This window comes from Apteryx mantelli, chromosome 15 (genome assembly GCF_036417845.1).
Source record: "Apteryx mantelli isolate bAptMan1 chromosome 15, bAptMan1.hap1, whole genome shotgun sequence".
Classification (NCBI taxonomy): domain Eukaryota; kingdom Metazoa; phylum Chordata; class Aves; order Apterygiformes; family Apterygidae; genus Apteryx; species Apteryx mantelli.
In genome coordinates this window covers 12,788,673-12,930,904 of record NC_089992.1, presented here as the reverse complement: position 1 = coordinate 12,930,904, position 142,232 = coordinate 12,788,673, and the positions used below count along the sequence as shown (strand labels likewise).

Below are 142,232 nucleotides of genomic sequence, written 5' to 3'. Positions count from 1 at the left end.
ACGCCCTCCCCAATGGGTTGCCACGACCCGAAACGGGGCCGGGGCACGCTGCCACGCAGCAGCAGCACCCAGGCTCCCCACCGATGTCGAGAAGAAGAGGTAACAAGGCAACCGGCAGGGTGCGAGACCCCGCAGGCAAAGCAGCGGCGGGCGGCTCGAGGGGCTCAGCAGCTCGCCGCAGCCCGGCCCCGTGGCGCCAGCGAGCGGCCCCGCGGCGCGGGGGCTGGGGGCAGCGGGGCTCTGCTGCCGGTGCCGCAGGAAGCAAGGCCGTTGCAAAACGCTCTGCTCTCTGCAGCAGTGAGAAAGACGAGCTTGAGAGCGGTAACCAGAAAAGATCGGCATTGTCCGAAGAAACATTAGCCATCGGGGGCAGGGGGCGGAGAAAGACAAATGCCTCTGTGAATGAAAAGGCTTTCTCTCAGGACTCCAAGCGGGATTTCTGCTGAAGGTGCTGGGAAATCAGCCTCCAGCGAGCAGCGAGAACAAAGGGCCTTTAAGCGCAGGCGAAACGGAGCCGAGCGCCGCGCGGGCGGCCTCAAAGGAGGCTGTGTTTCGCGCTGGCCGCCCGCGTCGGCGTTTGCCAGCACGGCCCGGGCCGGGGCGGCTCAGCGGCTGCCCAGCCTCCCGCCTCCCGCCAGGGAAAGCACGGGCAAATGGCGCTTTCTCCCTTGCGCTGCTGTTGGTCCATCTTAATGTGCCGGTGCCTGTTCCCTAGCGGCTGCATCTGCCTGTTGTCTCAGGCTGAGCAGGACCGGCCTCAGCGCAGGGCTCTGCCTGGGCACTGTGTCACCAGCCCCACCAGCCCCAGACCGCGGCTCTTTGCAGCCTTCACACACCAAAACCCCCAAAGCATCTCTCGGCCAAGGTGAGCAGCCCCCAGTCCTTCGACCTGCAACATCTTAACTGGATCTTAAAAATCACACGTGAAGGAAGCATTTTGCTCTCCATTGGCGGGCTGCGGTGAGCTGCAGGAATTGAAGCCCTCTGAAGGGGTGTAAGGAGGAGGAGGAGAGCGATTTTGCAGGGGCTGGGCTGAAGTTCGGCTCAGCTCCTCTTATGAAGCCCCCAGTCCTGGCCTGGCACCGAGCGTCTTGGCAGGTTATTTGGGGAGGACAAGGTGGGCAAGAAAGGGGAGCTGCTAGGGGATACCTGGGAAATGGAGACCCAGGAACGGCTCCATGCCCTCGAAGAGGGAGGTGAAGCTGAGCATCATGAGGCTCCACGTTTGGAAGGGAGGAAGGGCCCAAGCCCCAGCACCCTGCTGGGGTCCCCGCAGGTCGCAAGGCATCGCGAGGAAGAGCCGCTCCAGCCAGCGCACCCCCGTCGCCAGCGGCAGAGCCGTCACGCAGGAGAAAGAGGGGGCAGCGGATCGGACACCGACGCTCCTGAGGACCCTCTGAAGCAGCTGCAGGAGAGGAGGCAGCGCAGCGGCAGCCAGACCTGCGGCGCTCCCGCGGGCCAGCCCCAGCTGCCACCGAGCAGGGTCCCAGGTCCGCACCCGCTCCCAGGCGCCCCACGGCACTCGCGGCCCCGCACGCAGCCCAGGCGGCCACCTGGGGAGAGCGGCGGCAGCAGCAGAGGCTTCCTGCCGCCCCGGCCCCCGTGGGCGCAGGTGCTGGCCGGTGGCGGGGGAGCCCCGGCGCGAAGCCCTCCTGCCCCGGCGGAGCATGGCCGAAAAGGCGGTTACGCTCTTGCAAGCGTCCGGGAGAAACTGCTAAGGGTTTCTCGTAAGCGGCATAAGAGATCTGCGTTTCTGTCTGAATACAGAATATCTGGGGGATTTTTTTCCGCTATAAATAGGAGCAGCCGCGTTAAGTCACCACTAAAGTGCCCTGAGCTTCCTGAAGGCAACGGCAAACCAAAGCCGCCCTGCTTCCTCCTCGGCCCGCTCCGCCGAGCCAGGCCGACGCCGGCGCAGAGGCACGGCAGGGCCGCGGAGCCCAGAGGCGCAGCTCGCTCCCGGTGCGCCGGGGCAGCGCGGGGGCGCGCAACCCGCCAGCTGCAAAAGGGCCGCCACGGGCCAGCCCATTGCCGCGTGTCTCCTGAGCTGGCTCTGAAGGAGCCCCCGGTCGCAGAAAAGGGGCCCGGGGTGAGTCGGAAACGAGCTGCAGTTTTCCTTCCAGGGCACCATGTTTGGCTCACCCTGGTTTAACCAGGTGCAAAAACGCTTCTTTGCCCAAAATGACAGCTAGGGGAGCGGCAGGACCGCCCGGGCTGAGGGGGCGAGCGGCCGCGCCGCTCAGGCAGGCGAAGGCAGCGGTTTGCAGCCGAGCGTGCTGGTGGTGCAGGCAGCACGGCACACGCCGCCGCTTGGCTGCATCTGCTTCACCCCCTTCCCTTCCCATCCTCCCTGCCCGGCGATGGCAGCGCCTGCTCCTGCGAACGCGGCGGCCCGAGCACGACCGGCCTTGCCTTTGCCGGGCTCTGCCTTTCTGCCGGGAGGGCCTGTAGCGCGGGGGCAGAGCACTGAGGGGGGCTCCTGCGCAAGGGCCCAAATCCAGACTCCAGGTGCTGCCGAACAGCCGGCACCGAAGCAGCCAGGGCAGCGCAGAGCAGGAGCAGCCGCGGAGGAGCAACGCCACGCGGCCCAGGCTGGCACCGGCACTCGGGGAAAGCCGAGCGCTGGACACGGGTGGAGCCTCTGCGGCCCCGGGCAGAGCCACCAGCCAGAGCTACTGCGAGCCCTCAAAACCCCGCGCAGCGCAGGGCAGACAGATGGACCGCTCTGGTGACTGATTTCTGAACGGAGCGCTGCGTGCGATGAGCCTGCGGTGCGCTCGGTTGCACTCGCTGGCCTTCCTCAGCACATCTTGCAAGGAGGACAAGAGGTCGTGAGATGGCCCAGCAGCAAAAAGCGCCAGCAAAAACCCCAAATCCCATGTCAGTCATCCCACAAAGCGCTGAAGCATCGCGGGATGCAGCATCCACTGCCGCAGCAGGGCTGCAAAGCCAGATCTCAGCTGCCCCCGAAGCATCATAAGGCTTTGGCTCTGCAAAATTATCCTCTCTGTGAAACATGTTTCAGCACCGCCACCACAGAACTACAGTCAGCTCTAAAAGACGCTGGAAATAGCCATGCTTTCGGGGCATCGCAGGCCTCGGTACCCATGGGCTCCTACATCCTCTCCTGCAGTTCAGCTTACAGCTGTATTTTTGCAGGCAGTCAGCTAACACATGCGTGAAAGGAACAGCGCGGCAGCAGGGATGGACTTCTCCCAGCGTCTCCCCAGGGTGCTGATGGCCACAGCCCACACGCACGCTGAAGGACGTGCTCCGTAAAGGGCCGTGCCTTCGGCATCTCCCAGTCTCGCCAGCGAGTCCTTTAACTCGGCAGCACGCGGATCAGCAGTCGTAGATCAGCATCAGTGAATAAGAAAGGAGACGGTGACCGTGGGGAGGTTTCTGCTCGCTCGGTGCTCGCGCTGCTCCCCTGGAACCGATGCTCCTCCATGAGGAAGGCCTTAGGAGACCTTCCCTTCCGGCCCGTGCTGCCCGGAGCCGCTTTGCCGCTCTCCCAGGCGCCTTCCCCTCCGCAGCGCTCACCGGAGCCCCGGCTGCTCCTCCGGCCAGGACAGCCTCTGAGGGCACTCGCCTCCTCGACCGCCGCTGGGAAGCCGCACCTGCTGGAAACAGCACTCTTCGGGGCAGAAATCCCTCCGAAACCGTTCCTTCCCCTTGCTTAAAATGTATTGCAGAGTTTAATGTCTGAAGAACTTCTGTCTAGATGTTTTTCTGAAAGAGGCCACCCAATACTAAGACTTACTGCATTTTTTGGGGGGAGGGGGATAGATACAAATGTCCCCCCACAAGTTTTGAATGACAATTAATTGTTGCTCTATAGCTCTGCAAAACCAAGTAGCCTAGTACATAGGAATGAAGCACTAGGAAAACACAAGGTTGTTTTAGGCTGGACACATTAACTTTCACTATAAATACAAACAGAAAAGCTGCCTGCACGCAGGGGGTCACCACAGCCCCCACCAGTTCTCCAAGGCAACGCAAGCACAAACAGGTTGACACAGATAACCATAGGAAACGCAGTTCGCTCCATGCCCCCTCTCCCCTGCGTCTTTATATAAGAGCAAGTCTGTTATTGGTGTTACATGATTACTAAATTCCTCTTTACTCATTAAAGCACTATCCTTGGAAAATAACATTGTGATAGATAGCTGAGCGTTTTAGGTAGTGTCCAGATGGACACCCACACACATCCGCCTCTCAGAAGAGAAAATCACCCAGCGTCAAAGGAAAACTGTAATGTAACAGTTACGAGCACACCAGTGCTCTGCGTGTGCTGCCAAAATGCAGGTTCCAGCCTCGGCTTCCCAGCATTTCATACTGTTTGCTAACTTGTAAAAGAAAAAAAACAACAACAACAAAAAAACCCACTAACCAAACCAAAGGTAACCAGTCTTCTGCTTCATTATCTTCTTTGTCCAATGCTGTAATAATAATAATAATAATAATAATAAATTCCTGAGTTTCATACACTGTGATCCTAAAAACCTGAAAGCAAGGTCAAAAAGCAACTTTGTTGTACAAACAGTGCATGCGACTGGCTGGGGCCTTTCCACACGTCCGTGACATGCAGATTCCCCCATTCCCTTTGCAGACTCCCAGCTTTGCCAGGACAAAGCTGCCACCCGAGAGCTCGCCTTGCTCTCGCCGTCAGGAAAGTGCTGCTGGCCACCGAGAGCTTCAGCGCCGCAATGTCATGAGCAAGTTCTCTTGTAGTTCTTCCAGTTTGCGTGCAGCACCGCAAAACGTTAATGCCTAGAGTGTTACTTAAAAAGTTCTCGATAGAGGCAGGGAAGTTTCTCAAGGAAGAAAGTGCTTTGGAACTACAAAACACTTATTTACTGTGGCTTAATGAAGAAATGGGAAGAGAAGTCCGGTTGTAAGGTTTTAGGGTAATTAATTTCCTTGTCGCTATCACAGTACCGGTCACAAGGTGCCACCTACTTTTTTGTACTTTCCAAAATTCATTGCAAGATGAATGCAAAACCCACATGTGAAGAATACTTCTGACAGAAAGTGATAGCACTTACAAAGTAAGGCTTAACAGAAGTGCTTTCAACAGAGAAGACAACTGCAATAGCAGAATTGAAACATGAAGTTAAGGCACATAAATAGAAAATTCAAAATTACAGGATGAGGCTGTATCCTTTGTAAATTGCTACAAATATTCTCACCCGTAGGAGTTGCAAAACAAGTTAATGACACTGTTACTAGAGACGCAGAAGAGTGAGCAGTTCTAGTGAGTCACTGGAGAACATAGGGATGACATGCTGAGAACTTCATGTTATTTCAAAACGTACAGTAATAAGGGGATATCAACTTAAATTCGCATACCTTAGTGGTACACAAGGGATCCTGATTTTCAGGGGTGCCTGTGCTGGGGAAGTGGTTGTTCTTGCTCTCGCACTCCTAGAGCGAAACACTATTTTCAAGACAGCACTCTTGGTCTATTTTGTTACCCGGATCTCTGAGGAACAGTAGATCTCTCTGTATTACGTAACATTTTTCAGGTCACCCTATGGCACAGTACCTGTGAGAACAGGGAACCGGGCTCCCTGATGCAGGAATATCCTGTTGCAGCCCTGTGTTTCCCTTTAGCTTTTGTACCAGTGACCATGCAGTCAAGGCGACCGTGGAGGCTCAGCTCGCTGCTGGGGCTTGGGACAGTGCCCCAGCTGGAGGGCCACCACATGCCTTCTCCACCCTGTGGCCAAACACAGTATAGCAGAGGCTTGGCAGGAAGTTTTCCACCTTTTTTCAGGTATCAGAAGTGGCAGGGCAGCGTTTGAGAACATGAACTCAGGATAAAGTAGCCGCTGAACAAACATACCACTGTGTGGAAGCCATAAATTTCTACAATCATTTTTATTAGTTATGGAAGAACCCCCACTAGTATTTACATAGTGCAAAAAAGCTGTTATTACTCCAAAAAGTACGGTAGACAGAACAATTATCCTTCATACAGCAAAAAAGAAACGGAACAAAACCCTTCATATGGTATTTCATAATGATTTCTCTACTGTTTTAACCTAAATATCACTACAAATTTTAAGACATTAAAGATTAAACAGCTTTATTAGAATCTATTTAAAAGTAAAATATATGAACTATTTATGAACATTTAGAAGGTGGGCTGTGCCAACTGGGTGTCTACTTTCAGTGTCACCGTTCAGCAGAGCGGCGTTTTGGGTTACATATTCTGAACGTTTCCTTGTGTGTGGCCGGGTGGGCAGGAGCCCACATCACGTGTCTCTATGGCTTGCTTCTGCTGGTTTTTTGTTTTGTAAACAAATCTTCATTCTAACTTTTAAATGGATAACACTGAAATCAACTGAACAGTTTCATTAGTTGGCACAACTTCACAGAAAATACTTAATGACAGTTTCAGCAAACAGCAGCTTTTCAAACGATAATACTTTTTACATATGTATTTAAGTAACGCTATTAAAATTTAAGCTTGTGTTAAAGAACTGGACTGAATCACATTGTGTAAGCTCCCACCCGCCCAAATGAGCATAAGACACCTCTAATCAGAAGAAAACAAGTGCATTATTGAACATTTTCTATAATTAATTTTTAAAACACAGGTCTGTCACTGTTTAGCTCCAATCTTACAAATACTTGCACACAATTTAAGCAGATAAATAGGTCCACTGATTTAAGTCAGTGGAACTAATGCTCATAAGTGTGTGTTTGCAGGATCAGGTCCTACAACCTTAACTAGACATTTTTACTTGGTCCAATTATGGACAAAAGTTCTTCAAGATTTTTTCCCTTATACATATTTTCATCCACATTTTATTATTATTTTTACAGAGATAGAGTATTATATAAATAGGTTGTATACACAGCCACCTCTATCAGTTTTAAAGATCCCTACCCCTACCACAGATACATTATTTTTGATTTTACCAGACGAGTTAAGTGGTGAAATCAAGTCTATAAAGAATGCCTTAAGAAAAGTAGATTTGTTTTCTGAATACTCATTTCCACAACAAAAATATTTATACACCTATAACTACAGAAACATCTTTTCTTGGGGACAGTAACAACCTGTATAATAAACTGCACACTTTTACACCGAAATAGAAATTCAGCTACTTTAAAAAAAACATGGTATTGTAAAACATTTTTATGCTTTCTTTTTTAAATTCTGGTGCTAACAGAATCAAAATTACCACAGTGAGATACTCTTCAAGTGCTTCAAGTTGCAAGGAACGTCCCTAATTTTAGATGCAAATGGATCAAGCCCAAAGGAATTGCAATTTCATTCACACAATTATTGCTCATTCCCAGCTTATCAAAAAGGAAGCACTAAAAATAGTTTCCTTTAGTCATTTTCAGTTTGCCCCTCTAAGGGTGATCTGTCACGTTTTAAAAAGAGAACAGTTCCCTGTTTGCTGGCAAACAGAGATATTAGAAGTGCTGCATCGCTTTTAAGAACTCTATTAAATCTGTAACAAAATTGCAGTTAACTAGTGGGCTGAATATTACAAGAATTTTTCCATTCTGATATAAATGTCAAAAAATCTTAAAATGACAGTCCAAGTTCAGAAAAGGCATATAAAAAGATGCGCCTTTGATGTTAATACTTCAAGATCAAAAGTTATTTGAATCACTGGCACTGAAAAAGCAAAAGAAAAACTACAAATACCTTTGTTTTTTATTTTTTTATTTTTTTTTAAATGTTCTGGTAAAGTTTTGCCCTCATTGCAGACACTAATCTCAGTTGCTACCGAGATGTGTGCTTACACATCCAAGGGCAAGTTTTGCTTTTCAGCAGTTCAAACACCTATCATTTCCTAAAGCAAAGAGACTTTCAAAAAGTACAGACAGGAGAAATCTGCCACACATACAGTAAAAGGTTAACATTCAGGAGGCATCATTCCTTAGTCTTTGTTTTCCTATAAAACTCCTGTTCTAACATCTAGGAAGATTACATTAAGGAGCTAAGAACGTGACAGAACAGCCAGTTGTCCTAGCAGCTCTCTCTACTGCTTATCTACATAGCATTTGCTATGCCTACCCAAAGCATTATTTACATAATACACACAGTTTCTATTATTCTCATTAGCATCCAAAAAAACAGGAGTAGATGATTTCTAAACCCGGAGTCTTATTTTCCCAGTGCAATTTAAAATGCCAGCATTGAAAATACTAGAAGCGCTGGTCCCATGTTACTAAAGGTGTGTAAATACATAACTAAGCTATAAATTCCTTGTGTTATTCAAACTACCCAGATTTTTATGTGTTTTTATGCAAGTGATCAAGAAAAAAAAAAAGAAGTGGAATTGAAACAAACATACATTTGCCATAAAAATGTTATTCATGCAAGTTATTCTTTGGCTACTCTTGTAGCGAAGCTCTTGCTGCTGGCAGTTTCAGTACATCTCTTGCCAGTGTCAGACAAAGATGGAAAACAGACTCCTTGCATACAAGGTTTAGACATATACTCCATCTTCAATCTGGAATAAATTCATCATCAGTTAATGGATTTCACTTCAATATTCAGAACAAAATACGGAAAAATTCTCTAGTAACATGTATTTTTCAGGGAAGGGGTGTGTTTTGTTTCTTTTGTCTCTGAACCAGTGAAACACCTCCCGATATTACACGGCACTTCCCCCTTTCCTGGAATAACTACTTCCTTTTCTACTCTCGAGGTCAACCCCCAAGGCTGCTACAACTGTGAGAACCGACAAAAGAGGTCACATTATCAGTAAGAACTGTTAAGTCCCATCCTGAACTCAACAGGAGGGTGGCCAGGATCAAAGCATGCAGATGAACGTATCAATACACTGAGCATCTCTATCATTCATACTTGCTGTTAAAGGACTATTCTTGCTTTTTGCAGTGTTATGTTGATAACATTATGCATAACAGCATTCCTGAGGTAAGTGACAGGAGGAAGAGGAAGTCATCAGTTCATTAAAACCCTGGATAGGGATTATGGTTAATGATTCACTTAGTGTGGTTTGGCAGACAGCGACTGTGGAGAGCACGGGGAATTTTTGTTTTCTTTCCTTTTTTTTTTTTAAATGCAGTATTTCCATTTTGTAAATAATAATAATAATTATAATAAATACATTAATTATTTACCCCTCTGGTTTAAAGTTATTCTGGAATCAAAGTTGTTATAGCTTACTGTAACCATCTCAACTGTCAGCAGCTTTTCAATAGATGCATATGCCAAGACCAACTAAAAAGCTGCATTTATCTTAGCATACGAATCATGCAGAGATTTCCCTACTATTTATTTTTCATTATGACTGCAGACAGGGTTTTGTAGGTTCTCTTTAAAGAGAAAGAAATTTTTACTTTTATTTCTAGCTACAACTAGAAAATGATGGCCAAATATATTGACATAACTGGTATAACAGCATGTAAAATGATGGTAATTTGTCAGTTTTAAAATGCAGATTATCTGTTGAAAATGAGCTAAACAGTCACATTTTAAAAAGAATTTTGCTTAAAACTGGTCAGTTACAAGATGTTTCCTTTTACAAAAGATCAAATGAATACCTACTGACAAGTCTTCACACAGTTTCTATTCTGGGAAATAGATACTGATTAAAAGCTAAGCTAGTTTTTGAATCAAACAAGTAACAAAGACAGCTACAAAAAATATTGGTGTGAATTAAATACACATATTAAATGTTTAACAGTGCAAAATGTTGAGATGAAGCATATGAAATAATGGCTGCAACCTTTACAACAGTTAGTTTCTAAAAAGTTCCTGAGTTTCTGCTTATTTTTTACGGCATATAGATGGAATCCGTGTGTTCTTTATTCAAAGAACTGCAGATGGTGGGTTTGTGTTGCGTATTACTTGCGTGCTTATCAGTTGTCCATTCCTCACCATCAGTGACTGGATCAACATGCTCAGAAGTCTCTATTTCTTCCTCTTCACTTTGTTCTGCATTGTCTTCTTCGGCACCACTAAGGGACTTCCCAAGCTGAAGAGTTTCCATAGTTCTCTGGGTCTCTGAAACCCAAGATTCAATTCTGCTATTAAGCTGAACCTCTACGGAAATAGGTTCATGGGCATAATCCTCATCATCTTCCTCATCCTCATCATCCTCCTCTTCTAGCATTCCTGGCACAAGAGTACTGGTAGTACTGGTCATGGAGGAATTCAACAGATCTCGGCAGCTGCCATCCAATGATCCTGTCTCTGTACTCTGCTGCGAGGCCCATTCCAGATTGTCATCTGGTTTCACCTCTTCTTTGTCACCTGGTGTGACTTTTCCATGATTTGTTGCTGAGGTAGTCCCCATCGTAGCCAGAGGTGGCTGTTTATTAAGAGTGGCTTTTTCAATTTGACCATTGCCGGCTTTTTCTGGAACTGCAGTCTTACACGAGGATTCTCTCTCATTTTCAGATGTTTCTAATCCATCAGATGTTTCCACCATATTTCTCCAGTTTGTTTCTACAAGTTTCAAAAAAAGTTTGAACAAGAAACAGATTAATTCTTTCTATATAAAAATATTTCTCTTGAACATCCCCAAATTGGCTAAATAGCAGTTTTAATATTATGCTGTACTTCACTAGAACAATTTTAGTTAAGTGGGGAGGAAAGGAAAGGGAGAAACAGGAAGAAAAAAAAACACCCAAAACACACAACTGACAAGCTTGTTTCAATAGTAACCTAAAATGTGCACTATAAGATTGAAAATTTGTGCACTTGGTTTCCTGTGTACACTGTGGAAGCACTGAATGTAACAGTGAGTGTAATTAGAAGTAAGACCAAATATTTTTGCACTCAACTATCAATCAAAAACAGAAAACCACCACAATATTAGAGTCGTCCCTTTGACATTTTGTAGAAAAATGCCTGACAAGCGAAGCTAGTTTTTGAGACATCAAAAAAGAATTAACTAAAACCAAGATAGCTTTAATGCAAATTAAAGAGATATTAAAAAAGAAAAAGAATCTTTGACCTCAAACAAGCATTCTTTTTCCCCTATCACCTGGGCATAAGTGAGCCAATACATAAATCTGATGCTCACACTGTAATAATCCTTCACAATCATTCACTGCCATCTCAAATTTCAAGACTTACACTAAAGGTCCTATCTTTCAGATACCTCAGTAATTTAGCTCCTAGACACTTGTCATCTTTTTGTGTCATTGGTTCTTCCTCAATCACCTAATCAGTTCTGTGCTTGGTACAGTCTTATTACCATACCTTTCAATACCATTTCAATAGAACTAGAGAACTTGTCTCTGCCGATGCGAGTCTCCTGTCACTGGCTTTCAGGGCGATTTTGATTAGCAAAACAGCATTAGGTAATGGTAAGACTTCTGAGGATTAGAACTTAGTCATTACTTCCCATATAGTTTAGGCAAAACTACTTTTAGAACTACAAGAAAACTAACCAATCTCATATTACCCCTGAAAATTGTAACTACTGTAAATTAGGATTTTTTTTTTAAGCTATGTTTTAAAATAAGCAGTATGTGGAAAATCCCAACTTCTGGTAACAAAAGTTTTAAAACACTTACCATATTCTTTCTCATTCACTTCGGATATGGGTTCTGAAATAACACTACAGAATGAGATAGCACTTGCCGCAGAGGGATTACGAGAATGACCCATATGATGGGGCGCCTTCTTGACATTCTTCAAGGCTTCTTCTGCCTGTTCCTGTTCCATTGCTGCAACCATATCTCTGTATGCTTTTCTGGCCTCCTCAGTCAGTGATACCAACTTATTAAATAGGTCCTAGAGTATTAACATATATATTTTTAAACATTTAGTAGTTCTAACCAATAATTTTCCACTTTACAGTACTTCTTTGAACCAAAGCTACACCATATATTCAGCCTTAAGCTTATCAGCTCCAAATACCTTTACTTTGACCAAAAAGTAGTTCTGCTCTATTTCATACAAATGCTATTCCACATTTACACAACTCTGAGGAGATGTGCTTACTTTAAGATACTGGTATGCCTCGCAACCTTAAGCCTTCCCAAGAATTCCAGATGGCCTTTCAAGTCTACTCAAAAGCTACAGAGAAGAAGTTGCGATGAAAGTTTTTCATCGCATCAGTCTCTCAGTTCTGTAAATAAATAAGCAATTTCAAAGAAAAGACAGACCCTAGTATAGATCAAATCAAGGCCAGCATAATCTGTGTACTCATTTGATGTGCTCTCCATGACAAATCAGTTCTTAGTTACAAGGAGCATAATGATTTACTCCAGCCATTTATGTGAATTACTCACCTCAGCACCTGAGTAGTTGAAGATACCCACTACACTGACAGGAACCAGTTTGTTCACACAACGTCCAAGAGCTTTACGTCCAAGAGCAAAGACAAAAGGAATTTCTTGTTCCCGTGCCATGGCTATTACATTATACAGAGCCTCATCCAATCCACCTTAGAGAGCAATTGTAAACAGATATCTAGTCAGTTAAAGTCATGGTATGATAGGATACAAATCTGTGTCGCAATTTTAACTGTAATTATTAGTTAAAACTTCAGTACATACAGTCATCAGCTGTCTTCATTCAGCACTTGCTTAAAATAAACTAGCATTGCTGTATGTGGGAAGATAATAGACAGGACTAGGCAGATACAAAACCTATGTACTGCAGTATAACCAAATATACACTACTGTGCATATAGATAAAGCTGCTTCTGTTCAGTGATATTCTGTATTCTCTATTACTGCTCTACACATTTATTGTCACAGCAATTTTCTTGGAGAGCTTTGCTTTTCTCTTATCTCAGGAAGCCTCTATTTGCATTTCTGGTAGTGGCAAAATACGTTGGCTAGCCTACACACAAAGGAAGGAATGAATCGTCCTGAAAAGCACTCAGAGCTCAGGATTTCAGGTGCATCAAATACTGAATGGAATAAAACAAAAATCTGTTGTATGCATATCTGTTTTTTGTTAAGCTATTCACCCCTCAAACTAGTTTCTTCCAGAATGGAACAGAATAGAATGAAGTACATACAGAGTGGCAATTACACAATTGATTTTGAAAGCGTTACATCTAGCGTAACTGAAAAATGCTGCTAACCTTGCTAATCAGTGCTACTCAGTGGCATGAGAAAATTGTAAATGCAATGCAGTTAAATGCATCACTTTGTTTTTATCATTTATACCTTTTGACTGGATTTTTTCACAGTTGGGAGATATGATTACACACTTGATCTTGTTTAACTTCATATGCTTAGTAACCTCACGCAACCCCATAACAAGTCTTCTTCTTGCTTTAGCTCTCATGGGATCCTTTTGATAAATCCGCTCCTGGAAGCTGACAAGCTCTTGCAGTAACAGAGTCACACACTCATCTATTTCTTTACTTAGAACCTGGTTACAGTATCTGTCAATTCAAGAAACATCAAAATTAGCACAGCACATGCTCAATACTAGTTCACTGAGCCTTTTCTTCTACCAAATAAAAAATATTCTACTTCCTTGAAACTGTGCTATCCAAAGCTATGAAAAGGGATTTAGAAATCAGACTGTACACTTCAGGCTAAGAAAGAAAAAAAACAAAAAAAAATCCTAAAAGCATTTAGCATTCTAGTAACTCTACCTACCTCAAGAAGTAAGGCAAAAAGAATAAACAAATCCCCTAAAACTCCATTAGGTGTCACAAGCAACTAGTCCTCTCCTTAATTTGATACTCTATAAAAATATATTGGTATTTAAAAACAAACAAACAAAAAAGCCACACCACACAAACCCCACAGTTTTAGCAAGAGTGAACACTACAAAATTTTCATCATTCATAATTATTCTTCTTTCCCTCCCTAGTGTATGTAACCTTCCTTAAAAAAGGGAGGGAAAAAAAAAATCTCCTTTTCAAACTACTTCTATCTAGCTTACTCATTGCAGCAACCAAGGAGAACCTGAAGCATATGTGTATACACACACGTACATATACATGTATATACACATGTGTATATATGTACACACGCACACGTGTGTACACACACACATCCATCTATGGCAAGCAAAAAAAAAAAATCTGCTCATACCTGTACAAATGAAAAGGTAGTTTATGCTACCTCAGCTTCTAAGTCTACTAAACCTATCCACACTTAAAAAAAGGTGACACAAGTGCAAACTTCAAATTTATGTGAATAAGGCAAAACTCTTACTCTCTGAACCTCTTGCTGTGAATTTTGGTTATTGCAGAAGATGCCATTGGACTACCTATTCCTGAACTAGCAGGTGAACCTTGGGACACTGGAGTCATGCAGTATGGAGAATTCTGACTTGCTGGCGAAAGTGAAGTATCGCTAGGCATACTTAGCCCAGTTTCTGAAAGACAGATTTGAAACATTATAAAATACAAAGGCACTTTTACATAAAAGAAACAGTATCACATTTATCACCCATCTCTCCCACACTCTTTCCAAATTACATTCTGAAAACACTAAACAGTGTTCTTCCCTGGAGGGGTAGTTGAGAGGCAGAAAAAACAAAAAAACTAAACAAGCACATATCAGACACTCAGTGTGGGTTGGGTAAATAAGTGTTATTTGACTATTCATAAAATGAAATCCAAAGCTAAGTTTGGGAAAAGGACAGAAGAGAAAGGAAGACATGCCCAAATGCTACAACTTCTTCCAATAATTCTTTTACTATTCATATAGTCTAATTAATTAATTTATCCCTGGGATATTTAAGATTTTCACACTGATCTTCAGTCAGCTAAAGTCAGGCAAAATTTTTGACAAATAACGTCATTCAGAAGAAAAGTTTTGAAGTGGTACATCTGGAGTTTTGGCAGTTTGACCCTCTTCCCCCCTCTCCAAAAGGGACTGGGTGGAGAAAGGAAGGAAAAAAAAAAGAAGAAAAAAAAGGAGTGTTCAGCAAATTGGAAACTCTTATTTAAAAGTTTTTAACTTCTGCATCTGGAGAACTTTTAGTTTGCTCACCATTAAAATGCATTCTGATCAACATGGCACAGCCCACAAGAAACTGAAAGCAGCTCACCATCATGTGGTCACTACTGAGGAAGATCAAGTTTCGTCCACTTATCAAAAAAAAATTTTTTTTTTTTAAACCAACTCTGAGGTGTTTGAAACATCCATCCAAGAGAAATGAATTAAAAGGCTGTACAGAGATTAAGTAAACAGAACACATTCTGGACTGAGCCTTCCAGGACTGAGGTACAGACAAGGCATTCCACAAAAAGAAGGTTCTAAGTTCTAGTATTTCATAATGTTAAAAAAATATTACAGTACAAGCTAACACCAATAAAACAAGTTGCACGCTATAAAAGAGACAACATACTAAAATGAGTTGATTACTGCAATGCGAGGTTTGCTCTGAGAGACCGGGGGGGGGAGGGGGAAGGAAAGAGACAGACCTTCTTGAGAGGCCAGTTCCTGAGACTGATCAGCAGTCAAGTTCATATGAACCTCTTTCTGTTCGTCAGATCCCAGAAGGCTATGATCTGCTGATAAACGGCCTTTCTTTTCTTCTCTCTCTTTCAAAATAATCTAGGGACAAAAATAGCAACTGTCAGCACCTGAAAAATATACAGATACCAAAGAAAAGTGTCCCATTTCATTGAACAAAGAAAACAAAACAAAGTTAGCCAACTTGTTTCAAACCTTTCTATTCACATCGGAATTAAAAACAAACAAACAAAACTCCACACATGAAACCATGTCAAGTTTCTGTATTTTACCTTTTGATTTCTTCACATAATGCATTATATCTGTGTACATAGCTATTTTATTTGTGTATGTATACACATACACATGCACTGAATTCTAAATTCATTCAGTTTAAACCCCCCCCCCCCAGCCTTTTACTTCAAGTTATATACCCATTAAAAAAAAGGAGGGGGGGGATTTAGCTTAGTATACTGCATTGCCCTACATACTAGGGCTTTACAACATGGAAGAAAATCACCTAGCTTTGCCCATATGACTTAATGCTTGTAGTAAAAAGTTCTTGCAACTGCTATTGAGATAGACATGCATCATCCCTAATCTGCTGTGGTGGTAGGGAAGTCACATAACATGCCTAAATCCAAAGAACAAGACACCAATGTAACAGGAACTAGAAGCTCACAATTCCTTACTCTACGCTCAGGGTCACTAGACCTCAAGTGAAAAAATAACAGCTTTTATTTCTGAAGTTTGAATGTAGATCAAGACACTCCATGGTTGTCATGTTTACCTTTTTAAGTGCTGTAGGGCGTTTCAGTTTTGAAATTTCTCTTTCTTTTCCTCTTTTCACTTTTGGAGCAGTTGAATCCAAAGGATTAAGGCAACCCATAGCTGGCTGTCCCCTTGTTAAGGACTTTCTACTGGCAGATTCTTTGGTATGAAAGGGAGCAGCACTGCCGACTAAATACAAGAAAGGTATTAGTCTCACTAAAAGACATGTCAGCTTTATTCAGCACTGCTTTCAGAATTTCCACTGATGAATTCTCCAAGTACATTTTCCTTCCTTGGAAAAAAACAGTTCATAATGACAGGAAAATTACATCATCAGATATTGTTGCTTCCAGATGGTTTAAGCTTTCTTCAATTTAGCCTTGTGTTTTAGGAAGCTATGGATTCCAGGAAAGTAATTACTTTATAACATTGGTAAGGAATCTCTCTCAAATGACTACATGTTACTTTACTAGTAAGAGGCTAGTAATATGATACATTGCAAATATTTATTTAGACATTGATTTTTAGTTGTCAAAGACTATTAGCTGACAGGACAACAGATGAGGGAGTGCAGCATGCAGTTAAGTATGCTTTTTGTGAGAAACAGAATAAAACAAACAGTCGTAAATGAAAATGCCAACTGTTCTTTGCTGAGTTTTGTTTGATGCAGTCTTGCCAACTTGAATTAGTATTTGAACACAGCTGAAACTCAGAGCAGGTAAATGAAGAAACACATATGAGGGAAAATGGTAATTATGTGCATAATAATGTACATCCAGGCTATGTGCTACTGTTCAAGAATGAAATCTGAGGGTTAAAATAGATAACTATGAAAACATCAATTCTGTATTCAGCAGCAAGCATTAAAAAAAATCTAATTTAATATTAGGAGTGGGAAAAGAAATAGAGGAAAAAAATGTATTTAAGCCATTGCATAAATTCATAGTGGAACCATAACTTTATATTTTGTGCATATTTGATCTCCCACATCTCCAAAAAGATACAGTAGAACTACAAGAAGGTACAGAGAAGGTAATCAGGATGATCAGAAATATGGACAAACTTCCATATAAGGAATAACTGCTGAATAGACCAGGACTCTTCAGCCTGGAAAAGAGATGATAGATCTTTAGGAATTATATAGAAGGAGAGCAAGGAATGATTGCTCATTCTCTTCATAATACAAGCACTATGAGGGCTAATGAAATTATGAGTGGGGCACATAAAGAAAGATAAATAAATAAATCAGTGGAAGAAAGAGCTTTTCCACACAACATGCAGTAGTTCACTCCCATAGGACCTTAAGGACAGTAAAAGAATGTGATGAAAGAGTGATGGATAATTTAATTAATAAACAAATTTGGATTGAGAAAACCTTGGGTCAGGAGGCCCTGAACTATGATCAATAGAGGCTGAAAGAATATCCTGGAAAAGTATCCTTGTGTATCAGTCACACATATCCTCTCTAATCTGCTTCCAAAAGAGAATTCTGGAATAGATGTTCTGTTTGACCTAGTACAGTTCTTTTCAAATATTCACTTTAGCACTGAATTACTCTTAACAGGTGAACACTATTTGAGTAGTAGGTGTTTTAACAGAAGTCTGTCTTCAATTCTGTAAGATTGTTCACCATTGCATTCTGCAACTAAGTAGTAAGATAGCACAGGTGAATTTTTCAAAAAAATAAATGCATTAAGAAATTCCTCACAAGTTTTTATGTTCATATCTCAAAATAAAACTTAACAGAATAAAGTACTGAAAGAGTTCAGAATGATCACATTTCACATTTATACTGTCATAAAATGCTTTTAGTGAGTCAAGCAGGTTAGAAGTACCTGTGTATGAAAGAGGCCTGGTGTTGGTGATCTGACGAGCTTTCATTGCTTGTTGCTGCTTTTCAAGAGCTGCTAGCATGTCCCCCAAATCCAACTGCACAGGTGTCTTGCTTTTCTTTCCAGCTGCTTTTGATAAAGCCTCCTACAACATGAATATCAGATGCTGATAAACACCAGCAAAACAGTCTTTCCAAAGAGATTCTTGCTATTACAGAGTAAGAAGGACTAACAGCTAATATATGTTACTTTTTACTCCTGGCAGGGTGGGGGAGGAAGAGAAGCCACAGACCTGGAGTTTTTTCTGTTCCATGCTTATCTCTGAATATTCTTGAGCTGTTGCAAGTGCTGCTGCCAAGGCCTTCTTCTTCTGACTTTTTGCACGCTTCGGAACAGAGGTTGTAATGGGAATTGGCGTTTGGACTATATTGATTGGAGAATTCTCTGGTAAGTCATCCAACTAGGATTTTAAACAAAGTGCATAAAATGCAATTAAAGGCCTCTCAAGGAAATTTTTTCATTTCTCTCTTCCTCTCTCATAGGAAGAGTGTCACTCCATAAACCAAATGAACAAATTATTTGGTCAGCAGTATGAAATCAGAATAATTATGCACAGCTAGATAACACAGTAAGGTGATAAAACTAGAAATTATTTATGCATATTTTGTCTTTGTACAGGAAAACATTATTATATTTATCCCCAATTATTTCTTCAGAATGTTTTCTAGTTTAATTACTAAATACAGGTGCCCCCTCCAAAGATTTCATGTAGGGCTTGACTTTCTTGGAGAACAGCCAAATAGATGAAATAGTCGAGATGATCTGTTTAAAGATTTTGTTGCAAGATCATACAAGTATTAAAAGAGCATCTTTGCAGCATCCATTTGTACAATCTTGAAACGAATTCTCTTAGTTTATTTTCCCTTCAGAAGAAACTACGTAATCAGTAGTTATTCTGAAAAACTGAAACTATAGTTACATATTTCTGGATTTAACAATTTTAATAAAAGTCTGCACCAAAACAGCAGTCTGAATGCAAGCCTTTTGAGTCAGAAAGAATAAAATGTGCCACAGGATGTGATTTAAGTATTAACACAAAGAAAGTTAGATAAACACCCCAAATCAATTGTAGTCTCAGAAATCCTATCATGTCTAATGTTAAAATTAAAAATTTATTAAAATTTAATGAAACTTCAAAAAGCACAAAGTTTATGAAAAACACACCATCAGTGAGATGGAGAAGTGTCCATCAAGTCCATCTTACAGTCTCACTCATTATTGACAACCTAATCAGCAGACAAAAATCCAGCAGTCTACTTTAACATAGGTTCTCTACACCGCTGTTACTTTAATTGGCATTTCTTTAAAGTCCAGACTGGTATTGCAAATACCTTAAAAGCCATCAAAATTATTACATTAAAAATATTGTAACAGGGAGTCATAAAAGTAGGATACTAACATCATGGCAATCTCAAAATGACTTCCTTCTATTTAAAAATGCTTTGCAAACCAGAAGATTTACTTACTACTTTGGGTGAAATCTTTTGCTGGATGTTAGTACTTTTGCTGCTCCCATTGTCACTATTTAGCTCTGGAAATTCATCTTCATCCTAAACAATACACAAATTAAAAATGACGAGTGTGGAACTGAAAGTCACTTGAGAAGTGTCAGCTGAAATGGCTGAAACTAGAAGTGAATGAATTGAATCCCTACCTAGAGTTCCAACTTAAGCTGGAAGGGCTTAAAAGTGACACAAATAGCACATGATGACCAAATTAACAACAGGAGATTTCTATAGCTAAATGACCCTTTCCAAAATAAACAAACAAAAAATTTTAAACTGGCATTGTACATTAAAGAAGTTAACTACAAGTAGATAAAAAAAAAAAAAAATCCCTGAATACATTAACTTTTATTCTCAGGTAAATAAAAGTTTACTTGAAAGTTGTCTACCTAATTTGTTGACCACAAATAAAACAAACCCCCCCCACAGTTTTAAGTCCTCACGCTTTCCACAACACCCCAGTACAAGTTTTTGTAGACACACACACACACTGAAAGCATTTTACAGTAAGTGAAATTAGTGCACTACATGGCACACCTCAGAGCCAGATGCTTTGGAACATCTCCCTGTTGAGACTATCGTTATCTATATGTTGAGACTATCAGTGTTATCTTATCTCACTACAACACAAAAGCAGTTTTCACACAACACTACCTCAAAATACAAAGGTTCAGGACTCTGCTCTGTTCTACTTGACTGACTCATAGTTAGAGGTTTTTCATGTCGTTTCTGCACATTCTGCCTTCTTTCTGAAGATGTGCTGTGGCCTCTGCATCTGAAACCGGACTAGAAATAAGGGATGTGATCAATATTTTGCAATTTCAATTTTTCAAAATGTGCACATGTGTGCATGCATGCAAGGCATTCATGTTCGCTAATTAGCAACAAGAGAGGTACAGTCTTTGTGAGGTTAGATTTAGTAAGCTATGTATTTTGGGTTTTGCCTTAAAGGAGTGAGGAGGGGAGAGGAAGAGAGAAGAAGAAGAAAAAAAAACCCTACAAATGCTATCAGATTTTTTTTTACTCCAAGAAGTTTTTCTAGTTAGTTAGTTTCAATAAGGGACGTTTCAGGACATCATATGAAATGTGAAATATCAGAGTAAAAATCCTTACTCTGCTGATTGGGCGTCTTTTCTGCAGAATTATTCTGCATGGTATAAGTATCCATTTATTTATTGGTTAAAAGAGAGAAGAGGTGACTCTATGGCATGGTGATGCAGGTGCCCTAACACACCTATAGCCCAGCAAAGCAACCTAGCTGGGGCACAAATGGGAATTTTCACAAAGTATTTCCATTTCATATTAATAAGAAACAGAACCAAAATGCCAAAGCAGATTTTGCATGCCTATAATACACTGTTTTTGCCAAGTCTTAACTTCTGTTTATCAGTTGTACAGCTGAAAGTTTCAATTATGTTCTTAATCCAGATTAAAAACATTCTTCCACCACTAGTTTTTAAATAGATCCTTGGAAAAGCTGTCAATTGTACTGCTTACAAGACCAGGTCCATATTACTAGTGTTTTATCTCACATTACTTTGTCAATAGATAACTTAAACAGCTTTTTGTTCTTAAAAGCTTCAATGAATTTATATTTCAGCAATTAAATCCAGCATTGCTGGACTGCTTTACTGCTACTCCTCTGCTGTACTGATGCTCCATGGTACTTTTCAGTAGTATTTCAAAGTAGAAAAGAACACAGCAACTTCCAGTACTACTCACTAAGTTTTTAAAATCCTCGAATTTGCCTAGGTTTGTCTTGACACTTAAAAACCATCCACTTCTCTGCTCCCTTCTAGGTCCTACGAGTAAAGGGAATCCTTCAAGTTCTTGAGGCCAGGGGGGAAAAGACATCTAACACTTCAGAAAGCCATGCAATACACACACACACACACACACACACACACACACACACAAAGCAGAACAGCTTTTCTAAAACCTGATAATTACATTAAATATCCTAGGTTACAAAAGTACAGCTACCCTCAAACATTTCACTTTCACCTCATTCAGATCACATATCGCAGAGCATTAAAACTACAATGTAATCTGACCCTTGCACCACATGGGTACTACAGGGCAGAACTGTCACGTCAGCAGGACCTACAGAGAATCTCAGCTTTCTTTCACTGCAGAAAGGTTTATACTTGTTAAGAGACTTGAAAGTCAGCTGCCAAAGCCAGAAGATTTTTCCTGAGAGCAGTCTCAATAGCCATACCCAGCCTGGGCACAGACACGATGAGGCAAGGCACAACAGCAACAGAAGAGGAAAATGTATTTTTGCAAGCTCTTTGTGAAAGCATAAGGCTGCCTCCACCACCAAAGTAGTAACTAAAAGACTAACATTGGACAGTCAGCTTATGGATTCAATTGATATAACCATAAAATTAAAGCAAAGCAGTAACTGGCTCAATATCCAGATAGGCAGCTCAAGTGTCTGTTGTACATTGCCATAGCCTTCATTAAAGATAATATTGTGACTACTGCGAGAATATTGCCACAGATCTGCTGCTTTAACCATTGAAGATGTGAAATTCAAAAGCTTTTTCTTCTAGTAATTAAAGTGATATTGGCAAACGCTTTGCACACAGTATCTCCATTCACCTCTAAGTTTCTAATTTAAGATCGCAGCAAGCATCTGAAAAGTACTCAAATAGGGTCCTTTTGGACAAACATGAAGGAAGCACAGGAGTTACTGATGACTCCACAGAACTGAGATGCGAATCCTGAGGAACCGTTTGTAACCAAAGGACTTTCTCCCACTACAAAACTTTTCCTGTGTGCAATTATTGCCTTTTCAACATGTGTTTTATAACAATATATGGGCACAGATTTCTCTGGAGACCAGAGACCTCAGAATATATGGTATAAACACTCTCCTATTTATGGAGTGCGGGGTTGGTGAAAAGCCAGATGCAAGAGGGATTGGCTGAAAAATGAAGCATACCTTGAATGTGAAATTCTAGATCACTCATATTGGTGTATTTCTCAAGAAAACTTGCTATGGACTGGGTGCAAGTTTAATTTCAAAGGAAAACAGTCAGTTTCCAGAACAATTCTGCCTTGAGGTATAGGGAATTTGGCTAGTGAAACCTCATTTAAAACTCTTTGTGCCAGCTTTGTTTTTAAATATCTAAAATAACTGCCAGATTTGAAGTCTAAAGAGTTAACTGGATGAAAAGAAAAGATGGTTCCTCTTACTCTCCCAATGCCATAAATCACAAAAAGTTATGTATAAAAGCATTGGATTTGGCTACAGAACGTTAAAAAGACAACCTCCCTCCCCCGGCCAAATCCAGAACTGCTAGATTGCCAGATACAAGGGACAACAAACTTTTTAATATAAGAACCAGAGGCTACCAAAGAGGAAGATTCAAGACAAATCAACAAATCCATCTAAGGTAAACTGAACAGAACAAGTATCTCAATGCACATACAGACATGCCTATGATAAAGAAATTCCCACTGCAAGCTCTACTGTTCATCTCTGCAGTAACTAAATATGGACAAAAATGGGGTCTTAGCAAACACAGTCATTTTAACCTTCCCCTCCCTCCCAAATGAAGTGATCAAAAAAAATCAGGAAGGCCAGTTTCTCTTCACACACTAGTTACAGAAATCCTGTCCCGCATAAGGTTTTATAAAAATATATTCTTTAAATTTTAGCACAAAACCATTGAAATGCATTTATTAATAATAATAAAACAAAAATAAGGTACATTAATATAAAAATGAAATTTTCAAAGACAACAAGAGTGAGAACACAGGATTTTATTTTACCACTTTCATTAGAAAGTTCAAGATTTTTATTTATTTTAAAGTGTGAAGAGATCAAAAAACCCAACTAACTTTTCTCCCCCCCCAATCACTGTATAGAAATCGCTTCATTGGTTTTTCTGTTCACCCACACTGTCTTCATTGCACAAGTTACTTTATACATGTAACTTACTTTCCAGGTAGATGCATGTAAAGAACATATTATATAGACAGAAAATTGCCAAGTATGTGAAATCATAAATACACAGTGGTAGCACAAAAAACGTGTGATTTGGAGGTGTCTGCTCGGCTTGACTTCCAGTTTGAGTTTCTACACTTTTTATTCACTGTTCTCATTGATTATCCATTTCAAATTTGCTATTTTCATACAGTACAAGAAATAGAGTGCTTAAGTTTAGAGCCATTAACAACATACCTGTGAACTACTTCTTTGCTCAGCTTGTCTTCCACCTCTAGAAAATGTCTGAGTTTTTTCTATCCAAGGTTTTTTTTGAGTTGCCTGGGAATTTACATTAGTCCAACTCACACCAGCTGAAAGAGACAAAAGTGACATCTATGAAAAATGAGTTAGTATGACAGAATGTATCATAATGAGCACACATGCCACGAAAGCCAGGAACGCACTTTAAAACAGAAAATTCTCTGAGAAAGACTAAGTCTCCTCTGACAATGTTTACTTCTGTAGCTATTTCTAGAAATTAGCAGAATTGCCTTTATGGAAAGAGTGAGATTACAGACATACAAATAGCCAAAACTGATCATTAGCAAGCAATCAGATAAATGACATCTCAGGTTCATACCCTCACCAATTTTCAGTCCAGTCATAAATAACAGCCACTAGCATTTTCTACTATTACCAGACTAAGCAAAATGTTTGTTCATGTTACAGCACTTCTCTAAAACTTCTAGAAAAGTATTCAATTGCTTCTCAAGTAGAGAAATGAGCACTCTGACTCTGAGCTGTACAGAGGAGTGTAATTACTACTCAAATACAAACATAACTGCAGTCCAACAGGGTAAGGAAGCATGAGAATAAAATATAACAGAAACAACTTTGAATGCTTCCATTTGGAGTGTTCCGCTTTTTTCTCCTTTAAAGGACAACAATTGTTAATAAATCATTAGTAGCAACTACTTATCCACCCATTCAGCAAGCAACTACGGGGGGGGGGGGGGGGGGGAGCAAAAAGCAGTAAAGAGATCTTCTGAAGTATCTGATCAGTTAGAGTAGCATGCTTGAAATAGACAGAGACTATTCCGAACAAAATATGATACAGCTTGCTAGCTAACAAAATGCTTACCTGTATTTATTGCTGGTTCTACAACCTGAAAAGGAAAAACAAATGTTTCAATAGTTTTTATTATCGTGCAGGATACAAATATAGCTAAGTTATTCACTTATGGCTACGCACATTCGTTGCACAAGAATCTGTATTTCTTGAAGTCATGGCTGCAGCCTGGTTATTGCCATGCTTTGGACTACAATAACCACTATCACTGTCTATGTCTGCTTCACTCGCGCCTTGTTCACTAGAGGACTCTGCAGCAGGGTGAGAAGCTCTTCTGCGCCTGCCTTTTGATTTCCAAAGCATTGTAGACGCACTCTCAGATAGTGACTTATTAGCTATATCTGAAGGAAAGTCTGCAAGACAGAATAAAAATACAATGACTTGTACAGGAATTGTTAAAAAACATGAAAAACCTACATACTAAAAAAACAAATGAGATGCAAAAAAGCCAAAGTCTTTCCATATGACAGTAATTTCCCTTTAGTAAAATTAATTTTAATGATAGCACTGAATTGAAAAAAGAAATAAGATCTCGTTTTCGAACTATTAATAATAATCAACTCCAACAAGATAGAGTCTGTGTCTGACAGTGGCTAAGTCTTTAATACCTTAGAGTTACTTTGCAGCTCCGCAGGAGCACCACATCATTGCAAAATTATAATCTGACATATTAAATAGGTCTCTGCAGGCACCAGCATCTTTTCTTCATTACTTTTTGATCAGCAAAGATCTACCTTAGCAGCTGTCTCTTACACAGGTCCACCTTGTTCCAGGAAACATGGTGGCAGAAATGTAGTTTTATACATTTAGTACGCACAGAAAGTATGAAAGAAATTACCTGTTTGCTGTGATGCATCAACCAACAAAACAATCTTTGATCTGTTCTCAGGACCTGATGAGCTAGTCTCCTTTTGGGTTGCTACATTTTTCACTGGAGGCCGTTTATTTTTTATGTGCGTCTGTAACTGTTGTTGCTGTTTCAAAAGATTAGCCATATATACACATAAGCCACACGATTTGGCTTCGGAGTTGTAATCAAACTAAACAAAACAATTATGAGAAGTTCTAACACTCTGTACAGAAGTGACATATTTGAAGACAGGAGATTAATACATAAGTATTTTATGACAATCCTGTATATTTGGTTTATTAACCTTTCCCCCTTTTTCTGCATGAACTGTATCATGATACACCCATACTTTGTTTACCTTTTGTTATGATGCGGAAGTATTTTGTTCTCTAAGGAACTAATTCTAAACTGAAATCTAACTAGTGCAGAGGCACTGGAAGGGAGGAGAGTTTCCCTTATTGCACTAATAAGGTTTTATAAGCTCACCAAGCATTTTAACACAAAACATAAGTACAGTGTCACTATACAAAGAGATATTACTCCGATTAACACATTTTCTGCCCACTTTTCCTCCCATTGGTACTACTGCCATACATATTCTTGCTCGAACAAGATACGCGCTTCCTGTGTGAAGGAATATTCTATATGGTTCTATTTATTCTATCAACAGGCAGTCAGTAGCATGCTTACTTTTTGAACGACTGGTCCCCTGTTACCGCTTCGGCTTCGCTGACTGGACAGTGGAAAGACCTGGCCTGGCGGGTTAGGACGCTCAGTGCATTCTGTGGTAACTGCATTTACAGCATTTGCTGTTTGAAAGGGTGCAGAATAGGGTGTAGGGAAAGGATGATAGAAACCCATGACCTGAGCACATGGTGCTGGCATCAGCTGGTAATATGTATATTCTGTAGAAACAGGTGGCTGCGCAGGTATTATAGGATAAGCAAGGTATGGTCCTGCAGGATTTGGGTTGGGTTGCTGCCATCTGATGTCATTGTTATATAATGGAAACTGTCTGAAAAAAAACAAGAGGAAAAAAGGCTGCTGAGGAAGTTTTCCCCTCTTAAACTCAGACCACCACCACACCCTATCCTCATTAAAAAAGTAATTTATAAATAAATATATATTTATTTATTTATTTCAGGGACTCTTAGCTTTTAATAGTAAAACTTAAAGTTGTTAAAACTTCTTAGAGATGACAATTAAATGAGGTTAACAAAATATATTAAAGCTCCAACTACGTTCAAGTGATAAAGAGAGTTTTGCTTATTATTTAAATTTCTAAAATTAAACTTAGTATTTAAGCGTAGCCATTTGCTTTGACAAGTACTTTGGGCCTGTTTATTTCATTGTTTCAGCCAGTCAGAAAGCATATATAGCCTAAGTAGGGACCTAGGCTTACACAATGTAAGCTTATAGCAGATGGAACAGTGACATTCATCAGCTTTACTCAAGTGTTTGGCCCTGAGTAATTAAGAGAGAAAGTCACCAGCTCACACTTTGCTCAAAACTCCTATGAAAATACAGGCCTTAAGAAGCATACCAAAAACAGGTATCTGCAAACTTCCTAGTGAAAGCAAGTGTAGGGACTTCTTCCCATATTTTCATTTGTGATACAGCATACCACAAAAAGACCCCTTGGAAACTCTGAACCCAATTCTCTTTCTTCAAACCCCAAGAGACCAGGAAACTCTACACAGAGAATGTGAAGGCCCAAATATTAGAGAAAAGAAAAAGGAAAGATGCATGATAATTTTACAGATCTGCAGTACGCAGTTCCTAAAGAATTATTTTTCTTTTTACCTGTTCAAGTGCAGCAGCACTATGAAGTGCCATTCCATGCAACATTAAGTTTATCAATACCAACTAACAAATACAAGAGACAGATACAAGATGATCATCATCTATGCTGTGCATTCAGGGAACAACAGATTTGGGCTAGAACAGAGTTTCTAAACTCAAAGCATTATAACTAATAATGCAAAGAAAGCTGGTTAGATAGACTTAGACTGTCAGCTAGACTGACTACAACAGTGTCAGCTGCATACTGTTTCGTCATGGCAGGAGGAAAGTAGGACACCTGGAGCCTTGTTTCAGACTCAGATTCAGACACAGATCTCTTGACTGACCTAGAAGGTGCAAGAGCACAATAGATGACTTTGTGAGGGATCTGTAGCAAAGGCAAGAAGGAACAAGGAATATGAATGGAGGAAAGTAAAGAGAAGGACATAAGGGCAGGGGGGAATGGGATGGGACAAAAACTTCATCCTCACTGGTGAAGGGTCAGAAGATTAAACATAGTAACCAAAATGAATATACAGCTGACTGTCACTTTTACTCCTCTCAAGTCTGACTAAAGTTCAAACCCACTTAAAAATAAATTATCTGTGACAAAGACCAAAACCACATATTACCTATTGGATTGGTTTTCCTGTACAAATGGATAGCAAGTGATCAGGTAACTGGGGATAGGAGTTGGTTCCATGCCATTAACTCCTCCACTGTCGTTAGGAAGCGCCATAGGGATCATTAGTGTTTCTGGACCCTTCTTCTGAGGAATAAATGGTTCTACTTCAGCTGACAGCTTGACATTCTTAAGAAAGAGGGGAAAAAAAATGTCTTCATTAAAATACAGAAAAGCATAAGCTGTTTGGGAAAACTTAAAGATTCATAAAGGTGTATGGCAATTATCACAAATAGCAGGCAAAAGGACAAGACTGCAGGATTTCTTCAGCAAACTGAAAGAGTGAGGAATGGTTGGCAAGTGCTTGCTCCATCCTTCCAGTCGGAGGCTGCAATACTGATGAACAACATTTAGCATTTGTATTGCCCTTTACATTTGCAAAGTGCTATGCAAAAACCAATTAATTAAAGAGACTGAAGTTAAGATCTTACAGAGCAGATACTAGTCTGAGCACAGAAAGCAACTGGATTAGCACTGTAGGTGGAGCACAGTTGTGTAGGCTTTCATAACTGAAACCAGCATATGGAAGATGTAGTAATGCCTGGTCTACACTACAAAATTGACCATGTTCCTAGGCAATTATAAAAGTGATTTCAGCCACCATAGGTTTACTGCTAAAATAGATGGTGTATCACAGAATAAAAACCCCCCCACACTCCATCTGCACATTTTTAAACATATTTTAAAGTGTTAAGAATATGATTAAATTTTGCCATGGAAGAGGGAATTGAAGACTGCTTAGAAATAAGTTTTAAACTGTGCTTTCAAAGAAAAAGATTCCCCTTCTCACAGAGAGTCATTTAAAACAAGGTATCCTCAACAGTTTAAAGCCTTTTTGCCCACATTTCTAGTCTTCTATAGACTGGATGGATCTTATATTTAAAGAACTAAAAAATTGCTCTATTCAGCTTACCGAAGGAGTCTTAGTCGCAGAGGCAACTGCAGATCCAAAGCACCCTTACCTTTTATATTACCTTTTAAGTTACATTTAGCTGAAAAGTATCTTTTTGTACAAAGGATTACAGCTTCATTATACTTGTCTCACATTTAGTTCCTCATAGAATACCAGTTTCTAGATAGGCTCTCTCTAAAGCAGGCCAGAGCTCCAGAAGCTTTTCTTTCCATCTGTCCAAGAAAGAATTCCAACAGGCAACGCCTAATTTGGACAAGGACATGCTCTATTTTACAGATGGGAAAACAAAGGTTTGACATACAGAGGACAGTGTTATATGCTGCTACCTGTAGGACATCCACGTGAGCAGAATCAGTTAAACAAGCAGAGCTCAGGAACGCTGTGACGGGCAGGCACACCTCCCACGTGGTGGTCAGCCTGCGTCCTTGCTCTGTGGCAAGCCCACAATCCACCTTGAGACATTTCAGCTTTACTGCCAATACCTGAATCTACAGGCTTATTCCAAAAAAGTTTATTTTTAAAAAACATGGTGCCAGATCCTGTATTAATTAATGTATAATGGAGGGGAAAGAGTTGAGAGGGGGAAGTCTGACAATATTTTGAAACTACAGATGTCCAGAGAGTGGGGGGGGGGGGGGGGAAGGCTTCTTTTACTGAATGAGTAGGATACTTTAAGGTATTTCTAGGTTAAGCATTCTTCTTGACCAACAGTGAGATCAAGACCCACTCAGAGTACTGAGTCTTCATTTAGTTAATCTGATACACTTCAGAAAATTATTTAGTGAGCAAAAGGTAGAATCATCAAACAAATGACTAAAACCATGAGCTACACTGTAATTCACTAAACAAATGAGGTGAAAACAAACTGGTATTTAAGTATATTGCCATCATATAGTGTTTTAGAAAGAAGAGAGAAAAGACACAGTTGAGACTGTAAAAGCTGCCTAAATTTCACAGAAGGCTTGCATTTAGTATTAAATTATCATAACTACCAGTAAAGAATGCAATGTACTTTTATAATAGAGAAATATAATTCAATATATAGAATGTGCTATTGTAACATTATGCTTTCTCTGACAATTTCAAAGATAAATCCAAAAATTTTAGGTGGTGAATCCTTTAAACTCTATACATGCCACACATGATATCCAAAACTATATAATTACAAAGACAGTCATTCTATAAAAGCTGTTCTGTTGACTTACAGAACCAGAGTGAAACTTTTCCTGCAAAACAGGTTAAGTGTCTGTCTACCTCTGGTTTTAATTTTATCCTTCCATTGTCAAATTTGCTGATTTTAACAACTCCCTCCTGAGATTAAATGCAGTATTAGCTCAAATTCCACCATTAGTTATTTCCTGTCAACATCAATTCACTTCTCTGTTTGAAAAGCTACCAGATAATTTTCTATTTAAGTATCATTCAATTATTCAAATATTGGCCACCTCGCTCAAAATGAATTTTATAAACACAGGAGGAAGGTTTCACAGGTGAAACTTTCATTGGGGCAATGGACCACTGTCTGCAGGATGTCTGCAAGCATTAACCTGAGATCAAGGGTTACATCCTTAACAACTCTGATGACAGGACATTCTGCAAACCACAGTGACCAAGCCCAAAGCTTGTTTATAATTGAATTATTTAAGAATCTCTCCAAAGGATACAGAATGGGGGAAAGAAGGGGGGGGGAACATATTGAAAACATATTTCTTGAGAAGCTTCAGACTTGTTGAAGTGTGAAGGGAAAGCAGAAATGTCCCTTCCACCAAAATGTCTCTGTGCTTTGATAAGCTTAATTACTAAGAACATCAATCACTTACAGATAAAATTGCAGCATAAGAGACATGAAGTTTTATCAGCAAGCAAAAGAGGAAAATAAATCATCTGTAAAAAGAGGCTCAAAGTGGAACTGGAGTAACAGGAACAACAACAACAAAGTATGTTTCACCTAGTGACACGATAGGCTGTCTCTGTCAAAAAAAAGTGGTTAGCAATGACAAAAAAAACAACAGCATATGGCATGAACTTTACCCAGGTAAAAGAACCAATATAGAGATATCACTACATGCTGTTCAACAAGGTCTGCATTACAGCAAAGCAATCACCTTAGTATCAATTAAATGCATTTCTTGATCATTACATACTAAGCAAAAATTCCTTTTATGTTCACTTTTTCCAATTCCTGAAGCTGTATTCAGAGGAAAAGCCGTGGTGCAGTTGCAGTGGTAGCACAGAACCTGGGCAACACAAATCAAATTCCTGACTCTACCCAGAAGTTCTTCCACCTCAAGCATATCATTTAGCTACCTGATGACTCATTTACCTATTTGCAAAATTTCAGGGCACTCTCTTCAACACACAGCACCATGGGGATAAAAACTTAAAAACAAATAAACAGAATCATCAAGTGTTTAAGCACAACGATCATGTAATAAGTGACAGAAATGGTGACATTCAAATCCCTCTCCGAAAGAGATTTTTCCCCCCCCCATAATATTCCAAGATGGTCAAAAATACTTGTGCCAGAACAGATGCAGTTGTGGGCTGGCCTACAAAGCTGTATAGCTCAAACACTGTAGGAACGCATCCACATAAAATTCAGCTATACAACTAAGACAAAGTCTTTACAAATACTGTATTCTTATGAAGTGCTGAAAACTTCCAATTATTCCTAATTTGCAGGTCAGTATTTCCCAGAAACACATAATTGAATTTTAGCCAAGGTATTAATTATAAACCACTCAGGTGCTGGCTAAGAGAATTGTCAAAACATTTTATCTGCCATTCACGTTGGACAAGATTCCCTATTTTAAAGCACTTCCCAGTCTTGCTGCCTGTTCTTTCCCTATATTATTCTTGGAGATTGATGTGAAAATATGAAAATCATTCCTTAAGAGCAAGTCACTTGGAGAATTCTTATTATAATGAATTTTTGTGATTTTCTAATACATGCATCACCATTCATTATTAACCTTATGAGGGCAGAGTCTTTCAGATAGAGTATTTTAAAAAATAAGAGACATAACTGATCAAATCAGGAGCTGCATGACTTCCATCAGCAAGGCTGCTGTAAGTTCTTTGCTATCTCTTCAATTTGTGAAGACAACCTCTCCCTGTTAAGGTATCAGTAATATTACTTATGGACTTTATGTGTGCTAAGATTGCAGAACATTTGATGATTCTAGGAGGAACATTTTCAAGACCATGTTTTATCCAATCTGCTTTTACAAAGTTAAAAAAGGCGATTTATACAAAATACTTGGATAGAAAAGTATCCAATTTCTTTAAAATGTTCCAGTATATATAGGACTATACATTTTCCAGTTTTTTTTTTTAATTTAAAGAAAGAATTATATAAGTTGACAAATTTAGCAAAGTAACACTTGAATTATTCTGTCTCTTATACAGGTAATGATTAACTATTCCTATGACAGAGCAATTGGCTGACATATTATGGGCTGTATAGAACATGGTGATTAAATATTTAGGTTAGCTAGAGTGGTAAGATAAAGATACAGCATATCCTAACAGTCATGAACATATAGGGGGTGTATTGAGTAATAATTTTTTTTTTTTGCCTACTAAATTTTGCAAGTGCCTATTATTTAAAGGAACAGAACTATTTCAGAAATCTTTTCCATCCATCATACCATAAACATTGTTGTCTTGTACAATTTTATCTGTGCCTATATCATAGTTGTTTTTTTTTTTTTTTCCAAATGTATCCAAGCTACTTGCTTTGGTATAAAGAATTGAGGCAAAATACTTCTGCTTAAATTTAGTATTTTATTTCTGTGGGCACTACGTATATGCTAACTCACCAGAAAAATAAATGAAAATTTGGAAGGGGGGGGGGAAGCAAACACTTAAGAAATGTTTCAAAGTCATTCGGCAAGAATAACAAAAGCAATCCTCAACATGACTGATCTACCCCATTTTCACTTTGGGGTAGAAAGCAGAAAGACAGCTTAAATGTATTACTAATCAAAAAAATTAACTTCAAAATATTACTTCAGGTTTTTTAAAGGGACTGGTAAAATACTACAAAACTTCCTTTTTACATGGACTATATATTCAGAAGAGGAGACTACGGTTTATTAAACCTAAAGAAAAAAGGGAACAAATGTATTTAGTCGGGTCAGACTGCTGAACAACCCAAAATATAAACAGAATTAACTCTCCCAAATGATTATCCAGACATTTCAATGCATTTCACAGATGGGTAGTGGTTTCATTTGACAGACGAAGGAAACAAAAAAGCAGGGCTAAGTAATTTGCCTAAAGTTATCTCAAGAGAATTTTTTGGGTCATGGTTTTCTTAGCTAAGAGAAAGGGTTGGTGAAGATAAACAGAAAAATAAAATTTAATAAAAGGGCATTTTAGGTCTCCTGGCTCCTAATTTGTTGTCAGGACAATAGAAATTATATTCCCTTTTATAGTGTGAGAAGAGAAAGTGAAACAAAAAGTAAGAGGAAAAAAACATCGCTTAAGCAATGAGTAAATGTGGTGCTAATTTCTCATAGCATTGGAGAAGCAAAGAAATCTTCAGCTGAGATTCTGCTGAGACTTCTGATTTAAGAAGTTGGCTCCTAAGCTTCCAGAGCTAGACACAAAAACAATCATGACAAAAAAGGGGTTGTTTGTTTGTTTTTAATACCATATTGGCATACTTTAGATTCAGTGGAAACACTATCAAGGCAGATGAAGGAAATAAGAGATTGGATCCCATTTTTAAATGGGCTTTTTTTTCATAAGCAAATGATAAATGCATGAAACAAAATGATAAATGCAAATATGTACTAAAGCAATTCCTCAAAGACTTCATCCATGCAATGAAAATGGACTGACAAATGCGGATAAACAGAACATGACAGGACTGATCATGCCACTGGTTTATAATTGTATGCAAAGAAAGAACTAGAGAAGAAAGATCTACGCCAAAACGCTAAAGAATTTTGGAGAAAAACCTCCTACACTTACTTCTCTACAACAGAGCAGTTGTGATACTAATCTGTTCTCTCATTGCTCTCACAGTACTGTCATTTATTCCATCCTGCATCCACTAAGAAGTGTTTCGCCACTGACACCAATACATGCAGGGTCAGACCCCAAACAGTTAACAAAAATTTGATGTTTTTGATCAGGCAATGTAAGGCAAACTTTGCAACTATCATAAGACCAAACCTAATTTTATTTTGGAGTTTAACGTTTTCATGTTTATTCAACCTTTCACATCACAAAGCTAAGCAAAGTTTTATTGAAACTGGCCCTTGATAACCAAACTCAATTATGAATATAGATTTCTCAATTATAACCATAAATTTAAGAGATGCTGAAGCATGAAATTTTCAATCAGTTGCTTATTAATGGAAGAATACTCCTTCAAAAGAAACCAAGATTTATACATAAGTCTCTTTTGTCGACATCCCTAGCTTTAATTTGCAAAATGTTCTGCAGTAGCTCATTACATATTTCAGTCCAACAATTGCAACTCTTTCAAGACAGCATATATACTGAAGGGATCCTTTGTTTTCTGTATAAAAGCTACTGTAGTCACCAACAGCTGCAAAGACAGAAGATGACACAAGCAGGAACAGACTGGTAAACTTTGTCCTATAGTTATAGTATTGTATGTTTAATCTTAGAAAACTTTTTGTTCATTGTAGTTTAGCGTCATTCAGCATTTTTCATTAAATGGGATCTCTGGCAGCTTTGATCTCTTAGGAGAGAATGCTTGGATATCTATCTTACCATTTACAGGGTGAGAAAACAGACACAGATGCTACATTTCAGAGGGCTATAACAGAATCAGCTGTTTTACTGTCTCAAAGTCTGGAAACAAGAAGTCTCATCACAAATGTAAGATAAAAACATAGCTCCAACATAATGATTTTTTTTATTTTTTAAACAAACCTTCTTAATTTTGGATTTCAAAATTAAATAGCCATTTTAGTAGTAAGACGGGTCACATTTCATCTATTTTAAGACAAACTTTGCAAATATGGAAATCATTGTTACTAAAATTAGTCGCCTCTAAGTGGCAGATACTTCAGGAATGGTAAATATGCAGTCCAACTGGAAACACCAGCAGCAAGCCATTTAATGCAGCGCACAATATAATCCTACTCTATTTAGGTTAAACATAGTAACTTCAATGTAACCCTTAGAACAAATACCCTATGAAGTTAGTCCCTGCCTCTTCGTAAACTCCCATACATAAATCTTTCCTTTCATAGAAGTACTGTGCTCTGAATATAACAAAGCTAAGTATAAACTTAAAGTAAAGATTAAAATTTTCTACGTACACAGAAAATAAGCAAGCAGCACAAACCTGACCCAAGTTGTTTCTTTTGAAACTCAAAACTAGAATATTCTAGGAAAATGGTGAAAAATAAAGGTTAACAGTTACAAAACTTAACTAAAAGACTAGAAGCTACCAACATGATCCTTCTCTTCACCTTATTTAGTTTACAGCACATACCAGTACATACATAAACTTCAAAACTCACACTAGTAATGTTTGTAACAGTGCTTTGAAGTCTATGTACTAAAGATATCAGCACAAGCCATTTACATAAGTGGGCTTCCTCATCTCCACAAACCAGCCAGTGATAAATTTATGACCAGAAGAAAGACATTTGTATGTCATATTGATGATATTTAAATGCAGTAGAGAATACATTCTGTAATAAGATAACACAAGCCCCTCACAAAACTCAAATTATTCTGTATTTTCAAGATTCAAGAGAAAGTAATGTGCAAAATATAGAACTGAGTAGTTAACTGACCTTTTTAGTCTCTTTTGCAGTTGAAGATTTTGCCTTGAGTAAGAAACACTGAAGAAAATAGTATAGGATAAAGTGTATAAGACACTGCTATCAAGATCTACTTAGATAGCAAGCATCTTATGTCTACTGTTGAATGGCCAAGAATAGCAAAGGCAAGCAGAACAAACAGTATTAGTGTTCCTATCTTTAAGCAATACCAATATCAAATATAGGTCATTGACTGGACTACCGATTTTGCAAGTTCAACTAATTTCCCAACTACACTAATGGAACCAGATGTCTCAATCATAGGGCTAAACAAACATACAATACTTAGAGAATCGAGATGCAGCAGCGTACCTTCAACAGGGGAAGTTGTTTCTCTTTAGTTTTCTACCACAACCAGCTTCAATAGAAAAAAATGCCAAAAGTCATATGATGAGTTTTATCTTTTGCAGGAAAATAACCAACAGTTAACTACCACTGACACCCATATATTTCTTAACCTGAATAGTTTCAGTTCTGACATACAGAAGTAACCTTCTGTGCTCATTATGGAAATCACACTAAATTCTATCATACAGTAATGAGTTCAGAACAACTGTAACCCTCTTTCCTCTATATTAGCTGCCAGAAGATCACTAAGCATATTATAACAAGGAAAGTCATACCAGAATTTAGTTAACAGAAACTTGAAGGGCAACCTACAAGTGACACCTTTTTGTCCTTTAGGTGTCCAAGGGAGCTCTTGGTGCACAACACCTCATACCGATTTACTGAAACAACAACAAAAAATTCTGTTCAAATACATACCTATCAAAAGCATTCACAGTCCCCTTATACCCTTGAAAGGCTATACTTCAACATAGCACAATATTCCTACTCATTCATATTCTAATTTCACAGTAATTATTCCTATCAATGGAGACAGTTACCATACTGTGTGGCTGAGTGCGTAATCTGGGGAAAAGGGGAGAAGAGAATAAGTAGTGTTCTCACATGTCTGCATACTTTAATATTCATTTATCAGATGTCATGCAATACACATACAGAAAGGAGCCTGGATTAAAAAAAAAAAAAAAAAGGAACAGCAGCTAAAACTGATGCAATCGTACCAAACATTTACACTGATAAAGGAGACTGCATTCAATTCTAATTGCACAAAATGTTCAAACACAATACATTTGGGGTTCATCTAATCGAGATGCTACTGCATAATGAGAAGACAAAAGCAACAAGAGAGTTGAATCACTTTAGAAACTTGTCAGCTATTAATTATTTGTTTGTCTAGAAGCCTTACTAGTGTACCAGGAACCAACAGGACTAGATATGCTGCAAACAGAATAAACAAGAAGATGGTTCCTGCTTCAAAGAGCTTAACTGCACCCCTGAGTTGAAATACTAAAATTACTTAAGACAATCATACCAACAGCTTCAACACTTTACACTGTGAATAACAAAATGATTCTTGGCTCTTTCACGAGCTATTTCCAACAAGTAAAAAAGAGAACGCTTTGACAGCGGCATGTGTGTAAACTTCTGGTAATGAAGAGCTCAAGCAACAAAGAATAAATATTTCACAAGCATACCACAGTACTAGTTACAGTTGAATCAAAGGAAAACAAGATATTAAAACAAGAAGTACAGACGAATTAGCTAGAGTAGACTAATGTAAATTTTACAGTATAAGATCAGCTTCTCTACATGAAGGCTTATAAGAAGTCAGGCATAAGAAGAAACAAAGAGGAGGAAATAAGAAGAAAGCATGGAAAAATGTTTTTAAAATCCTTATTCATCATACTAGAAAGCCTAGTAAGAGAGATATGTTAGCAGGTATATTGTAATAGGATACACTGTTTACTAACTTCCTTAAAACATATGTACAAAATGAAAAGCAAGATATTTACAGAGAACACTTTATTACTCTGTATGTATTTTACTACAGGAGCTCATGACATTTTATTGACTGACCCTACTCCTAGAACTGCTGGAGATGCCAAAGCTGAGAATTACAGAGAAGCAGCATTTGAATCCAGTATACAAGTTTTCAACACACATTTCTCTGAATCAGAAACGTACAAATAACAGACAGGTTATTATGAAGGAAAATATTAGTTTCAGATATATCTTTTAGAATTAACTCCTGACGGGGAAGGATTTTATTGTGCACATATAACAAAACCCTAAGAACTCTTTAAGCCTCAACTTAAGCTTCTTATAATTTGAAGGGTCTTGAAAATAACTCAAACCGATTGTCTTGCCAATGTCAAGTTAAATATCACAGAGAACGGCGACTTGTGGCATTAGCGACCTACACCCAACTCCCTCCCGCTCAGCGCAGCGGCCGAGACCCCCAGGTGCGTGTAACGCTGGAGGCTTCACCCTCGGCCGGAGAATCGGAGCACTTGGGCGAGAGCGACCGATTTCGCACAGCGCAGAGGTCTCGGGGCGCCCGCGGGAGCCTCCCCCTGGGCCGCGCAGATCCCGGCGGGCCCGGCCAGCTCCAGCTACGCCCCGAGCGAGCAACAAAGCCGCAGCGGGCGGCGGGCTAGAGCCGGGCCGCGCAGCCCCCGCGGAGACCGCGCAGCCCCCGGCGCCAGCGAGGGCGAAACGGCGCCGCGGCGCGGGCCGCGGAGCCTGGTGCGGCCTCCCGCGGGGGCAGGGTCAGCGCCCGCCGCCCGGAGGGGGCCTCTGCCCCGCGGCAGCGCCCGCCGCCGCCGCCGCCGCCGGGGCCTCGGGCCGCCCCGCCGAGCTCGGCAGGCCCCGCCGCCGCCGCGGGCCGCGCCCTGCCCCCCCCGCCGCCGCACGGCGCGGCCTGACAGACCGCGGCCCCCCGGCGCTGACGGCGCGGCGCCCCCGCCCCCCCTCACCTTGTCGGCTTTGTCCATGGCTCCGGCGGCGCTGGGCGGCGGCTCTAATAAGGGCGGCGGAGGCTCCGAGCCGCCTCCTCCATGGCGCTGGCGCTCCCCCCGCGCTGGCGGCGCTCGCGCTCCCGCACACGCCCAGCGCCGCGCTGGCCCCCGCGCAGCTATCACGGAAACCGAGCGCGGCTACGCCACGGCGGGGGCGGGCGGCGAGGGGCGGCGGCAGCGGCGGCGGCGGGGAGGGATCATCTGGGACGGAAGCCGGGCGGGCCCAAGCCGCGCGGAACGCCTTCGCCCAGCCGGCGGCGGCGGCGGCGGCGGCGGCGCGGGGAGGGCGGGGGGGCCGAGGCGAAGCGGGGCCCTTGTCAGGTGCCTCGGCAGGGTCGTGCTGTGGGCGCCCGAAAACGGCCTGCCGAGGGGCCGCCGTGTCCTCGCAAACAGCGTCTCCTCGCACCCGAGCTCAGGCGATGTAAAAAGTTACCTATCTGCCCGCGATGTGAGCATCCAAAAGCACTGTCGTCCCCCCCCCCCCCCAAAAAAAAATTATGGAACACCTCATTGCCTCCGTGTAGCTTATGTGGTGCTTTGTAGTGTCTGAGGGAAAAGATGCGCTGGTGCTGCGTTGCAGGAGGGCAAACACGACCCTCGTTCCCCACAGAGGGTGCGCTGGGGGGAGGAGTGGCGGGCAGACGATGTCCTTGGAATTATCCAGAACTCTGAAGGAAAAACTGTGATTTATTTAAAGGCAGGATGCTGAAAATGTCGTTCGGGGTTCCCAAGTGCAGGCTGGGGGCTCTGAAGCGGTTCGGGGGAGCTGGGCCGCTGCGGCGGGGAGGCCTCGCCGGGCCCCGCGTCCCCTGCTCCCCGATGCGGCACCTCGAAGCCCGCGGCCTCGCCGGGTCGCTGGGGGGAAGGAGCGGCCGTCACCGGCGCCAGCGGGCACGCGGCCCCTCCAGCGGCCGTGCCGCGGCCTCACGACCCCTCCAGCGGCCGTGCCGCAGCCTCACGGAGCCACGCTGGCCCCTCCAGCCCCAGCCTCCTCGCAGCGGAGCCACTCAAAGGCCCTCAACGTGTCTGTGTAGTAACAACATAGCTGCTATTACAGGAGAGAAAAGTTGAGAAATCAGCATCAGCCTGGTGTTTATGACGTGTCTTTCATTTACTTTGCTGCCTTGGTTTTCACTCACTTTTAATTACAGGCGTTACGAGCAAGCCCAGGGAAGTCCATGAACAGAGATTCATCCATGAGGACGTGCTCATCCATGGAGGACGGGGACCAGGAGTTTATGAGTCTGTGACCTGGTGCCACACAATGACGCTCCTACACGTACGTTCCGTATGTAACGTTCCTACGTTTCATTCAGCTAGTATATCTGGTGTTTGTGGCTTAGTCTAGCGAAAAGCAAGCAGCATTCATTTGCAGCTCTGTTGCTAATGTTTATATCAACATTCCTAAACCACATCAAGGAAATGAATGAGTAGTAATAGAATAAATACGTAAAACACAAAGCAAATTCTGGAACAGATTCTTGAGTACTTCCAGGTAAAATACATTTATAAAATGTATTAATAAAAGAGCTTCTGCTTAACAAAGGTTCTTGTGAGATATAAATGGCATAGTTTAGGAGAAAAGTAAGCAAAGCCTATATCTTAATTTGACATAAAGTTAAAACTAAAACTACCAAAAATGTCTTTACAGAGCCATCTTGCTACAGCTTCATAGATTTAACCTTTATTTTATAATTCTTTAATCTTTCCAGATTTACGTTCATTATGCTATGTAACAATTTGTTCTAACGTATAAACATTTTATATCTTGGATTAATCCAGGTAATCCCTTTGTTTGTATTTTCTTAGAGGAGCTCTTCATCATTAAAACTTTATACATAACATATGGTATTTTGAAGATGGCTATTACATTACACAGTAAGATCTCCTTTTGCAAACAGATGATCTGAATATAGAACTTGCTCAGACTGTCACTGCCTTCTGTGCTATTTCACATCAGCAGGGAAATCAGCAGGATCACAATATAAGTGTAACTTTTGCCTAGAAGTCTGCAGTATTACTTATATTCTATGACTTAAGTTTTCTTAGGGTTGCAGCCAACAAAATCATAGGTATTATTGATCATATGGGAAAGGGAGAAAGGTGAAATTATAATGCCAATTAAATGTAACTACAGGATTTCTGTTGACTTCATTGAGGCCAGTGTTTTACCACAGATGAAGAGAACAGAAAGGCTGCTCCTGCTCCCTGGTTGATATAGAAACTGCCTCTTAAATGGAGGAGCTGCAGAACTTTGCACCCTTTATACGTGCTTCCCTGTCCCCGCACCTTTCTTGATGAGATTAATACAAATCTCTTTTTGGCGAGTGGTCACACCATCCTGATTTTCAGTAAAATATACAATGTTAGCATGGTAATGGTCTTCAGCAGAACTAACACAAGTGTTTATAACTTCAAGAAGCCATTTTAAGGTTATTATATTGTAACAGGGAGTTTAATTGAGGTTATGATGTTACACTCCCAGGGGCTTTCATACAATGACAACACAAGAAGTCATGAAAGTAAAACCAGGGAGTATGCTGGTTATATTAAAAGCTTTCAGTTGATGCAATTAAACTGCATTTCATCAGCCGCTGATGAACTTACAAGATGTAAATCTATAGATAAATAATTATGAAACATTTAAATAAGCCACCCGACCTAGATCTCCATGAATCAAGCAATGTATCTCTACTAAGTGAAATGTATTTTAATCCCAATAGTTTAATGTTTTACTTATTTGTGCTAAATTAGGCTGACTTACTCAACCTAGTCACTTTTCCTCTCTCAAGTAATGTGGGAGAACTCGCCTGACTGGCCAGAAAACACAGTGAAAAAAACCCACTGAAAGAACAGGCACAATTGTCTTCTTGTATTAGCAGACCAGAATTTTAGTGTGGAATGCAGCTTAATTTGTCCAAATTGATGCTGACCATGGAATATATATTATGACATTTTCTTAAGATAGTTGCTGTATTTTTTTTTTAAATAATGACTCATTATGGCAAGGCTGTTCATTATAAAATCCTTCTTTTGTTCCCAAGATACATACCAACATAAAGGTCACACTTGAAAGGGCTGTTATGCATACTTAAACAACAATCACAAGAAGTTCTAAGATCTAAATTGGGCAGTGACTAAATAGACATCAGATCCACATAAATCTTTACAATATACATAATACAGAAAGTCATGCTGAGTGACCTGAGTGGCCACACGGGTGAAGAGAAAAGAACTCAAGTCTCCCATAAAATTTAACTCAGTTATTATCACCAGAAAGAAAAACATGCCAAAGTACTTGGAACCAGTAATGTTAGATCCTCTCTCCACAGCTATCACAACTATGCCATGATATCTGTTTACATCATCATCTTTTTTGCTTGAGTGTTGTGTAAGTGAACTCAACAGTGTTACCAGCCTTAAGGAAGCCATATCTTAAAAAAACAAAAACAAAACAAAACAAAACAACCCCCCCCAACCATTCAATATAAACACACTAGCAATTGCAGTAGCTGCTTTTGAATATTCAGTCCTAAGTGTCCCATTCTAAAATCTGGCAGTTTGTGAATAATTAATCTACTTCCTTTTTTTATTGCCACATGAAGAGAAGTAACTCAGATAGTTTGAAAGCAAAAACCATGCCTGAAACTAGTGGGAGCTGATTGCAATTTTGCTAATAAATTGTTGAGTTTATTGCTACATCTTCTGGATAGTGGAGACATCCTTCCTGAAGACAATGGAGGACACCAACCAAATGAAGAAGGAAATCTGGGTCAATGAAAATTAAAAAATGGAGTCTAAACCAAAATATCTCAGCAGTATCGAAAGGCACTTGGTAATGACTCTGAATTCGGAATTAATCACAGAATTACAGGCAAGTCTAACAGCACGTACATGGCTACTCACACTCCCTACTTACACAGGCTCTATTTACGTCCAGTAGGTAAAAAGTTCTACAAAACACATAAGGATGCAAGTAAGTGTGTCTCACTAAAATCAAGGCAGCTTCTCCTATTGAAAATTGAACACGTGTAAGCTTAATTGCACTAGCATAAAAATATGAAAGACGGGTTGCTCAATAACACCCTCTCCACTCCGGCAGCATAAGCAGGCTCAGACTGAGCTCTGCAGCAGCACTAGCAGATTTGAGGTGTGCTGCAGCAAGAAAGTGGAAGAGGCAGTAGGAATGAAGCTTACTCCAAAATGACACAGCTTCACTGGATTGGGACTAAAATCTTCAGTGTAATTATAGTGTTAGGAGAAAAAGACAAGTATAGAAAGCAAAGCATATCTTGGCAAATAAACTTTTGTATCTGATGTGGGGAGATGCAACGTGTAACATCCTGCACAGGCAGCTAAAGGCAAACGCAACAGGGAACTTAATGCAACTGAAGTGGGAAGGTGGCACTAGATGTGACTGGTTCACAAATCTGAGAATCACGATTCTGATAGCAACCTGTGATTACTACTAGGCAGCAGTCAGAGCAAGCACAGCACTCCCACTGAGAGCGGTTGCAAAGTGGCTTTAGAGCCAACCAGGACAGATCCTGCCTTGTAACTCTTGTAACATCTGGCCAGGATGGGATTAGCCTTTACTCTTGCTATAAGGCGTACAGTTATTGCATCTAAAATTTCATGCTAAACATGCAATTATTGTCATGCAGATGCATTTTGCAATCCACCCTTCCACTGATTTAGAAGCATTTAAGAAGGTGATAATCCTATCTGTCAACATCTTAACGCTTAACTGTGAATATTTAGCTGTAATGCAGTATTTTGCCTAGTTCTCTAATTTAGGCAATTTCTGGGTTTCCTACAACCTAAAATTTTTTAGCACTGAAAATAATAGAATAGTAGCTAAACTTTTATATTTAAAGTCACTGTTAACACGTACATATGGAAATACAGTTCAAATAACTGCTGTAGCTCTGAGGAAACTAGGGTACTGTCCAGAGTGATGTCATTTTACTGTTAATCCACACACAGAGTTCCCGCTCAAGTAAATTAGTTCACTTCCCCTCAAAAGTAAATCTGAAAATACAATTTTCAAATACAGATATAATGTTTTACAGCTGACAATTTCTGAGTAATTACAGGAATCACAGTGCTTTATTACCAGACTACAATCCAAATACCTTCATTATATTATTCTATTAGGTGCATTTCAACAGCCTTGTACTTTTTGTCTTCTGTTTTGTTGAATCAATTTCTAAGCCTATTTAAAATGAAGGGAAAATTAAATTCTCACTACATCGTTGTTTCAGATCCAATTCACTGTAGAAGGATTTTAAGATGAGAAAAGAATGCATTTCTCCAAAGTATATTTGCCAAGTAAAAAAAAAAATTTTCTAATATGCACACACACATCCTTTCTGACTTCATTTGTGTGAATGAGGTTCAGGTTCAGTTTTAATGCACAAGCTGCCAGCAACTCAAATGAAGGGGGTGTGTGTGTGTGTGTGTGCATGCGCATGTATATATAAAAAAAGATTACAGTAGCCATTAAAATGTTCTTTTGCAAACAGATAACATTACTGGTACTAGCTAAGGTTCCAGTTTGTCTTGTACCAACAGCAGCAAAACAAAATGTGGATAAAAACATACAAAAAGTTGTGAAAACTCTGGCTATGAAAATTAATGACATTTCCAGAAACTTAAAAATTGGAACTGAGATTGGAGAATTCAGTGAGGCCGCTTAGCAATTCTTGAACCTGCAGTGCAATAATACTTAAAAAAAAAAAAGTATATATATATATATACACACACACACACACATATACACACACACACACATATACATATAGTCACTGTCTTTCTTGGACTGCTTATTCAGTTTTCCTGAGAAGGCAGAAAGGACCATTGACCACATCAGAGACAGATCTACCAGGCAGTAAGTGGGCTATACCAGCTATTCACAATGTTGCAGCACATGCGCTACCACAATGCTTACAAAGTTGGGTGACAACACAGCTCCTCCATATTTCCTCACAGACAACTCATCTTCCAGGTTAAGAATTATGAGAACACCAAAAAGGGGTAGAATCCCTTAGGGATTATACAAATCTCCATTATGTGCCTAGAGCACAGATGCTAAGGCACTATATGCATGAGCAGGAAATAAACTATGCCAAAAATGCACAATAGTTTATTAGAGGTAGACTCGTACTTTTTCTATGTAAAAATACACATTAGCCCTCACTGTTTTTCAAATTAATAGTCCTTCACTGGTAGGACTAGTCCTACTACAATTAGTCCTTCATGACTAAAAGCTAGAAAAAGGGGACTAACTAGATAGGACAAGATTTACTGCAGTATTCAGATTTCCTTCTTGAGAAATCCAAATGTCCCTCCCCAACAAACATACCTGGGATGGGAAAGGCTATCTCAGTTAAAACAAGCGAAGTCAGAAAGACTTGTTTTTTTTAAACAATGCTAAGTTTATGCTCAGTTCTTTTTTCCTCCTTTAGAGGAGATTAATCGTTCCTTCCCACAACAAGCGTGGCAGGAAATGGCAGAGAAGAGAAACATGCTGAAACCAGCTGTCACAGTCTCCTGTCTCCATGGGAAGGAGAATCTTGCAAGAGCAGCTATCCAAATAGGTGCCTCTGGATCTGGAGAAAAGAAGCCCAAGGCTTTCAGAGGAGACATGCTAGACATCTATATTGTGCAGTATTATACGTGAATTTGATTTTTTGCTAAGTCTAGTTTCACATCACCAGATTTTAGTGGATTTTTCAAAGTAAAAACTATGTTACACATTGTAAAGAAATGTCATGAGAACAATGTGTTTTATTAAGTGTTATCTACAGATATTTTTGAAGGAAAAAAGAAATGTAAGACAACCTTTGCCTGTACTTAAAAACTAATTTCAACTTACATTCATATTTTACTCTTAAGTGACTGAATAATTTAAAAACATCTACTGGTAAAAATATGCATCAGTAAAGGAGAAATGCTCACCAAGAGTCAGCATCATGTTATTTATGCAACACATTAAGTTAACCCTTAATTGATACAAGGAAAATAATTTCATTTACATTGACAACTACAGAGCAAAATTATTTTCTGCAACACGTAACTAACTTTCAAATGAAAGTTAATGTCACCCCACTTACATGTATGCTGTTAACTATTTAAATCCTGTCCTAGAACGAACATTCAGTTTACCATGCTATCTTACACATAGGTGATAGATGTATGTGCTACAGGAGGCTTCTTCATGTTTATTTTTTCATTTTTGTGGCATTAATTGCTCCACATATATATTTTTCCCTCTACTGCAAAAACTGTGCATGGCACAGCTTTCTGCACTATTTGCATCATACCATCACCTTTAAATTGGAGTAGTTGCACTTACAGAAGAAGTGAACGTGCAAAATTTCTTTTACTTCTCTGAGAACCGCAAGAGAACTTCTCTGTCAGAGAAATTGTCCAAACAAGCTGCCACAGGAAGAACAGTTGCTGTGGCCAAAACTACAGCTTTGTTTTAAATGATGATCCCAAAATCTTGGGACACAGAAGGTAGTGCCTATTACATGACTTGAACAGCAGCTCTGAAGGAACTCAAATACGATCAAATATTTGGGAGGGAACGTATTCCACTGTTCCTGACATCACGGTGCTTAGTCCCCACTCTATACACATAGTGCAGAAATGCTTCTGTTGCTTTCAAAACCTGTGTTTCTATTCACACAGAATTCAAGAGTCAAAAAAAGACCACAACCTGACCTAATTAGTCAAAGAGCGATAATAATTAGGGTCCACTTTTCTACTCCCAAAGTATTGCCTGACAAACCTGTATTCTTAAAATACCAAAATCAAAACCAAGAGCATATTCCTGAGAAGTGCTAAATACCTACCGCTATCAACTAGATGGGACTGGTAAGAGCTTGTTTTTTTGCAAGATAAAAATCAGTTAGCAAGATGGCTAGATGTCAGGTTTTAATCTAAGTATTTGTGATTACCACTTTAAGAAAAAAAATCAAAAGAATAACAAGGTTTAGATTTAAAATCTCCACATTGTCCTTCATAAGTAAGGTGAGGATGAAGCAGTACTTATTTTCTTAAATTATCGAAAGTAAAAATCAAGTATAATGAAAGCACATCAAGAAACAAACTGTACAATTTCTGAACTGCACTGTTTATTTTGCTGCTTGAAACCTAAAGTGACAGTATGCCACTATAATTATGGGGTTTCTTCTAAACCTTTACTACACTGCAGGTACAGAAATATACGGACACATTTTTGGAGAACTGACATTTTGCAAAATGCAGCAAACATTTCAATTTATACATGAGAAAAGGAAGTGTTCAAAAGGGTATGCATTTCAAGTTATTGCAGGTTATTTCTGTGAGAGAATTTCTGCAGGTAAAACATGTTTAAATTTAACCAACAGTAACGTGTCAGTGTATTTAAAATCATGACAAAAATCTTCTCTCTGGTCATTAATTGCCCTTTGACAAATTACTATGATGTTGTATGTTTAGGGCAAGATGTCAATACAGCATAAATCCCGTGGCATTTTGGTTTTCTTCTGGAGATTAAAGCTGTTTTTCTTGGGATAAATGCAGCAGCAAAACACAAACCAGCTGATCAAAAAAGCACTTCTGCCATAACTCCAATAATTTCAGGGCACACCAACCGACAGTAGTTTTGCCATTCCCAGTTCTTTTAAGGTTTACATCACTGCACTGTTGCCTTAAGTAGTTTTGTAAAAGCTTGTTTTCTGTTAGGCCAGCTTGCTGACTACAGCCTGGTTGAGAGAATTTAGTTGGTTGGTCCATTTATCTAATGCAGTATACCGTGCACCGCCTCTCTTCTGATGATCCAGTTCAAGGAGCTGGTTGACTTGATCAATTCGGCCATGTATAGTGCTATAAATAAATAAATAAATATAAATCTCTAATGCACATGGAAATAGAAACTAATAATAAATCAGAGGCAAAATAAGAGGTCTTCTTATACAAAACACAGATGCAGAATCCATTTCAGAATTTAACAGTTTTATAATATACTGCCCACTTTTATTATATACTGTCTCATGTAGTACTGCCTATTTAGCTGTCATCATGACTGGAAATCAAATTAACTCATTTAGTGGACAATGCATATATATGCATTATATATAATAATCTATACCTATGCATCTACAACCCACATATAAAATCTGAAGCAATTTAATGTTTAATAGTTCTTTTAAGACAAGGAATCATAAAATATGGAGATTTAATATAAGTAATTTATTACAAAATTCAAAATTAATGTAAATACGTGCCACTCAATCTCTCTGTATAACCTATTTGCTCACATCTTACAAATACTAGACTGCTCCTAAGCCAAGCAAACACAAACAATAAATTCAGCAACATCACTCTTTGGTTTTAGAATCAAATGGTATTTTCACCACACACAAAAATATTGTTTGTTGTTTCTTGTATAGTTTGATTATTTTAAAGCAATTAATGACCAGAACTAAGAAAGTACATACTTATCCAATATGCACTGCACAAGCAAGCTTTCCACATCAGCTACATCTATGTTTAACTCCTAAAAGAAAAAAAAAGCATCTCATTATATTACTATTTTTTTGCAACATTAAATCCTTCCAATCTTTATTTTTATGTCTGAATTTGATTTGATTTCTGTCTCTTATGTTAGAATGTATGAAATCAATAATGATCTGTCAAGCAAAAAAACTGCACCCAAAGTATATACTGTCAATGATCAAGAGATCAGTAACCTTTCAGAAAAGGCTGAAAAGGCTAAAGCAAAGTTTTTGGAAGCTCCTGAAAAGATTTCCTTTACTGACTATATTGAAGAAAAAAAAAATAAAAAAAAAAAACTGATCAGGATATAAAATGAGACTGTAATTATCAGAAAAGAATAGGCCCATGTTCAAAACTGTTTAGAGAGCTAAATGGAACATCTGGCTCAAGTAAGCTCTGCAAATGTTAAGGCTATCTTCCGTCCTCCTCCCTCCCCCCAAAAAAGAAAGTGTACAAAGCTTTATTATATAAAAAGGTTAGGTTTATAGTATGTTTTTACACGACAAGCATAAAAATTGGGCTTCCCTAATACTCATAATATATTTTGAAATGCCATCAATTTTTGCAAGAAAAATCAGAGACTGTAAAAGACTCACAGGAGATGAAAACAGTCCTGCTGTCATTTACTGTTTTTTGATTTTGTTCTCTTCTGATTAGAGAATGAAATCAGTAGTTTTGTCTTACAATCTATTTGTTCTATTACCACAGTTCTGTAATTCTTACAAGACAGACATTTGAAGATATTTTTTAAACAAGAGGGATTAAAATTTGGAATTTCATGTTCATAAAATTTGTGTATAGTTAGGAATTACGCAAATTTCAGTTTCTACATTTCTCTTCAGAAAAGCACTTTTCTACACCAAGTAGAATACGATAATTGAGTACTTTAGAAATGCATCATTAAAAAGCAGTGAGATGATACTTGACATTTACATTTTTGCGCTGCAAAGGTGTCAGCAGTGCATCAGCACTACATTATGGTTTAGATTATATTTTAGATGTTCTATTTCAGGAAGTGCTTTATTTATTTAAGAGCTGTTTATTCACAATTAATCATTTACTTAAGCAAATGCAAGGCTCCACTGGCATGTACCTTAGAAATAAAAGGAATATGTATTCTCGTGTAAGGCTTAATTAATTTTATAAGCACTTGTGTTCTGATGTTTCGCAAAAGCTCTGCAAGAGAAGAAAAAAAATATTGTAAAAATAACAGTACTTAAATAAAGATGCAATACATTTCCATCTTTGTATCTTTCTATATCCTACCTACCATGATCTTTTAAGGTAGTGAGTAGTTTCACATTTGGTGACTGGGGGAGGAAAACAAAATAAAGACACCCTCTTTTTTCAAGCATAGTTTGACAATATGTAACTTTGAAGATGTATAGATAAAGCTGATTAATTGTTTAAACCTGGAGCAATGTATTCCCTGTTAAAATTTAAATTATTCAAACTAACTGGATAAATCACAGTACGCCTGCCCCTTTAATTCATGGCTGTAATGCTTGCCTTAAACAAAAGTGGGAAAAGGTACTTCTATGGCTCTGAAACTTAAAGCTGCATACAATTAACTTCATGGGGTATATTCACATTTTAAGTTAAAGTTCAGGGTCTAAAGGTATAATTATGATGAGAAACTGAAGAAGAGTTATAAAACAGGGTCTGCATGAAGTGGCTGATTTTGCTTAAGTAAGACAGTGCAGCTGTTTTAGTAACTTTCACATTATTAAAGAAAAGTAATATAAAATTAAAACATAAATTAACATTGTAAATTAACAGAAAAAGAGCTAGATCCATTTTTACCTAACTGGTTACACAAGGACTGTTCACTTAATGAAAACTAATACTGAAGACTGGATTATGTATTTCAATAAAACTAATGAGATTAAAACAACTAAGCAAGATGTGTAAACATTAAAACCAGGGACACGCATTCCATCTCAGTAGGCTGTGAAAAAGCTGAGAATGTCTTTTTTCCCCAGATGTTATTGGCAGACCAATGTCATATAACAGGTTAAACTCAAAGTCTCTCCAGTCCTTAGGTTCAGCTGTCCTCCTTCTCTTGCTTTCTATTTCTACTGTCATTCTCTCTTCCGCGAGCATCCATCTCTTTAATCTTACAGTCTTCCCTACCAGACTTTGAAGTTTACCAGTAGTCGGCATGTAACAGCAATAGAGGGGTTATATTTAGTTTCCCCTGCTGACTGCCATCTTCTCTTTTACAAACAAGAAGAAAACCAGGTCTCTGGATTTAACTCTCCTCTTTCATGCAGCCATCCAGTTAACTGATCTGGCAATGCCAAGTAAGTGCTGCTCTTGATGAATCAACAGTAGTCATCTGAAAAACTGGACACTATCTGCAAGCCACAAGGCTTTTAAATTCTCCGATAAATGACAAACTGCAGGAGAGACTTTATTTCATCTGTTAATGGAATTAATGAACCTGTATTATTGTGTTCCCCTGTTTTACTATGTAGAGGTACTATAAATCCAAACATTGTTTTCAACGTACACATTACAATTTGTATCTTGTTAAATATTTTATTTCTACACATTTATTAATGCAGCCTTCATTACGTTGTCTACATATTATGTTTTTGATCTGAAGCAGAAAGTTCGTCTTATAAAATAGTGAACATCTAACTGTTAAGACTGATAAGAACAACCTCTGCAACTAATTAAGGGTTCCTCTCATTCAATCCTTCACCAATGCAAAAAAAAAAAAAATTAAATCCAAAATACTTAGAGCGTGACATCACAGTAGATATTATCTTAGAATATCCTTTCTTCATGAATCCTGCAATTCTTAGTAGTTATTCTACCTGCTAGGATGAATGTTGGCCCTGACTAATTTCCAAAGAAGAACCAGTAAAGGAATTGTCCGTAAGTAATAATTACAAACAATACTCAACACAGAGAAAATAAATCTTAAAATAACAAAAAAAACCCTCCCCCCCAAAACAAACAAAAAAACAAAACAAAAAAAAAACCCAAAAAACCCGAACAGCATAACAAGCAGAGAAAAGAAAGGATTAAAACAGTCTGTGAAAATACCTTCAATATGCTCCCTTATGAAGGGATCGTCCATGATGTTGCTGTGATTTGTTTTCAAAATCTTCTCAAATTCAGTGATGTCGTTATTCTGATAGGCACTTCAGAAAATACAAGACTGGATTATTATTTTTAGAAGTAAAATAGTGTCATCATAAGACTTTGTTCTCTATAGTCTTCATAAGGAAAAACTATTTTCAATGAGATGCCGCAGAAAAGATCTTTCTCCTATTTCATATTTTGTTAGCATATACAGAAGTTTAGAATGATCAGTTAGTTCTTTTGCAAGTGTGCACTGGTCTCAAACCATTGTACTTTAAAAAGCTATTATTAACAAAAAACCCAAACCCTAAAAATAGCCAATTTTGGACAGTATCATTACTCAAATTTTGGCTTAATAAAGTCATATTTTATGCAACAAACAGAGAAAAGGGATTCAGAGGGTTTTTGTTGCTGCTACTTCTAGAAAGCTGAATTCTAAGAAAAAGTTGATTTTTTGGACTGAGAGTAATTTTGGCATAACATTACCTTTTAGATTTATAGTTCATTCTTGGTATCTATAATATTCTTTAACTACTTAATATTGTTATCTAAATAAAGGTTACAGAAAGAAGAGGGGTTAGGACACCAATTATTGTTCAATAGTGGCACCACAGCAGCATTTAAAGATATGAGCGATAAGAGCTGCTGAAACAAGACCATTTTCTTAAACATAATGGACTTACAAATCAAATCTATCATCTTTTCTTACAGGGACAGTCAGTCATAACAGAGACTATATACTAACCAATGCAGCTTACACACTAATTTAGTTATATTAAGCTGCAGGCTAATGATCTTTAACCTGAAAGAGGTACTGTTCAATTCCTGCCTTAAATTTCTGTTTGATATTAACACTGAATATTTTAAAAACAACATATATTTCTCCTTCATAGTCTCTGTACATTTTCAAAGTGTTTTTAAACTGGTCAAGAAAGACATCCTGTAAAAGCGGCAGGAAAAAGACTAGTTAAATTTAGGATAGAACTTCAGGAGTTTATAAATGGAGTTATAACAGCAGAGAGGACTGTATCACATGGAACCAATAAATTTTACTTCATAATTAAATGGAAATTCAATTAAGTATATTCTATTGTTTATTCCAGAAGTCTCTCTTTACAATACGCAAAGCATTCAAGTGCCCAATGTAGAGTATAGGAAGAATTAAAAACATAACTGTAATATTTGGAATTGATTTTATCTTCTGCAACTTTCTTATCTACACTGTTTTAATTGCATTATTAATTTTAAAGAAGCTGTTATACTCAAATGTCAAGATAAAAGATATCAATTAGGAGCATGAATAAAATCAGATTGGGTAAGGCCATCTGGAGTTCCTTCTGCCTCAAATTCACATGAAGCTATGAAAGTGAAGTAGAAAAGACATGTCTGAAGTGGAATTATTGGAAATAGTCTCTTAATAAACTGCCAAATCATGTATTCATCATTATGTCAATAATGGACGAGCATCCTCACTTTTAGAAATGATCTGTGTGCATACAATGGTGCAGCACCATAGTAATCTCAAAGCAAGGTTTGTTCCAACATGACTTTAATCGTGTATTTCAAAATGCAAGCACGTATTACTTCTTACGTAATGAAAAGGTGGGAAGTTTCTTAAGCATTGTTCATTCTCTTACTTGTTAATGCAAAGGCAAGATAGAGTGGACAGAAAAGGTTAGCTTCATAGCACAGAATACAAAGATGGCCTTAGTTCACTTTATTTTGTCTGATGATCTAAATATCCAAAAAGCTCTGGCTTCATATTTGCCTGTAAGAGGTAATGAAGCATTCTTTTGATCTTCACATATTTGAAGGATAAGGGATATTGCTTGAGAATTCCATTTCATATTCCTATGTTATGAAACTCCTTTAGTAATCATGAAATATCAATGCATCCAATTATTCTATTGGCTTTGGTAGGAGATGTCAATTATCTCAGTTTTTCGTATACAATCAGCCAAACACTACAGTCCAGGTGCAATATTAGGAGAGAGAACTTTTAGTGAAAAATGTGATTTTTTGCCATTGCAGAAGAAATTCACCATAGCAGAAGATAAACACTATTTCTCCCCCCTCCCCCTACCTGGTATAGGATAGATTGTGGTGCATGTCAAAGTAAATAAAACAATTTCTTAAGAAAAACAGTCTACCAGTGTTTGCTCAATATTTATGAAAAAAATGTTTGTGTTAGTTGTGCACAAAGAAGCCACCTCTCAAAAATATCCAATTCCTGGTTTGGACACTACATTTTTTTCTTCTTCTCTGGAAAATTTAGAATCTTACCTTACTAAATTCGTCATTGCTAGAATCTCCGGATCATTTTTGTATGGTTTAGCCTACACAGAACAGAAAGCACAATATGCATGTTTAGATTTTAAATATTTTTTCCTTTGTCTTTTTTTAGTAACTTCCCTATCAATTCTTAAAAATAAAAAAAAGGCAGTAAATGAAAGTGACTTATTCATATTTATAAAAGTACCTCCTGAGAGTCAAATGGATTTATTCCAGATTTCATCAGCATGTTTGCTAAGACCAAGTATTTTAAGCAAGTCGTTCTTCTGGGGCTCCCTGATTCATCATAATTCTTGAACGCTTCAAAAAAATCAGTATGTGCCTTTTCAAACTCTCCTTCTCTTAAGTGCATTTTGCCTCCACATTCTGAAAAGAAAACACAGGATGAAGCAAAAAGGAACACTGCGTGCTTGTCGCTGACTAGAATAATTGTACTCAGAAGTTCCACGCTATTTCTAAATAGATTACTGAAATATTTTCAGGAGTCTTTTCATTCTATAAAATCACTAGAAAAAGCACTAGGGCCTGCACACACAGCTTTGCCGTTTGAATAAACCCATTTCAAAGAAGACAAAACAAAACCCAACCCACACTATGAATCTAAAAGTACACCAATCCTTGCAGCCAATAATTATTTTAACCTTATGTTAAAATACTTAAAATTCAAATGGAATTTATCTCAATAAACTTCAAAGACAATAGACTTCCTATATTTATGAAATCTTCCCTATATATTTTGAGTAAAACTACATAGAAAACAAACTGAAAAATACTGTTCATCTTTTATTTCTGAAGTATCCACTGGTGCCTGACCTTCTGTGCAAGTGCCTACACCAAAAGAAGAAAGAAGGCACAACAGTATTCTGGAGAAAGGTGTTTTCAAGACACGCAGCATGTTTCCACTATAATTCACCTTTACTGATAATAAATATTTTCAACACATCTTAAAACTCTTCTGTTCCTGATGAATTTTAGTAAGGTGAAACATCAGGCACAAATTTACAAAAGCAGACTACAGAAACAACAGTCCCTTCCGCCAGCAGCCCTGTCAAGCCTTGTGTATTTATCCTTCGTTGCCTGCCAGGGTGTCAGGAAGCTCGTGTCTTCCCCCCTTCTTCCATTGCTTCTCTCCTATGCCACATGTAGCCAACTGTCCCATTGTGCATCTGCAGCTTGGGACCAGAGCAGCAGTGCCAAAATCCCACAGGGGCAAACATTAAATGATAAAACCATAGTGACAGCATTCGTAGTCCCTTATTCACATAAGGCTTGTCTGACTCTGAACCTACAGGATTCTCTGCAGTGTTTTTATAGTTGAAACTGAAAATAATATCAGATTTTCACAAAACTAATCTATGCAACAGAAGCTAAATGAGAAGTTCAATATTAACTTGCCTCTGATAACTCCCATGATCAGTGGATGAGGAATGGCTGACTTGATGTGCAATGACTGTTCATATAGTGCTTTAAGTTTTTTGTTATTTTTCTGTGCTGTATACATTTGAATTTCCAAAGCATAGATTTCCAGTAGTTGAGTACCTTTTTTTAGATCATCTTCACCATCATCAGTCTAGGATAGATTAAGTAATAAATACTGTGAAATTTTAAGAGAACAGTGATTTCAGCTTTACACATTGATTATGAAATACTCTCAGAAGCTTCCTGTCAGAAATAAAGATATTCCTAAAATTTTAAATTTTGAAATAGCTATAAACAGAAAACTCAAGGAACTTACCATAGACCAAATTCTGAAGCCATTTATTAACACGTTATCATTTTTGTCTAATTAAAACTTTTCCTTATAATAACTTTCAGAACTTTGCCCTTTATGCTCTTCCACTCCCCTTTAAAAAAAAGCCTCTCTCAGTATACAAATGTAATGGCTGAGCATATATATTGATAATACATACGACCCTTCTACTGCCTATAACAAAGCCATTTCCCAGATATTTGTAACCCATTTTCAATGCCAGATGAGGAAAAGGGGACACAAAAAAGCACAGCAGGCTGCATGGCTTAATTCCCCCCCTCTCTTTCCAAATGGGGGCAAGTAACAACTATATGTTTCAGCTTTGACTAAAGCTCACAGGAATCTTCTTTGCATTTTAAAATAATGATTCACATGTGCTTTTCAACCTTGCACTTGACTAAAAAGAAACTTATTCAATCAGTACTTGTGCATTATTGTTTTTAAAAATCATCTTTTGCCAAGGAATAAAACACTTTTATCATTTTTAGTTCATGTTATCAAACAGATAACAAGTTAAAGCAAGCACAGGATTTCTTCTGTGCTAAAACTCAACAATGTGCCTCAAAGGCCAACAACAGATGTGAAAAATCAATGTTGTTTACTAAGCTACACTGATTTAGAATATAAAGTTACCTGGCATGACTGATGCAGCTGGCGCAAAATCTTTTGTAACTTTCCATATTCTTCTCGTTCTAAATATAATTTGCCAAGCTGTAAAAAAAAAAAAAAGAAAAAAAAAGGAAAAGGATAAAGAAAAGTAAAGAAAAGAATAGAGAAAAAAGAAAAAAAGAGCTGAAGTATCAAGGTCTATTAGGATTTCATAATTATAGCTTATAAGGTTTAGCTGAAGATGTCACAAACAAAAGTAAAAAATAATGAGTTATATATTTTACCTTTGTGTTTGTCTTAAACCACAATCTATCATTCTTAGCATCTTTCAGAGCTTCAAGTGTTGTTTCATAGAATTCCTGAAGCAAATCCATCTGACATAAAAAATCAGAATTCTATAATTGTAAACAGCAAATTTGTACCTGTTAATAAAGTCAATCTGAACAAACTAAAAGTGCATTTTTGAACTTCAAAACAAGAAAGATAGAGAAATCTGCATCTTATTGAATGTCTGCTTTTAAATTGTAAAATCAGCTTCTAAAATAACAAATCAAAGTATGCTTGTTCTTTTTATATGAAATAGATATTATCATTAAAAAACATGCTGGTGACAAATGAAAGCCACCTGTCCACCTTCTACAAGCAAGTAAGAAAATCCTTATGTTGTGTAGCACAAGGCAAACACTAATAGACAACACTACTGCTACTTAACAAAAACAAAAAAGCAAAGAATTTACACATCAAAAAGGATAAAAGAGTAAGATTTACCCCCCCCCAAAAAGAAGTGGTCAAAGGAAAAGATACTTTTCTATACTACCAACACTGCATGAAACAAAGCTAAAAACTTAAGTGCATCAAACCATTTCCTTGCATAAAAAATGAAAATATAACATCCAAAATGGAAATCAAAGTGCTGAGTATAACACTGAACAAAGGTTCTACAGAGAATGCATTAGTATTGTTTATGGCCGTTGTTCTTTTTGGCAGTAGGGATAATAGATCAGCTTAAAATTTCCAAATTGTCCCTCCAGGTCTGGCTCCAGGTGCCTTTAGACTAAACACACTCAACTCTGCCCACAAGGTAAAGTTCAAGCCAATCTTTTAGACCTGAGGGTAAAGTGTCATTCATCTGTTAACCTTTCCCTTCCTATAGCTGGCAGAACAGGAGGGATTGTGATAATGACACGAGTCATTGCTGAAAACCAATGATCCTCCATATGCTGGTGATATCTCCAGGTAGTCAGTTAGGGAAGCTTTCAACTACTTGTAAAGCTTCTACAACAACACAAAAGAAAAGAAGCCGAGCTGTATATCTATGAACATGTACCTGGCTTGCACAGTCTGTTCAAAGACAGATGGTATCTACCACCAACACGTCATTGCAGACTTTTTCAAAGTAAAATGGATTAATTAATTACAAATTACATTTGAGATTGCACATACTGTGTGCAGCTATTATGCTAAAAAACTTTACTTTACAGCATGGATATCCTAGGTGAATATTGCCAAACAATATTCAGCCTGCTTTAATTAAAAAAAAAAAATCACAAATTTATGAAAAGTTATCATGCATGTTGATAGAATCCATTAAATGTGGGAAACATATTTTAACATATGACAACAAATTAATACTGCAATTGTTCTCTAATAAGGTCAAAAAACCCACACTACTATGCACAAAAAAGTCCACAGTTAAAAATGTGAAGAGGAATACCATCAAGATGAAAGAACTGACAATCTAACCTGCTTGGAAGTAGAGATATAATCAAGAATAGAATTGATGGATTTTTCAGAGTAATTCCTTGTAACTGCACTCCGTATGTAGGTCAATAGCTGTTTATATCTGTTCATCATTTCAGGAAAGTTAGTCTATAAAGGAAAAAAAAAAGTTATGAAATTTGGTTTCAATGATTAAAAAAAAAATCAAACTACATTTTGCAAATACACATACAAAAAACAAAGCATAATAGAAAGACTATGCAGTAGTGGTTGCTATAAGGATCTTTTAAATCATTGCTTTACTGATAAGCAGGAGAATCGGAAGCAACTTCACCAAGACTCCATAGAACAGGTATTTAACATGTTTCTCTCATTTAGGAAATAGAGACACTTACACAACTGTCAGCAATGGTTGCATATGTAGTATGAAAATATTCTTGACTGATCTGTTTTGGTGAACAGTGTTACATATATATACACAGGTTAGCCGTTTGCAATTCAAACTGAAATCTGAACATTAATACCATAACAACAAATGCCCACTTTATAAAAGAAGCTCTAAAAAAACCCCCCCAAAACAAAAAAAAAAACTATTTCCAAAATTTGATATAAAAGATCCAATAAAACAGTATTTTTAAGAGTAGTTCTTAAATCCAAAGTTTTCTAGAAAAGACAAATTTTTTCTTTGTTTGATTAAGGATGGTACTTTATTTTACAAGCTTTGATTTCACACATAGAATCTACCAACAGCTAGGGTATGATACCTAAACAAGGACTGAGTCTTAGACTTTCAGGCAATCTCAACTGACTACAGCAGCTATTTGTTTACATTTTGCCTTTCATCTGCAACCACAACATAATTTTCCTGCCATATTTGTAGTAGCCACAAAAGGCTGCAAAAAACCAAGTCCTGGCAGATTTTGCTGCCATAGTCATAAGTTTAAATAATAATTTAAGAACTATGGGTCAAATCCATATTTATGCCATTTACTCTCAAGTGACAGCTGTAACTCTTACCAATTTAAAGTTTATTTTAATCATCTGTTTCAGAGCTTTGAATCCCCATTCTCCTTTTTCACCTTCAAGCTCTAAAACCTGAAATAGAAGAATTTTTTTAAACAATGTTTACAAAAGCTTTTTTCAATTTGTAAATCTATTTGTACCGCTTTTAAAACATACACATCCCATACATGCCTTTTTCCCCGCTTTCTTCCTTACAATAATGTTCTACTCTGCGCTGTTCTTCAATTCTACTTTTCCATGATATCGCTGAAAAAGTTAGGGGTATGTATCTTACTAGTTTTCACACCTAGCTTGATGGAGGGAGGGTGATTATAGATTGATAAAGATATTTATAAATTTTTTTTATTATCTAACATCAAACATTGAACTCTAATGTCACTCTATGAACACAAACACACAAAAAGTTGTAATAAAAAAAGACCTAAATTATTTAAAAAATTACACTTCTGTATTACTATCATTTCTTCTCATATCAGAAGGACTTCCGGGCTGCAATCTTTAATGTAACACACTTAAGAGAATGTTTTGTAAGCAAAAATTTTAGAAAGTTTTAAAGTCATGTATATATACTTTACATACAATAAATAAGCCAAAAGATGCAAAAATCTACTTTTTCCTTAAAAAGCAATAGCTAACATATTGCTTTCTGGTGGCAGTGTGCAAACATAAAACATTTAAAACTGACGTGAAGGAAAGAAACTCTCTCTAGATGTATCACTTCGTATTTATGCATTTAAAGCTTTGGAATCAGGTTGTGAACCAAATATAATGCATTAAGTAAGACACTGGGGAAAAAGCCATTTAATTTTAAAAAAGGAATAGATTTGGTTTCTATAGTTGATGCATGAAAACATTCTTAGGATTCTTTAATTAACTTAGTGAGTTCTGAAGATTAAAAACTTCAGTTTTGCTATAAAATCGGACGGCTTCATGGTCCTGTTTATGCTCCCTAAGTGTGGTCCTGAAAAGGCAGTCAGTCAGGAATCTAAGTAGCCCAATGATAAACTTAGCACATTAATAAGTTAAACTATAAACTTTACTCTTAAAGTTCTAGAAAATAACTCAAAAGGAAAGAAGATATTTTTAATGTGGATTAAATACAACTGCAGTGGTAGAGAACCAATAAAAATAAAAGATAGAATATAAAGACTGAAAACCTTCTGAAAACTGCTTAGTGCTGCTTTGGGATCATCTTCCTTCAAAGCTTTGGAATTGTAGTATTGATTTTCCAGATCCACATTTGGTTCAGAATTACTGTCCTCAGAATATTCCTACATTTTAAGGGAAGAAAAAGAAGAAAAACAAATAAATACCAGAGAAAAAAAAAGAAAGGTTCAGAACACCTCTAATATTTCACTGACAATGGAGAGAATGTAATAAAACATATTGCTCAAACTGACACAAAATGCAGGTATATTAACATAAAATCTTCAGTTTCAAAGCATGTAACACACATGGACTCATACAATGATTTTATTCTCTCTCCCATTATCAGGGCAATCTCACTGGCTACCAACGTTTGCCTGTGAACAGATTTCTTGCTGGACTAATGAACTCTAGTTATGATGCTCTCATAACTTCACTGACTTTGTTTTTATGGTAAATATGGACTGTATTATTAAAATTTAGCCAATTTTGGTGTTTAAGGACAGATGCCTAACAGCATATGTCATTTCTGTACAGGGGAGCAAACATGCTGGCCACTGCCAAAAGGCACTATATTATGTGACCTTTACCATCCACAAAAAAGACCGTGAGTGAGTTGCCATACAAGTAATGATTCAGCAATGGAGGGTATCAAAAGTTTCCGTGAATCTCTAATCTCCCTTTTTATACCATAAAGATTCATACTTGTCTATGGAAATAATAATAATAAAAAAGAATAATGATGATTACACCAGCTGCTTCTTTGCTGAGAAGGAAATGATTGGGAGAACACTAAAGTTACTGCCAAGGGGAGGAGGGTGGAGTGTGGGCACAAAATAATTTAATCAAATAATTACACGTCATGTACAATAGCACCAAACAAATTGCAGAATTTACTTCTACCAATTATTACACTATTTTTTTAAAGTACCCTGGGGCTTCTCCTGATGAAAATAAACTAGGCGTTTGATCTTCTTTTGCTGTAAGACAATATTGCAGTGCCTGAATAACAAAACACTAACAAAGTCAAAACCCAAATAATAAATAAATTTATTTGAAGTTTACAAGAATCATGCAAATATTTCACATCCCTGCATTTTTAAGCCAACTTCTCTCAACAACGTGTTTAACTATTAGGAGATGAAAGGTTTAACAGATTTTTTAAAACCTCAAAGTTAGTATCATCAGAGTAACTTTCCCTTATAACAATATGAACAACACACAGTTAGGTGCTCTTCCTTAAGATGACATTTCCTCTTTTACTGTACTTCTTCCTCTGCACTATAAGCATTTATTCTTTTGTTCATTTGTATGTTGCTAATGTTAATGGAGTCCTTCAAAACCATGGGAAGGAAAGAAAGAAAGGAAAAAAAAAAAGATGAGGCATAAGAAGTTTTAAAAATAGCTCTCTCTTCCCTATAGTGCAAGTGAATCTTTCAAAGTTTAACTTTTCTGAAGTTTTAAATAGGAAAAATTAATTATGGCAACTTCTAACTGACTCAAATAATCCTTGAGATATTTATCTTTCAACCTTCAGATCACACTGCCAGTATACAACACCTCTGTTTCAATTTGTCACATGTGGATGAATTGCTCAAGTATGCATTTATTTATACTTACTCAAAGTATACTATTTAGTAAGAAATCAATGGACTTAAAAGCCTAGTGGATTCCACAAATCCGTTTTCTGCATTCCCAAAGAACTATAGACCTAATACTGAAAACTTCAAAACAAACAGGAAGCAAATACCTTATCATGTTATTTCACTGGTAAGACTTTCATCTTGGCTGGTATATATTTGTAAATTCTTTACCCCATTGATCCACCAGAGATAAAGCAACTACAAGAATATATACAAGATGCCAACAGCTGTAGCATGTCAGGCACCTCATGAAGATATCCACTGAGAAAGCTTAAACAACACAGCATTTAAGATACCTGTAATCAGCTGATGCTTTGTTTATACTAGACCTGAACAATGGGGGAATTTTTTTTGGATGAAGTATCTATTTGTAAAAGATAAAAGGATGGCAAACTAAATTAATTCCTTTTCAGGAGTAATGTGCTCTATTAGCCTAAAACCAAAAAACATCTAAGTTTTTGTCTCAGCTCTGGCAATGATTCTGGATGTGGATTTATGCGGGACGCCTTTTTTCAGCTCATTTTTTTCAATGCTACTTAAATATTCCATAAAGCTATTTTCATAATATTCATATATAACAAAGAATAAATGTTAAGTCTAGAGAGTAATTTTTCCTAATAGAATTACTTTGAAATGCAGCAAAGGAAGTGTTTTATGTTGCTACAGCTATATTTTACCTTCATTTGATGCCTATTTGCCTCACATCAATTTTATGATGTTACTGACTCAAAGCTCTCAAGGAGATGGGCTTCCCTATTTCAGGAATTCTGCTTTTCTTCATGGCATACAGACCTAAACACAGCTAATGGAGACCTCTGAGTTGAATCCCTAGCAATTTCAGAGAGAGAATTCATGTTGGAATTCATGTTCAAAGCAATGCTTTACTCCCTTTTGAAACAGTTTATTAGCAGGATACATCCATTTATGAAGGCTGCCCTAGGGAGAATAGGGCATAATGAGTTAAGATACATGCCTAGATGGGTTAGGTTTTACGTATTTTGGAAGGGTTAGGTTTCACAGGTAGTAAGCTGAACAAATCACCATTGCAACTTTGGTTTGGGGCACCTACAATGCTATTCAGGCATCCCATATATTATTTTTAAATTTGCCATAATACTTTTATTATATCTGGAAGAAAAAAAAAAGATTGAAGGGGAGATTTTTTTTTTCTTTATCCAGAAATATTTAATTGAATGAAAAACAGTGTTACATTTATAAGTTAACTGGATATATGACAACGTGAATTAACCTTATTGTACCCTTTCAGAGAGCTCATATGTAACACATCTTATAGATCTCAGCACTAAACATTAAGTAAGATTGGAAAGATCAGACCCATATATAAAGCATAAGACCACTTTATGTCCTGTAGGCAATCTAAGACCAAGCAATAAAATATCTTTATTGTAGTCAAATCCAATGAGATTAATAAGCCACATTATTTTTATCAGACTTAGAAATACTATTTACAGACCAGGACCTCACACTGTTAGGTGCTTTTCAAACAAAGTCTCTGCCTCAAGGAGTTTACAATCCAGATATTACAATGGATTGTTTTAAAAACACCACATAAGTATGCAAACTATTTAAAGGGCTTACTTTAAAAGATGTATTTAGACTTAACGGCGGTAAAGAAAACCTTAAAACCATGAACTAAGTATGATGCAGTGAATCTGTAAACAATCTAAAATAACAGATCAGTCATTTAGATGCTGCATCTCAATTTAAATATCAACATTAATTATGCCAAGTGCTGATCAGTTCAGAAGGACCAGCACTCTATTCTGCCTTTTTTTGATGCATGTGATGAATGGAAAGAACATAAGAATGTTCAGCTTTTGCCAAAAGCAAAAGGAAAGAAGAGGGAAAGGAAGAGCGTGAAGCTGTCTCCTCAAATTTCAAGTTAAGAAAAAGATGCATTCCCTTTCCTATATTGAAAATAGCAAAGTTCTTTTAATACCAAATTCAGATACCAACACCTAAACTTTCATCACTCTAATTTTCCATCCCCCTGCCTCCTGCCTGAAAAACTTCCACAACTCAACAGTTTTTATGCAGAAAATTTGTTTCATGAAACAATGTAGTACCAAAATAAAAGTGAACAAAAATTCAGTGTTGATTAAGTTGAGAATATCAGGTTTACAAAAAGCATTTCAGCATACCTCTAAACATCTCTACTATACCATTTGGACCTAATATTCTGCACAGTGAAGAACACTCATAATTAAAACTTCAAGATACAAAAGTATCTGTGTGCTATATTTTAGCCTGAGCTGACATAAAAAGTTACAGCCCTAAGAAATTTTTTGATGAAGATTTTAGTGATTTTATTTAAATGGACATCAACACTATCAGCACAGATTAAAACAGAGCGGAAGTCTGAGCATACAGAGCTCATTTTTGAAACCCACACAGTTCTCCCTTTGAGAAGAACAAAACAAACAAATGGCTTTTTGATTGTTACTCATGAAGTTATAATGGTCAGGTGCAACCAAAAAAAAAAAAAGAATTTAAAAAAAGACTGTAAACATTACTTAAGTATTTCTCCATTGAACATCCAAATTCTAAATTTAGTCAGTTATAAACAATTCAGTTCTATCACATTGCTTTTTGGGGTAAGAAAAATACCATACTAGCTCAGTTCAAATGGAAATAAAACCTCTGATGTAATGCACTCTGACTGGGATGTAATTCTTTCAAACAATTTTAATAAAAGCTAAATTAGTACCACAGATTCAATGTAATTTACTGATCTTTATTAAATTACATACTGAGTTTTCACAAAATTCACTTTGTGTAGTAAACAGCTTTAAAACATTAGGCCTCAGCTTCTACAAAGAGCACATACAGAAAATAATTCATCTCACCCAGCTTTAATCATGAAATTTAGGGCATGGATCCATTCACAATTTCTCCAGCAGCAAAGGCAGTTTAAGAGCACCCAGCCCTCCCTCACCCTCTTTTGCCCTCTTTGGTTATTGCTGGTCCTGGTGTCCCCTTCTCCCTTAGCTGCAGGGATTGAACAGCTTACGCTGAGTGGGTCCTGGGGGGGCGATGACTGATCCTGGTGTGGCTGAGAGAACAGACCAACAGTTACACAGACACCATCCACAGGCTGGTGAGATATGGCAGCAGAGCAGGTGACCAGGGAGGGTGAGAAAACCAGCTGTGGTATCAGAAGACCGTAACAGGAGCCTTAGTCAATGTGGTCTCAAGAGATTACCTAGAGAACTTAAAGCGTGGCACCTCTCCTCACAGACAGCATAGTGTAGATGAACTTGGACACTGTAACACTATCAGTGACATTTAACAGTAAATTTGTAGCATTCTAGCAGGAGAGTGACACACTAACCTGACAAACGTGCAAAACCAAAGAAATCAATATTTTGTAAAAACTACAGTTGACTAGTTACTAATTCTCATGTTTTCTCTCTTGTCTAAAGCCTTTCTCTAATCTCTTCATCAAACGTATAGTGGTAATCTGAACTTCTGCTTTTCTGTATAACAATACAGAACAGAATATAACAATAGTTCAGCTACCTGCATAGGAACCAAACTCCTACTCTGTAAACCTTTTTCAATAAAAAGTGAAAGCAGCTATACAGAACATAACTTTCAAGACCAGATTTCAGCCATTGGGTTATCTCAAACCACTTCAACTGTTTCTGTGTTCAGTTGTTTCTGAGAAGAAGTCTGGTAAAACTTTGGTTTTATTCAGCTCACTGTGCTTCATAACTATGGCATTTAGGAGGTCTGCTAAGTCTAGGATTTTGAGTAAGGACCTGATATTTTGCAAGAGCACCAGTGATATGGGCTTTTTAATACAAAAATGCCCACCTGAGGCCAAGTGAAAAAACCCTGACTATAACTGCTCAATATATTAGTCTATTAGCTTGCCAGCTAAATTTCTTGAGCATTTCATCTACAATGAACATGCACTATTCCCACATGGCTCATATGTGTTGGCACCAAGAGTGACCAACCATCACCATCCTAGTGCTAAGAACAACCTTCTTTGCCTCTGCTCTTCTTGGACCACTGGGCCCCTAGGCACCAGGACAAAAAGCACTGAGAAGTTTCTGAGTGCTTCTGCCACTGGTATCCAGGCACATGAATATAAAGAAAGCAACTGGACTGGAATGCAAAAAAGTAAGAAGAAAAAGAACTGAGACATCTGAGAGGATAAAATCAAGAGTGTGATTTGTGTAAGAAGTCTGCAACCACTCAACCACGCACTAGGAATCCTGGTTTTCTTCTCCATGTTCCAGGTCTCTGTGCTCTTCTGCTCTTACTCACTCACTCTGCGAGTCATCTCCTTCTAGTGCCTGCTGGCTCTCACGGGGGCTTGTAACAGTCAGTTACTGACACCAGGAATAAGCAGTCTGTGAAGCAGCTTCAGGAGTCTAGTTCTGCCAGTGACTTGCAATGGGGTCAGTACATTTCCTTGGAAAGAGTGTTCTCCCTTTGTTTTGTTTTATTTTTTAAAAGCAGAAATTGAAAGATGTACAGAAATGAGACAGGAGACTGCAGAAAGAAAAAGCCGGTATTATGACGTGTAAATAGTGTCCAACAGAAGCACCTTGTCTTCCCCACCTCAATCATACAGTTCTCCTGTAATGTTGGGCAAATCACATAACTTTGTTTCCTTCTTTTCTAAGAATCCAGTTTAGGATAACTAGAATTCAATTTACTCCTGTTTAACACTCAGTTGCACACCAAATCCAGGCAAGTTTTGTTCTGAATGAAGGGCTAAATACTCTGGGGGAAAAAAAAAAAAAACAGAACTTATACCAAACTTGTCAACTGTCAGATGGAAAGAATTTACAGACTAATCTCAAATCATTCTCATACTTATTGTCTCAATACTTGCTTTCAAGATATTATGGTAATGGGCAAAATAAGCCCCAAAATACACTAATTCTGTGTTTACAGGTGAGTCTGAAGAGAATTTATAAAATATCAGAACACAAACTGAACCTAGATAAAATATTAAGCAGGAATTAATTCAGACAACAGTCTATCCCATGTCCTCTGTGAAGCACATTTTTGTTCAAAGAAAAATCATATACCTATGCAATTAAACATAACAAAGAAACACAAGAGGGTAAACTGCTTGATTTTGTATTTTTCAAGTTCTGAATGCTTATTTTTGCAGCCTTATCACTCTCATGCATGCAATATATACATATTTTTAAATGACGGCAATACTGAAATGTAAAGATTGGGAAGAGGTGACAGTGCCTCTGCAAAATTTCAACCATGTCTATTAAAAATGCATGCCAGTATAAAGTAGGAAAATTAAACTGACTACTGATGAGATTACTCATCAGGTTTGGTAGCATACAGGAATTCCTTTTGAAATGAAGTATATTTCTTATGGTTGGAAAGAAAGAGTGAACCAATTCATATTTACTAAGCTGTCTTTCTGACAGCCTGAAACAAAATGTTTGACTGCATACTTCCAAATACTGACACAGCCTGAAAAGGGAAACCCCTAGTAATTTGAAAGCACTTTCTCCATATTTGAACAATGTCCTTGATTCTGATGGACTTGTGGCCATCTCACTGTGGTGAAAACAGCTGGCCGTTCATTTGATCTGTACATAACTCTTCTACTGAAGTCGTTGAAATAATGCACCTACATAACACAAATATTTGTTGCAGTATAGTCAAACCGCTCAGCAAACAGATTTGGCTATCCTTCCTCCAGCTTAATTTTTAAATTGAATTTCAGAGTACAGTAAGATATCTCATTAAGACCACTGCATAAAATTTTTTATATCTTTAAAACAAAACTAAAACCAAGATGATATGTTACAACAACTGTCATTGTGCTGTCATTGTGCCTGGAAGAATCACCTCCTGGAGAAAGGTTGAGTTCAGTCTCAAAGTCAATTCTAAACATAGCTTTTTGTCTGAGACTACGAACAAGGATGGTAGTTATGATGGTCCTTCTCTCTTCCTCCCTCTCCACCCTCAAGCTGAAACTAATAAAAAAACCTGCACTGAAATCATATGACACATCTAACAGCACCAGACCAGAAATTAAAACTGCGTGTTTTTCATAATGACTAGCAAACACTATTCTGTTTATTGAAGCATGAAGTGGAATAAACCATGTAATAATCAAAGCTGTCACTGCACATTATTAGCAAATTCTGAATTTAGGTTCATCTACCCATAAATATAAATGAAATTCATTGCTGATATCAAGACCTCCAATAGATAAAGCTAACTTCGGTATGAGTGGCTGAGGGCATTTACATGCAAATCCCTTGACTCCTAACCCAATGAAAAACTAAGTAGAAACAGTAAATTATGATCTGTAAAACAGGTAGTCATCAGTTGTTTAACATAAGTAATAATCACCCTGATTATACAAAAAAACTAACAACACAGGATGATGAAGCTGAGAAAGAGAGGGGACTTCAGACTTTCAGTTCACATTTCAGTTCAAGTGTGAAACATTTGCATACATAAAGAAATATAACTGACTGGTTGGTTCTACATAATCAGCAGGTGAAGAGCACGTTTAAAGAGGAACAGACATAGCCCCTTCTAATAAAACCTAATGAAATGAAAACTTTTTAGGAGTCTTGTTTTTACTACTGTTTTTATACGCCGGGTCATCTCAATCAAGGCTCACTGTGCTATACTTCTCTGACAAAACAAGTCCTGTTTCTTCTTTCATTGACTGTTTCTGTAATTTCTATCTCCTACTCCTTCCAAAACACTCATTCACCAACACTGAGGTGTGCTCTTTTGTTTCTAATTCTGTACTTGTCTATGTATTTTGTCCTGAACTCAGTCTTTTGAATGTAGCCTTTAAATTGAACTTGAAAAACATGCATCCTCTTATAGTGTCCTCTTAATTTAGTTAGATTTATATCAACATAAAAAGAAGAAATCAGGCCTTAACTTAAGAGAAGGTTTAACTATTTTCCAAAATAGTTTTGCAGAACACTGTGATCACAGTCCCAAGCACATTTAAAAACCATGTCTAGTCATGGTTTGTCAGTTCAAGAATGCTGAAACTAGTTTAGCTGGAATATCCTTATTCTTAAATTCTGTCTTTTTGTGTATTTTTTTTTAATTTGGTATAAATCCAAATTAGATCTAAAAGTCTGTTTTATTTAAAGATACAGCCTAAGCATTCTTTGATGTTTTACATGGGAATTACATACTGAAAACAAGAAATTAACATGTTCCTAATTATTATGAGCAGTATTTTTATATTTTGGAAAGGTTTGAGCTAGCAGTAATTAATGACGATGAAAATATTCCATGAAAAGTAACTACTGCAGCTGAAATTTGCCATAAGCAAGAAGTTTCAGGAAGGTTTTTACTATGATAAAGAAAGTACTTAACACAGAAGGAAGAAAAAGCATAAGACTAGCAGCTAATACTTGGTGAAAATGACATAACCCTTGTGAGCTTGGAGCTGCGCTGACTTATTCCAGTTTATATGTAGACAGCTGGATTTAAATACTGAAAAATGCCATTCCAATGATTTCTCTAAACTTCCGATTCTCATCCTGTATACATTCTGCTGTGTTTTGTATTCATTTGATCGTATCACATGGGAAAATAAACACAGTATTTTAAACTGGGATATAGATTTCAGCATCAATAAAAACAAATGGAAATTTACATTGGAACAAACTGGATAAACAAAATATTTTTAATAGTCTAAACATATTTCATTCAGGAAATTTGTTTCTAAAAGATTGTGAATTCATTCACAAAGGTGAGTGGAAGGCTAATGGTACTTGGAATACTGACACACATTGCTCATAAGGTTAAGATGACCACATATGTCAGACAAGCACTCTTACATCACTTTAAAAAGTCAAAAACAGACACTTTCACTATGTATCCAGTGTATCCAGCCATACTGAGCGGCTCATAATAAAAACTGCCCAGAAACTATTTCAAGTTTGGCAAGTCTTTTAAGTTAATTTTTCAGTAGTAATGCTCATCGAATCATTCATTACAAAGCAAGTCTTCCAGAAAAAAAGTGTTTGGGGTTTGTTTAGTGAAACTGAAGTATTAGAAACACAAGTTTAGTTGAAATAAATGAAATACAGAGTATCAAGCCTCAACCACACAAAGCTCTTCTAAAAAGTCTCAGTTCTAAAGGCCTACACAAGACTCAGAAAAGCAAAAAAGAATAAAATCTCAAGCCACCATGTAAGACTAATTAGACAGCACAGCAAACACCTTTTAGTTCAAATATGACAACTATTTAGTTTACTAACCTTCCCCTAAGACGTTGTAAGAAATTTGCTTTTAATGATTTTAAAGAGATGCATTGCATCAAAACAATCACATCATAGCCCCAATTTTTCCGGGATAAATTGGTCTGTTGCTAATTGTGAACAGCATTTTGTTAACTGTCAAAGCTTTGAACAAAAGCTTATGACAAAATATAACCAGCTATAACACACAAAAAACAAAGCCTACGATTAAAAAAACCCCAAATCTCAGTAAGACTAGGTACCAGAAAAGTTAAATATAAGTACACCCTTGGCATGTTGCATCAGAAATGGACTGTTTGGCCATTTTTCTTCACTCCCCTTTCTCTTCCCCCCACTTTATTTCAGTTTGACGCTAGGAGATGACTGACATCTACCCCTAAAAAGCTCCTCGCGGCCGGGGAGGGGGAGGAGGGCAGCCAACTTTATCACTTCGCTCGGTGCCAGCCACTTCGGCCGCATCCAGGAGGAGTCCGCCGGCGGCGCGGCGCCCGCCCCTCAGCCCGACCCCTGCGGACGGCAACCGGCGGCCCAGGCTCGCCGGGCCCGGGGGGGCTCGCCCGGGGCCTAGCAAGCTGCCCGGGGCCGAAGCCGGCCTGCTTCCGCGGGGCAGCGGGGCAGCGGCGGCGGCGGGGCCTGCTCCGAAAGGAGCCCCCGCACCCCCTGGTGCCCGGGCGCCCGGCGAGGGAAACTCACCCTGTCAGCGCTGCCTCGCGGGGCAGCGCCCGAGGGGCCGCGGCGGCGGCAGCGCCGGCGGCCGCCCCCCCTCCGCCCGCCCGGCCCCCCGCCGCCCCGCCGCCCGCCCTACCAGGTCGTAGTCCTCTTCATCATCGCACATGAAATCATCCTCCATGTCAGACATCTTGGCCGGCGGACGGGCGGGGGGAGGGGGAGGCGGCCGGGAGCGGGAGGCGGCGCCGCGGCCGGCCCCTTCTCCCACAACCCCGCGCGGCGCCTGCCCAATGGGGCTCGGCTCAGCCCGGAACCCCGGCGCCGCCCCGCTTCCCTTCCCGCCCCCGCCGCCCGGACCGCAATGCGCGCTGCACAGCCGCCGGCTTCCTGTCCCGCCGCTAGCAACCGGGCCCTTAGCAACCGCGGCGGGGGGGCGGCCCGCGGCCCGGCGCGGCCTCCCCGGGGCGCCGGCCCCCGCCGCGCTGCCTCGGCCTCGGCCTCGGCCCCCCCTGGGGTGGACGCTCCCGCCCGGGCTCACCTGCCGCGGTCTTCTCACTTAAACGCCTCTGGATGTAAAAGTAGTTTCAAAAAACTGCTCCTAGTTGGTACCTCGGCAACAGCTGTTTGAACACTGCGTTTTACTTGCTTCGTTCGGGGCTTTTATACACCTTGTGTGCTCTGTGGTTAGTCCGAGCATGGCATCATCAGTTTTAACGTTTTAAAACACCTTGCCTAAACCATGAGAAACGCAGGCCTCCCAAAGCACAGACTCAGCGGCTTTCTGAGCAGCCTGGCGCAATCACCTGCCACCTGCGAGCGAAGGAAGAAAAACCCTGGGCACTGCCAGACTGCCGCAGTCTGCAGCGCTCAGCGATTACCAGGCGCACGTGTGGTGTCTACGGGGATCTGAGATTTTTCTGCGGGTCTTTGTACATTGTTACAGTTTCTGACAGTGCTTTCTTTCTGTGGTCACTGCTAAGTCTTTTAAAAAACCCTATTTCTGTTCCGGAATTGTTAGTTGGTTCATTTCTCATATGTCTACACCTCGGGCATGTATGTCCCAAATTAAACATGTATTTTGAATGTGCAATATTATGACATTGGATGCCACAACTTCGGTTTGCAAACAAACCTGGAAAGCTGTAATTTCTCTTTAATATTTGGAGAGTGTGTAAAATGAAGCTTTGAAAAGTTTATAAGCAATTGATAGGAGCAAGTTTTAGAGAGTCTTGCTCATCCATAAGGCTGAAATCCTAATGCACTATAGTTTTCCTAGTACACCCATTTAAAGCTCCATGAGTTGAGTATTAGGGGCTGTAAGATACACAGTAAAATAATGAGTGAGCTTGTAAATGTGCTTGAAAAGCTCGGCTCCTCAAAGTTAACGGTAGCCGTTAATCTTGGGGGATAACAGGAGCTTGTTTGAGGGAAACTGGCAGAATCCCCCCTCAGAAAAAAAAAAAAAGCGGGAGAAAAAAACGCCGTACAGGGGAAAGCCTCGCTAATTCATTTGGTGTCTCCCTCACGCCGGCCCTGCGCCGGGGCAGGCCTCGAGGCCCGAGCCGCGCCGCCCGGGGACGCCCCGCCTCAGGCCCGGCCCGGGCGCGGTTTGTGGAGCTTCTCCGTCCGGGGACGAGGGAGGCCGCCCGGCCCTCGGCGCTGCGCGGCTCTGCTCCGCCGAGGGGCCTCCCCCGGGCCGCCGGCGGGCCGGGCCCTGGCGCCCAGCGCCGTCCCCGCGGCGGCCGGGGCGGGCCGGGCTGAGCTGAGCTGCCGGCTCCGCCGCCCGGAAGGGGCGTCCGCCTGCCCCGCCGCCGCCTCGGGGAGCCGCCATGGCGGCCGCCGCCCCCGCCACCCTCCCCGTGCAGCTGGCGGAGCAGCCCAGGTGGGTGGCTCGCTCCCCGGCCCGGCCCCGGGGGGGGGGGGCGGTGCGCAGGCGCCGGCGGGGCGGGGCGGGGGGACCCCGCGGCGGCGCAGGTCACCCGCAGGTGGGGGCGGCAGAGCTGCCATTTGTGGCGTTTGGGCCCCTTCACGCGGGAAGCGCCGCCGCCCGGCCCGGCCCCGGCCGCTGCCGCCGCCGCTGCCGCCGCCTCGGCCCGCGCGTCCTGCCGCTCCTCGGGGCCCCGGCGGCTGCTGCCCCCGCGCCGCCCGTCGCTGGGGCCGGGGCCGGGCTGCCGAGCAGCGGGCAGAGCAGCGGGCAGGGCAGGGCGCAGTGCGCTCATCTTTCCCCCTGCCTGCTCCTGCCCCGGGGTTTGGGGATAACGATGATCCCCTGTCCCGTACGGCTGGGAGGAGGGAAGCGCTCTCCGCTCTCCGCTCCGGCCCCCGGTGCGTGGGGGTGCGCCCGAAACGCGTGCTGCTTCCCGCGGAGCTGCCCTGCGCTGCCTTGGCAGTGCTGCGCACGGGGCGTTGGACAAACCTTCCTACCTGAATTGGCATTTTCTAAACTCTTGCTACTTACGCCAGATTGCACTGCGTTTCGCGTCCCACGGGAGGGATGCGGAGCCCGGCGTTCCCGGGCTCGCATGTGTGAACTTGGGAGAGGTGCATTTGCTCAACGCTTCTGACATCCCTCTTTGCTGGGGGTGCTTAAATTGCAGCACGCGTGTTGCAGCCCCAAGGCCAAAGCCTGAAATAGCCTTTCGCCGGGCTCGCTTGTAAAACCCGCGTTAAGCAAAGAGCTCGCTCGCACTTAGATAGCCATGGCCCCGTGACCCCTGTCGTCGTCCTTGGCCTCTTGGTACCAACCCCGCTGTAAACGTAGCGGTGAAACAAGCCTTCCAAGTACTGCCACAAAAGGGAATAAAGTTAACATTGCTTCTAGGGTCTGCCAACAAAACATCCCCGTGGGCGATAATATTTTCATTAATGTGATCTAGAAAAAGGACTGTAAAATGAAATGGCAGAAATTGCTGCTGCTAATTGGAAGAGTGATAAACTAGTCAATACGAGGGGAGATCCTGAGGAAATTAAGAGACAATGCAGTTTTGTTACTGGACTCCAAGATGGAAAAGTACAGAAAGATCTGTTAAAGAATTCACGACAAATAATAATATTTTGTAGTTTTCCTTCTAGAGAAATATTACAAAACATTTGAATATATGTAGTGGGACAATAATACAGCTCTTACAAAGAAGTGCAAACTAAATAATTGACTGTGAAATTTGGTAACATCTGTTTTTTATTGCTGTCATCTTACTTACGCTTTGCATTAACTAGGCTTCCAGTTCTAGTTTTAGACTAAATGTAGAAACCTTAGCAGGGTTCCTGTGACTAGAGTTTTGTTATTAGGCTAAAAGCCAAAAAAAATTTTAATTGGGTGCATGCTTGAAAGCCACCGGAGTATGCTGGTGAAATAGTGTAAGACCCATTTTTAAAGATTATTTTGCTTGTCTTCTTACTGCTTGTTCTTCATCTTTTTAGTCTGCTGCTTCCATTAATGAAAGGTGATGGGTTAGTGTGTAACCTAAATTGCTTTAAGGTTGTTCTGAAGTGAATTGGTATCAAATCTCTCATGCTGCACTAAGACAGTGGCTTCAACTCTTCCCAGTCTCTGTTTACTCACTGCTGCTACGTGATGCTTGGAAGCACTCCTACTTCGCAAACACAGGGTGGAAGTGAGATATCTTTACAGTCTTATGAAACAAAGCAATATGCCAAATCTTTTCTTTCTGTTAGAACTTTCAGTGGCATGTATATAAGCTCAAGGGAAAATCTGAAGAACTTTCTGGGAACAGTTGCTGTGAAACTGTACAGAAAATACTGTCTAAATAAGTCACGGGAATAATCCAGGTTTTGGAATTTTAGTTCTCTGTATATGTTTTTATGGTGTAAAGTTTGATACAGAATTTGAAAAAGTCAAAACTTAGAAGAAAATCAATTTGCTCAGGCCCTGAGCAATCTGATCTAACTTTGAAGTTAGCCCTGCTTTGAGCAAGTGTTTGGAACAGATGACCTGCAAAGGTCCCTTCCTACCAAAATTATTCAGTGATTTCATGCCACTTCCAACTAAACACATAAAGTACAATTGTGGACAAGAAAAAGAAGCCCTTTTTTTTATTAGAAATATATGTTTTGTAGCTTAAGTCACACAAGGAAGTTGTTCAATGTTTAGAGCACCAGACAGTGAGTCAGGATCACACATTCTCTTCTAGGAATTTATTTGCTGAACATGGGATATTTAGAATCTGTGCGTCTCTATTTCCTTGCCTGTAAAATGAGAATAAATGTACCTGCCTCACACAGATCTTGCAAGGTTTAATTATTACTATCTGTAAAGTACATTAAAATTCTCCTGAAGATGTGAGAGAGATGCAAAAAAAATATTTCACGTGTTACATCTGACCTTTCCTTTTTCCTCTTCCCATATTCTTTCTCCTATTTTTGAAGTTCTAACATGTTCTAAAATATCTGGGAGAAAAAAACTACATTTCTGATTTTTTAATGCTTCAGTTTTCCACTGGGTCTTGTGACACCGAAAAATGCCATGATTTCCGGAGATGGGTTAAAACTTTCTGCAATATAGGCAAAATGGACCTTTGGTGCCTTGGCATGAGGAGCCAAGACCTTGCAGCTCCTGCTACAGGTTGGAAGAGGGAAAGGTGGCTGAAGGAAGATATGGATACAGATGTGTTTTGCTCATCCTGCTCCCACCAGATGCACGGGAGGAAAGGATGTTGACTTGTAGCTGCCTCCAAATCCCAGTGCCCCAAAGGAGCTGTTGGTCCACACTGCCTGACCTCTTCCTCAGCAGCAAGAGCAACCAGCTTACGGAGCTCTGGCACTTGAAGAGCAGGTGGAGGCTGTGGGATTTTGTAACTCCAGGCAGCTCGCTACTCTGCTGCTGGCTAGAACCAACCTAGGCAGAGGACTCGCATAAAATTAGGGCTCTTTCACCCTTTCCAAGCAGACATACAAATACTAGTTACTTTTGGATGTCTGACTTCTGAATTTGTTTATGATTACTTCTTATTAACTAGTATATTCTAAATAGTGTCTTTTCCTCCTCTGTCACAAATTACTGTTATGTGAAGAGCAAAAATAAGCAGCTTAACGTAGCTCCTTATGTAACAAAGAAAATTCCATGTACTTCAAAAAGTTCAATTTAATTTACTTTAAGAACACATTTTAGACTATAGACTTCCCGTCTTTTATCCAAATATATTCACTCTAAAGGTTTCCAACCTGCCTTTCAGATTGCTGAAGCTGAAGGAGATGTTTGTAGCAAAATTTGGATCGGCTCCCAAGTTTTATGTTCGTGCACCAGGGCGGGTCAACTTAATAGGTAAAAGAGGAGTATTAATCTTGTGTTATTTTATTTTATCTGCCATCATGGGAGTTTGGTAGTTTAAAATATAGAATCTAAAATAATGTTTATCTTTTCTTAATTCTGTATTTTTCTCAGAGAAGTTGCTTGTGATTGATGGAAAGTCATAAATGGGAAAAAGAAGATAATACTCTATTGGGTTTCACTACATATCATTACAAACAGAACTACACACTCAAATCCCAGTTTAGGAAAACATATTTATACAGAGCAGTGACTGTTTTGAAAACTTGAGTAACTTGTCTACTTATGCTTGGATGCAATTTTTTTAAGGGCTTTGGAAATCTAGTCTAAAGTCATTGATGGTCAGTGGATCCACAAACATTAGTAAGATGCCGTCGTGAAATCAGGGTTTTTTTCCTGATCCACTGTAATTTAAGTTACCAAGTATAGCCAGCCACAAAACAACGCATATGATGAGACATGAAATGACTCTACGATGACCTCCTCTTTCGTACTGTGCCATAGAGATGTGTCCCTAGAGCTTAGAACAGCTGGCCGTGATCCACTGGCTGCCTGGCGAGACACAATTATTATTCATTTAGGACTTACCTGTATTTCTTTGGCAGCTTTATTTTTGAGATTTCTCTATTCACATTGTGATTGTGTTCTCCCTAGAGCTCACTTCCTTGTATATTTATAGAGTAATGCAACCCATGTGATGATGTTATCAGTAACGGGATCCCAGAAAACAGAGATTTAAAAATTAATTCGTCCATTGTGCAATTAATGATAATTTTTATCTTGGTGTTCTGCAAACATGTTATGTAGATTAATTAAAGTAGATGGCATATGCTAACTAAAAATATTCCTCAGAGAGAGGATATTTGCTACATACATTTTATATTTGAAAGTTATTTTGTGTCGTGTGTGTAACTGTGTTAATGATTATGTAAATATAATTACTGTCTTATTGGAAAAAGGTTCAGAAATTATATGCAAAAAAAATTTCCTCCACAAGCCTAAACCAGTGGCTAATGAATCATCCAGACTGGCAGAGGAAGTCACATAATAAGGAGTCACCTATTGCCTTTATCTTTTCCAGCCATCAGTCAGATGTGATTGATTTGATCTAATTTTTTGTACTGACATAACACCGTACAAATAATGTAGTTGTTCATATTGCTGGACAGTAACCTACATAGTGCTTTTTTATTTTTATAAGCCAGTGTTAAAACCGTGAAGTTTTATAAACAGTAGAGAAAGGCAATAGATAAAATCACTAAAGAAATACAAAATTTTTGTGCATTAATATGAAATGGAGGAAATGCACCCAAAACTGTCAAGTGGAGTTTAAATAATAAAAGTTGAGACTGTACACTCTGAAACTGTCTATGACAGTAAACACTACTGAATTCCTGTAGAAGCCCTAGTACTGCTATTCTAGAAAGAATTATTCCAAAATGTTGTTAATTGTCTGGGTTTTTTTTGTAGGAGAACATATAGACTACTGTGGTTATGCTGTGCTCCCTATGGCTATAGAACAAGATATACTGATTGCGGTAGAACCTGTAAAAACACAAGTTGTGCAACTGGCCAATACAAATTCTTCGTACTTGTAAGTAATAGTTATGTTTATTCACTAATTTTTAAGAACTTCTTTATGCAATTGACATACAGATTAACTTTTCAGAAATCTGACAAATCTCCATTGTACGATGTTACTGGAGTTTAATTGTGTAAAATGAATGATATAAGCAGATGGGATCCCATTGACTCTAAATGCATATTAGTTTAGAGCACTAGGTCCGCTGCACCTGTCTCCTACCTCTTTGTTTGGACTTCTGTTGTGAAACCTCTGATTTTTCAATCCTTCTAGAAGTGCAACCCTTTTCCCCCTCTTTTAGCTCATCTTTCCTGATGTAATCCCCTCAGTTGGCAGCAGTTCAGTTCCTCCAGCAGAAGGGAGTGAAATGTTTTGTAATCAGTACTGCACATGTAAGCTAACACTCCCCTGCTCTGGTGAACCTGGGGCTGTATTTGCACAACACAAAGGCTTTAGCAACAATCCTGGCTCAAAGAGTCTGTATTCCCTCTCTTTTCCACTTCCTCCCACAACTGCTTGTTCACGGAACCATAGAATAATTTAGGTTGAAAGGGACCTTTGGAGATCATCTGGTCCAATCCAGGGCTAACTTCAAAGGTAGAGAAGGCTGCTCAGGGCCTTGTCTAGTCAAGTTTTGAATAACTCCAAGGATTGAAAATCCATTACCTCTTTGAGCAACCTGTTCTATAGTTTGGCCACCCTCACTGTGAAGAATATTCTCCTCATGTTTAATTGGAATTTTCCTTGTCTGTTGCTTGTGTCTGTTGCCTCTTGCCCTTTCTGGGGTACCTCTGAGAAGAATCTGGCTTCGTTTTCTCTATAGGCACGTGATAGGAGGTTAAAGACAGGAATTAGATCCTACCATATACTTCTCTTCTCCAGGCTGAACAAAACCAAGTTCCCCCAGCCTCTCCTTTTATGTTTATATGCGCCAGCCTTGTAACCATCTTAATAGCCCTCCAGTGGACTCACTGCAATTTGCCAGTGTCTTTCTCATACTGGGGAGCCCTAAAACTTGACAAGTGTTGAACAGAGGGAGATAGTCCTGCAATTAGTTTCAACTCCAGCCACATTCTTCTGTCTCCTTCCTTGTAATGTACTGATATATGTGTGGTTGCATGGCAGTTCAGATCAGGTCACTCAACCACCTGAACTTTTGTGGATTTTTGCAAAAATCAGAATCAGCACAAACTTAGTTGATTTAAACCAATGGCAAACTGCTCCCTGAAAGCACAGTGCATTGCCGCACATGGACAGGAGCATATTGTCAAGAGTGGGAACTATTTAAACACATATTCCTGCTGAAAGCTCAAATGTTGTAAAAACACGTTCTGAGCTGCTGCCTGCAGCTGAGGCAATTACAAGGAGTTTTCATTCCCTGGTGAGTATAAATACATAAATGCTTTTCACTCACTGTACGGAGTATGTTATCACAAAATGGCTGAGCTGAATTAAAAGTTTGTCACTGCCAAAGGGATGGCTTGCTTCTCTTCCCTTCTACCCCTATTCTCCCTGCCCTCTCAGCCCTGCTTCCAGCTCTGATCCACCCTCTGCCTTTTACCAGGTGTGTTACCTGTGTGACATTAAGGTAATGTGCACTAGTCACCCATTTTTTTGCTTGCTTAGTTTTCTGTCATTTTAGTGAATGGCTTGCCATGCACTCAGCACCAAGGCTGGCTCAGGGTAAGCAGTGGGAGCATGCGGCAGTGAGCTGGGTGAAGGAAATGGAAGTGAGTGGGACCTTTCCCTTTCTGTAATAGTAACGTGCAACATGGCTTAAGCTGTATTGCAAAACTATTCTGCAAGAGGAGATAGTTCCAGAATTATAATAGTTTTGATTAGGAAAAGTTGTTATAATGGAAATTAAATAAAGCAGTAAACAAAATGTAAACAAAATGTAAACATTTTTACTTGGTCTTTGGGCTTTGGCACATTACATGAGAAGCAAAATGACCTGCTGAAGTAAGTACAGTTCATACCAAATCTAGAATTACAGCCTTTGAATTCAAATTAAACACAGTCACTACATTTTTATATCCGCCTTGTTTTCAGTTTGAAAACATATGGTTTAAACTATAAACCAAGAAGAGCTCTCAGAGTATGGCATTCAGCATCTCTGTTTCATTGAGACACTGTTGCTTAAAAACAAAGCTAAAACATGCCCATAATTTCATCACAAAGAAATATTTTTCAACACTTTGGATATTACACCACATAACAAACAATTGTTGACAGTATATCTTTTTTTTCCCAGGCTGTTACACTGGTGGATTTATGCCTGTGGTGAATGCATATATATAGCCCTTTGGCCAACACGGGCTAACCATAAACCTCTGTAGAATCATATTTCCTATTTCATTCTTGTTTTGTTGACTGGTATATAGCCCTCTTCCACTCTGATAGTTCATGTTAACTTTTCAGAAAAACAGAACAGAGAACAGGTTCCAAAAAACCACCGTTGTGTTTTTCATCATAAATTCCCAGTTGATTAGATGCTTTCTGTGTGTTATTTGGGCTAAAATGCTATTCAGAAGTTGCAACCTCTTGAAGTTCCAGGTACCTCTCCTTCACGTAACATCTTTGTAATTGAGAAATACATGCACAGAGAGTATCTGACATGATACTTCTCAAAATACTTTCAGAAATACCACAGGACAATAGTTATCAGTGGTTTTCCATCTCATGGCACAACCTGAAGGTCTTTTAAAAAATCAGATCTTTAACAGAGGACTCAAATAGATAAGCTAACAGGTTGACAGGATGATAACATTCTATGAGAAGGAGCCAAATTAAACCCCCCAAAATAAGGATTAAATACTACTCAAGCATGAAAAAACTCCCCTCTTCTAATTTTCCAGGTGAATTAGAATGCTTATACCTAGCATTGGAGATGGGGCAAGCTTTCCCAACCATCCCTTAAAATAGAAAGGCTGAAAAAGACAAAATCAGGCTATTTTTATTTTATAGACATGTTTTTCCTTATTTTTAATTTTATTTTATTACAGTGTTCTTATATCAAACTGCCTGCCTTCCAGTAGGAGGAACAAAGATAAGATTTAAGATTTACTGATTTAAGATGAAGTTTAGGCATTTAGGAATGGGTTTTTATAACAACTTGAATGTGATAACAAAAAAATGGACTTAAGGATTCAGGGGACCTTGCCAGTCCCACATCCTGTGTTGGTATGAATTATGTCCATGTAAAATCTGCCAGATTCAAAGCCAACTTTTCTTCCCTTTTCTGTGTGAGAAGATTGCAGAAACAAGCAAAATACCTTCTAAGAAGTCATTATTTTCCTTTATCATGAGCAACCAGCAATGTAACCACAGTATATGTCTTCTTGTTCAAGTAGGTTTTCCTTTGTCTGATTCTATAAAAAGAAGGATGCAGATGAAATATTCTAGAATGGTTTTTGGAGGGACTTTAAATTGATCTCCTGTTAATCACTTTTACACATTGATTGTGATCATCCTTGCTCTTTTGCAATAATAATTCAGGATTATTGTGGAAAACAAGCATAAGCAAACACAATATTGTTTTATTCCTCATGACTTTAGAAAAGTATTTTCTGTCTTGCCAGTACTTCTGTTTTCTGATCATATTCAAAAGTTATAAGCAAAAAGATTTTGTTTTATCCTCTGGGAGATTGTTCTAAAGACTCATGAATCTCAAACTGGAAGAATTTATTGGTGTTCCTGAACTTTCCTTGTATTGTAATCTCAGTACTCCCTTTTGTGTCGCTCTATAAACCCAATAATTTCTCAGCACTGACTCTGTACAATTCATTGATGCTGCATTGTTGATAATGTCCCATAAGTGGCACTATTTTCAGCAGCTGAGATTGAAATGACAGCAAATTACACCTTAAACTGTGCAGCAATCTCTGATATTTCTGCACTGAAATGAACGTTGAAATTGAATCTAAGTAAAAAAATGGTAATTCTAAGTTGGTGTTTAAAGTGTGAGGTCTGTCATGTAACGTTGACCTAGCAGTAGGTTCTAGACTGGCAGTGCAAGCGGAGTGTCTCCCTACGGTGTAGCTAGCATTAGGTCCGGTAAAGAGGAGGCTGGACTGTGGGGCCCATTTTACTCTGGTTATTAGACTTAAGTTTGCATAATCACAAAAATTGCAGCCTTTAACTGTACCAGGATAAAGTAAAGGTTTCAGACATAATTGAAGACAGTTATATCGCTGTAAAGGTGCTTTATATTAATATAACTATTTCTTCATAGGGAAGGGAATACTTTACTGATAAAGACACCTTCACACTGGTATTCGTTACAGATATCAACTAACATCACTGTTTTGGATAAAAATAAAAAACGCACATCACTAACTTACATAGTTTCACAGGTACAGAATGGGACTAGCATAAGAAGCAAAAATTCCAGTTTCTCATAAGTTGCCAAGTGTCTCCTTCCTTAAAATTCCTGTCAATTTTTTTTTTCCTATTGGGCCTAAATATTTCCAAGGAATCCAGCTGCCCCTTTCCATGTCGCATTGCATGACACACTGTGCCCTTTAAAGAGCAACTTACCCTGCAAGGTTAGAATAATTTTCATTAGCTTTTCCTGACATTCTCAGCGCCTTTGCTCTTTCTGGATTGGACATCTGCTGTACCGACGTCAGCTAGACGTAGTTATTGGAAGTTTGACAGTACAGACTTCTAAACAGCGAGCGCTTCTTGGGGATTACTGCACGCCCCTCTGAGGCCTCTGCGCATCCATGCATATTCTGACAGCATATATCTGCAGCATTAGTTTCTTTAGGAACATTCAGATTTATAGTTTTTATTGTTTTGAAATAAAGTTGGAATAGGAAAACCATTATCAGAATCACCCTGGATGAAATAGATAAACTCGTATTTGAATTGTACCCTGAGAACATACATGAAAACATACATTTAGGCCTGTTTTAATGATCTGCTATTCAGGCAAAGGGTAGTGAAGAAGAATTCCTGAGCAGGGATTACAAGAAAGCTTGAAGTGTGTTTATCATCTCTATTCTAAGTTTGACAGGTGTGATTATTTAGATTTTTCACTTCTCTGAGAGATTCAGGAAAGCACATAGACATGTGATGGAAGACATGCTCCCTTGATTAAGGATGCTAAGGGGCAGCTTTAGTTTCTGAATTTGTTTAATAAATTCTGTAACTTAAGCAAAACTTATCTATAAGTTATGCTTCTATTTAAAAAATTGTTATATAATTGATTAATAAAGAAGAGCTGTAGGGAAAGAACTAATAAATATTTAACTGAAAAAAATGTGATTGTCAACATCAGAATGTTTCTGTACATCAGCAGGTGGCAGTAATAAGCCATGTTTTTCTAACTAAATTTACCAACAAGTTAAAACCTTAAGGTATTTCTGTTTTTGCAGGGATTTCAGTAGCAGCGCTAATAACATTCAGATTAACAAAACCAAACCTCTGTGGCATAACTACTTTTTATGTGGACTGAAGGGTATTCAGGTAAGTCAAATCCATTTAACTTATGAAATTATTGTAGCAGTAAAATATGACAAGCATAATATCTATTCACCCTGAAAATATTCCCCTGCATTTTGTAGTTTTCCTTGGCATACTTTAAAGTTAAGTATTTTTATGTTGAAATTTGAAAATGAGATATGACTGGTTTTGTTTCAAAATATTTGCAGAGCACTATGTTCATTTTATATTTATTACATAAATTATGATACTGAATAATCTGCTTACTTAGTAAAATCATAATCAAACTAATTATCGGAATGACATTTCTGTTTTTTAAAGTTAAAAAGAATGCTTCTCAATAAAATCAGGTAATAAAAATTTGCCTTAAAAAAGGTTTGGAGGCTTGGCTGTCAGGAAATGAAGATCCTATGTTAGTTCTTTTTCTCCTATGGAAATGTTTTAAAATACGTAATTAAGTTCCACTGATGCTGGAAACATCCAGCTAGTGCACAACAACCAAGCAAAGCTGACTCATGCAGTAGGCGAAAGAAAATGTAAAAACTAAACAAACATCATACAGAAGGAACATTCCAGTAGGAACCATTACTTATCCAGATTTTCAGTGTGTGGAATTTGAATGGGATTTTCAAAATTTCCTAAGTGAGTTAAGCGTAGAGCTGTGCTGGAAACAGTGTGCTTACGGCAAGGGCTGGAGCACTCACCAGACAGCCGTTTTCCTGCCTGCTCAGCTGAGCTTGATCTTCTGCTCTGTGAACCAGCCTGGCCCCGGACTGGCTCGGAGCTGAACGGCCTGTGAAAGCCAGGGCTCGGTGTCCGTACTGTGCCGGGAGGCAGCCTGGAACGCAGAGCTGAGGCTCCCTATAAATCTCACTTGCCCGTTGCAGGGGATTCTTGGCCCTTCTAGGAAGAAACCACGGTGTCTTCTCAACCTGATATTGGTCCTGTGACATTTCTGGAAGGAGAGTTGGGATAAACAGTGATGGCGAGGCCAGGATCAGGTCGCTATAGCCAGCGCACGTTGTGGGTACGTGTCCCTTTTCGAGCACACGAAGCTTGCTTCTGGATAGACCATCCAGGTCATCCCACAGCATGATCCAATAGATAAGCACTGCAGACAGCCATCAAAGCCAGCCTCAGACCTGGCATTCATGTCCTCAGATACAATATTTGGAACAACCAGGGCCACAAATCACTTTATTACAATCTACAGGTCCTAAACTGACCCCCTTCTGTCTTTAATAACAGACTCAATAAATGACTCATGTCCGCAGTAAAATGAGTATTTTCAATTCTGTATTACTGAGTAAAACATGCATATAAATTGTACTGACTGTACAGATATAGATTAGGTTTCTTTAAACTATATCCTTTCTTGTATTAAGGCTAGCATGACCAATTCACTTATTTCGCAGTCTGCTACTGAGATTTGTTTCCTAAAGACAAGTTTTTATGCTTGAAGGTTAATTGGCAAAGCAGGTTTTCAGACTCTAATGTTGGCAGAAAATAAGCATAAATGTTACAGACTTAAGAAACACTGAAATACAAGTACTCAGAGCGTCCAGCAGGATAATCTGTTTATATTAAGTTGAACATGCTATCCTTTTGGGACAGAACTATTGCAGAACTTGGCAAAGTCCATTTTCATTTTTGAAACTGAAGTACATTTTCTATTTAAACATTGCGTGATAAGTTTGCAAGCTGATTCACATTCAAGACAGTCCAGAAACTGGATCAGTTTCTGGTTTCTTGAACATTTTCTGTTTTTGAGCAAGCCTGTCTAGTGTTCTTCATAAAGAGGCATGGGCAGCACTAGTGTTTCAGGTACAAAGTCCCTTGTATTTGTGGAAAGGGAAATTTAGAATAATATGAAGTGATAGTAGAATGGTAGAAGATGTCAGAGAAGGATCTTTGTTGATTTCTGCTGGTGTTGTTTATGGTTGAAGCTGTTTCAGGAAAAGTAGTAGAAATCTTTCGAAGGTGGGCATTTTTATATAGAAACATTGCCATTTTTCTGATTGTTGACATTTTTACATAGTTTATTGATGTATAAATCTGAATCAGAATGTAGCTGTTCATATACCCCCATATATGTTCAAAGATTTTTTGATAAGTACTATATGTTTATAGTACTATATTCTTATAGTACTATGGAAAACTAACATGAGAGAGAAATTTATATTAAAATTATGATGAATGAAAAGGCAAAGCACATAAAGACTAATTAAAAGAATATGTGCTTGAGGATTTAAGGTTTCTGGATTAAATGTATTATTTGTGATATTTGTGTGTGTAACAATGTTTCAAACTTTATTCTAAAAATAGCAGGACAAATACCATCACTGCTGGTAAGTACGTCTTTGTGCCTCCTAAAGCATACCTTCCTTCAAGTACCATTGTGGTTTTCCCAGGGCCAGTCCTGCGGGTGCTTCAGGCGATAGGGGAATTTGGCTTTGAACACAGCTTCATGGCCACTGGTTCCCCATCAGCCTGAGGTGGATCCCAAATATGGCATGCCAGTGTGAAAAGTGAAGCATGAAGTGGACCTCAAGCTCTTTAGGCATTAAGTGAGTAGCTGAGGAGGAGAAAATGACAAAAGTAGGCTATAAAAAGATTGGTAACCACTGTCATATTCTTTGTCACTACTGCAGCTCAGAGCTGAGCCAATACTGCAGAACCCACCCACGAAGCTTGGTAAATTCTTGGGCATTTAGCCCGTACTGAGTTGTGCGTGGGGTACAGCTCTGTCAGCTCATGTACATTTGTGTACAGGAATCGCAGACATACCGTTGGCTGAAGCCATACTGTTGGCTTTGTTCTTAAGGAATAGAATAAAAATTTCACTATTTCACCTTTTTTTTTGGGGGGGGGGGGGAGACACCAGAAGCAGGTCCTTGGTTCCAGCAAATCATCAGAAAGACTCTCTTTCTAAGTATCAGATAATCACAAGCCTGAGCCTGTCTGTACTTGAAACTGAGATTGTTTATTTTTTCATTGTTAGGAACATTTTGGTCTTAATAACCCGACTGGAATGAATTGTCTGCTAGATGGAACCATCCCTCCAAGTTCTGGTCTCTCTAGCTCCAGTGCTTTGGTGTGTTGTGCAGGACTCGTGACACTAAGAGCTAATGGAAAAACCCTCTCTAAGGTAATTTACTGTAAAACACAAGAGTGTCAGCAGTAAAATTCTACTTAAAATTAAATATTGTTAATGTCTGTAAACATTAAAAACACGATTCAATTGTTTTTGCAAAGAGTTGTTGGATATAAACTTAAGATATTGCACAATTGAGCAAACATCTTTGGCCAAATTTTGGCAGGATTTGAATTTGGCAAGAAAACAGGCTTACATTAAAGCTGAAAAAAAAGCATCATTGTAAGCCTGTATTGTGGCCAACCATCAGGTCCATGCCTGGACCAGATGTGCTATCTGCAGGCCAGGAGTGAGGATATATGTGCTAAAGCATGCGGACCACACCCCCGAGGCCTTTACCCTCGCCCTGAATGACTTTTCATGGCTCTAACAGAAGAGCATCTGTTGTAGGCCTGTGGAAAAATTTCTTGATAAATTATATAATCAACACAAAACAGAGGTAAAATTCTTCCATCTGACTCTCCTTACTCTCTTCACGGTTTTTGGAATGAGCATATTTACAATCCAAAATGTATTCCTCAGTTTTTTAAACAAACATTAGTCTTAAAACAAACCCCAACTATGTGACCTGTTACCATTACAACTGTTAGTAGAATTTGGCTCATGTATTAAAAATTTCTGGAAGAGTCATGGTTCTTGAAGGTGCCATATGGGCAATAAAGTTCTCTCCAGTAGGAATGTCTGGTTAAGTGAAACTAGGATCTTAAATTAGAACACTGTCAGGAAGAGAAAAGAACTGATCTAAATGTGACTGTTATGCATATTTGTGCCTATTGTGCAAGTCAGACATTCCCAAATTGTGGTACAAAACCAATTTAAAGTGGTACATGGTGATGGCAGCTGCTAATTCTGCTTGTATACAAGCACCTAACTGAGCCATGAGGTAAGGAGCCCTGCACAGAAAGTTTTTGGTAATCAGTTGTGACTTCTCTATCCAGCTGCAGCGCTCTGCTCAGCGGTAAGTGCTCCATCCCACATTGCACAGCTTGCGGTGCTTGCTTCAAGAAGGTATCGAGCAGGGTTAAGGCAGCAAGAAGCATGGTTGGTTAGGTGGGCTGGCCTTTTGTAGTAGGAGGATGTGGCTGCAGTCACTGTCACCCTGCTCTGTGTTGGTGTGATGTGTGGTAAGGTAAGTAAAGGATCGGACATTTAACGGAGGCTCCAGTTTGCAAGATGAGGTGTGTAGTTCAATTGCAGATGAAGGCATGGAGCTGGGAATCCTGCTTTGGTGAGTGAGACTTTGCAGTAAGAGGGTTCGAGGTGACAGACACATGCTTTTTCATGCATGTGTACATGGCCTGTCAAGAAGGTCCTGTTTCTGCATAGAGGCTGATATCACAGGTCAGCACCATCTCTGATGGTGACAACCAAATGAGCTGAACTTGGGAACTCCTGATCAAAGTCACTGCAGTGCATATGTTCAGAGAGAAGTTGGATGTCTGCAAATTCCATAAAACTGACAGAGGTCAGAAAGCCCAAATTTTACCAGGTAGTAGAAATCTGTAACTGGAAAACCAGAAGCCAGATTTTCCTTATTCCAAGAAAGACTGTACCGCTTTCTTCAGAGAATAAGCATTACAGTGTGTATCTTGAGCCGAATTTACACATGGCCTGGAATACTGTTTGGCATTATGCCATAGCTGTTCTAAAGAAAGGTGCAAAACTTCTTCTGGCGTTTTTATAGAAAATTGTGGAGGAACAAAAGGAAGACAGAGCCTCCACCAAATGTCTTTTTCTTCTCCCCATGTGTCCTCTTCAGTCAACCCAAAATCTCTCTAGCTTTCTAGTTGGAAAATATGACGACAGTTAATCCCGTGTCTCAACTATAACTGGACAAACACAAAAGAGACAACTCCGCATATTTGTCAGGAAATCCTGCTGAATCCTGCTGTCTGCAGCCAAATATTTTGCACTTGCAATGAAAAGTAAGCAATTAATGTACAGATGAGAATTCCCAATAGCCAACAGATGAGGAGTTAAGAACATATCTGAGGTTTTGTGTGCTTGCATAGACTAAGACACCTGGTTGCAGTGGATAAGACATAAGAGGATGACAGCTCTGAAGACTGATTACTTTTGTCCAGGCTTTAAGGTTCCCCAAATCTTACAGGACAGTAAAAACAAGAAGTCCCGTGCTCTGGGCTAATTTATGATTTAGCTTTTGAAACCTTTTATATTTAGCTAAATCCTGGTTCTCTGTTGCACTGGATTTATGCTTAGCCTTGCAGAACTGCTGTGTATAAGGCAGTGTTAGCCTGAGTATAAATTAGAGCAATCTAGGCATGTGAGACCTCAGAAGTATAAAATGGGGTCTGGCCACTTCTTTCCAGCTCTTAATGCATCCTGTGCTGGTGTCAAATGGTATCTGTGCAGGATCCAGTAATGCTGGCTGGGTATCAGCCGGGAGCTCCCCCGTGGCAGGGAAATTCTCAGCTGACCAGAACTAGGGGCTTTCCAGAGCCTTCCTGCTAGAAAGCAAACCAGGAACTTGCATTTTTAGGGCTCTGAATATTTATGTTTGTTTATTTTTAAGGAAGAAATACCGCTTTCCCTCTCCCCTACTTTTTTTTTTTCCAAATGCTTAGAGTTGCGAAAGTTGTAAGTAGTGATATTTGTAAGTTACAATATTTGGTGATTGAGGTGGATTGTCTCAGTAGTTTTATGAGAAAAGATTGACTTTTTGCCCCTCATTAATCTGATGGATTTTGCAAAATCTTAATACTATGGTCTGCAGAAGCAGGACAAGGAAACTTTTGGCTTTAGAATCAAATTTGGCTGAATGGTAGGGCTTCTGTAGCCAAAGTTATGAAAAATTGACCTTTTACTGAATGGAACATTCATCTGTCTTGTTTCTGTGAAACTATTTTTATTAGAATATTTGGGTTATATTTGTGCTCTTTCCTGATAAATGTAAGTTTAAAATAGCTGTAGAATAAAAGTGTTTGAAATTTAGAATTTTTATGTGATAACATCTTCAGTGTGAAGTTTGGGCCTGTGAGATTAAGAGACAAGAAAAATAGATAATGAAAAATGTTGTAAAAACATAGCTAGAATTTCATGGTGGCTTACTTTAAAAATAGCACTTTTTGACGTCGAAAACAAAATCAGAAAAAAATATGCTCTCACTAATTATTGTGTGTAGCAGCCTGCAATAGGGCATTGTTTCAGTTTGCATACAATATTTTTTTAAAAACCCATCACACACATACACAATAGTTTAGGGAAAATACCAGTCCAAGACAATTCAGCCAGATGTGCAGTGCTAACCAGTTGCAGCAGTGCAATAGTATTCAAATAACAAGATGGAAAATTTAGAATGAGATGTTTAGAAAGAATCCCTTTTTTTTTCTCTGAACAGGATACCAGTCTAAGACTGTGTTGGCATCGCTCAGAGAATAGCAATGCTGAGTATTAGCTTTTTATTTTAGAGTGATTTTTATTTTCTTGTTACAAAATCAATCTTTTGTACAACTTTTCATCAGGAAAAGATACTTTTTTACGAAAGAAACAGAGTAATGTTCTAAATTGTCCCAGCCTTGTGTTTCATGGTAGGAATTAATGAGTACAGAAAATCATTTAGTACTTTCAAATAACTAGATTTACTTGAGAGATGTGATGATACTGTTGCTCTGCAAACATTAAATCCTGTGGTACTAAGGTCTGTTCATCAACTCTAACATTTCTTCTGTTGCTTAAGGCTGGGCAGCTCTGTACATACTTACGTATTGGGAAAATTAGAGCAAAACCAAATACAGTTAATGTGAAATGTTGAACATAAAAAGTTGAATAATATTTGGGTCTATTTAGTCTGAGAAAAATTTAAGATTGACAGAATTATAAAAAAGGACCTAAATTGTTAAGTTTGACTATGTGTGTTTGTAATTGAGTGGAACCAGAGCACTTTGAAGCAATGGTAATCAAAGGCCATAATCTTTTTTCAACCAAATTGATAACCTTCTATCTGAGTATGTTAGAGGGCAGGCCAAGTCAAGCTAAGATTGCTGTGGTTATAAGAACACTCATGTAATATCTGACAAATATTTTCCCACTTCTGAAAAAAATAAGCATAATTACCTTGAAAAACGTATGAAATTTAGCTAATTGGGAGTTTGTATGCAAACTGAAAGCAGATGGTAACTTTCAGTGATCAATTCCTAGTCAAGATCAGTTATTAAGAATCAGGACACTACCTGATGGTAAAAAAACCCTAAAAAATTAAGCATCATTTTATACCTTAATATATGAAACATAGTGTCTTATCTCTTACAAGTGATTGATATATATATATATATATATACACAGACACACACACACAGATTGAAAAAACCCCAACGTTTAATTGGCTTTAAATATGCCTTACGTGATGGAGAATGTTTTCTTTTTACTCTAAAACTCAAAATACTCATCTTTATCTGCAAATATATCTTTTCAGTTTTCAGTCCTGCATGCTGTGAACCAAACCCTGTAGAAGTTCATGGCAAATCTACACTAGGTTCTACATAGACTAGAAAATGGCCAATATTCTTTGTTTTACAAGGAAGTGGTAGATTGAGTCTGACTTTTCAAATTAAACTGGACAAAATGATAATGAATGTGCATTAGAGAATGATTACTGTATTGGCATAGAGAGGCTAAATGGGCTTACAGGGCTCCTCTGTGTTTTGGCTCTGCAATTCTGTAGATATTTAAATACTGAAATTGCTCAAATTCGCATGCTGAGTACACTTTGGAGCACTGAAAACGGCAATCTAAAAATAACTTATTTTATTGAAAGTATTTTCTTCATGGAGCTTCCCTTCACGAACAATGAAATTTAAAACAGAAGGAAAATTGTTTTTGATTTTAAAGGTCAGCTATAACTTTTTGCGCATTGTTATATGTAGAAAATCTAGCACATTTAACCTCGGCTGAAATTAACTTATATAAAACCACCGATGTAGCTGTAATTTAATACTATCGTTTTATAGATAAGGCTCCTTTATTTTGGTTGCCATCATTCTGGGTTTGTATATATCACGTTTCTGGGTAATGTAGGGTAAACTGTTCCAAAAAAGTACTAAGCAACACTAATTCTGTTTTACTAACAAATATTTGCCTGTCTCCTACTCACTAATTGTCTTGCTCTTTTAAGGGGTTTAATCTTACACAAGTTTACTTCTTTCAGGGTCTATGTGAGATTGAAAGGGATTGATCACTGCTATGGAACATATTGACAGTGACAGTTATATAGGGACAAATTCTGTCACAGTTTACATACTGTCCAGACCCATCGCACGGAGTGAAAATCAGCGCAGTTGGCCCTTGGCCTCTTTGTGAGCAAGGGGACTGCTAAAGCTCAAACTGCCTTATCTATGCTCGCTCAGGTAATTCTTTAGGAGGTTTTTATATTAGTAGGCTTCTATTTTTAGGAAGATTTTTGTAAGTAGGTGATCAAAGGTGTAAGTAGGTTTTGTGAACGAGTGATTTGTTCCCTTTCATTATGAGTTAGATACCTGAATACCTTTGTACGCTTGGGCCTTGATGTTCATTGTACATTACATTAAACTGAAAGAAACTAAAATAAATGATCAGGAAACAGAGACTCAAATGAGCTGTACTGGGTGGTTCATAATTTATCATGCTGCAGAAGTATCAGGGTATAAGAACATAAATGGTACAAACCTAATACAGTGTTGGATTGTGCCTGGAAATAGTCAGAAAAATGTTCTTTTACCTGCCTTTCAACATTTTTGAAAGACCAAAAATACTCAGCTGAAAATCAAAAGCTGAATTTTAGGTGTTTCATATTGAAAAGTAAATTTTCAAAAGAAAAGTACACACTAGTGAAAAGTATCATTTTACTGAAAACCTACTTTTCCATTAAAAACCCAAACAAGGTAACCTGAGGCAGAGCTGTTGATGAGTTCTCATTACAAGAAATCTCTCTATCTGGAGTAACTACACATATGGCAAGTAATAATAAAAAATCACAACCCTTCTTTGTCAGACTAAATTATATCTCCACTAATATGATTTCCCAGGTTAGACTTTCCGCATGCTGGATAGGAAATCTTGTGGCTCAAAGATAAAACGGTTTTAAGTGGTAGTAATTTCTTTCTTTGTAACCCAAGATTGACTTGCTCCTTATCAGGAAGAACCTTAAATAGTTTCAAACAAAAAGCAGAGGTAGTTAGTCGAGCGCTCAGATCAAAGGCTAGCCTGGTCTGCACGCGGGGCCCGTTACCCGGCACACAAACGAGTAAGCGCTGCCTCTTGCAATGAGATACATTCATTCTGAGCAGAATTTAGAATTAAGCCTCTGAGAAGAGAGAAGAGGGAAAGAATAGCACGAGAAATACAAGTTTAGTATATTGCTGGTTGTTTTAGCTTTTTCCAAATGCTCCAAAGTTGTGTGAAACATAAGAGTTTAGTTTTGAAATCCTTGGGAGACAGCAGCTTCTTTAAATAGATTATTACTTCATATATATTTCTTAATGCTTTTAATGTGCCTTATTGGGCAAGTGAGTGAATTGCATGCACTAAGATTCTGTTCCTAATGATGTTGCTTTGTACAGTTTTAATTAAGGATATTCTCATTTAATCTGTTATATTTTTTGTTGGATAAAAAACAAAAAAGCTTTAAACTTACTGTGTTGTGTAACTCACTGATACTAAACATCCCCCACTGAAGCACTGCCAATCTGGCATCTGTCCTTGCCAAGAGATATAAAAGCACTACTTGCATTTGTGTATATCACATCGGGTCTGGCGTTTGAAAGCTGCAATATTTAATGTTTCTTGACAGATCAGCAGGGAGACTTGAAGGTTTAACTCACCTACCAGCTACTACCGCCATCATGCTATGCTCGTCCCTCTCACGCTTTCAGAGCCTAACCAGACCAATTCTGCAAAATAGCTAAGGTATTTTTAGACTAACTTTAGATACTGGTTTCCATCCCAGCTTCCCTGTTTCTTACCACTCATGGTTACAGACCTCACTGCAGTCAGCGGAAGGGAGCAGTACGCTTCAGCCATTTCACTGCAAAGCGCGTTTGAGCAACAGAGCTTTTCCCAGAAGTGGCTGACTTCGCCACTGGTCGCTTAAGCTGTCTTTTTGACTGTGGTGTCAGGATGGTCACCTCGGTGAGAGAGGTGGAATGGTAGTGTTGAACTGGTTGAAGTTGCATTGCCATATGCCTATGTCAGCGCTAATTAACAGACATTTTATGTGGCTCATTTGCCACATAAAAGTAGTAGTAGATACAGTGAAATTGTCTCTCAGTCTGAGGAAAGCCATAGGTCTGCCCCTCCCCTTCCTCACAAACCAAGACCATTAAACTGAAAAAGATTCAGCGAAAAGCCACATGGATGATCAAAGGTATGGAATGACCTCCATAAAAGTAAGCTAGGACTCTTTGGAAAAATGTGCTTGAAGATGATAGAGGTCCGTAAAATCATGACTGTAATTGATGGGGTGGATGGGAATCAATTGTTCTTTGTCCCTTGTATTATAAGAGCCAGAGGGCATCAGATGAAGCTAGTCAGGCGCATGTTCAAAATGGACGAAAGGAGATGGTTCTTTACCCAACAAGTTGTAGAATTCCTTGTTTCTGGATATTCTAAATGCTAAAATTTTGAATGGGTTTAAGGGGAGTCTGGCAAGTTCATGTAAGAGAAATCCATTACAGGTTACAAATGTGCAGAATTCACATTGAGCTCAGGAAGCTGTTTATCGAAAAAATAGTTGGAATCTGAGAGTATTCTGGGGAAATGTCATCTATACTTGGCCCTGCTCTCATACTAGGAGGCCGCTTTCAGATAGAAGACACAGAGCTAGCTGGACTTTTGGTCTGACCCACTAGGGCTGCTTTTATGTTAAAATGTTCTGTATTTTTATTCTGACCCAGGGCCTTTAATGTACGTTAGCTAACTGACAACCTCTTACTTACTCATGGGCATTAGATGTGCTTTTCTTTTTGGCTGGGGATTTTTTTGTTTGAAAGATGAGATTAAAGGAAATATCTTTTGATGTTGTTTGAGCTTTACTTTTTTAATTATTACATCAAAAATATCACTTGGCTTGTTTAATACTTGGTGTAGACGACAGCTTAGGACTTACTGTCTGCATGATAGATATGCAGAAATGATGGCCTAGTTTAGCCAGCCCTGTTGGAACAACTTTCCTGGAACAATAATACAGAAATCAGAATTCATTAGCATATGTGCATCACAGAACAGTTGGGAGAAGGACATTTTTGATTCATCTGTTTAATGAAGTCATTTTTTCTTCTAGAGTTATAATGCTTCTGTTCAGACCCATTTGTACTTTGATTTTAGAATCTTTTTGTTCCAGTTTTCATTACCATCATCTTGGAAAGATTTTAAACCCATCCTGCAAAGGATTCCCTGAGACCATAGTCTTTAGAGAAATAAGCCACAATACTGGAAACAGGGAGATTTTTGAATTCCCATTTCAGTTTTGTGACTGATTGACATGACTTTGAACAAGTCATGTAAACATCTGTGCTGTCCGTAAATTGAAGGTAACAGCAGCCTTATAGGAATATTTTAAAGTAAAGTTGGTTTGTAAAATTCTATGAAGACTTAAATTATGATTTATTAGTATTTTTGAAATAAAGCTTTAGGGATGGGAAAAGCATTCTAATGAGTCTCAGGTGTGCAGAGCGCTTTGTGGTTAGCTCTAAGGGGGGAGCTCTTGTGGGGATCGGAATATACAGAACGTCAGCTTGGCCTATGTGCGGTTTATTCTTTCCTCGGTATTTCACATCTTGCTTTGTGAAGTATAAACGTCTGCTTTCACCTAGCTCTGCAGTAATGCCTATTTAGGACCTTTTTCTGCTGCTGCAGAACTCAATAGGGGCGGCACTGTTTATTTTATATGCATAGTATTTGAACTTGGAGCCCTCCTGGGGGGTGGTTGGGCTCCCTCTAAACTGCCTGCCTGGAAGGTCCTGCTGCGGTGTCTCCCGGGTGCACCCTGGGGTGCAGCTCCCCTAAACGTGCCTACGAGAATGCTCGCAGTTACTTTCCTGCAGGAACAAGGGTGCAGGCAGGAGGAGGAGGCTGATGCGTGCCTAGGTATTGTTCAGACATACAGCTGAGATATTGCCAAACCGTGCAGTCAAATCTGGGAGCTGGCAAGCTCTGTATTTCTACAGGTGAGACATACTCTATAGCGAGAGATAAATAACAGACAATTTAAACAGTCCCTGCCCTTCTAAGTGTTGCAAGTGGAATGGAAGCAAGGTATTGCCCTGCTATAGGCACAAGATATTTCGTTTTACTACACGGTTCTAGCAAGTTTTTTCCTCAGAGCTATTTTATGTAGAAGCCTTAAGTTGGAGATCTGGTTTAGGAAAATCTGCCTTTTTTCAGTTTCTAGTAATGAGTCACACATAGTTCTAGCATTATCATCTAAAAATCCTAAGTAGTAATTACTAATTACCAGGAGGGAGGAGATGCTCCTCATTTTATTGAGGAAATGAAGCCATGATGAGTTAAAGGGACTTTCCCTGTCTCACAAGAAACTTAATGTGGAGCTAGAAATTGAGCCCAGACCTTCTGAGGTTCAGTTCACAGTTTCAGTCATATGACTGTCCTTTTCCAAGTATCAAATATGTACACAAGACTCTCCAATTTAGTCTTCACACTATTTTCCAGTGTTTCGATTCAGTTCCTCTGAACTTTGTCCTCTCATTAGTTTTAGCAAAAAGGCAAACATTTGCCCATTTGTTTCAGTAGTAAGTAGAAACTGCTTTCTATACAGATGATGATTTCCCCTCCATTCATATGCTTCTCATCCTAGTATTAGAAGGCCAGCCTGTGTCAGCAAGGGCCTGTTTAAATTAGAAACCAAATAATGTTTCGGGGATGCCTTGGGCTGTCTTGTGGAGATGGTTCTTCTCAACCCTTGCCAGTTACTACTTGGTGGTCCTGCCAATCCTTGCTGAGTTTCAAAACAAAAATTGCTCAAGCTCATCCAGCGCTGTTAGCCCAGCGTACGCAGCTGGACAGCTGGTGAGCTGGGACGAAGCAAGGCCCAGTGCTTAACCAGGCACAATTCGCCTGACCACGGAAAGGGACAGGGGAGCGGCACTGGCCTAATTGTTAACATTCCTCCTCTGCAAGACTCCTCCTGATATTTATTTAATAAGCCCAAGCTCATAAAGTCTAAACGATTCGAGCAATCAAGCGGTAGTTGATTTGTATATGGAGATGACATGCAGCCAGACTAAGTGAAGGGTGAAATGCTTAATTTCTGAGTTTTGCAAAGCTTTATCTGGCAACTGCAAATGAAACGCAATACCTTAGGCAGCTGTGCCCAAGAGTGGAACAGAGAGTGAGAGTGCCTCAGGAGCTGCGCTCCAGGCCAGCTTTGCAGAGCCGCATCTCCTACTTAAATGTGCACGAGCCACTAGCACGGTCTTTTCAGCCAGTGTTGTTGTGTGAACCTCTGCGGCAAAGTTTCTACTGCTGCCAACGAATAATATTCATGAACCCCAGTCTGATGTCTCCTGCCAAAGGCTGCAAAAATCAGGGATGTGGTATTGCTCCATTCTCAGAGGGGCAAAGGGCAGGTTTGTAGAACTGGCTGACACATGCCTGCATTTCCACATGCCAGCAAAAAGTGTTTGTAACTAGGCATGCCTTCACATGCGGAAAGGAGGGAGCATCCAGAAACTGCTGCGTGTGCGGAGGATTCTTCTTTCTTTTCTGTAGAACTGTTGCTACGTCTTTTATCATTAAATGGAAAACAAAGCAATGTTACATTTGTATGGGAGTCCTATGTAACAGCATTTCATTCAAAATTATTTCCAATTTTTAGTGAATTAGGGACACGTGATGACTGGATATTAAACTTTCATTGATGGGGGGAAGAGATCTAAGGTTCAAACCGGAGGTGGGACTCTGCAGTTCTCCAACGAGAGAGAAAAAACAAATCTTGATAAACTCAGCCTTCAACAGAAGTCAGGCACTGGGATATCACTTTTGTTAAAAAGAAATAAAATCAAAATGTGTGACCTTTCTGTCCTTTCTCAAGAAAATAAAAGAAGCACTATCTCTATTTCTGCCCACCTTTAAAATACACAAAAGAAAAGCAGAACAGGAAAGGCGACTATCTTTGCTTGCTGTACCCTCCATGTTCTCTCATTAATGGTCTTAAGTGGTCATTTACCCCTGTACGGCAGCTGTAGAAGGTGGATAAACCCTTGTTCTTTTCAGCTGTATAGGTGGATCTGCGTAACCAGAAACACCAGCATGGGTCTCTGCTGACAGTCTGGACTCCCTTGGTGTTTGATTCAGAGAGGTCGGATCAGCGTAGTTTCAGAGTAACTAGGTTAATGCTCGTTTGATAGCTTCCTCCTATCAGCCTAAGGTTTATTGAGCGTTTCTGCATTGTGGGCTGAGTAAATTGGTGGTTCGTGAATTTGTAAGTGGTTCAGCCTGATTCCATTGGTCAGAGCACCAATTTTACAAGTTTGTCTGTGGTGTTGTTACAGAAACGGAGCGAGCAGGCCAGCCGGCGCACCGCACGTACCTCCCCCCGGCGTGGTGATTTACTGCCTCTCTGCTGTGGTTTGCAGCTGTGCGCTGGTTAATGTCCCTGCTTTGCTGGTCAGCTTGCTGCAAGTCACGTGGTGCTGCATCTTTAGTGGGGAATCCGACTCCGACGTTGCCACTAGAGTGAAAAATGGGCTGTTGCGTTTCTGAAGTCCTTTTCACAGCTGTCCTGTGGTTACCTTGCGCTTAATGAAACAAACTGCTGGGTGCCGCAGTATATGGACACAGATGCTTTCCTGCTGACCTGTTTCCTTGTGAATAGCCTATGTTCTTCAACCACTCTCCAAGACTTCTCTGGTGTTCTGCTTTGACTTGGCCTGATGGCTGAAAGCTTTCTTGTATTTATTATTTCTGACAATCGTGATACTAATATTCCACACACCCATATTATCCTCTGACCTCCAGGTATCGGAATGCACTAAGCTATGCCTGAAACGTCACAGAAGAATGTGACTCACACATAATTACAAATCATCTCAGATAAACAGCATAAACTGAAAGTACTGTATCCCAAGGAGAAATGACAAGCACCACTGATTGGAATATTTACAGAGAGAAAGATTTCCTGAGTTAGGTTCAATACCTAATTTCTGATTATGGAGCCAGTGTATTAGTATAGTATAAAGCAACAACTCGCCATCATTCTGTAAGCTGCCAAGATGCATACATGGATACGTTCAACTAATAAATCAACAAAATATTGCCTATTAGGGTGGAGGGGGCTGAGATGAACGACGAAGGTGGGAGGAGGAGAACTGCTAGGGTGGAGCATCTAAATTAGAATAATGTGAAAAGCACTGGACTACGATGGGCCCAGTGGAGGCTGAATAATTTGTTCTCTTTTCCTGCAGAGCAAAAGGAAGAAGGGGCCATGTGGCATCCTGATTGATACTAGCTTACAACACTTAGTGTGTGGTAAGCAATGGTCTCAGAGCTCTGCCATTCTCTCCTTCATTTTCTCACTACTTCATATCTAAGCAATGTAAAAGTAGGATATTTTATCTTGGCTGAAGGTTCACATTTAATGTTTTCTCAGGTGGAGCTTGCAGAAATTTGCGCAAAGAGTGAACGTTATATTGGCACAGAAGGTGGAGGAATGGACCAGTCGATATCTTTTCTGGCAGAAGAAGGAACTGTATGTGGATTTCTGTAATCTAAACTAACAATGTAAAGTTAATTAATGTAAACAAACAATATTTTCATATGTATCTAGCAGAAAGACAAGAAATAGGAATACCTTGGCAAGCAGTATAAGCACCATTTCTGTGCAAGTGAAACAGGAATGACATGTGTAAACTTGTGGACAATTGAGTATGACAGGTTTGAAGGAAATGAGAAATGGAAAGAGGAGAACATTAAAAAAATATGGGGAAAGACATATACTGGAAGAGCACAAGCTCCCATGTTGCTTGGCTAATTTATCACTGAACTTAGAATGTTTCCCATATAATGAAATCTGAATGGTTGGTACGTCCCGTATTCAGTGCAAATGGGATAATTATTACAAAAATGCTTTCTTGAAACTTCTTATAACCAAACAGTTCTAGGAAGTTTTGCCAGGTCTAGTTACAAAGACAATGGAGATTTTTTCCCCCGGTTTTGCTAATTCCAGACAATTCTGTGGCTGGTTTCTGATGTAAAAGGTATTTAGGTGTCTTAAATGTGGTGACAGAAGGTGGATTGGCAGTGATCTATAGGACCTGCCAAGCTGTGCATGAGCACTCATAGTGGAATTTACAGTGGAATCCACCCACTGCCCCAGAAGATGCACAGGACCTCAAGATCCAATGTTCAAACCTAAACCCTGTCAAAATACATTTATTAAAATTAATGTGGCCTCTCATGAAAAACCTTTACTTTACTTAAAACTTATTTGAAGCAATTTTATATCTCCATGGTTTATGGGCCTCATGCCATATCTTAGATGAGTTTATAAAGAATATAAGCTGTTTCCTAGAATTACACTGAATATGTTTGTTTCCGCCATGAGACATATGTGTTTTCAATTTCACATCACCAGCTGCACCTACTTCACACCTTTCCTTCACACTTTATACTGTTAGTAGCAAACACAAAGCTACACCCATGCTGAAGGGAGTCGCAGACACACAGAAGATCATGTAAGCGGAGGCTTTTCTGTGACTTGGAGGTGGTGGTCAAAAAGGCAAAGAGAATATTAGGAAAGATTAGAAAAGAAATGGTGAACAAAATAGAAAACATCTTTGCCTCAATATACTTGCATCTGAATACAGTTCCTGCCCCCTGTTTCAGAAAAATATGCTAGAACTAGGAAAATCAGAGAAGGACTCTGAGGTTGAGCTGAGGTATTTTTTATGTGAGTACTGACTGAATAGTCTAAGACTCCTCTGAGGATCTTTGAGGGTGATATTTTGGAGGTCTGTAAAATCCTGAATGGGTAAGAGAAGGTAAATTGGGAATTCACTGGTTTTCATAACTGAAGAACTAATAGAAACACAATGAAATTAACAGGCAGCTCGTTAAAAACAACCAAGAGGAAGTTTGTTTTTTCAAAACATTCATTATTAAATTGGGAAATACAGTACATTGTGGAAGCTAAAAGTTTAAAAAGGGTTCAGAAAGGACCTTCTTGGATACACTGATAGAATATTAGCCTATTTGTGGCTATTAAACATAATAGTCTGATGTGTCTTCCAGTGTAAGTATAACCACCATACTCTCTGCTTATGAGAAGAAGGAAGAATATAGTAGGAAAATCACTTTATATATGTCTTATTTTTATACCCTCTCTAAATATCCATTTATGGCTACTGTCAGAAACAGGACACTGGCCCAGCTTAGTGGTACATTCTGAGCTAATGTAGCAGTTCTTAAATGGGTATATTTAAATGTAAGCAAGCTTGTCTTTCTCGATAGTAGCGTTGCGACGCGGTCCAGAATCTCAGTGGCAGGGAGTAACACACATGCTGTACATAATGTACAAGCAGATTTGCCATTGTTTATTTAGCACTCTAGCTGCTTGAGGAACTCTCGGGGGGTGAACAACGCCAAAACCAGTAAGACAGCCCTGCTTGCAGAATTACAGACTATTCTGAAGAGCCAAAGCAGGGCACATGATTTACAACTTATCCCAATGAAAATCCAGATGTGAATTTAATCTCTTGATTACATTACATCCTGAATTATTTAATTAATGGATTCCTGTCTTATTCCATGAAAAGGTCACAAAATGTTGGGAACATGTTGGGAACACTCAGCCTGTGTAAGGCTAAGTAAGGCAAGAAAATCTTGTCTCAGAAGAAGGGAGACAGTAGCTACATTTTTATATATAGTTTTGCTTGATTCCTCTGATTTGGTAATATTCTGTACCTCAGTGAACTGAATCTTCTTGCTTTAATGAGAAATCAGAAAACTAAGAGGCAGATGGGCATTGGTGGATGGCAGGGGAATGTGAAGCCCCTTGTTTCTAGTAGCACGCACATTAGCTTCAGCCAGGTCTGTACTTTTCTGTAGATCAAAGAAAAACTGTAGTCTTAAAACAGGCAAGAAAAATAGGTTGGGTGGAGTTCTGTGAAACTCTGGAAAAAAACAAAGACTTAATGGAAACATTTTTAAATCCAGCTACAAGGAAAAGGGTTGAAATGTGTGTGTGACTTGGCGAGTGAGGTTAAACCTCTTTTCTCGCTGTTTCATGTCAGGTTCCTTCATTAACTGTCCATGGATTTTCAAGAGAAAAAACATGCAAATTTGCATTTGATTTATAGAACTAAGTGCACTGTTAGCTAGTAGTAAATTAAAACTAACCATTCATTTTTCTTCTGATAGGCCAAGTTGATAGAGTTCAGTCCTCTGAGGGCAACTGATGTTAGACTTCCAAGTGGAGCAGCGTTTGTTATTGCTAACAGTTGTGTTGAAATGAATAAAGCAGCAACTTCTCATTACAATATTAGGGTAATGGAGTGTCGTCTGGCTACAAAGGTAACGTATGGCTTTTGTCAAACTCTAATGAAACCTTCATGTTAGTATGTGCTTTTCCCCACTTCTGACCAATCATGTCTTTACTTTAACACCTGGCTAGGTGCTACTTTAAGTAGCCTTTTTCTCTTCAGAGCCAGACACCTCCATCTGCGCAGAAACAGAACTCCTGCAGAGTTTAATGGAAGTGTAATGACTGTGCCCTTATATAGAAGGGTCTGTGATTCAGTTCGATTTAATTTGTTTTGTATTATATTTGAATGGTGGAAATATGTCTATTTTTCAGCAAGAATATTCTCAGTTAATAAAATAGACTGTTTCTAATTAAAGCTGAATAATGACAAATAAAGGAAAGCAACCAGTGTGGTCACATGTTTATATGTATATATGGTAATAGATGTGTATTTTCTAGGATTTAGAATACAACAAAGCCACTAGTTAGAAACGTGGAAATATTACTGGAAGTGCTGAATAGCAGCATGTATATTAGCATGAAGTTTAAAGAGGATTGACTCAAAGCTAAACATTTAGGTTGTGCTGCCAGGTTACAGTTTGCAACTATCTCTAAAATACATGGAATCTGAACGTGACAAATCTAAGTTCCACTTTAATTCTGGATTTCATAGACCATATGTTTAGGCATATGTAGATACATGGTTTGATTGGAGTCTGTTTTAGAAATACAGAGGATTATTCTTTGTTTGATTAAAGTAAGTGAGGAGTAAGTACACCAATTCACTGCAGCTCTACCTAAGCGAGTGCTCTGTGACAGAACAGAATCTGGGTCACAAAGTTCAGACAACAGTTTTAAAAAATGTACTGTGAAAGTCCTTGCCATGAGACATTCAGGTCAAAATCTGAGCAATGCTCCAAAGTACTTTGAGCATGTGCTGGCACAATAATTCTATGAAAAATTATTGTACTCTATGCTAAAAAAGAGATCTGGAGAGTTTATCAGATATTGACAAAACAATTCAAAATGTGGTGGTTGGAATAGTTTTCCAGGAGCAAAGCTAAACTTCAGGTGACTTTTTAAATGGGCTTTAAATACTAGTATGAAGAACAGCTGCATTTTAGCAGTATGTAAGATATGGTAAAAATAATAGCACCAGTGACCATAGTCAAAGCTGTTGTCATTAAATTTAACAACAAGATTCTTACACCTTCAATAGAATCAAAGTAAGGACCTCTATGTGTAGGTTCTGGCATATCTGAAAAACCTCTAATTTAGAACAGTTAATTGACTAACTAGCTCTTTTAGGAAGAGTTTCTTTTGGAAATTATTTTACGTAAGAGACACCTTCATATGTGATCTATTTTAAAAGGCAAACCTTGGCACTAAATGTGTTAGGTTGTAAGGCCTTTTGAAATATTGTTCCATAAAGCACATTTTGTGAATTATATCACAGTTTTCTAAATTGCTTTAAATTATTGGTCATGTGTAGTAAACTGCAAAGGCTGGTGAGAAAGGATGATTTTTTACGCTCATGTTAGCAGTGATGTAATCTCTGAAAAAGTACCTTTAGCAGATGCATGATTTTAAGGAGACTAACAACATACACCTGTCTATTTTTAAACATATGCTACCCAGATGGAAAGCTGCACACACACAAAAATATGTTGAGCCAGGAAAAGCCTGTCTTTAGGAACAGGTCGCAGTGGGGTGAAGGAGGGCAGGTATGTAAGTGGAAGCAGGGAAGTTCTTTAAGCACACTAAGGTAATGCAACTATGAAATAACATGCTGAGCTTCACAATAATGTTTTAAAGGAAGTTCTTATCAGTAAGTGCCTTAGGATAGACTTTTTTCCTCTCCTGCTTTTATTCTAATATTTCATACTCTTCTTCGCAGAAAGCTCCATGTCAATAAAGATACCAACACAACATATCTCCGCTGGCATTAGTGTAGAGCATTTTGATGTCGCTCTGTCCTACAGCGAGCTCTCGATTCTCCTCACAGTTATCTTTCTCAGGGCCTGCTCCCTTCCCTTCTCTTCCAGACAGTCACTTTCTCACTTTCCTATTTTTTTTCTGTTCTTATATTGCACTCATTGCTGTAGCCTCTGAGTGCTTTCCTGGACTCCATTAAACCGTTATGTTTAAAATCTCTCATGTTCTGCAGAATGCTCACAATTCCAAGGGGCATTAACATGTACTTTGTATTTCAGAAGACTCGCACAGTAGGTGCTGCAGGATGAATGTGAGCCTTAGTGAATGCTGAGCTCTCCCCACGCCTCATAGCGTGTGTTTCACTTCACTTTCAGCTGCAGAGTAGTGCCAAGAATGTCTGCAAACTAGGATGCCATAAAATCAGCTAACGTTCATTAAATGTGGAAAGATGCTGAGATGGCATTATAGAAACGTAAAGTATAAGAAAGTGATGTTGCTATATAAGGGCTTAGTATTCCTATACTTACTCCTAGTCTGGCTTTCTTTTATTTATATTTGTCCCACCATGTACTGAGTGTGTTTTCCTCTTGCAATTACTTACAGTGCTCCACTGTGCCTGTGTTGGACAGTAAAGGCTAGAGATGCTATATCCTGGCAGTTAAGAGCCAGCTGGATGATGTCCACATCTTTAATCCATCTAGTCAGAGATCATCAGGAAAATATCCAACTGGGGGATCAGTATTGGGATTACTTTTGTACATTTAATAGATGAGATTTTTTCTGATTTCTGTTCTGTGTCCATTATAATTTGAGTTGCTGCAGCTAGGTTTTTCTAAAACTCTTTGTTTGCCCTTAACATTTTTTCCAGTGATGTTAGAATTGAAACTTTGCTGTAAGCGGTTAAAACCTTCCAAAACCCCCCTACCCCCTGGTCTGACGGGCTCAGTTTCCATTTAGAACATTTCAGCTGTAAAACACCAGGGTAGGCAGCTCATCTGAAATCAGCCATTTCTCTTCAAGAATAGAAATGGGAATAGATGTGACAATACATATGACAAATTTTTCTAACACGGGATTACTTGTTAAAAATGTAGAAAGATTTTTGTTGACTTATAGAGCATTATATAATTTTTTCTAAGTTCTTAGCTCTGTTTAGTTTCTGATACGAAAGTCTAGGGGATGCTAAACATGAGGATTAAATTATGGGGAATGAAATTTCCATTCATTTAGCACCTTGAAACAGAAGATTTAAGATCATGTCACAAGTGTGCACCAATCACATATGAGATATTGAATATTTAAAATAAAATATCTGAAACAATAATTGTTGTTCTAGTTGGTCAATAATTAGATTATAATTAGATTAATTAAATTAATACAATTAGATTAAAGCTGTGGCATTCTAGATACTCAGAGCCTTTGAAAACCAGGTCAGAAGTGACCTAATCAGTGTTTTACCTGAAAATTTTCTAACTCTGATTTCTGCATTAGCCACTAAACGCTGTTGCTTCTTTCTCTACCACTGGACATACAAAACTGTTTTAGATGGCAGCAGAGTTGTATGATTAGGCTTTTGATTGGATTTTGTTTGTTCTGCTCTGCTAAGTTTCACAGAAACCTTAACAAGACACTAGATGGCACCAAAAGTGGTTAATTTTTATATACTGCACTACAGCAAAACTGGAAAAGCCCCTGCAAAGTCACGTTGGAGGAGAGCAGCAAGGTAAAATCTGCAGCAGATAGCTGAGTAGCAGATCTCCTTCTGTTTAAACAACCAGTTTCATGCTGTAACTTTGCACAGTGAAGCAAATTCTTTTCAGGCATGTATGCAAATCCCATGCTTTTTTTAACCTAGGAAGTTAAACACATACTAGATAGCTTTGCTGAAGTGAGGCCTAAATGATTTCAAACAAGTCTCGCTCAAAATCTGTTTTTTGAAAAAAATAACAAAACACACCGGGTGAAATCTTGGCCCTGTTGATGAGAGATTCTAGACTGATTGGAATGGAAACGGGATTTCTTTCTGTGGTCTTCCTGCACTGCTTTAAGCACTCTGCAAACATACAGCCTGATCTGGCATTTTTGGAAGCTTTAATCTCAATTTAAATGGCGTAGAATTGGAGGCATGTCGTGTACTCATAAATCTAGTAAAATTCCCTTGGCATGTCCCGCTAATCTGGCTTTTAACACTGCTGTAGTCTGTTGATATTAAAGGTGGTGTGTCATCAGTAGGATCCCACAATGACCACTTAATAATCCCCTATCATTTGTAATATTAGAAATATTCCACCTAATGGAAACAGGAGGAAAGCCCTCCGCTATTTTCATTAGGCATAGCAGAACATCATCACGTTTCAGTGACCTACAGAAAAGCCTCTTTGACACTTCTCCTTTAAGGACTGCTGTGTGTTAAAATAACTGCTGACAATTGCCAAAACATCACAAAGCATTACATCCATGTTGGACCAAAAAATATCCATCTCTCTATCTATCTGTTTATCTATCTGTAACTAATTAGCCTAACGGTAATCATGTAGGAACAGAGCAGATTCCGACTAACCCATCGTAACCTTCTTGTAAGGCTGAACACTTTCTTTAAGGGGGAATCACTGATCTGATATCCAAACACATAATACCAGCAGGGTTTTTAAAGAGAATGTGTAACCTGGGGGGGATATCTTTCATTCACAGACCTTTTATAAATAAACATAATGGGTAGCTGCTGTGTACTCATAGAAAATGGTTTTTGATGGTTCCCGGCCAAGAAGTGAAAAGAAAGTATTAGTCTTAAAGCTGCTTATGAACAATTTAATGTTAGTTTAAAACTAGAAGGCAAAGTATTATCTGTATATATATATATATATTTTTTTTTAATTTTAGCTTCTCTCAAAGTCAAAAGGCTTGGACTGGAAAAAAATGTTGAAACTCCAAGATGTGCAAGTGAAGTTGGGAGTTAGCCTAGAGGAAATGCTGACCATTGTCGAGGAGGTATTTCACCCTGAGCCTTACGGCACAGAGGAAATTTGTAAATGCCTGGGAATTAGCCTGGAGGAGCTCCGCACTCAGATCCTTACTCAAAACACACAAGATGGTAAGTGTATACGAAACAGTGTTTTTTAGTTTACAATATTTGTATTATATAAAATGGTTATATATTAATAAGCAATGCACATGGAAGTCTTGCCAGAATAGTTCCCCAGAACCTTAGGGGGCAAGTGAAAGAATTGATATTATGATTTTCATTGAACCTTTTACGTAAAACAGAGTGAAGCTGATTTTGATTGAATTGTTTCTAAAATGGTAGAAATAGCAGATCACTTACTCCTTTACATTAGTCTGTACTGTTTTGGAATCATCTCTAAATAACCCCAGTTTTATTCTAGGGAAAAAAAATCTAAGCTAGGCTTTCTTCTAAACCATAGTTCTAACAAAAACAAACATTTTGGATAGACAGCACCATGAAAATGAATCCTGAACACTCTCCATTAACTGATGTTAAAGATCAGCATAGATGGAGCTTGTGTTTCTACTTTTGACATGACAAACACATGATCACTTCATAAAACATGCACTGGGTAGCATGTTTTCTAGATATGTCCTAAGAAATAAGTCTCTGTCACTGACAGTATTTTTTTCTTTTAGAAAAATGTTGGTGGAGGTGAACAATTTAATATTTAAACTATCTCCCATGTATTCCTGCTGATGATTACATCATGTAGTCATGAGTATGGGCACACATTAAATGCTTCTATAAGAAATGTTCTAGATGTATATAACGGGGTTGCTATTAATACTAAATAATAGAGAAGGATTTATGAAATGATTAATTTTCATTGAATGGTTTCAGAGGGGTATACCTTTGATGTATATTTATTAATAACGTATATATATATACACACACTGATGCTTATATTTTGATAATCTGTATATATGGAACTATTGTAGACCTTATTTATTGACCAGGAACCAGATTCTGAACCTACAACCCCTGTTTTGTGTCCCAGTGGTAAAAGAGAGCGTAAAACTATATTATTGTCTAATTACACTGCCAGAGGGGTACCAGCATGGAATATGGTATCTTCATCTAGCTATTTATCTCTATAGAAAGTGTTATGACAACTCTGTGTGATGTATATGAAGAATATACTGAACCATGTACCTGCACTCTCCAACACTTTCATGGGAAACTGTAGGGTTCTAAATCTTTTATATTGTCCCTTTACTCTCCCCTTTATGAAACAATATAAGACTAGTAACTTACAGATCTTTATACTCCATATACCTGGTTTATAAAGCAAAATTCTACAGTTCTGTAGAACTGAATTGTTTATACAAGTTATTTAAATTTTTTTCAAAAACCAAAGCCTGGATGAAAAACTTAAAAGCAATAGAGGAAAGTCAAAGGAAATGTTATACTGTGGCTCAGAATAGTGTTTGCAGATGTTTGCTGAACGGAATCTCTTAAATTTGCATGACCATGATTTCATTTGATAAGGCCAATTAAAATGGGTTATACTGTAAGCCTCTTTGCATGTACAATATAAAATTAAATAACAGATTTCTGTAAAACTATATGCAAAGAAGAAACGAGACAGATACAAAGAGAAGGAATCTAAATCCACTGTTTGTTTTTGTTACACACTAAACAAATTACATTCTATGTTGGCTTTGGAAAAGCAGTGCTGTTTGACAAAAATATTCTTCTTTCTTCCCCTCTACTTTCCCACTATATTTTAATGACAAAGCCTGGCTTCTTCATGTGAGAGAAAACAAACCGATAAATAAGTAATCTCTGTAGAGAATTTCAGAATGTTGCTGAACTTCATTTTACGTACAATTTAAGATATCTTCCTCTGTAAACATTTTATCAACATTTCTGATAAAATACTATAAAGTGTAAAATATTTGCATGAGAAATGAAGTATTAGTTAATGTTAAATAATTTTAATATTTAACTATTAGTTAAATATTGACTATTAATATTAGTTAAATATTTATATGTTAGTTAAATCATTTACTGATTCTCAGCTCTCTCTCTAGCTGAATATAAATTGTCAGCACTTTTCATTTTTTGCATTATTCAAAGTCCAGTGACGGTTACAAATAATGTTTTGTACTTATATCGCATCTTATGTTTAAGGACCTGAAAGTGCTTTATATATATTATTTTAGCCTTAAGTCCACCTTCCCCTCTACTGTTCCAGCAACAAGTATGTGTACTGTATACTTATATAAAGTTTTATATGCTTAGGTGAGACTGACCAAATCAGAGCTCCAGAGCTCAAAGACAAATGGTGTGGACAGGCTCTGGGCACGTCCCAGGCTGGCTCTGGCAGCACAGCAGCTTTGCGTCCCCTCTTTAGGCAGGTAATAAAGGATTTCTGCAGCATCTTCGCTGCATGGCCCACTTGTTCCCCAGGTTTGGAGACGTACAGATGGTGCATAAAGCCTCTCAAGCCTCCTTGTAGTTGTTCCTTGGCCAACTCAAAATCCTGAGTTTAAATCCCCCTTGCAAATGTTTACACATGGATTGCACTTGTGGCTTGTGAGCATCTCTAGAAGAAATAATATTTATTACTTTCTAAGGTGCACTATGCTATAATTTTGGCTTGGTCTTGAATGCTTCACAGAACACTTAGTGTGCGGTGGTTGTGGGACATTAAGTATTTATAAGCCTCACCGCAAAAGGATATTCTTCTGTAAAACAGTGTATTCCTTTAACCATAAAATGTTTTTCCTTCCTAAATGAGGTATTCTTTAAACCAATTTTTCCTTTTCCCATATAAAATTGTAATCTAATTTTGACATTTAAACATAGGAATGGAATTATTATGGGAGCAAAAGGCATCCATTTTCTGTGTGGGTTTGGCTGTTTAACTGCCCTCCCATTTGTCCCCTGGAAAAATAATGCTAAAACCCTGCGGTAGCTTCAACGCGTGGTGTTTGAAGAGCCTTTCATTCCATTGCCAACTAGTTTGTGTTAATGGTGATCTTGGTGCAAGAACAGTTTTAACTTTCTTTGCATAGAAAGGTGTACGTAAAAGTGGCTTTCCCGATGCACTGCCATCGCTGTCACGGGCTGTCCTGGGATACGTGAAGTTCTCACATTGAGTCCCCTTGTCTTCCGAGGAGGGATGTTACCTCCAAACCGGTGGCCTTGAGAGCGCTTCCCAGCCTGGGGGCCTGGGGACCTGCCCCAGGCACAGCCAGATCCGCGTCACGGAGCGGCGCGGGCACCCGGCATCCCACGCAGAGGCAGCGAGGAAGCCCCACTGCGTGGGCCGAGCCCCACGGCAGGCGCACGGGGGAGGCAGCCTTTGGGGTATGCCGCAGTCCAGCACGGGCACTGAATTGCAAAGGCCTCGTTACAGCTAGCTTTGCTCTGCAGAAAGAGCTGCTGCTATAAACCAGTAGTCACCACAGTCTCAGAGCAGGTGGCTGCTCAATGGGTCACTGAAGGCAGCAGTAACTTGTCCCCTCGCTTACTTTCAGACAGCCAGATTGCAAACAGTTACTTGAGCAGTCCCAGCAGAGTAAATGTTCCTCGCTTAGAGTAGGGGGTTCACAATCTGGCTCAAATTAAAGCCATCTGGCAGCATTTTCTCATATACATTATGAGTCAGAAACCTTCACCCTCTTCATGTTCAATCAGCAGGATGCCTAACAGAGAAAGGTACTATTCCACATGAGTAATGGTGGGAGAAACTGTCCCCTACATGGTCTGAGTTGGTGAGTTTTCCCCCATTATAAATTTCTGGTGGTCCCATCAGCCATGTGCAGCTCATTAATCTACAGTGAAATATATCTTAAGAAGCTGTCAAAGCAACCAGAAAAAATACGTATAGCCTGAAGAGGCTGGTCTTTAGCTAAAGGTCAGATAGAATTGTACAGGAAACCCTAAAGAAAGGAATCTGCTGAAGCTGAAGTAAGAACAAATAATCTGAGTTGCTGGGAAGCCACAAGGTTTAATTATAAAAAAGAAAAAAATCTGTGTAAGTGGTGTGGATGCTTTCATTACACAATTTTCATAAACTTAAAATTGAAAATATGACAACAGAGTAGAAAACTCACAGTAAAGTTGTCTACTATATTTAACCAACCCACATTTGTCTGAGACTAGTAGCCCAGGATTTTTGTTTGTTTTTAAGAGATTTTATATGGATTTTGAACAAACTTTCATTGATGTTAGTCTGGTAGTGTCTTAACACATTGAAAGGTTCTTGCTGCAGTGAGAACTATTAGTACATTGGACAATTTCACCATTTATTTCAAGGTCATTTGGTGGGTTTAAGTGAATTCAATCTAGTTGTTCAGGGACGATGTTACTGAAATCCTCTGCAGAGAAGCACAGGTAGGATGCAGAGAATCCATGAAGTGTCAGCAAGAATCACTGACCTTCTCTGAAAAATAGGTATGGACCAGCAATACAAAGCAGTTAGCAGTGGATGAATTCCATGTACAAGAGTCACTCTGTCTTCTTTGAACTTCAGAAATACATTTAGTGAGGCTATGACCTGGAAGAAGGATTAGCTCCTGCAAAAGCAGGCTGAATGAAGGTAAAATGTGTTAAAAACTTAGTGACAAAATGACACTTAGAGCAGAGGTAAGTATAGGATTCCTTGTCCTTCTTAAAGTTTTCTTTGGTCTCATGTTGACTTTTCATATTTATTTTAATTTCTGATTTGCATTTGTTTCATTCCATAAAATGTATAGCTCAGCCTCACTTCATTCCACAAGAAGCTTTTTGTATGTGCAGCTGATACAATACAAAACAAATCACGATTTCCATTTTGTGTATTCAGAAAGGGGAAAAAAAGACCCCAGGACTCTGTGCTAAAATCAAACAGTGCAATTCTACATGGCAGAGCTTCACAGAAAGTGGCAGAGAGGAAATATGTAGTGATATTCAAAAAATATTTTTGACAGCACGATTCTGGTCAAAGACTAAATCCTTAGCTGATACGAATCTCCTTCAGTCTGAATGGTGCTATGTCATTTTAAACAGACAGAGTACCTGCCCTGGATCTTCCCCAGATCCCTCTATGGAAGGAGCATTACTTAGACCGGCCCTAGACGGTTGCTCTTTACATCAGAGTGGTCCTCAGAGCTGGTGTCACTGCACCTGAGTTTTAGGAACGCGGTGACCCTGGTTCTTCTCTAGTCACCAGAGAAAGGGGTACTGTAGGGCAGCTCAGGTCTCGGTGGGATGAACAGTCCCCTAACCAGCCTTTTCACTGACGGGAGGTGGGCTGAGGGTGTTTGTACCCCTAGCTGGGAACTAAATTTAAGTGGGAGAATCCAGGCCTTTATAGCTTCCTGGTTTAGGAAAATGTATGGAAATTTTTAGTCAGATTAAGTACATAACTTCCATTAGCTTTAATAGGTTTAAACATCTAAATGCTTTTAAGAATGTGGCTTTAGTTCCCCCAGCCCTGCTTTTATGCTCTCCTTTGAGCACACGAAGGGGAAGGCCTTGTACCCCAGTCCTGTGCAACACGGGAAGGTTTACCTCGGAGGGCTTCAGGTTTCTTTTTCTTTCAGAGCCCTCCAGCCCTAATTCAGATATAAACTAATCACTTGTACACACTTGAGTTTTTGTTTCTTTTAACCATGGCAGAATGTGGCTTTGGAAATCATTCTTTTTTAACTGTAAAAAAAAAAAATGTGGCTGCTTTCCCATGAAGCACACAGATTTTGATCAGTTCCTGCACTCTTCTAAAATCACTGGCTCCATAGCTCTTTGCCATAGTCCATTAATTCAGATCTTATTTATGCGGACTGATACACAGGCTGGTGATTTAGCAAGAAGATTAAAATATAGATGTAATTTTTTTGGAATATCATGTATGCTCTGCTATTTGTTATTATATGGAGATTGGTAATTGGAGTACGCATGCAACAGGTAGAAGAGGATTTCTCTATTACCGGAGGCATTTGGTATTGATAGTTGAAAATAAGTGTATTGTTGCATTGTTTTAGAATAGGACTTAAAGAGTACAGAGGTGTTTGACGTCCTGAAGATAATTTTATTTGAACAGAATATTGTTAGAGAGGAAAGGCAAACTATAAAAAATATCTTCTAAACACAAACATAATTTTCTGAAATAAAATGCTGCCACAAAGTATCCAATAGCTAATGTAACGATACCAAACTAACCAATGCAAATTCAGTAAATGTCCGCAACAGAGTCTGAAAACAACATACAGCCACTTTCTCTCATTTGAAAACTGCTTGAAAGCATTGCTTCTGCATACAGAGCCAAGGTAGCAAATCCTCCCCTCCATCGAGCGACGCTCTCCTCAGAGCGAACGCTGTCAGGGACGTGGCTCGGATTTTTTGGCTGACAGCCAGCTGCTGGAGCACCCATTCGGGTTGCCAACTCATAACATGACGAGCAGAACACAACCCCAGAGAGTTTTAAGGTAATTTGGCCAGTAGAGCGCTGCTCTACCAAAGGGTGGTCTCCGAATCAATCACAGCCTTTGGCAAGTCTTGTGCCTTACAATTGAAAACAGACATGTTTTCAGTTCATTCTTTGGGTTACTACTGTTCAATGGTGATTTACAAGAGAGTGTGAGCTATGGCAATCTCTCACGCAACTTTAGATATTCCCTAAACGAATGCACATTTAGAAATCTCCTTGCTCTAAAACAATGGCTTATGAGAAAGGAATATTTAAAGAGAAACCATCTTATAAAAATGCCAAGCAGCCTTTCTCCAACATTCATAAATACCGAGGCATCACTCTGCAATACACAGCGCAAACAACTCCAGTAGCAATAAAATACAGTGGGGTAAAACACACCTCTAAATGGGAAAACAGAATATGCCCTTCCCGTGTGAGTCAGTGATACTCTCAAGATGTTTCTGTGGGGCATCCAATTTTTTTGTTTCAATCCTCATTTGAAATGCATTCAGAAGGCCTGTTCAGAAGACAGCAACACCGTGTTTCTCAGTAGGGGCTGTATTGAATTACATAATAAATATCACTAGAAGTAGAAAATTGCTATGTTCAATATTTCTTTATGATTTTAGCACATTTATTAATGCCTCCCTCAGTGCTACATTTTCAGCATTTGCAGTCCTGATTTACACTTACTGTTTTGGAGAAATGTGAAGGGATTAGACAGATACTGATGAAGGTTTAGGCAGTAAGGGGTGCAATCTGGAGTATACATGAGAGACTTAAACTGGACACAATTTTATTGCCAGTCTTTCAAGGAAGATTTCTACATATAATTGCAAATGCAGATTGCTGAAGCTATCAGAAGTGGTTCCAGACCTTGGCTGCCTACATAGAACAGCCAAGCAGGAATCTGTGTGTTGGGGTCAGGTTGCAAATTCTGTTTTAAATACACAGCTTGTCTGTCTTCTCTTGACTTTTTACCTCTATTTGAATATTTCATCAGCCATTTTAAAAAGTGAGAGAGACCAGAAACTGAAATGAGAAAAGACTCCCTGTCCTGAAGGAGGATTCATGCATAGAAGGAAAAGGAAGGATATTCGGAGGTGCTCGAACAAGCACAAGTGTGCTACAGTGGAGAGGAAATTAGGAAACATACTGCAGTAGGTGCTGCAAATATAGGATAACATTCACTTATCTAACTTTTACTCAAACCAGTTTGATCAGAAATCTGAGAAATTAAGTTATGTTATGCATGCACCTGGTGAGTAATACTTCCTCAATAACAGCTACAAGCCCATAGTATTAAAACGAACCAAACAATATTTTGGGAGAGAAAAAACAGTGAACTATAATACGAACCTTGGCAAGACAAAACAGTTCTTGACTATTACTTGTGAACCTAATCCTCCCATAACTAGGAGCAGCTAGAGAAGCTTTCAGCCACAGCTATGCCCTTCCTTGTTATGCCCCACTCCCAGGTTCCCACCCAGGCTCAGTGGAGTTCTCTGCCCTGATGGACAGGCAGGTCTGGGCACCCTCCCACCCATCCCAGAGCACCCGCTTAGGTCACTGTGGTGTGGCAGAAAAGTCTTAGCTCTAGATCTTACACTAGGTCATGATCTTAATAAGCCAATACTAAGCAGTACCTGGCTAGGCTTGTCATCTCCTCGTGTTCTGAGAGACAGCAGCGACCCTCCTGCAGGCAACACGCATCAAAGACCAGACCTCAACAACTAAAGTAGAGGTCCCTGTGCTCTTCCTTATGCCTGTTCTCCAGTGTTACTTCAGTCGGGGCGAGCCCATATTGTGGCATATTTGGGAGGGCTTCCTAGAATGCCTGGGCACCAGGACACATGGGTAGTAGCATTTTTATTAATGTCAGTTTCAAAGAACCACAGCTTTTTAATAGAAAAGGTGGGAACTGTTGCAGAATTGACATGCAAATCAGGCCTGGTGCGTTCACCCCCAACCACCTGTGTGCCAGCAGGTGCTGGCAAAGGCCCACAGGGTACTGCACACTTCTCTGGTGCTAGCAGGACTCAGTTTTGCTAGTATTTGAAAACCTGGAAGTATTAATGTCCTAATACATGTCACTGCTTCCTATCAGCATGTCTGCTGCTAATTCTTCAATTCGTAATTTGCCTTTGCAAAGAAAAAAGAGTCAATGAGTTGGTCCAGTAGCAGGCAGCAAGGAACCAGTGGTGGGGCTGACCTGCAGGGCTGGGCTGGGCTAATAAATGCACAGTCCAGAGCGTGTGTGTATGTATATCTGGGTGGGTAGGTTTCATATTTCTCATATAATATCTGTGCATTACATTCGTATGCACACTATCAGAATGAATAACCTGAGTTAAGACATCTCTGAGAAGGTGTAACATGACTTGCTTCTACAGTACAGTTATGGAAGTAAAGTTTTGTATATGTCTAGATAAAACTCAAAAGTTGTTTTAAAATGTAAACATTGCAGACATTTCTGAAAGATGTTTCTATTTTTTATTAAAAACTAATAGACTCAGATAATCACACTGTTGTAAATGTGATCACAACTGCATTTATCTGAAGAACGATTTTAATCTCTCCTGGAATTTTTTTAATGTTCTTTCTGATGTGCATAAAATCAAAATGATAAAATGCTAACATTTTAGTCTGGTGAACTCTAAATACTATTATATTAGGGCTTTAAAGAAGAATAAGTGAATTTTTGCAGAAGACTTTCAGCCTACAGAGTTATAATATAAACTATGAATTATTGAAACAAATGTAATTCTGCTATGTTTTTATATGTTTCTTTTTTAGTAGATATTAATGGATAATAGTAGTATTTAATATTTTCATTTTGTTTAGTTTCCACCTTTAAGTTATACCAGCGTGCTAAGCATGTGTATGGTGAAGCTGCCAGAGTGCTGGAATTTAAGAAGATATGCAATGAAGCACCTGCCAATGCAATCCAGCTGCTGGGAGAATTAATGAACCAGAGCTATATCAGCTGCAAGGAAATGTATGAATGCAGCTGTCCTGAACTGGATCGGCTGGTAGACATCTGCCTGTAAGTCTTGACCACAACGAAGAGTAATCGCTTGTTGAGAATATTGTTTGAATTGATGAGAAAATATGACATCGTTGGCTATTGCACTTTTAAAATGAAAGTATTATTGTCTCTTATTACAAAATTAATCTCCTGCGGGGACATTACATGGTCAATTGTTTCCCTACTGACATCTGTGTAATACTTTCAGATGAAAGCTCCAGTTTATGGCTTTATTACACACTTGGCTTTTGGACTGTCCCATCTTCACAAGTGTTACGCGAGATTGGGTTGGCTATTCTTTTTCTAAGTTGAAGAAGAAATCATAATTGGTTTTCTTAAAACATCATCTTAGTTGTTCTGTTGAAACTGTAACTTTTTGCATATTTTTTAACCATTTCAGTACTGCCACCATGGAAATGCCAGCGCATGAGCAAGCTGTTCCAAATTCTTAGGTTGCCTTGAAATCCTAACAGTATATTGTGAAATACTAGAGCCTTTTTTAAAATTCTAGAAGAATATTGCGTCTAGGGCGTCAGATGGGTTGGAGAGCAGCTGATCAGTTAGATGAGTATGTTTTATAATAGCTAACACCCTCTGCTCCTGCTGTCTGCATTCTGTGTCTGAGCTTTCTCTACATTATTCAGTTTTCGTTCCTGCCCCAGCTTCATTTTTCCAGCTGGATCCCCTAACTCAGTTTGGTCCCAATAAAACAAGCCCCACTCAGCTCCAAAATACATTCCCTGAGTGTCATTTTGTCTCTTCTTTTCTCCCTCCCTTTCCTCCCAGTTTCATATCCTCTAGCCCAAATAAATGGAGTTTGAGCAATGGCATGAAGTGAGCTGGAAATCACACATTGTTGTGTGTAGCAGACTTATTTTTTTAACTTCTCTTCAGTGGAAGATGAAATCTAGTGTAACCACATGTTACTACAGAAAGTAAAAATGAACTACTTAGTACTTGCATTCTATTTAATATTTCAACCATACCACAGCACTAGCATGAAGGGATGCACACACTTCAGTCCCTCCTGATTTCCATGTGTCTGGTACGTTGAATCATGGGACAGAAACATTAATGCTAACTTTGGTCTAAATGCAGTGCCTACAGAAAGAATTCAGTGGTTGTTGATCATTTTAACAGTGGCTTGGGGGAATAAACAGCTGCCCACCCAGGCCTTCCCAGTACTCCTTCATCCCTGCCTCTGCCCCAGCTACCTTCTCCCAGCTGCTTCTCTCGTTCAGGTCTTAGTGGCTCTTGGTGATGCCATCTTCCCGCTCCCTGTTACAGCTCTTGCTTCTCCTTGGAGAGGACCTTGCTCAGTTTGGGAAACTCTGCCCTAAGCCCAAAAGTTAAAAGGCCAAAGGTTATTGTCCTACCAGAAGGGAAGTGTAGGGTGCCATAGCTGCTTGCAGGCTTGAGGTCGAGGAATGTTGTTTTGCCGTCCTTTAGAGGCAGAGAGACTCTATGAAAGTATCACATCCTTTCTTCAAATCTTTCACAGTCTTGAAAAAAACAGAAATACTCTTTGGTTTTGAAGCTAAAAAGATGAAGGTCTTACCTTCTAAAAATTAAGATTACAACAATGTTTTCTTTACCGGCAACTGGTTTTTTTGGGGGGGGGATTAAGAAACTAGCCTGGCTTATAATGAAAATATGAATTTTACAAATAGGCAGCTTGCCACATGCATTCTTACTTTTATAGTCATGCTCATTTAGTAAGATGTAATTATGACTTACCAGGTTTGTAAGTTGATACAGAGTAACATATAGTGGATGAGATAATACACTAGGTTAGTGTGATTTCTTTTGCAGACAGGATAGAATGGCCTCTGAGCCAGAGAACTACAAACTTAAAAACTGATTTGAAGACTTTTGGACAGATTATTTTGCGTATGGGACACACATGCTGTTTTGAGATGAAACACAGAGAAGGCCTGATAGCCATTGGACAATCTGATAGCAATTTAACAATACAATTTTTGTTCCTTCTCTTGGGAACAAATTCTCTGTGTAACTCACAGGCCATGTTCAGTTTATTGTATCGCATCTGGTCACCTAATGGAATAAGCTGTTGTAGTAACTCAGACAATGAGGTGGTTCCAGCGTGGTTGTCCCAGCTACTCAGAGGGGAACTGTTTACGTGTGTGAGAAGGGAGAACAGTCTCCCAACCGGCTGAAGACAAAACCTATGCTCCAGTGAGTTATGAAAGATCTTGGACTGCAAATTCTTAATCAGTGCAAGGTAGCAGCAGCCAATTCTATGATGCCATTTACAGAGGAAAAGCCGTAAGAATTAACTTTTGCATTATTTTTAGTCACAGTTACTACCCAGTAGACTCCTCATAGTCAATAGATTCTATCTGATGACTGAACTTTGCAAAAATTACTAGCGATTTCAAGTGTCTTCACGCAGAGTATCCAGCTTGAATCATACTAATAGGGCCTGTTCTCAAAAAATGCTGGGAGAAAACTACCCTGTCTCAAGCTGGAGAAAACAGACAGGTATAAAATGACAGCTCCACATTACAGCATGCAGCTACCTGTGCTACGTTTAAATAAACTAGCGTGGACCCTGGCAGTGATCTGTTGCAGCGTGAAGCTCAGCATGGGGGTGACGTTCTCTGTTTCTCATTTATGCTGAGCTCTGTGCTGCCATGACTAGACAGCTGCTGCTCTTCGAGCCAACACGGGTATCGTGACACTAACTAGCAGGCGGTAGCATAGACATAGCCACAGAACCCAAAGGAAGGGAGTACACAGTTAGGATTTTACTAAATTAAATTAAAATTAATCAGAGCATTTCAGTTCCAGGGACCAAAATATAAATAGCGAAGGAAAAAAGTGATGTGTGCCCATGTTACATCAGATTTCTTTCTAAATTACCAACAGAAGAGCCCATGGCTAGTATGATGAGCATAGCTAAGCACCACAGTAGAGTGTAGTCAGTGTGAAATGATTTTTAATTGATACTGTGAAATGATTTTTAATTGATACTGTTTAATGATTTTAATTGTTCTTTATTACATTCATTGGACAGAACAAATGAATTACTAGTTCATTATTCTTTACAGTCTTGACCCATCAGGAAAATTTTCTAGGAAATATATCTTCTCCCTTTTCTAAAGCTTGATACTCTTTAATGATTTTTCTGTGATTCTGTAATTAGATTTATGAAAGTGAATAGTGACTTTAGATGAATCCAGCTTAAGCCAGCATCTAATTTTTGAAAACTGTTGGAAAAAACTCTGACTTTGCTGAAGTTGGGCATTAAAAAATTAAGGCACGTAAAATCACTAGTCACTCTAGGAAAACTTGGCTGATGTGATTATAGAAATGGGCCAGGAACTACATAAATTACATTCTTTGCTTACAATGATATACAGCTGCCTTGCAACTTTAAAAAGCTGTTCCAAAAATACATTCCACAGAATTGCCTGAGTCTGCTGCTGCTCTCTCCTTACAAGGTTTAAACTGCAAAGAATAATCTGCATATCCAGATGTTTTCTGTTTTGCCTAGATCTTTATGTTTTACTGTACAATGTCTGCCAAGAAAGAAAGGGATCCATACTTGCTGTGGTTTGTAGTGCTGAAAAGTGTAACCACTAGTTGGTCAGTGTTTTGTTTTTTTTTTTTGCAAAGACAGAAGACTTGTACTTTCTCTAACCTATCTCATGCTGTTAATAGCTGTTTTACCTGTTAGCCTTTTTAAAGCAAATAAAACAGAAAGTACTAAACAATTAAGAAACAAAAAGTTGGAACTGAGCTCCTGAGTTCCTTAGGTACTTTTGAAAAATCTCTCGGATTTCTTAAAGTGTTGCAAATAACCTTCTTTCATCCCCTTATTTTCCATCTTCTGGTGATACAAATCCTAATAATTTTTGTGTTACCAGCTACGCCCCTTACACTTGAAGAGCGCCAAAGTTTAAAAGGATACAATTTTTACATTGTATCAAGGTATATTATGGTAGCAGAGATAACTCTGCATTTTATCAAGACTCTTATGACTGATGATTTGCTTAGAGCAGCAAAGCCTGGAGTTACAATATGAAAATCCAGACTTTTATTTAAAAAAAAAAAAAAAAGTTTGCAGCTCTTACAGAGTCGAAAAAGCCTAAAGATGTTATTCAAATGCACACTAAGCTACAGAACAGAATACACTTAATATGAATAAATACATATATTCACATTTATATATTTAAAACTCATCATGTTTACCCCATGCTTTCTGAATAGCTCATTCATGATTTTGAGTAATTGGAACCAACAATATTGCTGCGATTTTTTTTTCCACCTCTCACAGCACAACTGTTTAAAAATAAGGTACTGCTATGTCTTACGATTGCTTCCATATACCAAACTGTATTGCTTCCAATTTTATTCATCATTTATTTGTTATAGTATTGATGTTTTCAGTCTCACTTATACACATGCATCAATGCACAGATGCACACACGCAAGCATTCATAAGATAATTCTTTTTATCCAGCGAATACTGAAACAAGATATATAAAAACTTAGAGAAGCAAAGACCAGAACCCAGGAATCGGAGCTGAGCGCCCCAACCAATGGACTGCAGAAATACATTGTCTTTTTTTGTGTGCCCTTCTCACCCCCTATTACATGTACTCATGGCTGTATCATAGCCCAGGTGGTGCACAGGATACTTTCCCATACATTAAATCCATGACTCTCACGGTGTGGATGAGTGCTCTATCCATGAGATTATTGTCCAAAGAGTCAGTGTCTGCTTTTACTCCTCTTTTCTTCATGAATGCATGATTCGGATACCAGTGCACAAGAAGGGTGTCTGGCCGTGAAGCCCACTTTAACAGAGGAGTACAGCTTAGGACTGAACTGAGATGATTAAGAGTGGATGAAAAAGACAGTTTCAGATCTGTTCCAATGTTAACTTTCTCATGTTTGACCTAGATAACTCCCATCCACCACATTTCCAATACATGCAGAACTAGGTGCTCATTTCTGAATTCTTCTAATATCAGGTACCTAGTTTTCAGGTGTTGCAGCGCTGCTCATCACAATGCCAAGTTCCTCAGCACTGAGCCCTAAGCATCCAATAGTAATCACCATATTTGAAACTGTTAGCCACAGTATTTTGAAACACAGTGACTTAAGCTCTGAAACAGGCATATTTTTTGTCTACATTATGCTTCTTTCAACTAAGTATTTTAAAATGACTCAGTAAAAATGAGGCATCAGCATGACCGCAGAGAATTATGAAATCAATAAAAGGTTCAGAACAGTTCTACAGGGATTTCAGTTGCCCACCAAAATAAAAGCCAGACACTATCTGAAATGCAAAGTTCTGACTGAAGTAACAGACCAGATGAGTTCAGCCAGTTGATTTAGCAGACTTTGAGACATGGATTGGACCTTATGAAGTTGATGGGAATTTCCCTGTCGATTGCAGTTGAGACCGGTTTGGATCCTGCTCGTTTTAGGAGGTTGCTCCATGGAGCAGAAACTGGTCCACATGGACCACAAAAAATTGCAACAGAGAATAAGAGTGGCTTACAGGAATAATAATAATAAGTAAAATAAAACACCAACAGGAAATAAAGAGTGAACATAAAATCGAGTCAATATGCCGGGTGGCACCATACAGGCACACTGAAGAAAGTGTTTCTATTCAAGAAGATATGTAAGCATGTTTAGAATGAAACACATATGTAAGTACTTGCTTGAAATATGACCTAAACCTCAACTAACCCAGCAGTATACCACATTCATTTAACATAAAATGCACATATGAAAAATAACCACAGCCTACTCAGAACGAGCTGTCATTTTCCAATATACTATTCACATGATGCCCACTCTCCCTAAAACATTCTAGGACTGGTAAATCTCACAATGCCTCGGTACTGGAAACATATCAAAAGTATTTGTTTGCAAATCAGATTAGATCTCTCATGAGAATAAGATTTCAAATGAGCTTTCTAAATCATCCTGTTCAATGTTAGAAATGCCCCAAATAAATTTATTACGTGGTATTTGCCTACTCTTTCTGAATCTAACCGAAGATAGGGAACATAGGTGAGCAAATTAAGGAAAATAATTCAACTAAATTCTAATAAAGTGGCATCTGAATCTTGCGGAGTAATGTCATGGAATTTGCTGTAGGACTTTTCTAGTGGCCCAGTATCTTGAGGCTGGGAATGGTTTATGTTTTGGATGTTATTTATTTGTCATTGTTCTTCACCCTCCCCATTAAGGGCTTTTTTCTCCTTTGGGACTGGATTCTTATTTTACCTCTACTGCTGTAAATCTGTTAAGTTCATGCAGTTTGTCTAGTTTAAAGATAGATAACTAACTCTGCCCATTCAGATGACTGAGTGCAATGACTCTTTGTATGACTTCTTAAGAGTTTCTGACTTCTCCTTTTCTTGACCAGCAATCTCAGTAGTCCTGCAGAAGCCTGTGAATCTTCAGCATGTTTTAGATCTGTCCTGGAAGAATAGAGCTATTTGTCTTTGCCACATTACAAAAGGGCTTGCATGCCTGCATCCTGTGCAATTAGTTTATGAATCCTCTTCTACTATTTTTGTCATGTATTTCTGTTTTCACTTCTGATGTCTTATGAATGTTGCTAACAATTCTTTTCTTCCCCTGCTTTCTTCATCTCAGCTGTGCTGTGATCCTTAAAACAGCTGATGTTGAAGCATTATAAAAGAGGGTGACTTTTGGAATTGACAGAAATGATTACATTGCAGAGTTTAAAGTGCCAGCATTTTTTTGTCCAAAATGATAATTGCAAATTGCTGGAATGTCTCATACAACCGAGTGGGCTTTAGAAGATACAGATGTGTTTTGAGTCCAGTGTTCACTAGTTTTCTACAGGAATTTTATATATGACAAATTACCTTCTTTTGGTTTCCCTTTCATGATATTTTTTCTATTATTTTTATTTTAGGCAATTTGGGGCTGTTGGGTCACGCCTGACTGGAGCTGGATGGGGCGGCTGCACTGTATCAATGGTGCCTACTGACAAGCTGAATAATTTCCTAAAAAATGTAGAAAAAGCTTATTACCAAACCAATGTCCAGAGATTAGCATTGGAGAATAACAGTCTGTTTGCTACCAAACCTGGAAGAGGAGCTTTAGTTTTTGTTGAGGCCTAAAGAATGTAAAAATTTTAAAGAAACTGTGTAGGGCATTTAGAACTGGCAGGATAAATTAATCCTTTTCCTGTTTTTTTTATTACAATAAGCAGTTGCTATAATCAAAATTTATTTCTGAAGAAGCAATTAAAAGAACACTCTTAGATTATAAAGTCTATTTTTTCCATCCTAAAAATATCTTTCAGTGTAAACATTGATTTATAGAAAACTACTGACATGGAAAACTGAAATGCTGAAATTGATGATACTTTGTTACAGTGGATCTTTTATCTTTTCTTTTTACTGTTACAAAAGTAAGAGCAGGTGGAAAAATGAGCTATTTCATTGTTGGAACCTCGCAATGTTTGCAGAGCTGTTCAGTGCTTATTCACTTCTGCTGCTGAATGTTTTTTGGTTTTAAGTCCTGTAAAAATAAAAGATCAAACAGAAGTATTCAAAAAACTGGAAGGACCTTGCTAAACATTACAAGTTTTATAGTAGTCTCAAAGAGGATTATTATTGTAATTAATGATAATATTGGAGGAGTACCTGCTGGCCCCAATACAGCATTAGGAACATACGTGAAGCAGGAAACCCCTCTGAACTTAGTGTCACAACAGTTCCTGATTCTTTTTCAGAATTTGAGACAACTGTCAATTTTTCCAAGTCAGACAGAAGCTGACAGAATTACTGGTTTTCTTGGGCAGAGTAAGCGGCATCATGATTACTGTTAAAAAATGGAGAGGTCATTCCATTTGCAAACTATTCTCTTCACCCTATAGCTGTTCTCAGGGATTTTCAATAAAAGTTTCAACAAAATCAATGCTGTTTGTGAGCTGAGCGTGACAGCATATTCCCTTTACTAAATGAATGAACAAATGGTGAAGCAATGCCTAAGGAAGCTCCTGACACTCTCAAGGTTATAATTGCAATGCACTGGAAATAGAACATCTGCAACTCATAACTCATCTATCTCCTCTGTAGGAAAAATGAATATGATTGCTCAAAGAGGTGGGTGTAGGTTAAGATACCCCAAAGAGGTCTTAAACCTGCTTCCAAGTGGAAAATTAGCTTCCTGGGCCCTATCTTTCACAGTCCAAAATATTCTACTGCTTTGCTATGTGCAATGAAAACTCAGCGGAAGTTTTGCTAATGTCATAACCCTTGAAGCCATAAAGACATAGCAAGATTTGTTGCTGTGCACATTTCTGTGATGCTAAGCACATGTGATTGTCCAGAAGTCTGCACAAAATTAGAGATCTCTCAGAAGAGATCCTCTGTACATTACCCATGCTAATTCAGGCCAAAAATGAATTCTTAGAGGCTACTGAGAGGACTCTGCCAAATCTGAACACAGCAGATGAACAACAGCCAACACAGACTGCCAGATCTTTTCAGGAGCCTCAGAGGGGACATCTAATGGTAATATTATCATTAGAGAGGATTTGTGTTTTCTGACAACCAGAAAGAGTGGAACAGGAATGCTGTAGATCAAGAAAATCAGCTGACAGTACTCAGGAAAAGAAAGTCAAAGGAGAGGCTCTGGGCATGATGGGGAGGAACAGAAAGACCAGATTTGGAGGGAGGAGAGTTAGAAGGATTCATTTGAGAAGGGGAATAAGGGTGACAGTTAAGAACAGGAGGTAGAATTACAGAATGGTCTAATCTTATAACAGGCATTCAATATTACTATCCAAGGGAATTCAGTGTCTTGTAACCCCCATTTGTAATGTACAGCAGATGTGCTGTACGTTCAACCAAACCTGTAAATACAGGACTCCAAAAATCAAATAACAATAAGCAAAGATCTTCAAGAATCTCCAAGACAGCTTTAGAGGTTTTAAAGAAAATAATACCATGGCTTTATTACAACCTGTCTTATTAAATACAAGGACACTAATAATCCTCATTTTAATTCATTTTCTGTCATAAAAGCAGATTACAATACTGTACATACCAATTCTTTCATTACTATAGCTGTGTTGAACTTTAGTTCAGCTGGATTCCTGGAAGGTCTAATCTGTCTAAGAACAGAATAAAGGTATTTTAGCTCTTTTTTGTTTTTTTTCTCCAAGTTGAGCATGACACATGTAGTCACAAAATTTTCCCAAAAAACATGCAGGCAAGTTTTCCATCTGCAGTACATTTCAGAACTTTTCTGTCAGTGAATCTTGTAAGTGATATTTTCATAAATGAAAAAATCAGAACAATGGCATATTACAAAAGAATGAAAGCAAACCTTTTAAATTTCTGATTCATTTCTTTCCTTTCCTTCTTTATCGCTTCAATGCCTTTTTTATACTTTTCCTGTAATCTGCAAAATAAAAATTGGGACATAACTTTCAATGAAAGATGTAGAATATTCAAACTATATACATAAAAATGGCACTCAAGACATTTTTATTTACGTACTACCAGCAGAAAATAAATGTTTCTTTTTAAATAAAAAAAAAGAATGAAAGTTTGTGGCTTTTTTTTTTAAACCTTTGAAGACATTTTCCTATACAATAGGAAAAAAAAAAGCATAATCAGAGCATGAGACTGCTATATGAACAATGTGTAAGGTAAGCAGCAAGTACACACACAGTATTTCGAAAAACAAAGCAAGAAGATTCTGGTTTGAATGAGAATTTCTACATAGAAAGCAGCAACTTTTAAGCTTGTTAAGTCTTTCCAGATCTGTATTTTTAAATATCTTTTTCTGACTACATCTGCAAAATCCCTCCTCTAGCCAAAAATCATGCAAATCGGTATATATATGTATATACATATATATATGATAAAATAATAGAATTAATGTCAGACAATATGTGCAGAGGTGATGCTATTAGCATGAGCTATGATTATCAGTGCAATATGATTTTATCTCATTATAATGTCGGACTGCAATTCATTCAATCATGAGTTTAATCTTACTGTGCAGTAAATAGGATCTAAACCTTTCCAAAAAGGATTTAGAGTGGAGACACTGTCAGACATCTATGTGCAGCAACATTGCCTGGTGCCATGCTAATACTCTGTATTATCTTAATCCCATTGACATGTACTTCATCACTGTACATGCTCCTGCTCCCAAATAGAATGAGAGTAATTTTACCATTCACTTGAAGGGAGGGGATGAAGACTGTATATTTGACATTTTTCTCTCTTGCACTCAAGATACATATATATGTGTGTGTATATATACACACATATATATATTAACCCAATATACAGTAATTACTTATTTTATTTACTTTTTATTTACTTATTACTTATGCTATTAATATGATTTGAATGCCAACTTGTATTTTAATAACTGCCATGCACTTACTCAGTATAATCCTTCCAAAATTCCTCTCTGAGTCTACGTGTCTCTTTAATAACATCTTGATATGTTGGAGCAACTGGTGTGCTACAGTTTCAGTCAAGTGAAAGCTTTATATTTTCAGCTACCTAGCAGATTCATGTGTGTGCTAAATCCCAATCAGCTATAGTTAAACAAAGATAAATCCAGAACAACATTCACAAGAGCTATCTTTTTCCAAAAAAGAGCTACCATGGAAATCGTAATTGTTACGGCTAGGATTAAAGTAGCGCCTTCTGATTTTTGTCACTATATGCTTCAACAAAAAAAGTGGACTTTATAAGAGGACCAGTACTGAGAAGTAACAAGAGCATGAAAACCAGACTGATAAGGCTTAACATCACTAAACCTGTGAATCACAAAGATTGTTAAATTACATTTTAAATGCTAATTTTGAGATGGAGGCTTAGGTATTAGTAAGAGCTCATGTTAAGGGTCTGCAATGCAGAGAACAGAACAAGGGGGAACTTTCACTGAAAACTGCTTTCTGTGATGTAGCCTTGATTGGCAGCTTTCCCAGCACAGCCAGGCTCGGCAGTGGAAGCGCCGCCAGGCAGTACTGTACTGCCGCAACACCTGTCTCGCCTCAGCACTTCTGTTTTAGCCAGCCTTTTGCTGAACGCCCTTCTGAGATTCTGCTTCCCATAAAACAAAGACAAAAGACCAATTCTGTTCTTGATCTCATTTCTGATGCTCTGCCCTCTCCTTTTGGACTTGCGTCAAAAATAATTAACTAAGACATTCTGCAAGATAGCACATCACAGCCTCTGATGACAGCACTGTAACACTGGGAGACCGCACGTGCCGCTGCGCTCACAGTGAGCAGCACCGAGCCTCCTCTGTAATCTCATGTGCTTCAACAGGACTGTAATGCTCCTGGCGAGGTAGTAAAAGGCTACTGCCTTTTCGAGCTGCCTACTGCTAGGTAGTAGAACGGAGTTGTAATAGGCGTATTGGGAATTGCAGTTGGCTGAGGAGATTTTTTTCCCCCCCTCTGTGATTTACTAAAAATCTTCTAAACACAAGAAAACTATCAAAGTAGTATTTCTTTAAAAAAACAAAAAGATCCTTCAGGTCAGCTACTATTTTACCAGTAAAGCCTGCAGATGAACATTCGCTGGACCCACTGAAGTCTCTGCGGATTTTGTCACCAAGTTGAACAAAACCTGGATTTTACCCCAGCCCACTATCCCTAACAGTATACATTCATGCTATATCCACAGTATGTGTAAGACTTATTAACTAATGAAAAATCTGCAAAGGAGTAAAAAATGTTGAAGCTAACCAATTGAGAAGACACTAAGGAGCTTTCAGAATTAGCTGATCAGTAAAATATTTTGAGACTGATTTCTGATAGCAGTGGTTCATGGAGAAGCAGCAAACTGAGTGAGGATTTATACAAAAGCATTCGGGTTTTAAGTCCAATGCATTTAGAGAATTGCTATTGTCTCCTAAGCACTACTTTGCTGGCCAAGATTACACATTAATATTAAAGAGGCAAAACCCCCCCCATCCTCTCCCCACAACAGCCTGCCTTTCTGCACTTGGCACATGAGGCTCCAATAACTCAATAAAGATTAGATGTACTTCAAGCTGAAACACACTAGTGCCCAAGCAGCTGTCATCTTTCCAGCCAAGCTGTGTGTGATTTGGGGTGGGAAGAAAAATACGTTCTGTTAGCCAGTGATCAAGCCAGATGTGCTTTTATTCCAATTCAATTTTTCAAGGGATACTGAAGCAGGTTTGTATGAAACTCTTACTGCAGTTGTCACTGACTAATATTAAAGGCTTTTGCTTTGCTGGACTTCATATAATGGAGGACTCTATTCATGTTATTCTATGTTTTCTGGCTTATCTGTGTCTCATGTGACAGATATATAGATATAAAAAATTCTGTTGGCTAGGCTGCCCTGGGTTTGAGTAGGATTTTTAAGTGCTCTTCCATGGATCAAATATTGATAGCAATAGAATTAAATTGTTCTGATTAATGATGAAGAGTTTTCTACTGTTTTTCTTCCAGTGAACATCCTTTATGATCTCTCCTGGAACTATTTCCTTCCTGTCCTGTAATGGCTTCTGTCTGGAGAGGAATTAGGATAACAGTTTTACAAGGAGAAACTATCCTTGAGGAAGAATTCAGTGACCCACTTTTAAGCAGCAACAGCAGCTGCACAAATTATAAATTTTTATGAATGTCTGAACCTAATTTTATGATGTTGGAACCAAATACTCAGCTCTAACAGTCAGCTCTAGCTATCATAGCTGAACTAAAAACTGTAACAGAAAACAGGAGCTGAAATCAGAACTAAAGGAGTCTAGAAAGGATTTAGGAATCTTCTGCAGGATAACATTAAAACTCCACAACTGAATCATAAAATTAATCTAAGCCAAATATTAACTATACCTTGAAAAATTTGATTGGAAAAGTTTTGGGATGAAGGGTTAAAGATCAAGGAAAAAATACCTATTGAGCTGTTTTAAAAGTCACTCGTGGTCAGGCCTGGACCCTGAGGATATTTCCAGGTAAATTCCTGTGCAGTTCTTTATAGAATAAATCTAACTATATCAGCAGCAGAGCAGATGATAAGCTTTCAAAAGCCTTTAAAAAAAATTTTTTTTTAAATGTTCTCATTTTCAGAAGACTGTATGAGAGAGTGAGAGGAGTCCTGGGCAGCTTTTGCTTGTGAAGATCTATAATAACCTGATGATGGCCAACAGGGAGACAGCAGATCATGGCTGGAACTGGTTTTCAGTGCTTCCTCTAGAGGGAATCTGACAGCTACTATAAGCTGCTTCAAAGGAGGGATTTACCAGCCCCTCACTATGGTTGATGAAAAACTCCACAATTTATTGTCCTGCCTGAAATTCATAAAATATTTAACTCTCCTGATTATGAGATTTTGGGGGTTTTGCCTTCATGAAGCAATCAAATATTTTGTTAGTTGATTGCTGATAAACTCGTGTTAGGGGGTACAGATTAAGCAGCCAAGCTCGGTCTCTAGGGTTGATCAGTTGTCGAGCACAAGTACCGCTCTGTCACCACCAGATGAACGCAGATGGATGGAGTGTCTCCAATAGTTTTTTTCTGAGAAATACCAAAAAATAGTTTTGAAGCAATGCTCCCCTCCCACTGTCTTAAGATGCTATAGGAAATTGTTTTCCTATCACCAAACTCTTTATTCTCATATGAAAATATTATGCTATTGCATAAGTAGTCATAATAAATTAAGATTTCATATTAGAAGATGGATTCTGTGACCTGTGTCCCCTGGTTAAACAAATCAAATTTTAATGACAGAAAAATGTAATGATTTGTGGGATTTATCATTATGATACTAAACTAGCAGCATCACACAACCTGCTCTTTGGTGATCTTCTTTCTCCCTGTCTTAGCTGTGCTCACTCAACATGAAAAACCTATTCAGACCTCCTGAAAGTGAGAGCACAATTATTTCAAGAAATGCACTTGTTGCGGCACACTTGAATTAGGGGACTTGGTACCTCTGTACACAGTTTATAGTTACTTCTGTTCCATCAGTAAGAAAATGGCAGTGACTTTGTAAGCTCTTCCAAGCAAGCCTAAGGGGTTGGGTTAACAGAGTCTGAATCTCAGTGATCTGCTTTGGCTCCACTAATGAGATTTTTGCTTTCTATGTAGGTGGTCTTTTATTTCTTAAATACAATTAGCATAGAGTTGTTGCCTGATGTTTTTATTTATTTTTGAAAGTGCCGACTACTGGACTTGCTTTCATAGTTCTAGTGTTTCCAGAATTGACTTTTGTGCTCCACAAGCCTATTTTCAGGAAATTTTGTAAGAAGGATGATATTTTGAACTCTGCTTTTTCAGCTTGAAAGGTTTCTCCTTTTACTTCCTTTGTCTGTTCATTAGGGGCCATCTTTAATTCCTAGATGTGTTTTTTGGAGATAAGTTCCTTTTCCTTTGAAATACGTGCCACTAAAATGAAACAGTAAAAATACTCTAATTCTTCAAACAAAAATACTCTAATTCTTTTTTTAGGTTTTCGCTAGACATTTCATGGCATGCATTCATTAGCTGCCTTACACTCATTATGTGAAGGCAGGAAAGACCATCCATCTTGTTCTCTTTTAGCTGTAAAATGAATAGAAGGTTTCAGGCTTTTAATCAAGCTATAAAAAGTTTCAACATCCCATTTTTTTAAGGATGACATAGATGAGTGCTATGTAATGTTTCCAACTTTTAAGTTTTATTAGAGTCTTGCTTTCTGTGATTCATGAATTTATAATTCATACTCTTTCAAAAATGTTCTATTTTCTTTTTTGAATCAACATCATGCATATTGCGAATTACAATAAACATGTCAGCAAAAGTGGATATACTAACAGTTTATGGTGGCTAATTTGCTAATTTATTCTTTTTACATAAATGGACAAATTATGACTGCCCATCATGGTCACATTAAAGGGAGAATGGTGTGGAAATCTCTCTTCCCAATAAACCCATAAAGAAGTGGACACAACTTATTTTTAGACAGAATTCTGCTCATAATGAGAACAGTCACCTAAAATCTGCTGAGAAATTTATAATCAGTTTCACAAGAAGTCAAAAATTTTCTTTTTATCCCATTAGTCAGCCTAATAGCAAGTTTTAAAATTTCCCCTTGTAAAGTGCATAAAAAGAATTGGATAAATATAAAAATACCACACTGAAAATTGAAAAAGGAGTTTCCTGTCTTTCATATGATGCTGTGAGATTTGTTGAAGCCAGTGAAGTTAATTCAAACTAGCATAACACAGAATCTGACCCCTAATACACTGAAGTAATAGGAGCTGCCCTGTTAACAAAAGCTGCTGAGATTCGACAGTGTTCTTTTCCCTATAGCGAAATATTCTACCAGAAGTGAAATACACTGAGAATCAGAGTCAAACTAACTTTTCTTCAGTATACAGAAGTTCACAATTTTGAGGATTCCTACCAGAAAATGCTTGAGGGGAACTCAAGCAATCATCCTCAAATCCACCAAAAATAGTCTAGGTAGAAACAATTTTATATACATTAGTAAAAGAACAGAATTAATTAGGAAATCTTCACTTCTGAAACCTATTAGTTTATGATGTAACCACAAAGTGCTCTGAATATACCTGTACTACACAAGACAGAAATCTTGCCTTCATTCAGATAAATGCCAGGCAGAAATATATCCAAACTCAGAACAGACTCTAAACTTCCTCAAGATCCACAGATGTTTGGATCCAAAGAGTACAGTTCAGTGCCATAACAGAACCAAGTCAATATTCAAAGCTAGAATCCAGATATGATAGGAGTTTCATTAAATTTTGGGAGGTTCGATTTATGTTTCTCATTCAGCTTTATTCTCCAAAAATCTAATGGAAAAAAATAAAGTAACAAAACTGAAGTGCAGTCTTACTTAAGACATTTTAAATCATATGTTAGGTTAAAGGATAACAAGATGAAGGAGCTATCAAATCTTTTTTCTGTATTTCTAAGTTTCTCTCTTTGGGTAAACCACTGGCTGAGGTTGTCTGCATTACTGTGGTCCGTCCCAGTCTAGAAAAGAGAAAACTGTCCCAACTTTTGTGATCATAACAGAAGAAGGAAACAAAATAAATGGGTGAGACGTTAGTAGTGCATTCTTCTCCTCCCCACCCCCAGCTGGTTTAAACCATGCTGGCAAAAAAAGTTTAGAAGAAAAGTTTATAAACACAACACAGGTTGGACTTAAAAAGGATATGGCAGTTTGTAAACTTCTGTACGATTAATCATGCAAGTCAAGGAATGTGATGCAGCATTAGTTATTTCATGCATCTTAAGATAATAGGAGACCAAAGGACTTTGACCACCAAGTCTGAAGAGCACACGCTTGCATTCTGGATCTGGGCCGATATAACAGGACTGTAAAAATGAGAGAAAAGTCATCAAAGCACATTATTATCAAACTAACTGTCTGCAAATAATAACAGAACAGAATAGGAACTTCTGCATATATATTAACAAATATTTCTGCTGACAATGTTTTGTTGAAAAAATTCGCAGTTTTAATAAAAAGTAGTATGCTACATACTGGTGATATCAGTATAAGGAGGAATCGGTATTTCTGACAAAGACTGAAGGTAATGATCAACGTTATGGGAGATTGTCTTTCTCCATTTCAAGTAGGAAAACTCCTGCAGACTATGACAGGCATTAGACTAAGTCCACAGCAGGGAATATAATCACTTGCAAGTAAACTTGTTTTAATACATACTTCACATCAATGCAGTATTTTATGCACTGTAAATTTAAAATCAAGATGTTTGTGATAAATTAGAGTTTTATCCGGAAAGTACCTTAAACTGCAGTTTACTACATTCATGCTCTTACCAGAATCTGACTAGTTAATTCTAGTGCAACGCTACTGTTTTTCTTTTGTGGTCATTGAAAACCATAAAAATGGTAGAAAAGAGGGTTGAATAAAATCATATAAAACATGTAAAAATAACCCAGTACAGATAAAGTTTATAAAAGGAAAGGACCAACATAAATAGAGCATTATTCAAAATCTCTAATAGTTTAAGCTAAACAATCAACTCAAAGATTACATTTATGTCTGATTTTATTGCCTACTGTTCCTATAAATCACATCTAAAATTATTGTAACTGCAAAATCAGTAAAAAATACTTATTTTTTCAGGTTATTTTCTCCAATCACGTATAATGTTGTTTTCTCCCCATAATCCCCCATATTCTGATGTTGCCACTATATAGGTAACTTCAGTTAGTAGAGTTATTTTTGTAGTGCAGTTCATAAATATTAACAGAAACAAAGTCCTTGTTAGTGTGCTACCTTTAGTTGCTGCTTTTAACATCACAAACATATAAAGCAAACCTCTGTTACGGTTTCTGATTCCTTTGGCATATCATTTATATGTTCACTATCTTCACTTATTTCTCCATCTGCCATATATTTTCCATCTTCAAGTAGATCTTCATAACTGATGTTCTCTACTAACAAAAATATAAAGATCATACACTTTCACTTACTGACAACATAGGTTTTGTTGGCTTTCTGTTTGTCTGACATCCCTTCTCATTGTGCAGCATATTCTTGGTAATACAGGATACATACCATGCTTTCAGGGAAATGTTAATAAGCCAAACCTCCACTTACTACACTGAAATGCATTCCCACACAAAATTTTCCAGACAAAACACTTTGCAAAGACATTGCACTATAGATGATGAATCAGTTAACAAAAAATGGTGCTAAGAAGGCTATTTAATCCATGTTCTTTAGCTTAAAATATTAAACTACGTTATAGGGAACATACTGATCTGTTGTTTCACTGGAAACTAGATAATATCTTACTAATACTAGCAATAACACACAGATAGCTTTACCTATCGCAGACATTTTTAAAAGAGTACTATTAATAATTATAGGCTCCCACGGTGGCAGAGAGTATAAAGTACAGAATAACAAATAGCTAGGCTCACAAGACTTGGAGGTCCCCACCTACTGAAGTTAAAAATAAGAAGCTGTAAACCATGGGCATGGGAGGATTCCACTTTGTGCAGCCTCCGCAGGAAGCAGGCTGAGGGGACTTTTTCTATGCACCATATAGAAACATCACCCTTTATGTAGCGCACACATACACACACATGTTGCCCAAGTGCAAACCTTACGTTCTGTAAAGCTCCTCTTGTGAGCAATTCTATGTTGTAGTAACAAATGAGTAAGACAATTACAGAACAAATGGAGTATGCAAGAATGACACACTGAGTTTTTTAAATAGGTCTTCAGCACCCTTATATACATTCAGGAAAACTGTTAAAGAAAAAAAAATTGCTGGCTTCTTGAACGTCTTGAAACAAACCAGCAAAAATGAGTTCTAGCTTGAGTTGTAGTTTTACAGTAAATTGCCAGGCATCCATGAAGGCAAAGCCAGACCTTAGCTGGGCAAGTACGTCTTAGCCACAGGTTATAAAGCAGACACAGATGTACAAAACTACCAACACAGGAAAACAAAAGTTTGGAACAGCAGTGAGAAAAGCTTTACATTTTTGCATAACAGGAAATCCACTGAACAAAAAAGAATTACAAATAACCACTAACATGCCTCATTTGCCTTAAAGAAATACAAAAGCTCCTAAAATGAGAAATAACATCACTGAGTAAGAACAACCACGAAATGAAGAATTTTCTTTAAAAAAAAATCTCTCTTTGAACATAACGGCTCAGTGCACAGAATAGATGATGGAGAGGAGGACAAAGAACTGCTAAAACAGAACTGTAATGAAAGCCCAGCTGAGATAATTTCTTCAAGTTCTGGTATCGGCAGACAAACACCATTCAAAAAAAGTTTTCCTGCAATAACAGTTACTCCATAGGCCTTCACAATTTATATACTCACAAGCAGAATGTGCCAGGATCAGGTTCCAGACTACTGAAAAATCAGCAAAAGGGGAAAAAGAAGTTCCCAGCGGTCCTAGATTAGTTAGCTTAATTTGAATTCCTAGAAAAATGTTAGAATACTAACTGCAAGAAAGGCTACATAATACTGAGATGTACTGGTTCATGGGCAAACATCTACTCCAGGAGACTGTATCTCAGGACTTTTTGTTTTCCCTTAGCAGCATACACAGCTTATGTAGATTCATGCACCATTTTCAAGCCCTGCTACATGCACAGCCATGGAGATACTCAGTTCTTCTCAATTTCAGATGCATTTAAGAGAAACTTGTGAAAAAAAGAGGGAAAGATGGGTGGATAGTGAATGTACCTATAGGCAATATATCTGTAAAAACTGTAGTTCCTGGAAGGTACTCTTTCCTTTTTCTACTTCTTGTCCACTTCTACAATCTCATGGGGGATGGATGCAGTACTCCCCTCCAGAAGCTTGAGAATTATTTTGAAGTGTGTCTGAGCGTTCTCTTAGCAAAATAATAATTGATGGAGTGCAAATGAGGCATTGTATTCCAGCACAGAGCTTCCTAAAAGTGTGAATGGAGCTCCAACTAGCTGCACTGCAGAGATGTGAACTGCAGCCATTATTTGATCACATCTTTGTTGTGGCTCTCCTGGAGCATGTCTGATCACCAATGAAGAAAATCATCTTTTTTGTCTCATAGCAGTTTTTGCTATGGTCCATCACTTAAGTGGACAACCCCTCAGCAGAGACGTCTGTGCTCTCCAATGTCTTGGCAATAGAAACAAATAAACAAAGACATCACTGGATGTTTCTGATGTTGGCTTCGCAGACATGGCTCAGGACTTTTTAACAACCGACTTGTGTAGAAATATTTTAGCTCTAAGATGTGAATTTAGGGAAGAAAAATGGATAAATGAATCTCCTGACTCAAATCAAATTACAGTCTAACCTAGTTCAGGAGCTTGTGTTCAGAGACATGCTGTCTGGGAATAACATCTGTGTGCCATAGGAAGATCTCCCACACTGCTTGCAGAAGTGACAGGCACAAACAAAAATCCTTTTATGGAAAAGTGCAGCAGCAAGCAGGTAGACAAAGGCCCAAAGGGCTGATCAATAAAATGTAGCTAGTATCAAATTCAGATTTCACTGGTGCAGAGTGTTTCTGAGGAGGAAACACCCTCACCAGTAACAGAGAAGACAGACAGCTCCTCTGGTGGGGTACTGAGGGCAGAAGTTACCTCGCTGATTAAAACCAGGAGTGATCTCAAGTCCTTCTGGTGCACTCATTCTATGGAGTAGAGTTCTCCCTGGAAAGAAAAAAAAAAAGTTGTCAGAGCCCAATAGGATTAGTAACTAATAAGATGAGGCTAAAGAAGGTCTACTATCATCAAGGATGGTGCCAGAGGGAAAAAAAAGGAGACAATGCTGCCAAAAAACACAACCACTTTCTCCTGATACCTTGATCCCCAAAGGATCCCAGGGTTATAGTCCCAGGCCAACAGAGACAGCTAGGGAAAGGCGGCAGGCAGTCCAGTTTGCCCGCCCTGTGAGAACAACAGCAGAAAAGTCATGTCTCAGAACATGGCTCACCCCTGCAGCTCGACAAGTCAGTAATGAGGACTTTATTGACAAGATTTGTATAGATGTTGAATCACTGAATATCTGTCAGAAAGAGGAAGGAGTGGAGGGTTACTGCTGATATCTTTTTTTCCCTTTACTGTAACTGCCAAGCTCAGTGGCACCATCCTGAGTGATGATGCAGCACTGTCAGAGGCCACACTTAAATGAATCTGAATATCTCCTGATTTGCTGGCTCTGTCTTTGATAATATTATGATTACAATTGGATCTAAAGAAGGACCTGTACTTCTGAAAGCTGACCTGTTTTCCAAATTACATCATTTGGTTTAATTAAAATATTGCTTCTTCCCACAAACTTTTCTCATTTGTGTAAATGCATAAACACTAGACATTCAAATCCCTGAGAAATTTTAATTCAACAAGATGGTCAGTACATCAACAGGACTTCTTTTCTAACTCTCATGACCTCACTCACCAGTGCTCAAGAACAATACGAAAATAACAGCTCTGAGGTTTTTTTCCTCTGCCTTTCACATTCCTCCACAGGAATGGTCCACAAAGTAGGTCCAGAAATCATTTAAACAGACACAAGCATTTAAAGAGTTAATAAGGAAGTGTTAATCAAGAATAACCAGGACTAGAAAAATCCTGATTTTGACAGTCTTCTCATCAACAGAATTAACATTCATTTACAGTCCACTGAAGAACAATTTAACTAAAGGCACAAAGTATCCTGCAGAACCTTTTTATTGCTGACAATAATACTTGGATTGGAATTAGCACAGCTTGATTTTTGAATCCCAAATTGAGTCTGCAGAGAAGGCAGTTAAAAAAAGGGGGGTTTCTTTTACTTGCAAACTGAGCAACTTGATCTGGAAGTCATTAACAGATAATAAACATAACCTTCCCCCACTCACTCCCAAGATGCCATCTCTACAGTCACTTTTCAGAATACAGTTGTATTTTTTGCAACATGTCATCCTACAGAGAAAAGTCTTGCAGGCTTCCATTTTATCTAATTTCTCCCTTACTGCTAAGGAATTAGTGCATTCTCTTCAGCAGGACTCAGATCCTGACAAGGAGAAAGAAGTGGAGTGGAAGGAGGAGGAAGTGGGAAAACAAGAAAAATAAAAGAGACATTCAGGAGTAAGTTACATCTTTGCAAAATTATCATACGGATTCTTCATTATGATAAGTCATAGACATAAGAAAACATACACATTTGATGCATTTACTGCTGATAGTAACATCACAGTGACTGGTTTTGTTTCATCATCCTATACACTAAATCTTTATAGTTCAGGAGATAGTATTAATGGTGGCAGATATTTATTTGATGTGCACATAAGAATTTTTGGTCTGCCATATTGTTGTATTTACCAATGTATAACTATAACACTGTACCTAAACACTTAGTTTTATTTCTAACTTATCACAATAGTGAAAAATTCAGAAGCTTTTATCTGTTTGAAAGAAATTCTGAATCATATTTTAATTCTGAATCAGCTGAAACATATTAAGCCTTGATGTTGCCATTAAAAGCTAGCCACTAAGATTATTACTGTTACTTCAATCTTTTTACAACTTTATTGTTTCTTTTTCCAAAGGTCTGGATAATTAAGACCTTACACAGGCAATACTTCCACTGACGTCAACTAGTATTTTGTCTGCGTAGAACCCTTACTGCTTTATTGCCACCCAGGTTCAGGTGTTTTATGAACAAAAGTGAAATCTTGCTTACTCTGAAATTAATTGTGTTTAGCCAATGACATCAATGCCAGTGAATTACTAGGGACTGCCTGAATTAGGGCTTCCAACACAGCTCTTCATGGCTGTCAATAAAAGTGCAGATCTTTTCTTTAATTTTCTTGTCCTTTATGGCTTTCATGAGTATAGACATTTTTGTAGGGTACTTTAGTTCAGTCATCAAGATGCAGATAAAGTTGTATTTCAAAGTTGCTGTGTGTGGAATTAGTTTAATTATCTCTTTTCTGTACAAATACAATATTATAACCGCCTCTTGCTTTAACATATTCACCTCTGTAACTTTCACCATTCTTATAACCATTTAAATAAAAAGCCAAAATATTTCAATGTAGTTAAGTTTTTTAAACTAGATACAGATATTATGTTAATGAAGCTAATTATGAAGGTTCTGCAGTTTTTGGAGCACTCTGATACCTTTCAAAGCTCTAAATTTACTTCTGATTCTGAGTGTGACCAAATACTCTCTTTTGAACAAATTTAAGGATGTTAGTATTTCAAACCTTCTCATTTACGTGTGAACTGTGAATGCAGTTTTGAAAATACAGTCTGCATACATATGCTTGTATATAAGTATATGACAGGTATAGAAACATAAAATAACTATCCATACTTTATTATACATACTCATGGTGTACTGGGAGATTACACAACAACAAAACCAGATATTTTTGCAGTTTAGCACAAACATAAAGACCTTCAGGGAGCCTGTGCTCTAACAAGGAATATAATATGTTATTAAATAGCGGAGAAACAAGCAGTGAATGAACAATGAAAAGGTCAACGTTTTCTATATTGCTAAAAATTATCTACCAACAAATTGGACTCTGTAAATGAAAACGAAATGTAAATGAAGAGTTTGTCTGCTTAGTTAAACGTTTTTCCAAATTCTCTTTGGAAAGACAAACGCCATTTAGAAAAGAAAGCAAAAAATACAGCCAGTCAACTTTACAGTGTGCTGCAACAACCAGTCTCAAACAGATACCTAATAGAGCTTGCCCATTACCTAATCACTCAACAATAAGCAAAGATTCCAGCCACTACTTCTTACAAATTCTTATTGGAAATAAGGTATTCAACAAAATTTTATGAAGGATGGCAACTGCAATATTAGTGCAAACAATCCTGCTAGACGAAGCAGCATAAGGCACACATCTCACAGAACGCTTTACAGATACAGAAAATATTTCTCACAAATTTATACCTAATGAAAGTAGTGTTCCATGTTAGAAAAATATTATAGATGTAAAACTGCTTTCACTCTATTTTCACACTAACAGCTATGGAAGCATTATAGAAAACACCAAAGAACAAAAAATAAATGCACAACTTTTGCTCTCATTGCATACAAGAAAGTCTATAAGTAGAAAAAACTCATTGATATCAGCTCTTTTCCAAAACAAAAAGTTATAGAAATATTTCAAACAAGTTTTGGAGCTTTTTAACTATTCTCATCACATAAAACATCTGCTTCCTTTTGGTGCTGAAAAGCAACTGGCTTATTTTGCGTGACAGCCCTGTATATTAAGGTTGTAATCTGTTTTTCTGCCTCTGCATCATGACCAGTGACAGATTTTGAGCCACACACTACTATCATCAGATTAGGCTTGGAGATAACTTTTTTCACTCCTTCCTTTCCAAATATGGAAATAAATCATTTGAAAGCAGTAGCATCAGTAGGCTTTTTCAATTATTCTGTTAACCCCAGCAAGTAATCTAATTCAGCGTCTCAAATCTGTGCAAGTTCTTGACAGTCTTCACAATAGGAAAAACTAGTCCAATCTTTGTCCTTAAAACCAAAACACTGTCTCTGATTATCTGAACAGAGAACAGATTTGCTGTGTAAAGTGGTGTAATTTCTCACTTTGAGTATTTCTTTTCCAGATATACAAGAATTCCAAAAATGCTTTTCAAAATATGGTCCCATTTTAAAAGGAAACAAACAAGAGATCTTTATACTAGTTATGTTATTGTCATCATGATCCAAAGATGTAAGTGAAGCAAGGCTTCTATGGGGAAGAAAGCTATTATACAACTAATAACAACTGGAGAAAAAAAAAAACAAAACACCAAAACAGCCAAGTTTGGGGGCATAGAAGCTCTTTCCGAAGTGCCTAGATTAGAAGACTAAGATCCATACGCTTTTATTCTGTCAACGGAGAGAGATGAACAGCTTCTCCTCTTTCCTTGATAAATAAGGAACTCAAAATCAGGCATGGTGCAAACATCACCTCACCTGCTTCTCTGATTTGAAATGATGTACATTACTGGTCCTACGAGCTTGGGAGGAAAATGGATTTGTTAGAGAAAATAAGAATTGATGATCCAAGGAGGATTAAAGGGAAAAATATTCAGTACTGAAAGGACCAAGTGCTGGATAAGCAGACCACAAAACAAGATGTCAGACAGAAGCTGGAGATTCAAAATTGGACATTCAAGAAGAGGTTAATGATAGAAGGATATTTCAAAACGTGACCTAAACATCAAAGCTGAAGGTGAGGGGAGGAAGAGAAAGCTGGTGATATCAATTAAAGAGAGCAGACTCCTATGGGACCCCAACACGTAAGTTTGTTTCTTTTTACTTAGAAAACCAAGCACTGGCTTAGCTAAGGTAAAACTCTGCGTACCTACAGCAAAAATCAAGACTTCATAAATTCTAACACCAATACAAAAGAATAACTTTGACAACCATCAGATGCCATTTATTTACTCTGAATCCTCTCAAAAACTTGAGGAAAAAATAAGGAAAAATATCTTTCTAGCAAGCCCGTAGGTATGAATGGAATTGGAGAATTTAAAAATCTGGGTTCAATGACTGAAGAAGATTTGCTATCAGTTCCTTCTTATTTAAATATAGAACCTCTAGGTTAGGTTTTCTACTTATCATCAGACAAGAAAACTTTAAAAGACAAAATGAACATATTGAGAGCTTGCATGAATAAAAGTGACCAGCAAGGCTTAGAAGCTAAATGTTGCATCTGCCACATTATACTTGAGAATCTGACTTCTCTTATTGGAAAAAATAAAACTTATCCAGATTCTTTCCTACTGTAACATAAGAATACAGGAATGGCTGTACTGGGTCAAACTAAAGGCACATCTAGCGCAGTATCCTATTTCCAACTCTGACTGACAGCAGATGCCTAAGAAAGATTTTAAGAACATGGCAAGTGTGCAATGATATTTCCACAGAATTCTCTCCTGGCCACATGCAATTTGTGGCTCGGGAACCAGAGGTGGGCACTCTGCATTTAATAGCCCTCCACAGATTTTTCTACTAACTAGTTATCTTTGAAGCTTTGTAAAATTTAATATCTGCATTATCCGCTGGTGCTTAACTTAATGCTGTACTAAGAGCCACCTCTGGTTTTTAGTTTCATCTGATGTTCTGCTAGTCTCACTTGATTTCAGATTAGGAAATATCAGAGAACTTATACAAAATCTTGTCATAGACAGCTGAAGAGTTCTGTTTATTAAAAGATCTTGCAAACAGAAAGCTCTTCTCCCAAAAGTTCTTGTGGCGGAAAGAACAGAGGTTCATTTTCCTGATTTTGCTAGCCTAATATTCCCAAACTAGTGGACAAGAATCTCTATTTTCTAGATTCAATATTTTCAAATTCTTATACTATGACCAAAACTTGTAATACCAGCTTTGTCAAATATTCTATGTTACACTGTACTTTTCTGAGAGATGATTTAACAACATTCATAGTATCTAGTACTGAATGTTTGAAGATAGGCTATTTTCCCCACTTTTTTTTTAAATCACTGTAAAAGTATTCATTTCTGAAGTACAGCAGCAAAAGCTCTTGCAGTTAGGTATTATTATTTATTTTTTACAAATGAGCTTGTCTGCAGACCAAGATGCACAACAGTTAGAGTTCAAGTGCACTTATCTCAGTCCTTAAAAAAGCAAATAGCTTGAGGTTTAAAGTAAATAGCTTTTTTCAGTAGTGATTCACTCTGAGATGTTGTCATTTTATAGCTATTTGCTTTTTATGCTCAGTAGCCCTAGTGTGAAGAAAAGAGGCAGAAAAAGCAAATAAACTGAATCAGAAGAGCAAATCAGCTCTGATTCACATCCATTTTCCAGGATACATATATATATACACCTCCCTAGCAGAAACATTTCTTTATTCATATTGTCAGATTTATACAGACATTTTTTAAACAAAACTGCATTCATAGTTCTGTCTAAGAAAATTAAAGAATAAACTATACAGACATGCATCAACCTGAAAAAAGGGCAACTTAATGGAGTGACAAACTTTTCCATTGCTCATAAGGTTGACATACACGACACGTGCTGCCTGGTATGCAGTTTGCTGATAGAGGTATTGAACTGGAGTATCAATCAAATAATAAACAAATAACATCATAATGTTCTGGTAGAAACCAATTGCAACAATATACTATCTTCTTGTTGCCAGTAC

General features: G+C 38.6%; 3 protein-coding genes across 4 annotated transcripts; 1 reads left to right on the top strand and 2 right to left on the bottom strand.

Moving 5' to 3' along the window:
• Positions 1-5,864: 5,864 nt before the first annotated feature.
• On the bottom strand, positions 5,865-38,596 carry SECISBP2L (SECIS binding protein 2 like). The gene is made up of 18 exons (XM_067305320.1): positions 38,483-38,596; positions 27,883-28,061; positions 26,159-26,483; positions 25,457-25,592; positions 24,742-24,971; positions 24,631-24,655; positions 23,745-23,860; positions 20,207-20,338; positions 19,514-19,597; positions 18,280-18,447; positions 17,991-18,132; positions 16,175-16,344; positions 15,354-15,486; positions 14,137-14,299; positions 13,132-13,352; positions 12,244-12,398; positions 11,524-11,743; positions 5,865-10,447 (listed from the first exon to the last, which is right to left on the bottom strand). Exons 1-18 carry the CDS (start codon positions 38,498-38,500, stop codon positions 9,774-9,776), a joined length of 3,291 nt encoding a protein of 1,096 aa, XP_067161421.1. The 5' UTR covers positions 38,501-38,596; the 3' UTR covers positions 5,865-9,773.
• Positions 38,597-46,643: 8,047 nt separating this feature from the next.
• On the bottom strand, positions 46,644-70,488 carry COPS2 (COP9 signalosome subunit 2). 2 transcript variants are annotated; one of them, XM_067305818.1, is made up of 13 exons: positions 70,409-70,488; positions 59,714-59,827; positions 58,551-58,628; positions 57,558-57,683; positions 56,099-56,209; positions 55,839-55,916; positions 54,851-55,025; positions 53,643-53,821; positions 53,447-53,499; positions 51,125-51,222; positions 49,164-49,246; positions 48,013-48,071; positions 46,644-47,398 (listed from the first exon to the last, which is right to left on the bottom strand). In XM_067305818.1, exons 1-13 carry the CDS (start codon positions 70,460-70,462, stop codon positions 47,254-47,256), a joined length of 1,353 nt encoding a protein of 450 aa, XP_067161919.1. In that variant the 5' UTR covers positions 70,463-70,488; the 3' UTR covers positions 46,644-47,253. The 2 variants fall into 2 exon arrangements, with proteins under 2 accessions (XP_067161919.1, XP_067161920.1); XM_067305819.1 differs by having other exon boundaries at positions 56,099-56,188.
• A 1,600-nt stretch (positions 70,489-72,088) lies between these two features.
• GALK2 (galactokinase 2) lies at positions 72,089-123,519 on the top strand. The gene is made up of 10 exons (XM_067305691.1): positions 72,089-72,154; positions 75,465-75,553; positions 77,030-77,153; positions 82,523-82,613; positions 85,591-85,737; positions 98,342-98,440; positions 101,110-101,262; positions 106,028-106,238; positions 115,399-115,600; positions 122,514-123,519. Exons 1-10 carry the CDS (start codon positions 72,102-72,104, stop codon positions 122,719-122,721), a joined length of 1,377 nt encoding a protein of 458 aa, XP_067161792.1. The 5' UTR covers positions 72,089-72,101; the 3' UTR covers positions 122,722-123,519.
• The last annotated feature ends 18,713 nt before the right edge of the window (positions 123,520-142,232 follow it).

What these genes read in the sequence shown, in the direction of transcription:
- COPS2 (XM_067305818.1), bottom strand. Translation starts at nt 70,462, where the DNA reads ATGTCTGACATGGAGGATGATTTCATGTGCGATGATGAAGAGGACTAC. An exon ending in GATCATGGGAGTTATCAGAG is followed by an intron (nt 53,822 to 54,850) that starts GCAAGTTAATAT and finishes TTTTCTTTTCAG; the next exon opens with AATGTGGAGGCAAAATGCAC. An exon ending in GCAATGACGAATTTAGTAAG is followed by an intron (nt 51,223 to 53,446) that starts GTAAGATTCTAA and finishes TATTTTCTGAAG; the next exon opens with TGCCTATCAGAATAACGACA.
- GALK2 (XM_067305691.1), top strand. Translation starts at nt 72,102, where the DNA reads ATGGCGGCCGCCGCCCCCGCCACCCTCCCCGTGCAGCTGGCGGAGCAG. An exon ending in ATGGAAAAACCCTCTCTAAG is followed by an intron (nt 85,738 to 98,341) that starts GTAATTTACTGT and finishes ATGTTTTCTCAG; the next exon opens with GTGGAGCTTGCAGAAATTTG. An exon ending in TACTCAAAACACACAAGATG is followed by an intron (nt 106,239 to 115,398) that starts GTAAGTGTATAC and finishes CATTTTGTTTAG; the next exon opens with TTTCCACCTTTAAGTTATAC.
- SECISBP2L (XM_067305320.1), bottom strand. An exon ending in GCCCTACAGCACTTAAAAAG is followed by an intron (nt 15,487 to 16,174) that starts GTAAACATGACA and finishes TTTTGTCCCTAG; the next exon opens with ATTATTTTGAAAGAGAGAGA. An exon ending in CACAGCAAGAGGTTCAGAGA is followed by an intron (nt 13,353 to 14,136) that starts GTAAGAGTTTTG and finishes TTGAATTGACAG; the next exon opens with ATACTGTAACCAGGTTCTAA.